Genomic DNA, 140,683 nt, shown 5'->3' with positions numbered 1-140,683 from the left:
ACTAGACCGTAAGACTATGACTAAAACCAAGACCTTTCAAGTTGCAAGTAATTAAGCAAACATGCATTTCTAGACTTAGAAAAAACGTCATGTAGAAGAAGGTTTTATGGTATTTTAAGGTCTAAATAGGCATAATAAGATATGTTGGGTGCCAAGGAGACAAGAGGAGGTAAGAGGAAATTTTTGAAATAAAATAATATTTTATTAATAAAATAATATTAAAATATTAATGTCAAACCCTGCTTTGTAAAATAATTATAATGTCATTCACATGCTTGATAGAATGTTTATATATTAGGATGTTCGAGAAATCGTTAAAAGACGATATTGCTCCTAATGGTATCATTAAGTCGATTAAGCCTCGAACTAGTTCAAATAGGAATTTTAAGGTGAAATTAAGAGTTTTACAGTTCAGGGATGACTCAAAATGGTAATTAGGAGTTCGAGGATCAATTCGGAGTCAAACCAGAATTTTCACTATCTATGGGCAAAATTGTAATTTTTCCACCCGCGAACAAAATTTGAGATTTTGAGAGAATTTAGATCACATTTGACAAATTGAAGAATGGTATGAGTATAAGGGATGAAAAATATGTTTATGGGTAATTTTTCAATTTTTTTGGGTAAAAATGTAATTTTTCACTTTACGGGGGCAAAAGTGTAATTTTTAAAAATTTACTCTACCAAAACTTTGAAAAAGTCTAGAATTTCATGGAAGACATGGATAAGTGAAGAGGATTGAGTGGTAGAAAAATAAAGTAAAAAGGATGGTTAGAAAAAAATAAAATAATAAAAATTCAAAAGGTAAATAAAATAATAATATTTTATTAAGCCTATTAAAAGGCTTGAAAATTCCTGAATTCTTCATTGGGATGGTCAGCCAAAACCAGCAGGAGAGAGAGAGAAATAAGAACAAACCCTAGAGTGAGAAAATTCAAAGAAAAAGTGTGATTTTTCAAGGAATCAAGTGTTTAAAGATATGATTTTTCAAGCTTAGCTTAAGATTTATCATTTCCATGCATTTCTCCTTATTTTTCATGGTTAAATTATGTGTTTTGATGATGGATTCAAATCTGATCATATGGGTTTAGAGAGAGAAAGTTGTTAGATTAATTTGATTTTGAACTATGTTAGTGTTTTAAGTTAGTTTAGCATATTTAGAAACAAAACAACAAGAAAAGAATTCATTTTCCTCAATTACCATTATTGGCTGAATTTTCTAGGAGAATATTGGCTGATGATCTTGATGTTTATTTGAGGAATTATGATGAATAATGATGAATTACGAGTCTAGAAAAATAATGGAAATTTTCGGAGCAAAAATACGAATTTTTACCCACTAGGGGTATTTTCGTAATTTGCTACTGAGACTGATAATTTGCACCACCCTGAAGGACGTTAAGTCAATTTGGGTGCAATTGTGGTATAGAAACTAAAAAAAATTAATGTGGAGTTTAAACGGACGCGTATATCGATTTAATCGGGTAATAGGCCGAATTAGGTCAGCACCGCATTTAAGCGGTAGTCGGATAGGTTGCATACCATATCATCCATATATACCGAGCCTGAATTGATTTTATAATGGTCAAGCATTGATGTGGTGAATTATGTATTGTACATTGTGGATATGTGGTAAGCAAATTACACTGGTAAAAGTACATAAATTGTGCTTGGAGACTGGGATTAGGAGTACATCGACTCCTAGAACTGTGAGTGGACAATTTATCGTCTTAAATATCTAGAGTAATTATACTTGTTTGATGCTTTTATTGAATGGTGAATTTAAATTATAAAATATTATATTTTCCAATTAAAATATTTTTTAATAAAAATGAGATTTATATTGGTTTTGAAATCAAATATTGTTTTGGAAAAATTGAGTATATGGAGACTGTGTTGAAATTTATGATTTTATATGTTATTGAAATTGGGGCTTATGACACTATGGTAGCATGATGGCTAAATTTTTGGGGTTGGCATGAAATATATGAACAGTTTTGGATTGGTTTCGGTAGAATGAATTATATTTTATTCGCCATATTATGCTATTGGAATTTTCATGGGTCTGGTGGTATATTAAACGGTCACTGTAGTGGTGGGGATTTCCTTGGACTGCCTATGAGAGGAGCACGATAACCCAGTTATATATTTACCTCCGGGGGGAGATGTTGGATGAAATATCTCCTGAGGTAAGATTTGAATGCACCTCACGGTCACTACAGTGGTGGGGGTTTCCGTGGACTGCCTATGAGAGGGGCACGGTAACTCAATTATATATTTACCTCCGGGGGGAGATGTTGGGTGAAGTATCTCTTGAGGTATGATTTGAGTGCACCTCACGTTCGGGCCACCACGTGAGAGTGAGACTCAGCCAACGCCAAGGAACGGCTGTGTGTCAGATGTGAAAACATGTTTATGGGTATGGGTCATTGAACAGCCTTGGCGGTCTCAGTGGGATACCTTGACGAAGGTACCCGCGAGAATGATTCTAGCAAGGGCCAAGTTTAAGAAATTCATAAGCCGGGAAATTTTGATGAAAAGAAATTATTTGGTATAGATTGAAACGAATTTTATGTTATGAACATTATTGAGATGTAACATTTTTATATTGTCTCCATCTACTCGGCTTTCGATGCTTTTGATGGTAATTGTTTACTCACTAGGATTATTTAATCTCACCCCTCTTCCTGTCCATTTTTCAGGCTCAAGACAGTTTGTTGATAGTTGATTAAGACGAGAGTTAATCTCGGAGTTGCATCATAAGAAGTAAGGGTTCGTGGCTCTACACCTTCTTGGTTAGTTGGGGGCCCACGTGTCACTGTAAACGAAATTTCATACTTTAATTATCTTTATTACTATATGAATAGATTTATTTTACTCTTACGCTACAAAAATTATTTTAGGAAGACTTTGAAAATATTGTGTTTTAAGAAAATAGAATATTTTATTTAATATTTTTATTATATTCAAATAGCTATAATTTTACTTTAAACGAATGTTTTAGACTTCAAAATTTAATTTAAATCATGAAATATGTGTTTCCACTTACATATTACATTTTTACAGATTTCGAAATTTCAAAAAAAATGACAAAAATACCCCTGTGAGCTAGAAAATAATATTTTATTGTTTTGAGTTGGAAACAACTTATGATTTCTTGAAATGCGAGATTTAATAACTGTCGCTCACCGGGGAGATGCGGAAGTTGATGCTAAGCCTTGCGGGGTTTCGATCGGTATTCGGGGTAATGAGTGCTTATCGGGACGTTGCAGCGGTTGTCACGGGTTCGATAGGAGTTCCGGGTCGTGACAATTAATATTTTGTTCAGTGTCAAAAATTTTCATGAAGAAGGAGTATATGGTCAATCTAAGTGGAGGAGAAAAAGAATGAAAGAATTTTGGAAAAAAATGACGTTAATGGGGTCGCGTATCTTTATTAAGTAAAGATAACGCGAGCAAGTAAATATTTTAAATATTATGATGACACCGCGTTGGAGTACAAACTTCATACCTTGTTTTGTGCATGTGTAGAAGAAAGTAATAGAGGGAAATTAGAGTTAAATGAGTGATGGGAGGACTAAGTTAAAATAGAGGGAAACAAAAAGGGTAAAATGGTCATTTTGCATCTCGAGTCAAAATTTTAAGTTTTCGTAAACCCGAGTAGTTTAGATCATTGTGGACCTTGTCCTAGTGTCAAAAAAAATAAAAAGATTGCACAAAGGATGGGAGAAAAACGAGTTAACTTGCTAAAGGGCATTTTCATAATTTCTAAGTGAATTGGATAAGCTTGGGCTATAAGCATCTTGCTTCCAGCAGCTTCTCACATACTTTTCCAGCAGCTTTCATCTTCTCCTTCTTTTCCTTTTCACGCTGCTTCCATCCTCCATGGAAGCTTGATACCAAGCTTTATAACCTCTTTCAAATTAGCTTAAATTTTCATGCTTTTGGTACATCCTTTCATAAATCCTTATGCTCTTCCACTCTCTCTCTTTAAAACCCTTGAAAAATCTTGTTTCCATATTTTCTCTCACTAGCTAAGTGTTTAGAGAGAGAAAGAGAGAAAAAGCTCTATAATAGCTTGGGAATTGTTGGAAAGAAATTCAAAGTTTACTAAACTATCAAGGTGAGTAGTAAATTAGCATTGGGTTTTAAGTGTTGATAATGTTTAGTGATTGAATTGTGGGTTTATTGTTGAGATTGTGTATTGACTCTATTGTGACTAGGATAGTGGGAATAGATAGCCATTTAAAATGGCAATTGAAAGCTAGCTAAGGGGTAGCTTTTAGGGTTTATAAGTATGAATTGACATTATGGTGATATTAATTTGATGGTAGGTTCCAACGAAGCCCCATTATCCCAATTGGACCATTAGGGAGGTTCGAGTTGGCTAAAGACTCAACTACTACTGGTGAGTGAACTGCGTTTCAAAACTTGTTTTGGGAATATGAATAAAATTGCACAAACATTTGAATGGTTTATCTAGCTTTTCCTAAAAACAAGTGCCTTGGGAACAAGCTTTTGAAAATTGCCTTTATGATGTGAAATGTGATTGGTTATGGATTTATGCACTATTACATTTTGGTGGTGTATATATATGTGTGTGTGTGTGTGTGGTGTGCATGATAATTCATATTGTGTATGATGATTATAACACTGACTGTGCACAATGTGGGGAAATGCACATGCTAGTGATGGCGTAGTGAGGGAGGTGGATGATGATAGTGCCCGTGTGCATGATGTGTGGGGATGTACACGATGGCACTGACTGTGCACGATGTGGGGGGATGCACACGATGGCGCCGGCTATGTGCATGATGTGGGGGGGATGTACATGAGCCAAGTGTGATTATGATGATAGTGTCTGTGTGCACGATGTGGGGGGATGTACACGATGGCACTGACTGTGCACTATGTGGGAGGATGCATACGATGGCACCGGCTATGTGCACGATGTGGGGGGATGCACATGAGTCGGGTATGATTATGATGATATTGATGTTTATCTATGTAATTATGCATATCTATACTTATGAAATGAAGGCTCATGAATATGATATATGATTGAAATGTATGTGAAATTTGATACATTGCACTTTGAGAATTTTCATGTGCTTTATGTTGATTTTGTTGGTTTAGCAGGATGGCTTTTTATTGAGTGAGGGGAAACTTTTCTCTTGTTGCTCTGTTCTCACTGCAGCGAGATTCATTCTTCCTGCAGTGAGAAACCTTTGAGTTTCAAGGGTTTCACTAGACATGGTTCTCGCTGCAGCGAGAAAGTTTGTGTTTTATGGCTTGAATCTTGCTGCAACGAAAAACCTTCTGTTTCGCTTAGTATCTTGATCGATTGTCGCGCTATTTTCCACTTCTTTGGTACCATAGTCGAGCATGGACCCTTTACATTAAGTGATTTAATGGTAGGGGTTTCTTGAGGGCTTTTGATAAGCACTAAATTAAATTGCATTGTTTTGAAATAAGTGCATCATGATTTTTAAATCTTCCCTTACTGTTGCTTGTTTCCTTCCTTGTTCACTCACTGGGTTTATACTCACCGTTTTCAACTTCATGTTTTCAGATCACCAGACAGCTGGTAGCTAAGTCGAGGTGTCTTCATACATTCGACTCTTGGTAGGTGTCTCGACATTCAGTAGTTGTATATTCGTCCGAGTCTCTCCGTTGAAAGTCGAGTACTCTTTTTTTTATTGTGTATAGGTAAACCCAATGTAAATTATTAGAATAAATGATGTAGATAATGTATGTATATTTTAAATAAGTAGCGCCAGTACGAGTTGGCAATGTCCATCACCATTTTGATCCAAAGTTATAAAATGTGACTTAGCAATATTTAATGGAGTAATGAGCAAGATAAATAGTAGGCTTGCTTGGGCTTAGTGGACTACGTCCATTGGGCCCATGCGCTGGTCATGGCCCGAAATTTAGGTCATAACAAGTTTGTTGTCAAGACAACATTGAAATCTTTGAATTTGCATGTTTGGAGTTTATGGAGTTCTAAAAAAGTTTTGTACTTTACTAATTGCATCTTGCCTTGGATAAGAATTGAGATTTCAAGTTTTGAGATGTCTAATTAGTTAGCTATATAATATTTAGATTTATAATTATGTTGAATTTGGTTCCTGCGTAAAAGATCATGTGAAGATTCATTGCAATATTTTTAGATTACGAAGACAAATTCTTTTAGAGGAGGAATGTATGTAATATTTGCTTAAAAGTTGACAAGACTTGAAGTTTATTGAATTTTTAATTTGAGGACCAAATTCTTTTAAGTGGGGGAGTATGTAATACCCCTAAAAAATTTTGTTTACTTAATTAATTGTGTAAAAAAATTAGTACGTACTAAGTTATAGTCTACACTAAATAAATAAATAAAATATAAGTCTAACTTTTTATAATTGTAGATATGACCTTTGGGTTTATTAATAAAGAAAGTATAGAAGAAGGGGTTTTTAAGTTAGTTTTCATTATCACATTAAAGAAAAATAGTAAAAAAAAAAAGACCATTTGAGAGAAACTAATTCGAGAGAAGAAAAAGAAGGCAGAAAAAGGAAAAAATCTATTCAAGAAAGCAACGATACTAACAGGATTTTCTGAATTGCTACTTAATAGTGAACTTGACAATTAGGTAAGTGACTAATATTCCTTCAGTGTTTTCCCACTCTAAAATTAGCCTCAATGTGATTTTTGTGCTTGTATATGATATATTGTCTTATGGTTTGTTAAATCGGGTGAGCATGCTAATATAAGCAAGTAAATATGATCTTTATGTTGATTTTTGAAATATAATTTCAATTTTGTTCTGAAACATGATTTTCATCAATGTATGCATATATGACTATCTTTGTCAATATTTAGTTTAAAACAATTATATTCTTGATATGCATGAGATATGTTTTGAGAGGGTGAATGCATTATTTTATGAAATTTGGGTAATTTAAAATATATGTTTATGTTTTATCTTCTAGTATGGTTGTGCTCTAACCCTACCAATGGGGGTTAAATATTGGCCATGTCAACATGTATTTTGTGATTAGAGATCAATTTCTCAACAACACCATCGGTTACAAAATAGTGCGGCCAATGGTTGCTTTTGATATACTTTTGACCCATGTCACTGGAGTTAATTATGGTTTTATTTCTAAGCTATGCCAGAGGGTTAAATGTGGTCGTAACATGTTACAAGAGATCAATAAGATATGAAATTAGTGCAAAATTATGTTTTGTTCTATTATCTGAAAGTTTGGAAATTTTATTAGTTACGTTATCTGAAGCGAAATTATATTGACTTTTGTCATTTGAAAATGAAATTTTGAAATATATGATTTTGAATGAAAATACCCAAAATTCTGTTTTGATACTTATATGTGTATTAATAATTTCGCCCTAAATGTTTTGAGTATGCTTAATCCAGCTGAAGGGATGTTAATTACTTGCTGAGTGGTTGTACTCATTCTTATAACCTTTATCATTTTTATAGATTTCAACATGTACACATGATTAAGGATTAGACTTGCTTGGCGAGAGATTTGGTTAGTAAGATTAACATCTACCCTTGAATATTTATAGGCTTTGATGTGAGTATTAAGTTTCAAGTTATTGTAATGAGATGTTAGCTAGTTGAGTAATTTGTATATTTTGAAGAATCATTTATATTATATATTTAGAAACTTGAGGTTTTGAAAAGTGCAAGTTTTGAAGAAACCAGAGATAGTACATTTGTTGAGCATAATATTTATTGCCTTACATGCTTATGGGATTTATCTCATAAGTATGTGATGTCTGTTATGTCTTAAATTTTTGGGTTCGTGGCGTGACAGCTTTTAAGCTGAATTTACAAGAAATTGCAATCACATGTCCTAAGGGTATGATAGAATTGACTTCGTGTCAATTTTCCCTACTTTCACGTTAATCAGTTTGTTCTTAATAAAATAAATCATGTCTTTTGATATTTTATTGAAAATGTGATTTTTAGTAGTGCGATTGCTAAGGATGTTATTGATTGGGAAGAATTTTGTAGCATTTGATATAACATGGAAAGTGATGATTGTAGAGAATATGATTGATGGGATGAATTTTACATCGTTTTGCATTATATAGAAAAGTGATAATTGCAAGGAATATGATGGATGAGAAGAACTTTGTAACGTTTTGTATAACATAGAAAAGTGATTATTGCAAGGAGTATGATGGCTGGAAGATTAGATGGTAGTGTTTGGTTTGGAAGTATGAGAATGTAATGCAAATTTATAAAATTACCTTTATATTTTCAAACTTACCTTTTTTTTAATGTAAATTTTTAATTTTTAATTTTATCCTTAAAATAATAAATAATAGCATGACAAAATAACATAATATTTGAATACTAAATATTTATATATTAAAACATGTGAAATTAATATATATTTATTTTTAGCAAATTAGTTAAGTTTTAAAGAATTAAATTATTATATAAATAAATTAGTTAGTTAATTAATTTAATTAACTAATTAATCAGTTTATTCATTAATGTAACTAATTTAAAATAGTTAATCAATTAATATTAATCACATATTTATATAATTAATTATTATTTCTAATTAATAGATATGCTCTTTTTTAAAAAATTTATATATGATCTATCAATTATACATTTAATTATTTTTTATTTTATTCAACAAATAAAATCAATTTTTTGGCACATAGAACTCCATTTTCCTTTCTTTTTCTTCTTTAAAACAATATTATACATATATATATATATATAGTATTTAATTACATATAATTTTGAAGTCATGCCAACAAATCTACAAAAAACTTTCAAAAGCCAAAAAATACGTGGTGAAAGTAGCGTCAAGTAGCAGGAACTTTCGGTTCAACGGGTCCACTCACGTGCTAATGACTATTCCTACTATTACTTTAATTAATAAAAAGATAATTACTTTTTTTTTTGAAATGTTGATCATCATTTTCAACTGAGTTTCGTAATGTTCAAAAAGAAATACACAAGTTGTATCATTAAAACTTTTGATTTAACTATGAATAAAAAATATTTTATAGTAATTATTATATTATTATAAGTTTATATATACTTATGAGTCGTAAACTTAATAAACAGTTTATGAATACTAAAAATGTATTTAAAAAATTAAGAGTAATAAAATAATAATAAAATTTAAGTAAGTTTATTTAAGGATGTCAATGGGTATCTTATTACAGGGTACTCGCAGGTATCCGATTCGGTTATATAAAATTAAAGTACCCTATAATTTGATTCGGGTAATCACTTTACTACATGTATCGGGTTCAGGTACCACTTCTGGGTACCCGATATCCGAATCCGATTATATATTTTTTTAATTTTATATAATTAAAGATAAATCTATATTATTAGTTAAATTAATTCATAAAATTATGATTAATTAACTTATAATATCTTTTAATACATATATTTTATATATTGTGTAAATATATAAAAAATATAATTATTATTATATATATACTTTTAGTATATATACTTAAAAAATATATCTAATAAGTAGTAAAAGATTCATATTTATATTTTTTAAGATCATCTTCATATCTCACTGAAATGGACCTGTGAGAGATGTGTTCTTGATTTTGCCAATCTATTATCACTCTTATATTTTTAAGATCCTCTTCATATCTCACTGAAATGGATCCGTGAGAGATGTGTTCTTGTTTTGCCAATCTATTATCACTCTCGCGTTTGATATTGTGGCCAACGTGTTGGGCCCACCAAATCTTTGTCTGAAACCGGACAAAGCCAACCTTGTATCAGCTGTCAGTCACGTACCATCAGGACGCTCTCTCCCTTTTCCTTTTGTTTCGCGGCGACCTGACAGCCTCATCAACGTGTCTTCCAACGCCTGTCGAAGCCCTCAGAAGCAAAGAGGTTGGACCACGACCAAACAAAGATGAAGATGAAAACTGCAACATATCTTTGTTGAAGACCTCACCAGCTTCTTTGAACCCGGAATCTGTAGCCTCTGCTAAAGATCTAATTGCTAGTTAGCTTGACTAATCTTGTATGTGAAGTTCGTTCGTTTGCGCCCCAAAAAGAGGTTACAGTCTCACGATACTAAGTTCACTTTTGGAGTCAAGCAAAGGAACTGAGGAATCCCGGTCATGAAAGATATTTTCTTGTTGCTGATGACAAAGGTTTGATTATGCACAGAACAATGTAGAGACAATGAAGTTGGTTTGTTGATTCATTTATCACACTAATTAATTAACACTCATTGAGTTTCCCTAGCCGGCTAGATTATGTGGCTCTTGATCTTACACAAATGCAGCAGAAAACAAGAAAAGCCAGCAACTTATAAGTGATGAGATTGCATGAAATTTGTATTTCTTAACCGTATGAAGCTTTAGTTATACTTAACCGTATGAAGCTTTAGTTTGGTCATTCAATCAATCTATCCATGGAATAATACAACACTACTATTTGTACTTGATTGCACGTTGATTTCTGAAACATTTCTCACTAGTATTTGATCTAAAGGCACACGCCCCAAACATCAGGTGGGATTGGAATCATTACTGATAGTTTGGAGCATAGGTTTAATGAAGCATATCACCCTCTATCGAGCCTCTAAAAGTGATAAAACTTATTTCGTTTCTCGAAGATGATCCATCGTTACCGGATGAAGAATCTGCTTCAAAAGGACTCTTGTGAAACAAAAAACCAGGTTGTTTAGGCAGAGGCCATTCATTCTCACTTCCCAACATCAGAACCACCGATGACACGCTTGGCCTCCCCTCAGGATGCTGTTGTACACATAAAAGGCTAATGTGGATGCATCGTAACACCTGCGAAAGATTGCTAATCTCTGCTAAGAAATCATCAGCAAGATCCAACGGCCTGCCTTGTTTCCATAATCTCCATGCCTGCAGCAAAATGAAATTCTTTTATCATTTGTCAGTTGAAGACAAGTAACAAAAGATAATGACAAAGAGGCTTGCATGTTCAATAAGGTTACCGCTTTGATTTTGATGATAGAATCCTCTATTCTTTCTTCCACTTATTATCTCCAACAACAATATGCCAAAGCTAAACACATCTGATTTTACTGAAAACAGGCCATCGATAGCATATTCTGGTGCCATATAGCCACTGCAGGATATTGTCAGATAAAAGTATGCATTTTCATGGGGATCTATAGATCAAATTTGCAGAAAAAGTAGACTTACTAAGTTCCAACCACTCTGTTTGTGTTGGCTTCAGTCTGGTCTCCTCCAAAAGTTCTTGCCATGCCAAAATCTGAAATTTTTGGGTTCATCTCACCATCAAGAAAAACATTACTAGCTTTTAGATCTCTATGAATAATCCTCAATCTGGAATCTTGATGAAGGTCGAGTAGTCCCCTAGCAATCCCACAGATAATTTGGAAACGCTTGGGCCAATCTAATACTTTGCATCTTTTTTGATCTGTCAAATACTGCATTCATGTTAATTCTGTATCTATTTGACCTTTTGAAGCAGCAAAATAAAACTATTTCACAAGCCGAGAGCAGAAAATATAGAATTGAAAGGTTGCTGACCAAAAATAAATGAGTCAAGACTTCCGTTAGGCATGTATTCATAAACCAGCATTTTCTCCTCTCCATGAATGCAGCACCCAAGAAGCCTTACAAGATTCCGATGCTGAAGTTTGGCAATCAACTTTACCTCAGTTTTGGTTCAATCCTTGTCCGGAACTCTTTGAAAGTCTTTTCACAGCAATTTCTTGTCCATTTGCAAGTGTCCCCCGGAGAATAAGAACATTTAGATGAGCTTTCAATAAATATGAATTCTCTGTACTTGAGATCACTTCAGTAATATGCTGTCAACTTTACCTTATAAACAGGTCCAAAACCTCCTTCACCTAGCTTGTTATCAAAACAAAAATTATCAGTAGCTCTGGCCATCGTACCTAGCTCGAATACAGCAAGCTCCATATCTTCACTCTGGCCTTGGTTCATGTGATCCATTTCATCCCTTTCTTCAGCTTCATCTGAAACAGTAGTCAAAATAGGCTAGCATTCAACATAGAAATATGCTTTCTTATGCATATTGATAGATTTAGATAGAAGAAAAAAGGCTGTATGCTTCTTCTGAACACTAAAACAAAAATATCCAACCGATTGTTCGTGGACTCCCTCTTTTGTCAGATCATAAAACAAAATTGAAAACCATCTATTATCATATTTGATAGGGAATATAAGTGAAATGGCAAATTTCAAAATTACTGTTTTCTTGAAAACAGGGCAGGGATTTGATAGCGCTGCTGTGAGCAAAAATGATTTCGGTATTGGTATCAAATACCAACTTTCCCCTGCTTTATGAGGACCATAGTCGATGTTACCTTCTAATTTTCTCCTTCTTCTCCTGATGTAATAAATGACTACAAGAAGCCCAAAGAACATAGCAATTGGTGTTGCAATTATCATGGCCAGCTTCGCCTCAGGCTTGTTTTTCTGTTCTGCATGATCAATATTGATGAAGGAGCACAAATATAATTAAACAATTTCCAAAAGAAATTATCACAAGCTGCAACAAGAATATGTTCCGATTTTAAACTGATACCTGCTTCTGAAGCAGAGACTCTGATGTAAAGATCCTGGCCATCTGATTGAAATTGTTTAATATCAATTAGATCATCAAACCACATGGCGCAGCCGCTACCTTTTCCTCTAGTATAAAAATTAGTGTATGCCGTACATGAACAGTTCTGCAAGCACCTAGCCCTACATTCCTTGAGGGTCATGCTTTTGTTCACCCAAGAATGTGAGGTATCTGGCGTTTTCACCCTCTGAATTCTAATAAATCTATCTCCGCTTTGGCAGTTTAATGGCTTATCGTGTACACACCCTTCAGACCAGTCTGAGGAGTTCCATCTTTCCAGCGATTTAGGCCTGAATGCTTTCAAGCATTGGCAAGCTGGAAGCTTGGAATTATCGCAGTTCCCATTTGGACCACAAAGTCCAGGTCTGTCACAATAGTCACTTGGCACGAAGGAAAACAACTTCCAAGTTTGAGTTTCTGGGTTCCATGTGTACCGCTCTCTTAGGTTTTCAGTTTGGTTCAAAACAACCCTTAACATCACGGATTTATTTTTCGGGTAATTTATGTAGTACACCTCCTCCTCATTCCAAACAAAGTCGAAATCATAGACCGGATTTGCTCTTAAACTTGGGTTACCACTAAATCGATTGCCATTCCATAGGCCACTGCGATAGTACTTTTCTGAGCCTTTCCGCAGCACCATCTCTGGATTGCCTTGGAGTTCTACCCCATAAGTAAGGTCCCCAGGAGATGGATCATCTGAGTTCTTTCATGCTGCTAGTCTTCGATTTAAACCAGTTCTCAGGTCCCAACCAATCTTCATCCCTGCTAACATTGTATCTGTTGGATAATCAAAGCTTTGCCACAAGTAGTTCTCTGAATCACCATCTTTTCCATCTCTAACAACAAGATTGCCTGAATCCAGGAGCTGCAGAATCGGATTCTCAGCTGCTTCTGTGGAATTAATTGACCAAACAGTTTTTTGGTTCTGACCTAGAAGCACGACTCTGCCAGTGCTTTCTATCTTGAGCAAGCCAGTGGTGTCATTTATCGGATTTATCCTATTTGCAACCCATACAACAGTTTGCATGGGGATGTTATTGTACCAATTCCCAAGTAACGATTCTTAGAACTCCCCGGAGTGAAGAAACCCAATATAAAGCTTCCATCACTAGAGACCAAGGTCTTGCCATCAATGAGTGACTCAGTGGGAGAAATCTTGTCGAGTGCGTTGGAAGCATTTGAGAAGATGATGAGGAAACAGGCACTGAAAGAAAGGATATCCATGTCCATGGATGTATAGTCTGAAAGCTTTTTGCTTGGAAGATAAGAAAAGACGCCATTTGATTGAACATTCTAAACAGCATTAACCTCCAGGCTTCAAGGCAAGACTTTGGCTCCATTGACCTTGGAATTATTCATCGATCGTGACAGAGACTACAACTATTCTATATACCTCAACTTCTTCTTGGAGATGGAAGTATCTTTAACTAACATGATGGAAACATCTTAAGCTTAATGTGGAGATCCCAGCTGCTCCAGTAAATCCAAGATGTTAAAATTCTTTGTTACCCAAAAAATCAGGGAACTTTACACTTGATTCTATCATAAAGTAACATCTAAAAATGATTTCCTTGTACACTACTAGACCGTAAGACTATGACTAAAACCAAGACCTTTCAAGTTGCAAGTAATTAAGCAAACATGCATTTCTAGACTTAGAAAAAACGTCATGAAGATTTTTCCTTCTCAATAATTACAACATGATTACCAAAAAGTCAAGTCTTTTCCTAGACTTTTGTAATACCTTTAAAAAAATAAAATATTCTACTTGATTAATTATATAAAAAAATTAGTAAGTACTAAGCAATAGTTTACATTAAATAAATAAATAAATAAAATATAAGTCTAACATTTTATAATTGTAGATAGGACCTTTGGGTTTATTAATAGAGAAAGTATAGAAGAAGGGGTTTTTAAGTTAGTTTTCATTATCATGTTAAAGAAAAATAGTAAAAAAAAAAGACAATTTGAGAAAAACTAATCCGAGAGAAGAATAAGAAGGCAGAAAAAGGAAAAAAATTATTCAAGAAAGCAGTGATTTATGCTACTAGGAGGATTTTCTAAATTGCTGCTTGATAGTGAACTTGACAATAAGGTAAATGACTGATATCTCTTCAATGTTTTCACACTCTAAAATTAACCTCAATTTGATTTTTGTACTTGTAAATGATATTTTGTCTTATGGTTTGTTGAATCAGATGAACATGCTAATAAATGTAAATAAATATGATCTTTATATTGATTTTTGGAATATAATTTCAATTTTGTTCTGAAACATGATTTTCATCAATGTATGCATATATGACTATCTTTGTGAATATTTAGTTTGAAACAATTATATTTTTGATATGCATGAGATATGTTTTGAGAGAGTGAATACATTATTTTACGAAATTTGGGTAATCTAAAAATATATGTTTATGTTTTGTTTTCTAGTATGGTTGTACTCTGACCTTGCTAATAGGAGTTAAATGCTGGCCATGTCGACATGTATTTTGTAATTAAAGATCGATTTCTTAACCGCACCACCGGTTACAGAATAGTGCAACCAATGGTTGCTTCTGATATACTTCTGACCTATGCCATTGGAGTTAATTATGGTTCTGATTCTGACTCATGCCACTAAGATTAATTGTGATTTTATTTCTAACTTATGCCACAAGGGTTAAATGTGATCGCAGCACGTTATAGGAGACCAATAAAATATAAAATTAGTGTGAAATTATGTTTTGTTTTGTTATCCGAAAGTTTTAAAATTTTGTTAGTTATGTTATCTAAAGCGAAGTTATATTAACTTTTGTTATTTAAAAATGAAATTTTGAAATATATGATTTTGAATTAAATTACCCAAAATTCTGTTTTGATACTTATATGTGTATTAATAATTTTAGCCTAAATGTTTTGAGCATGCTTAATCCGACTGAAAAAATGTCAGTTACTTGTTGAGTGGTTGTACTCATTCCTATAATCTTTATCATTTTTATAGATTTCAACATGTATGCATGATTGGGGATTAGACTTGCTTGGTGAGAGATTTGAGTAGCAAGATTAACATCTACCCTTAAATATTTATAGGCTTTGATGTGAGTATTCAGTTTCAAGTTATTGTAAAGAGGTGTTAGCTAGACGAGTAATTTGTATATTTTGAAAAATTATTTATATTATATATTTAGAGACTTGAGGTTTTGTAAAGTGTAAGTTTTGAATAGACTTTGAAGATAGTATATTTGTTGAGCAAGATATTTGTTGCCTTATATGCTTACGAGATTTATCTCATGAGTATGTGGCATCTGTTACATCTTAAATTTTTGGGTTTGGTGTGTGACAGATTTAATGGTATCAGAGCCCAAATTTATGATTCAATGGATTTTAGAGTTTTTAGTTGAATTGATACATAGATAAGAAGTTCAATTGGTAATTAGAAAATGGCTTTGGAAATCAGTGATGAGGACAAAGTGATCAATGGTAAGGAAAAGATTGATTGATTTGTTGAATAGTAATGTTATATGTATAAGTTGAGGTTAATTGGAATAAAATTTGTTAAGATAGATAGCTTTGGAAAATAGTGTTGAGAAAAGAAATGGATTGTTTGGATTTTGTGATCAATAATGTAATATTTATAAGTTAAAGTATGAACTTTGATAAGATAGATGATTTTGAAAATCTATGCTGAGTATAAAGAAGTTACTGGTGAAGAAAAAGATTATTAATTTGATGAGAAGTAATGCAATGTATATAAATTTAAGTCATTTTGGTGTGAATTGTGATAAGATAGATATGTTAAACTTAAGGTTATTGTAAAGAATGATTGTGATCTTTGGAGACCCTATGGAATTGAAATTTGATTTTTGATCTACCGAGAATTTTGGAGTATTTTGATGGATGTTAAGTGAATCTTTAATCATGATTTAAAGTATACTTTGTTGGAGTTTAAATATGAAATATCAAGCTGATGTGAGATGATATTTTAAAATCTTGAGATATTTATTGGCATTAATGTCGTGAATTGCCTCAATGAATTTTTGTTTCGAATCTTGTACTTGTAAGGAAGTGACATTATGCCGATTAAAAAAAGGATATTTGCTCAATTTCATGGTTTGTTTAATTGAAAAATATATAAGCTTGATGTTGAGAATTGATATGGTGCAAAATTTGAGGTTCAATCATTAGATCTCATTTGGAGTACTGGAATTTGTTAGTGGTTAATGTTATTAATTGGTGAATTGTGATTGTATTATAACTTGAAGTACAATATGAGATGCATTTAGATTATGTTTATTGGAGAGCATTGTTCATCATGATATAAGTTTTTGTCATGATTTTGTGTATAAAGACTAAGGTCATGATTATGGAAAGGCTATGTTATAGAAGTTGATGTTTGATTAGGTGTTTAAACTACTGAAATATGTGTTGTTAAGAAAGTCTGATGTGTTATAAATGCATTGAATATGATTTCATATGGTGGTAATACCAATTAATAATTATATTTTTTGGAAATCTTGACTATGGTTTCAATTTTGAAGAATATAAGAAAATCTGTGAGATTAGGTGATGCTTTTGATTGGTGGCCGTAAGTTTGCTTTTTACATGAATCTGATTAGTTGGAGTTTATAGTGGTCGAAAATCTATATATAAGAATTTTTCTTATGATATATAAATTGAGTATATAGATTTTTGGATTTTAATTTGGAGAGTTCAAAATGATATATTTGATATAAGAAAAGTTTGGATAGTTTGATACTTATAAGGTTTGTGGCATGTTTAGTTGTGCTGAATAGTACAAAATACCTGTGGCTGTAACGCACTTATCCATTCAGATATCATGGTAAGACAAAACTGTTCTCGTCCTAGTCAGAGTAATCGCTTCTGACTCCACTATTCTACTGGCGTATTATATCTGAGATGTGCACAGAAGACTAAAAAGAGTACATCTCTTTCATTCATTTCCCTTCTCACATGGTGTTAACCAGAGAGTGCCTCTCTTTCATGCATTTCCCTCATCACTCCATTCTTGTTTTGGATAGCTGATTAATGGAATCTTGTTAACATAAATACATGTTAAAACTACCATATATCTTTAAGTTACTAACATTTACATAAATTTATCCAGTGGCAGTGTGTGAAAATCACCTATCGAGATCAATTATTTGATTAAATATTAAAACTTTTATTCAAAAAATATATTCATCCAATAGTCAATGCATAGAAAATCAGCACATTTACAGTCAATTTATATGTTGCATTTGTCCTAAAGAAAAATACTAAAAGATCCCAAACCAAAAAAAAAAAAAAAAACCTGTCTATTCTCTGAATAATCGACATTAAACTTATTAAGGAAACTTAGAGCAGTAGTTAATGCTTACATCTTTAAAATGGCACGTCATTAACAACTTGAATACTGTTTTAACTAGCAAATACTAAGTTGGCACTGTATCCGATGATTAAATTGCCTGTTGAAGACTAGCACACGATACTATAGTCTACAGCCATCTTAAGAATAAACCTTACATGCTTATGATAGTTATCTCATGAGTATGCGACGTCTGTTACATCTTAAAATTTTGGGTTTGGTGTGTGACAGATTTAGTGGTATTAGAACCCAGATTTATGATTCAATGGATTTTAGAGTTTTTAGCTGAATTGATGCATAGATAAGAAGTTCAATTGGTAATTAGAAAATGGCTTTGGAAATCAGTGATGAGGACAAAGTGATCAATGGTAAGGAAAAGAATGATTGATTTGTTGAATAGTAATGTTATATATATAAGTTGAGGTTAATTGAAGTAAAGTTTGTTAAGATAAATGGCTTTGGAAAATAGTGTTGAGAAAAGAAATGGATTGTTTGGATTTTGTGATCAATAATGTAATATTTATAAGTTGAACTGATTTTAATATGAACTTTGATAAGATAGATGATTTTGAAAATCTATATTGAGGATAAAGAAGTTACTGGTGAAGAAAAAGGTTATAAATTTGATGAGAAGTAACGCAATGTTTATAAATTGAAGTCATTTTGGTGTGAAATGTGATAAAATAGATATGTTAAACTTAAGGTTATTGTAAAGAATTATTGTGATCTCTGGAGACCCTATGGAATTGGAATTTGATTTTTGATCTATCAAGAATTTTGGAGTATACTGATGGATGTTAAGTGAATCTTTAATCAAGATTTAAAGTGTACTTTGTTGGAGTTTAAATATGAAATATCAAGCTGATGTGAGATGATACTTTAAAATCTTGAGATATTTATTGGCATTAATGTCGTGAATTACCTCAGTGAATTTTTGTTTCCAATCTTGTACTTGTAAAGAAGAGACATTGTGCTGATTAAAAAAGGATATTTGCTCAATTTCATGGTTTGTTTAATTGAAAAGTATATAAGCTTGATGTTGAGAATCGATATGGTGCAAAATTTGAGTTTCGATCATTAAATCTCATTTAGAGTACTAAAATTTGTTAGCGGTTAATGTTATTAATTGGTGAATTGTGATTGTATTATAACTTGAAGTACAATATGAGATGCATTTAGATTATGTTTATTAGAGAGCATCGTTCATCATGATATAAGTTTTTGTCATGATTTTGTACAAAGACTAAGGTCATGATTATGGAAAGGCTTTGTTATAGAAGTTGATGTTTGCTTAGGTGTTTAAACTACTGAAATATGTGTTGTTAAGAAAGTTTGATGTGTTATAAATGCATTAAATATGATTTCATATTGTGGTAAGACCAATTAATAATTATATTTTTTGAAAATCTTGACTATGGTTTCAATTTTGAAGCATATAAGAAAATCTGTGAGATTAGGTGATACTTTTGATTGGTGGCCGTAAGTTTGCTTTTGACATGAATCCAATTAGTTGGAGTTTATAGTGCTTGAAAATCTATATATAAGAATTTTTCTTATGATATATAAATTGTGTATTTAGATTTTTGGATTTTAATTTAGGGAGTTGATAATGATATATTTGAAATAAGAAAAGTTTGGATAGTTTGATACTAATGAGGTTTGTGGCATGTTTAGTTGTCATATTATACTCGGTTTACGAAATTGAAAAAAAATAATATTCGAATTTTGGAGATGACTTGGCCAATTAAGAATTGCCAATATGATCCAATGCATCAATTTGATTTTTTATCATAGTTTCATGATGATTAAATTAATAAGTATTTTGTAAAACTTACGAATGTAATATATTACATCGGAATGCTTTTGTCACAGTTTAGTGATGGCTAAATTGTTAAAAAGTACCTTGCTAGCTAATTAAAAGGAAATGTAATTAGTATATGATATTTTGAGGCGACTAGAGGATTTCTTAATGATGTTATTTAGATTTGAAGTGGGATGTGGTTCTAATTACTTGATATGAATTAAGAATTCCTTTTTGGAAAGATTCTTAGACTTGTGACTATAGTTGTGTAAGATAATGTTATGAAATATCTATGCTATTGAAAGGTTATATGGAATGAAATATTAGAGTGTGCAGTGCAAGCTTGATTTGGTTAAAACAAGGATTTTCGATAACATAGCTAGTGATAAAGATATAAGAAAATGGAGATTGAGTGATTTGTATATTAATGGTGTACGATTATTTATTTTAATACTGATGCTTTTTGGAGAATGTAATTAGGTTGTGAAATTATGGTGTTTTGTTGTGTTAATCCCATTAGAAAGGAAGATTGATTGTATATATTTTGAATTGCATTGTAGTTTGTTGTCAAGACAACATTGAAATTTTTGAATTTGCATGTTTGGAGTTTATGGAGTTCCAAAAAAGTTTTGTACTTTTCAAATTGCATCTTGCTTTGGATAAGAATTGAGATTTCAAGTTTTGAGATGTCTAATTAGTTAGCTATATAAGATTTAGATTTATAATTATGTTGAATTTGGTTCCTGTGTAAAAGATCATGTGAAGATTAGTTGGAATATTTTTAGATTACAAAGACGAATTCTTTTAGAGGAGGAATATATGTAATCTTTGCTTAAAAGTTAACAAGACTTGAAGTTTATTGAATTTTTAATTTGAGGACCAAATTCTTTTAAGTGGGGGAGTATGTAATACCCCTTAAAAAATAAAAAATTTTACTTAATTAATTGTGTAAAAAAATTAGTAAGTACTAAGTTATAGTCTACACTAAATAAATAAATAAATAAAATACAAGTCCAACTTTTTTTAATTGTAAATATGACCTTTGGGTTTATTAATAAAGAAAGTATAGAAGAAGGGGTTTTTAAGTTAGTTTTCATTATCACATTAAAGAAAAATAGCTAGAAAAAAAGACCATTTGAGAGAAACTAATTCGAGAGAAGAAAAAGAAGGCAGACAATGGAAAAAATCTATTCAAGAAAACAGCAATTTATGCTACTAAGAGCATTTTTTGAATTGTTGCTTAATAGTGAACTTGACAATTAGGTAAGTAACTAATATTCCTTTAGTCTTTTCCCACCCTAAAATTAGCCTCAATGTGATTTTTGTGCTTGTATATGATATTTTGTCCTATGGTTTGTTAAATCGGGTGAGCATGCTAATAGAAGTAAGTTAATATGATCTTTATGTTGATTTTTGAAATATAATTTCGATTTTGTTTTGAAACATGATTTCATCAATGTATGCATATGTGACTATCTTTGTGAATATTTAGTTTAAAACAATTATATTTTTGATATGCATGAGATATGTTTTGAGAGGATGAATACATTATTTTATAAAATTTGGGTAATCTAAAAATATATATTTATGTTTTGTCTCCTAGTATGGCTGTGCTCTGACCCTACCAATGGACGTTAAATGTTGACCATGTTAACATGTATTTTGTGATTAGAGATCAATCTCCCAATTGCACCATCGATTACAGAATAGTGCAACTAATGGTTGCTTTTGATATAGTTTTGACCCATGCCATTGGAGTTAATAGTGGTTTTATTTCTAAGCTATGCCATTGGAGTTAAATGTGATCGTAGCATGTTACAAGAGACCAATAAAATATAAAATTAGTGTGAATTTATGTTTTGTTCTGTTATCTAAAAATTTGAAAATTTTATTAGTTATGTTATTTAAAGCGAAATTATATTTACTTTTGTTATTTGAAAATGAAATTTTGAAATATATGATTTTGAATGAGAATACCCAAAATTCTGTTTTGATACTTATTTGTGTATTAATAATTTTGACCTAAATGTTTTGAGTATGCTTAATGCGGCTGAAGGGATGTTAATTACTTGCTGAGTGGTTGTACTCATTCTTATAACCTTTATCATTTTTATAGATTTCAACATGTATACATAATTAGGGATTAGACTTCCTTGGTGAGAGATTTGGTTAATAAGATTAACATTTACCCTTGAATATTTATAGGCTTTGATGTGAATATTTAGTTTCGAGTTATTGTAAAGAGATGTTAGCTAGACGAGTAATTTGTATATTTTGAAGAATCATTTATACTATATATTTAGAAACTTGAGGTTTTGTAAAATATAAGTTTTGAAGAGACTTTGGAGATAGTACATTTGTTGAGCATGATATTTATTGGGATTTATCTCATAAGTATGTGACATCTGTTATGTCTTAAGTTTTTGGGTTCATTGCGTGACAACTTTTAAGCTGAATTTACAAGCAATTGCAATCACATGTCCTAAAAGTATGATAAAATTGACTTCGTGTCAATTTTCCCTACTTTCACGTTAATCAGTTTGTTCTTAATAAAATAAATCATGTATTTTGATATTTTATTGAAAATGTGATTATTAGTAATGCGATTGCTGAGGATGTTATTGATTGGAAAGAATTTTGTAGCATTTGATATAACGTGGAAAAGTGATGATTGTAGGGAATATGATTGATGGGATGAACTTTATAGCGTTTTGCATAATATAGAAAAGTGATAATTGTAAGGAATATGATGGATGAGAAGAACTTTGTAGCTTTTTGTATAACATAGAAAAGTGATGATTGCAAGGAGTATGATGGTTGGAAGATTAGATGGTATTGTTTGGTCTGGAAGTATAAGAATGTAATGCAAATTTACAAAATTACTTTTATATTTTCAAACTTACCCTTTTTTTAATGTAAATTTTTAATTTTTAATTTTATCCTTAAAATAATAAATAATAGCATAACAAAAATAACATAATATTTGAATACTAAATATTTATATATTAAAACATGTGACATTACTAAATATTTATTTTTAGTAAATTAGTTAAGTTTTAAAGAATTAAATAAAATAATTAAAATTATTTTATAAATAAATTAGTTAGTTAATTAATTTAATTAACTAATTAATTAGTTAATTCATTAATGTAACTAATTTAAAATAGTTAATCAATTAATATTAATCACTTATTATATAATTAATTATTATTTCTAATTAATAGATATGATCTTTTTAAAAAAAAATTATATATGATTTATCAATTATACATTTAATTATTTTTTATTTTATTCAACAAATAAAATCAATATTTTGGGACATAGAACTTCGTTTTCCTTTCTTTTTCTTCTTTAAAACAATATTACACATACATATATATATATATATATATATATATATATATATATATATAGGGGCACTTTAAAAAGTAGTCCTTAAAGATAAGATATTTTTAAAAATAACCCTCTTTATAGTTTTAACCATTTTTAGCCAAGGTAGACAAAATTACCCTTAATGAAGTTACACGCTATGATGTTACACACCATGTACAAAAATCTGTGACAAGTCATGGTTAGTGTGTTACACGCCATGTATAAAAATTTGTGACACGCTATGTACAAAAATTTGTGACAAGCCATAGTTAGTGTGTGACACGTCAAGTACAAAAACATTTAACACGTCATGTATAAAACCTGTGATAAGCCATGGTTAGCGTGTGACACGCCATGTACAAAAACCTGTGACAAGCCATGATTGGCATGTTACATGTCATGTACAAAAACATGTGACACGCCATGTACAAAAACTTGTGACAAGTCATGGTTAGCGTGTGCCACGCCAAGTACGAAAGCCTGTGACAAGCCATGGTTAGCGTGTTACACGCCATGTACGAAAGCATGTGATAAGTTGTGGTTAGCGTGTGACACGTCATGTGCAAAATCTTATGACAAGCCATGTACAAAAACCTATGAAACTTCAAATCCTCTCAACTTTTTTCTTTTTTTTTTTTGTTTTTTTTTTGGACAATTTGGCACAAATTAAAGTGTTTCTAACATGTTTTTATAAATCAAAATACAAATATTTTTTTTATCTAAAACACCTACTTTGACTAAAAATAAAAAAAAATTCTTTAAAACCTAGATTTATAAATTTCAAAATTTTGAGTTTATTGATATCTAGGTCCCGAATTGATTCAATTAAAAGCTATTTCATATCTTTGTGATTATTTTTACCGTTTTAATTTTATCCAAAATACCTAAAAATCGAATTTCTCAAACAGCCACCCACCCAATCACGTCAAAACCATTGCTTGGTGTCTTGAAAGCGTAAGAAAGAGAAATCTGAAAACGTGAGAGAGAGAAATTGGAAGCATAGCAGATGAATGCCGAAGAGAGAAATCGATAAAATTTAAGAGACTGGGATGGTGAGAGAGAAATCCGAAGCACAAATGGAGAGAAATTGTGATGAATTGTTTAATTTATTTAAAATAGTTTAAAGGGTGTTTTCGTCAAGTCATGACTAAATATGACTAAAAATGGTTAAATTTATTTTGATAGTTACTTTTAAAATATTTTTATCAAGAAAGGTCATTTCTCACAATTTTCTCATATATATATATATATCTATATATTATTTAATTGTATATAATTTTGAAGTCATGCCATCAAATCTAAAGAAAACTTTCAAAAATCAACAAAAATACGTCAGCATTATTGTTTTGACAACATCAAGCAGCAGGAACTTTCGGTTCAACGGGTCCACTCACGTGCCAATGACTACTTCTACCATTACTTTAATTAATAAAAAGATAATCACTTTTTTTTTAATGTTGACCATCATTTTCAACTATGACTATGATGATAATAATAATATTTTTATGAGTTTCATAATGTTCAAAAAGAAATAGACAAGTTGTATCATTAAAACTTTTGATTTAATCATGAATAAAAAAATATTTTACGGTAATTATTATATTATTGTAAGTTTGTATATATTTATGAGTTGTAAACTTAAAATACAGTTTACGGATAATAAAAATGTATTTAAAAAATTAAGAATAATAAAATTTAAGTAAGTTTATACAGGGATGTCAATGGGTATCCTATTATAAGGTACTCGTGGGTACCCAATCCGATTATATAAAGTTAAGATACCTTATAATTGGGTTCGGATAATAATTTTACTACCTGTATCTAGTTCGGATAGGTTCAGGTACCACCCCTTGGGTACTCGATATCCGAACCTGATTATACATTTTTTTAATTTTATGTAATTGAAGACAAATCCATATTCTTAGTTAAATTAATTCATAAAACTATGATTATTAATTAACTTGTAATATCTTTTAATACATATATTTTATATATTGTGTTAATTTATAAAGAATACAATTACTATTGTATACATACTTTTAGATATATACTTTAAATATAAACATGTTTACTCTCTATTTTGTATTAATGTTATAGAAAATATAACTTATAAAATTATTGTTTATAATATATACTTTTGTGTATATAAACTTACAAAATATATACTTAAAAAGAAATTGTAAGATTAGAATAATTTTGGAATATAGTTATTTTTTTTAATTTCATGGTTAAACCCATATAGTTAATTAAACTTGTAATGTTTAAGTTATAGTTTGAATATTTGTTTTAAATTATTTAAGTTGATATTCGAGATATTTGTTTTTTATTATTTAAATTTAAATTTTATTATTTATGTGCTTTTATAAATTTAATTATTGATGAATTATATAAAATATAGATAGAAATATTATTGTATACAGATACAGATACGGATTCGAGTTCAGGTAATTAAGTATCTATAAAGAGTATTTTAATAATTTTTTTACATAATCGGGTTTTTAAACGAGTTCGAGTAATTATCGAGTAATGAGTATGTATTATGGTTTGGGTTAGGGTAATAAATTTAAATAATATTTGGGTAATTATTAGGTTTGAGCACTTTATTTTTTTAATCGAATTCGGATTTGGGTATTTCAAAATTAGTAGGAACCTTACCCATTGACATCCTTAAATTTATAAATCACGATCTCATGCTATCGATCCAAAAATTATATCTGATAAGTAGTGAAAGATTCATATTTATATTCCTAAGATCCTTTATATCTCACTGAAGTGGATCCGTGAGAGATGTGTTTTTTATTTTGTGAATCTATTATCACTCTTGCATTTGATATTGTTGTCAATGTATTGGGCCCACCAAATATTTGTTTGAAACCGAACAAAGCCAACCTCATATTAGCTGTCAGTCATGTACAATTAGCATCATTTTCTCTTTTCATTTTGTTTTGTGGCGTCCTGACAGCTTCATTGTGATACCCAACATCTCACATCTGATGTAAATATGATTGTTAAAACCTATATAACAATAAAAAACCATCACTACTAGCAACTTGAGTTTGAGCTTTACAGGGCCACCTAGTTTAGGCCCAAAAAGCTGTTGGGCCAATAGTTGGACTTAGATTGTTATAAATAGTATCAGAGCCTGTGCCAGTCCAATGTGGCCTTTCACATTGCTTTGGTGAGATCTTGGTCTTGTGGATGTGATGTGTAGCATTGGTGAGGACATCAAAGATTTGCATGAGTGGGATTGTGATACCCAATATCCTACATCTAATGTGAATGTGATTGCTAAGACCTATATAATAATACAAATCTAGCTTGAGCTTTTGAGGGCCACGTGGTTAGGCCCAAAAAACTGCTGAGCCAGTGATTGGACTTGGGTTGTTACAAATCCAAATCTGTCACACTCCAAACTTGAGGCACAACAGATGCCACACACTTGCACGATATAACCTCACAACATCTTAACCAACTAACTAAAATGGGGTCACATATATTTATGAAATATAATAATTTTGAAAGCTAAGATATTGAGATAAAATCCTGAATAACAATTTAGGGTAGTTAAAAGGTTCATAAAATTTAAACTATCCTGAAGCAAATTAACACCATATGCTAGCCTATGAAATGTCATTCCCTGAAGTTTCTCACGTGTCTGACCAAATTACAACCTGAAAAAAAGAAGGTGAAGGAAAGAATGAGTCTAACAGCTCAGCAAGTGACTAACATCTCTTCAGCCAGATTAAGCATACACAAAACATTTAAGCTAAAAATTTTTATTCTCATATGAATATTAAAAACAGAATTTTAGGTAATCTAATTCAAATAACAAAACTATCTTAATTTCAATTTTTTTAAAATAAATGATAAAATATGATTTCACAATTATTACAGATTTTAATGGTTTCCCGTAACATACTATGACCATACTTAACCCCTATGGCATAGGTCATAATCATAACAGAAACCACAATTAACCCTACTGGCATGGGCCATAATCATATTGAAACCACAATTAACCCTATTGGCATGGGTCATAATCATATCGAAACCACAATTAACCCTAGTGGCATGGGTCATAAGTATATCAGAAGCAACCATTGGTTACTCTGAACAGATATCACAAATACCACTATTCTATAATCGGTGGTGCAGTTGGAAGATTGATCTCTAATCACATAATACATGTCGACATGGCCAACGTTTAACCCCCATTAATAGGATCATATCATAGCCATACTAGGAGACAAAATAAAATATATTTTTTGATTACCTAAGTTCACAAAACGATAATTTTCATTTTCACAAAACACATATTGTGCACATCAAAAGCATATTTATTTCAAACTAAGTATTTACATATGTAATCATAAGGATAATCTTATATGCATATGTTAGACAAAAATTATATTCATATTTCAAAATCAGAAATAATATTTCACAAAAATTTACATTTTAAAATCCAACATACGAAAATCATATATATATATATATATACATTTTTCATATTCAACCTGATTTTTATAAATTATAGGACAAAACATATTATACATAATATATGAAATTCAATTTCACATTATGGCTAATTTTTAATATGCGAAAACACCAAAAAGGTCTCAATCACTTACTTGATTTTGTTAATTTCACTTTCAAGTAACAAATCAAAAAAGCCTCCTAGTTGCCTAATATTTCAAGAAATATATATAAATATCATAATTGTATTTGCAAACAAATTTGACAAGTGACTTTCCATTGACCATTCTAAGCACTTAAGGTGTATAGCAACCTCTATTGCAATTTAAAAGCATTTTCAATTAATAAGATAATATTTTATCTTTTTTTTTAGTTAATAAAAATCAAATAAAATTGAGAATTAAACTTAAATCATAAAATTAGTAAAGATTTTAATATCTAATAGCAATATAATATTAATTTCATGTTTACAATTTTTTCTTAATTTTTTTATATTTTTATAAAATTTACAAACTTAAGAAATAAGTTTATAAAATATAATTATGGATACTTTTAGACATAAAAATATATTAGAAATAAAAAATTCAATATTTATAAAGCTTACAACAGAATTCATCACATATTAATAAAAATCAAATTTTTATAAAAATTAAAAAAAAAAATTCTATTTTATGAAATTTTTAAAATCTAGATGGTCATTTAGCCTACTTTGAGCTCTTACAACTCTTAACCTAAATTATTACTAGTGATAAAATCAACACCAATTTGAAATATCCATATCATACTACAACACCAAAATTTGTTTTGATTAAAAAGAATACAAAATTCCCAAGTTTCAAAAGTCAAAATTTTAGAAATTATCACAGAATTTCCCAGATTTTTGGATTTCAGTATCAACGAGCTTACTTTGAAGCTTTAATTCTCTTAACACAGGAAGCCCTTAATCGAGCCATTGATGCCAATTAAACATCTCATTTCATACTAAAAGCCCTCAAAGAAACAACCAAAAATGTTACGGGAATATGGAGTTTCAGTGACCCAAAGTTGAGTTGTCAAAATTGTTAAAAATCAGGTTCCTAATTAACTTTAAAAATTCGTATTTTCCAAACCACAAAACCAAACGAGATGATCTTTTCAAAACCTTTCCATTGATACCCATCATGCCACCGGAAAGTCACCAGAACAGTGTCGAATTTGAATAAAAGTTAAGAAAACACAAATAACTTAAGTCTTTCTGTGCCCAAACTGTGAAAATGTAACCTAAACATAACTTAATCAGCAATCATTTGAATATTTTTCCCTTTTTTCTGTCTTTTTTCTTTCTTGATATTAAGTTATTTTGACTGCCTATCGTTTGAGTTTGATGAAATAAACTGAGGTGAGTTTTCTACTTTTTCTTTTAAAAATGTTGAGATAAAACTTATTACTTTTATTTTAGTACATGATAAGATTAACTGATTGTTTTTTTTATACAATAAGATAAGATTAATTGATTTTTTTTTTAAACGTGATAATGTAATCTGACACCAACTAAAATATATCTACTTTATTTTTAAAAAGTCATTTTTTTATTTAATATTTTTTGGTAACGGGTATTACACTCATCAACGTGTCTTCCAACGCCTGTCGAAGCCCCCATAAGCAAAGACGTTGGACCACGACCAAACAAAGATGAAGATGAAAACTGTATAACCTTAAAACTGCAACATATCTTTGTTCAACACCTCACCAGCTTCTTTCAACCCAGAATCTGTAGCCTCTGTTAAAGATCTAATTGCTAGTTAGCTTGACTAATCTTGTATGTGAAGTTCATTCGTTTGTGCCCCAAAAAGAGGTTACAGTCTCATGGCACTAATTTCACTTCTGGAGTCAAGCAAAGGAACTGAGGAATCCCAGTCATGAATGATATTTTCTTGTTGCAGATGACAAAGGTTTGATTATGCACAGAATAATGTAAAGACAATGAAGTTAGTTTGTTGATTCATTTATCGCATTAATTAATTAACACTCATATTGAGGTTCCCAAGCCAGCCAGATTAGGTGGCTCTTGATCATACACAAATGCAGCAGAAAACAAGAAAAGTCAGCAACTTGTAAGTGATGAGAATGCATGAAATTTGTATATCTCAATCGTATGAAGCTTCAGTTATATCTGAACTGTATGAAGCTTTAGTTTGGTCCTTCAAGCTATCTATCCATGGAATAAATACAACACTACTATTTGTACTTGATTGCATGTTGATTTCTGAAACATTTCTCACTAGCATTTTCTTTAAAAGCACATGCCCTAAGCATCTAGTGGGATTGGAATCATTACTGATAGTTTGGAGCATAATAGGTTTAATGAAGCATATCACCCTCTATCGAGCCTCTAAAAGTGATAAACTTAATTTGTTTCTCGAAGATGATCCATGGTTTTCGGATGAAGAATCTGCTTCAAAGGGACTCTTGTGAAACAAAAAACCAGGTTGTTTTGGCAGAGGCAATTCATTCTCACTTCCCAACATTAGAACCACGGATGACATGCTTGGCCTCCCCTCAGGATGCTGTTGTACACATAAAAGGCTAATGTGGATGCATCGCAACACCTGTGAAGGATTACCAGTCTCTGCTAATAAGAAATCATCAGCAAGATCCAAAGGCCTGCCTTGTTTCCATAATCTCCATGCCTGCAGCAAAATGAAATTCTTTTATCAGTTGAAGATAAGTAACAAAAGATAATGACACAGAGGCTTACATGCTCAATAAGGTTGCCGCTTTGATTTTGATGATAGAATCCTCTATTCTTTCTTCCACTTATTATCTCCAACAACAATATGCCAAAGCTAAACACATCTGATTTTACCGAAAACAGGCCATCGATAGCATATTCTGGTGCCATATAACCACTGCAGGACATTGTCAGATAAAAGTATGCATTTTCATGGGGATCTATAGATCAAATTTGCAGAAAAAGTAGACTTACTAAGTTCCAACCACTCTGTTTGTATTGGCTTCAGTCTGGTCTCCTCCAAAAGTTCTGGCCATACCAAAATCTGAAATTTTTGGGTTCATCTCACTATCAAGCAGAACATTACTAGCTTTCAGATCTCTATGAATAATCCTCAATCTGGAATCTTGATGAAGGTAGAGTAGTCCCCTAGCAATCCCACAGATAATTTGGAAACGCTTGGGCCAATCTAATACTTTGCATCTTCTTTGATCTGTCAAATACTGCATTCATGTTAATTCTATATCTATTTGATCCTTTGAAGCAGCAAAATAAAACTATTTCACAAGCCGAGAGCAGAAAATATAGAATTGAAAGGTTGCTGACCAAAAATAAATGAGTCAAGACTTCCGTTAGGCATGTATTCATAAACCAGCATTTTCTCCTCTCCATGAATGCAGCACCCAAGAAGCCTTACAAGATTCCGATGCTGAAGTTTGGCAATCAACTTTACCTCAGTTTTAAACTCGTTCAATCCTTGTCCGGAACTCTTTGAAAGTCTTTTCACAGCAATTTCTTGTCCATTTGCAAGTGTCCCCTGGAGAATAAGAACATTTAGATGAGCTTTCAATAAATATGAATTCTCTGTACTTGAGATCACTTCAGTAATATGCTGTCAACTTTACCTTATAAACAGGTCCAAAACCTCCTTCACCTAGCTTGTTATCAAAACAAAAATTATCAGTAGCTCTGGCTATCGTAGCTAGCTCGAATACAGCAAGGTCCATATCTTCACTCTGGCCTTGGTTCATTTGATCCATTTCATCCCTTTCTTCAGCTTCATCTGAAACAGTAGTCAACATAGGCTAGCATTCAACATAGAAATATGCTTTCTTATGCATATTGATAGATTTAGATAGAAGAAAAAAGGCTGTATGCTTCTTCTGAACACTAAAACAAAAATATCCAACCGATTGTTCGTGGACTCCCTCTTTTGTCAGATCAAAAAACAAAATTGAAAACCATCTATTATCATATTTGATAGGGAATATAAGTGAAATGGCAAATTTCAAAATTACAGTTTTCTTGAAAACAGGGCAGGGATTTGATAGCGCTGCTGTGAGCAAAAATGATTTCGGTATTGGTATCAAATACCAACTTTCCCCTGCTTTATGAGGACCATAGTCGATGTTACCTTCTAATTTTCTCCTTCTTCTCCGGATGTAATAAATGACTACAAGAAGCCCAAAGAACATAGCAATTGGTGTTGCAATTATCATGGCCAGCTTCGCCTTAGGCTTGTTTTTCTGGTCTGCATGATCAATATTGATGAAGGAGCACAAATATAATTAAACAATTTCCAAAAGAAATTATCACAAGCTGCAACAAGAATATGTTCCGATTTTAAACTGATACCTGCTTCTGAAGCAGAGACTCTGATGTAAAGATCCTGGCCATCTGATTGAAATTGTTTAATATCAATTAGAGCATCAAACCACATGGCGCAGCCGCTACCTTTTCCTCTAATATCTAAATTAGTGTATGCCATACATGAACAGTTCTGCAAGCACCTAGCCCTACATTCCTTGAGGTTCATGCTTTTGTTCACCCAAGAATGTGAGGTATCTGGCGTTTTCACCCTCTGAATTCTAATAAATCCATCTCCGCTTTGGCAGTTTAATGGCTTATTGTGTACACACCCTTCAGACCAGTCTGAGGAGTTCCATCTTTGCAGCGATTTAGGCCTGAATGCTTTCAAGCATTGGCAAGCTGGAAGCTTGGAATTATCGCAGTTCCCATTTGCACCACAAAGTCCAAGTCTGTCACAATAGTCACTTGGTTGGAAGAGAAACAACTTCCAAGTTTGAATTTCTGGGTTCCATGTGTACCGCTGTCTTAGGTTTTCAGTTTGGTTCAAAACAACCCTTAACATCACGGATTTATTTTTTGGGTAATTTATGTAGTACACCTCCTCCTCATTCCAAACAAAGTCGAAATCATAGACCGGATTTGATCTTAAACTTGGGTTACCACTAAATCCATTGCCATTCCATAGTCCACTGCGATAGTACTTTTCTGAGCCTTTCCGCAGCACCATCTCTGGATTGCCTTGGAGTTCTACCCCATAAGTAAGGTCCCCAGGAGATGGATCATCTGAGTTCTTCCATGCTGCTAGTCTTCGATTTAAACCAGTTCTCAGGTCCCAACCAATCTTCATCCCTGCTAACATTGTATCTGTTGGATAATCAAAGCTTTGCCACAAGTAGTTCTCTGAATCACCGTCTTTTCCATCTCTGACAACAAGATTGCCTGAATCCAGGAGCTGCAGAATCGGATTCTGAGCTGCTTCTGTGGAATTAATTGACCAAACAGTTGTTTGGTTCTGACCTAGAAGCACGACTGTGCCATTGGTTTCTATCTTGAGCAAGCCAGTGGTGTCCTTTATCGGATTTATCCTGTTTGCAACCCATACAACAGTTTGCATGGGGATGTTATTGTACCAAATTCCCAAGTAACGATTCTTGGAACTCCCCGGAGTGAAGAAACCCAATACAAAGCTTCCATCACTAGAGACCAAGGTCGTGCCATCAGTGAGTGACTCAGACGGAGAAATCTTGTCGAGTGCGTTGGAAGCTTTGGAGAAGATGATGAGGAAACAAGCACTGAAAGAAAGGATATCCATGCCCATGGATGTATGGTCTGAAAGCTTTTTGCTTGGAAGATAAGAAGAGATGCCATTTGATTGAACATTGTAAACAGCATTGATCTTCAGGCTTCAAGGCAAGACTTTGGCTCCATTGACCTTGGAATTATTAATCAATCGTGACAGAGACTACAACTCTTCTATAGGCCTCAACTTCTTCCTGGAGATAGAAATATCTTTTAACTAACATGATGGCTGTCAAGTTAAGATTATTGAGAAATAGGAACTGAAATAAGTTGCAGTTAAGTTTAAAAAACTATGAAACAGCATATTCTTGTCTGCCCTCGCTCAATGTAGAGCTCCCAACTGTTTCAGTAAACCCAAGATGTTAAAATTCTTGGTTACACAAAAAATCAGGGAACTTTACACTTGATTTTATCGTAAAGTAACCTCTAAAATTAATTGCCTCGTACACTACTAGACCGTAAGAGTATGACTTAAACCAAGAGCACTCAAAGTGCTAGTAATTAAGTAAACATGCATCTCTAGACTTGGAAAAAACGTACGTCATGGAGATTTACAAGTAATTAAAGTCAACATGAATGCCAAAAAGTCTAAGTCTTTTCTAGACTTTTAAACTGAATTTACAAGAAATTGCAATCACATGTCCTAAGGGTCCGATAGAACTGACCCAGTATTACAAAATGACCTTTATATTTTCAAATTTACCTTCTTTTTTTAATATAAATTTTTAATTTTTCAACTTTATCCCTTAAAATAATAAATAATAGCTTGACAAAAATAACATAATATTTGAATATTGAATATTTATATATTAAAATATGTGAAATTACTAAATATTTATTTTTAGTAAATTAGTTAAGTTTTAAAGAATTAAATTAATTAATTGAAATTATTTTACAAATAAAGTAGTTAATTAATTAATTTAATTAACTAATTAATTAGTTAATTCATTAAAGTAATTAATTTAAAATAGTTAATCAATTAATATTAATCACATATTTATATAATTAATTATCATTTCTAATTAATAGATATGCTTTTTAAAAAAAAATTATATATGGTTTATTAATTATATATTTAATTATTTTTTATTTTATTCAACAAATAAAATCAATTTTTTTGGCACATAGAACTCAATTTTCCTTTTTTTTTTCTTTTTTAAAATAATACTATACATATATATTATTTAGTTATGTATAATTTTGCAGTCATGTTAGCAAATCTAAAGAGAACTTCCAAAAACCAACAAAAATACATGGTGAATGACATAATTACTTATTATTAAGACAACATTATTGTCATGACAAAATCAAGCTGAAAGTAGCATCAAGCAGGAGGAACTATCGATTATTTGATTATGCTAGTTTCTCCAATGCGTCCGCTCACATGCCAATGACTACCATGCTACTCCTACTACTACTACTTTAATTAATAAAAAGATAATAATATTTTTATGAGTTTTCATTATGTTGAGAAAGAAATAGACGAGTTGTATCATTAAAACTCTTGATTTAATGATAAATAAAAAAATATTTTATCGTAATTATTATGTCGTTATAAGTTTGTGTATATTTATGAGTTGTGAATATAATAAACAGTTCACCAAGAGTGTAAATGTTTTTAAAAAAATTTAATAATAAAGTAATATGAAAATTTAAAATTTCATTTGTTTTATTAAATACAACATATATGCAATTATCATTCATCAGTTCAAGATATGTAATAAAAGATAATGACAAAGAGGCTTACATGTTCAATAAGGTTGCCGCTTTGATTTTGATGATAGAATCCTCTATTCTTTCTTCCACTTTTTATCTCCAACAATAATATGCCAAAGCTAAACACATCTGATTTTACGGAAAACAGCCCATCGATAGCATATTCTGGTGCCATATAACCGCTGCAGAACATTGTCAGATAAGAGTTTCATGGGCATTTATAGATCAAATTTGCAGAAAAAGTAGACTTACTAAGTTCCAACCACTCTGTTGGTATTGGCTTCAGTCTGGTCTCCTCCAAAAGTTCTTGCTGCCAAAATCTGAAATTTTTGGGTTCATCTCACTATCAAGCAAAATATTACTAGCTTTTAGATCTCTATGAATAATCCTCAATCTGGAATCTTGATGAAGGTAAAGGAGTCCCCTAGCAATCCCACAGATAATTTGGAAACGCTTGGGCCAATCTAATACTTTGCACCTTCTTTGATCTGTCAAGTACTGCATTCATATTAATACTGTATCTATTTGATCTTTTGAAGCAGCAAAAGAAAATTATTTCACAAGCCGAGAGCAGAAGATATAAAATTGAAAGGTTACCGACAAAAATAAATGAGTCAAGACTTCTGTTAGGCATATATTCATAAACCAGCATTGTCTCCCCTCCATGAATGCAGCACCCAAGAAGCCTTACAAGATTCCGATGCTGAAGTTTGGCAATCAACTTTACTTCAGTTTTAAACTCGTTCAATCCTTGTCCGGAACTCTTGGAAAGTCTTTTCACAGCAATTTCTTGTCCAATTGCAAGTGTCCCCTGGAGAATAAGAATATTTTGATGAGCTTTCAATAAAGATGAATTCTCTGTAATTGAGATCATTGTAGTAATATGTTGTCACTTTTACCTTATAAACAGGTCCAAAACCTCCTTCACCTAGCTTGTTATTAAAAGAAAAACTATCAGTAGCTCTGGCTATCGTACCTAGCTCGAATACGGCAAGTTCCATATCTGTACTCTGGCCTTGGTTCTTTTGATCATTTTCAATCCTTTTTTCAACTTCATCTGAAACAGTAGTCAAAATAGGCTAGCATTCAACATAGAAATACGCTTTCTTAATCATATTGAGAGATTTAGTTAGAAGAACAAAAGCTGTATGCTTCTTCTGAACACCAAAACCAAAAATATCGAACCAATTGTTCATGGACTCACTTTTTGTCAGATCATAAAACAAAATTGAAAACCATCTATTATCAAATTTGATAAGTGAAATGACAAATTTTAGTATTACTGTTTTCTTGAAAACAGGGCAGGGATTTGATAGCGATGCTGTGAGCAAAAACGATTTTGGTATTTGTATCAAATACCAACTTTCCCCTGCTTTATGAGGACCATAGTTGATATTACCTTCTAATTTTCTCCTCCTTCTCCGGATGTAATAAATGACTACAAGAAGCCCCAAGAACATAGCAATTGGTGTTGCAATTATCACGGCCAGCTTCGCCTTAGCCTTGTTTTTCAGTTCTGCATGATCATTATTGATGAAGGAGCCCAAATATAATTAAACAATTTCCAAAAGAAATTATCACAAGCTGTAACAAGAATATGTTCTGATTTTAAACTGATACCTGCTTCTGAAGCAGAGACTCTGATGTAAAGATCCTGGCCATCTGATTGAAATTGTTTAATATCAATTAGATCACCAAATCACATGGCGCAGCCGCTACCTCCTCCTCTAATATCTAAATTAGTGTATGCCATACAAGAACAGTTCTGCAAGCACTTAGCCCTGCATTCCTCGAGATTCATACTTTTGCTCACCCAAGAATGTGAGGTATCTGGCGTTTTCACCCTCTCAATTCTAATAAATCCATCTCCGCTTTGGCAGTTTAATGGCTTATTGTGTATACACCCTTCAGACCAGTCTAAGGAGTTCCATCTTTCCAGCGATTTAGGCCTGAATGCTTTCAAACATTGGCAAGCTGGAAGCGTGGAATTATCGCAGTTCCCATTTGCACCACAAAGTCCAAGTATGTCACAACAGTCACTTGGCATGTTTGAAATTAACATCCAAGTTAGAGTTTCTGGGTTCCATGTGTACCGCTGTCTTACCTTTTCAGTTTGGTTCAAAACAAACCTTGACATCACCGATTTATTTTTGAGGTAATTTACGTAGTACACCTCCTCCTCATTCCAGACAAAGTCGTACTCATAGACCGGATTTGATCTTAAATTTTGTGCACCACTAAATCCATCGCCATTCCATAGGCCACTGTGATGGTACTTTTCTGAGCCTTTCCGCAGCACCACCTCTGGATTGCCTTGGAGTTCCACCACATAAGTATGGTCCCCAGGAGATGGATCATCTGAGTTCTTCCATGCTGCTAATCTTCGATTTAAATTAGTTATCAGGTCCCAACCAATCTTCATCCCTGGTAACATTGTATCAGTTGGATAATCAAAGCTTTGCCACAAGTAGTTCTCTGAATCACCATCTTTTCCATCTCTGCCAACAAGACTGCCTGAATCCAGGAGCTGCAGAATCGGATTCTGAGCTGCTTCTGTGGAATTAATTGACCAAACAGTTGTTTGGTTCTGACCTAGAAGCACGACTCTGCCAGTGCTTTCTATCTGCGGCAAGCCAGTGGTGTCATTTATCGGATTTATCCTGTTTGCAACCCATACAACAGTTTGCATGGGGATGTTATTGTACCAAATTCCCAAGTAACGATTCTTGGAACTCCCCGGAGTGAAGAAACCCAATACAAAGCTTCCATCACTAGAGACCAAGGTCGTGCCATCAGTGAGTGACTCAGACGGAGAAATCTTGTCGAGTGCGCTGGAAGCTTTGGAGAAGATGATGAGGAAACAAGCACTGAAAGAAAGGATATCCATGTCCATGGATGTATGGTCTGAAAGCTATTTGCTTTGAAGATAAGAATAGATGCCATTTGATTGAACATTCTAAACAGTATTGACCTTCAGGCTTTAAGGCAAGACTTTGGGTCCACTGACCTTGGAATTCTTCATCAATCGTGACAGAGACTACAACTATTCTATAGGCCACAACTTCTTCTTGGAGATAGCAATATCTTTAACTAACATGATGGCTGTGAAGTTAAGATTATTGAGACATAGGAACTGAAATAAGTTGCAGTTAAGCAACTTAAAGTTTAAAAAACCATGAAACAGAATATTCTTGTCTGCCCTAGCTTAATGTAGAGCTCCCAACTGTTTCAGTAAACCAAAGATGCTAAAATTCTTTGTTACACAAAAAAATCAGGGAACTTTACACTTGATTTTATCATAAAGTAACCCCTAAAAATAATTTCATTGTACACTACTAGACTGTAATTAAGTAATTAAACCAAGACCACTCAACGTGCAAGTAATTAAGTAAACATGCATCTCTAGACTTAAAAAAAACGTCCCTCATGGAGATCTTTTCTTCTCAATAACTATTATGAAGTCGACATGATTACCAAAAAGTCAAGTCTTCTTATACTTTTAGGCTGAATTTACAAGAAATTGCAATCAAAATTCCAAGGGTCCGATAGAGTTGACTTCGTGTGAATTTTTCCTATTTTCATGTTAATTAGTTTGTTCTTAATAGGATAAACCGTGTTTCTTGATATTTTACTATTACTTTAATTAACAAAAAGATAATCACTTTTTTTTTGAAATGTTGACCAGCATTTTCAACTATGACTATGATGATAATAATAATAATATTTTTATGAGTTTCATTATGTTGAAAAAGAAATAGACAAGCTGTATCATTAAAATTTTGATTTAATCATGAATAAAAAATGTTTTACAATAATTATTATGTCGTTGTAAGTTTGTATATATTTATGAGTAGTGAACATAATAAACGGTTTGCGATAGTAAAAATGTATTTAAAAAATTATGAATAAAAGTAATGTGGAAATTCAAAATTTCATTTGTTTTCTTAAATACAATATATATGTAATTATGTATAAATAAATCCATTCCAAAAAAAAAAACCAACATTTGTTGTCCAATAGAAGCCCATTAGAACAGTCCTTGATCCACAATAAGCCCATTAGAAAATTGCTAGTCCACTACAAGCCCATTAAGCATGTCGGCCCATGCCTAAAATTGCTGGTACCACTTCATAATTTTTTCCAAATCCCCCTCCCCTGAGCGATGAGTGATGTGTTCATGGTTTTGCCAATCTATTATCACTCTTACGTTTGATATTATTGCCAACGTGTTGGGCCCACCAAATCTTTGTCTGGAACAGGGCAAAGCCAACCTCGTATCACCTGTCAGTCACGTACAATCAACGTGCTCTTCCCTTTTCTTTTTGTTTTGCGAAGCCCTGACAGCCTGATCGTTACGTCTTCCAACGCCTTTGAAGCCCCTATAACCAAAGAGTTGGACTACGATGAAACAAAGATGAAGATGAAACTCTATAGCCTTGGAATCCCTAGCCTCTGTTAAAGATCTAGTTGCTAGTTAGCTTGACCAATCTTGTGAAGTCTATTCCTTTGTGCCCCAAAAAGAGGTTACAGTCTCATAGTACTAAGCCGCTTCTGGATTTAAGCAAAAGGACCTGAGCAATCCCTGAATTATGAATTATCTTTTTTTGTTGTTGATAACAAATGTTTGATTATGCACAAAATGATATCGAGACAATGATGTTAGTTTGTTGATTCATTTATCTCACTTGGTATATTAAGGGCAAAGATGGGCTCATCATGCATTAATATTATCATTTTTCAAGTTGACAAGGTTAGCTGGCCCTTGATATTACATAAATGCAGCAGAAAACAAGATAAATTAAAAACTTGTAAATGATGAGATTGCATGGAATTTGTATATGTTAACCGTATGAAGCTTCAGTTTGGCCCTTCAATCTATCTATCCATGAAATAAACAAAACACTACTATTTATGCTTAATTGCATGTTTGATTTCTGAAACATTTCTCACTAGCATTGGCTCTAAAAGCACATGCCCCAAACATCAAGTGGGATTGGAGTCATTGCTGATGGTTTGGAGCATAATAGGTTTAATGAAGCATACCACCCTCTATCGAGCCTCTAACATTGATAGACTTATTTCGTTTCTAGAAGATGATTTGTAGTTGCCTGATGTAGAATCTGCTTCAAAGGGACTCTTGTGAAACCAAAAACCAGGTTGTTTGGGCAGAGGCAATTCATTTTCACTTCCCAACATCAGAACCACGGATGACATGCTTGGCCTCTCCTTAGGATGTTGTTGTACACAAAAAAGGCTAATGTGGATGCATCGTAACACCTGTGATAGACTGCCGGTCTCTGCTAAGAACTCATCAACAAGATCCAAAGGCCTGCCTTCTTTCCATAATCTCCATGCCTGCAGCAAAATGAAATTCTTTTATCATTCATCGGTTCAAAATATGTAATAAAAGATAATGACAATCAGGCTTACATGTTCAATAAGGTTGCCATTTTGATTTTGATGATATAATCCTCTATTCTTTCTTCCACTTATTATCTCCAACAACAATATGCCAAAGCTAAACACATCTGATTTTACCGAAAACAGCCCATCGATAGCATATTCTGGTGCCATATAACCACTGCAAAACATTGTCGGATAAGAGTTTCATGGGCATTTATAGATCAAATTTGCAGAAAAAGTAGACTTACTAAGTTCCAACCACTCTGTTGGTATTGGCTTCAGTCTGGTCTCCTCCAAAAGTTCTTGCCATGCCAAAATCTGAAATTTTTGGGTTCATCTCACTATCAAGCAAAACATTACTAGCTTTTAGATCTCTATGAATAATCCTCAATCTGGAATCTTGATGAAGGTAGAGTAGTCCCCTAGCAATCCCACAGATAATTTGGAAACGCTTGGGCCAATCTAATACTTTGCATCTTCTTTGATCTGTCAAGTACTGCCTTCATGTTAATTCTATATCTATTTGATCCTTTGAAGCAGCAAAAGAAAACTATTTCACAAGCCGAGAGCAGACAATATAAAATTGAAAGGTTTCTGACCAAAAATAAATGAGTCAAGACTTCTGTTAGGCATGTATTCATAAACCAGCATTTTCTCCTCTCCATGAATGCAGCACCCAAGAAGCCTTACAAGATTCCGATGCTGAAGTTTGGCAATCAACTTTACTTCAGTTTTAAACTCGTTCAATCCTTGTCCGGAACTCTTTGAAAGTCTTTTCACAGCAATTTCTTGTCCATTTGCAAGTGTCCCCTGGAGACTAGGAATATTTTGATGAGCTTTCAATAAAGATGAATTCTCCGTGCTTGAGATCACTTTAGTAATATGTGCTTACTTTTACCTTATAAACAGGTCCAAAACCTCCTTCACCTAGCTTGTTATTAAAAGAAAAACTACCAGTAGCTCTGGCTATCGTAGCTAGCTCGAATACAGCAAGCTCCATATCTTCACTCTGGCCTTGGTTCTTTTGATCATTTAAAATCCTTTCTTTAACTTCATCTGAAACAGTAGTCAAAATAGGCTAGCATTCAACACAGAGATACGCTTTCTCATGCATATTGATAGATTTAGATAGACAAAAGCTGTATGCTTCTTCTGAACACCAAAACCAAAAATATCGAACCAATTGTTCATGGACTCACTTTTTTGTCAGATCATAAAACAAAATTGAAAACCATGTATTATCAAATTTGATAAGAGAAATGACAAATTTTAGTATTACTGTTTTCTTGAAAACAGGGCAGGGATCTGATAGCGGTGCTGTGAGCAGAAACGATTTTGGTATTTGTATCAAATACCAACTTTCCCCTGCTTTAATGAGGACCATAGTTGATATTACCTTCTAATTTTCTTCTCCTTCTCCGGATGTAATAAATGACTACAAGAAGCCCCAAGAACATAGCAATTGGTGTTGCAATTATCACGGCCAGCTTCGCCTTAGCCTTGTTTTTCAGTTCTGCATGATCATTATTGATGAAGGAGCCCAAGTATAATTAAACAATTTCCAAAAGAAATTATCACAAGCTGTAACAAGAAAATGTTCCGATTTTAAACTGATACCTGCTTCTGAAGCAGAGACTCTGATGTAAAGATCCTGGCCAAATGATTGAAATTGTTTAATATCAATTAGATCACCAAACCACATGGCGCAGCCGCTACCTCCTCCTCTAATATCTAAATTAGTGTATGCCATACAAGAACAGTTCTGCAAGCACTTAGCCCTGCATTCCTCGAGATTCATACTTTTGCTCACCCAAGAATGTGAGGTATCTGGCGTTTTCACCCTCTCAATTCTAAGAAATCCATCTCCGCTTTGGCAGTTTAATGGCTTATTGTGTATACACCCTTCAGACCAGTCTAAGGAGTTCCATCTTTCCAGCGATTTAGGCCTGAATGCTTTCAAACATTGGCAAGCTGGAAGCGTGGAATTATCGCAGTTCCCATTTGCACCACAAAGTCCAAGTATGTCACAACAGTCACTTGGCATGATGGAAATCAACATCCAAGTTTGAGTTTCTGGGTTCCATGTGTACCGCTGTCTTACCTTTTCAGTTTGGTTCAAAACTAACCTTGACATCACCGATTTATTTTTGAGGTAATTTATGTAGTACACCTCCTCCTCATTCCAGACAAAGTCGTACTCATAGACCGGATTTGATCTTAAATTTTGTGCACCACTAAATCCATCGCCATTCCAGAGGCCACTGCGATGGTACTTTTCTGAGCCTTTCCGCGGCACCACCTCTGGATTGCCTTGGAGTTCCACCCCATAAGTAAGGTCCCCAGGAGATGGATCATCTGAGTTCTTCCATGCTGCTAGTCTTCGATTTAAATTAGTTCTCAGGTCCCAACCAATCTTCATCGCCGGTTACATTGTATCAGTTGGATAATCAAAGCTTTGCCACAAGTAGTTCTCTGAATCACCATCTTTTCCATTTCTGACAACAAGATTGCCTGAATCCAGGAGCTGCAGAATCGGATTCTGAGCTGCTTCTGTGGAATTAATTGACCAAACAGTTGTTTGGTTCTGACCTAGAAGCACGACTCTGCCAGTGCTTTCTATCTGCAGCAAGCCAGTGGTGTCATTTATCGGATTTATCCTGTTTGCAACCCATACAACAGTTTGCATGGGGATGTTATTGTACCAAATTCCCAAGTAACGATTCTTAGAACTCCCCGGAGTGAAGAAACCCAATACAAAGCTTCCATCACTAGAGACCAAGGTCGTGCCATCAGTGAGTGACTCAGACGGAGAAATCTTGTCGGGTGCGCTGGAAGCTTTGGTGAAGATGATGAGGAAACAAGCACTGAAAGAAAGGATATCCATGTCCATGGATGTATAGTCTGAAAGCTTTTTGCTTTGAAGATAAGAATAGATGCCATTTGATTGAACATTCTAAACAGCATTGACCTTCAGGCTTCAAGGCAAGACTTTGGGTCCATTGACCTTGAAATTCTTCATCAATCGTGACAGAGACGACAACTATTCTATAGGCCTCAACTTCTTCCTGGAGATGGAAATATCTTTAACTAACATGATGGCTGTGAAGTTAAGATTATTGAGAAATAGGAACTGAAATAAGTTGCAGTTAAGTAACTTAAAGTTTAAAAAACCATGAAACAGAATATTCTTGTCCGCCCTAGCTTAATGTAGAGCTCCCAACTGTTTCAGTAAACCGAAGATGCTAAAATTCTTTGTTACACAAAAAAATCAGGGAACTTTACACTTAGGTTTTATCATAAAGTAACCTCTAAAATTAATTTCATTGTACACTACTAGACCGTAAGACTATGACTTAAACCAAGACCACTCAACGTGCAAGTAATTAAGTAAACATGCATCTCTAGACTTAAAAAAAACGTACGTCAGGGAGATTTTTTCTTCTCAATAACCATTATGAAGTCGACATGATTACCAAAAAGTCAAGTCTTCCTATACTTTTAGGCTGAATTTACAAAAAATTGCAATCACAAGTCCTAAGGGTCCGATGGAATTGACTTCGTGTCAATTTCCCCTATTTTCATGTTAATTAGTTTGTTCTTGATAGTATAAACCGTGTTTTTTTTTTATATATTTTATTGAAAATGTAATTGTTAATAATTTGATTACTGAGAATGTTATTGATGAGAAGAATTTTGCAACATTGATATAATATGAAAAAGTGATGATTGCAGGGAATATGATGAATGAGAAGAACTTTGCAGCGTTTTGTATAATATAAAAATATGATAATTGCAGGGAATATGATGGATGAAAAAAACTTTAGAATGTTTTATATATCATAGAAAAATGATGATTGCATGTAATATAATTGTTGGGAAGATTAGATGGTAGTCTTTGGTTTGGAAGTATGAGAATGTAATGTAAATTTAAAAAATTCCCTTTATATTTTCAAACTTACCTTTTTTTAATGTAAATTTTTAATTTTTCAACTTTATCCCTTAAAATAATAAATAATAGCATGACAAAACTAACCTAATATTTAAATACTAAATATTTATATATTAAAATATGTGAAATTACTAAATATTTATTTTTAGTAAATTAGTTAAGTTTTAAAGAATTAAATTAATTAATTTAAATTATTTTATAAATAAATTAGTTAGTTAATTAATTTAATTAACTAATTAATTAGTTAATTCATTAATTTAATTAATTTAAAATAGTTAATCAATTAAAATTAATCACATATTTATATAATCAATTATTATTTCTAATTAATAGATATACTCTCTTTTTTAAAATTTTATACACGATTTATCAATTATACATTTAATTATTTTTTATTTGATTCAACAAATAAAATCAATTTTTTGGCACATAGAACTCCATTTTCCTTTCTTTTTCTTCTTTAAAACAATATTATACATATATATTTATATATATTATTTAATTATATATAATTTTGAAGTCATGCCAGCAAATCTAAAGAGAACTTTCAAAAACCAACAAAAATACATGGTGAATGACATAATTACTAATTATTAATGCAACATTATTGTTATGACAAAATCAAGCTGAAAGTAGCATCAAGCCGGAAGCATCTGCTAGTTAATTATGCTATTTTCTCAAATGGGTCCACTCACGTGCCAATGACTACTTCTACTATTACTTTAATTAAAAAAAAGATAATCACTTTTTTTTTTAAAATGTTGACCATCATTTTCAACTATGACTATGATGATAATATTTTTATGACTTTCATTATGTTGAAAAAGAAATAGACAAGTTGTATCATTAAAGTTTTTGATTTAATCATGAATAAAAAATATTTTACAGTGATTGTTATGTCGTTGTTAGTTTGTATACATTTATGAGTCATAAATATAATAATTAGTTTGTGAATAGTAAAAATACATTTAAAAGAATAAGAATAAAAATAATATGGAAATTCAAAATTTTATTTGTTTTCTTAAATACAATATATATGTAATTATGTATAAATAAATCCATTCCAAAAAAAACCATCAATAAACCCTCCATAATAAAAAAAAAATCAATATTTGTTGTCCAATAGAAGCCCATTAGAACATGCCTCGATCCACAATAAGCCCATTAGAAAATTGATAGTCCACTACAAGCTCATTAAGCATGCCGGCCCATTCCTAAAATTGCTAGTACCACTTCATAATTTTGCCAAATCCCCCTCCCCTGACCTTGAGTGATGTGTTCATGATTTTGCCAATCTATTATCACTCTTACGTTTGATATTACATAAATGCAGCCGAAAACAAGATAAGTGAAAAACTTGTAAATGATGAGATTGCATGGAATTTGTATATGTTAACTGTATGAAGCTTCAGTTTGGCCCTTCAATCTTATCTATCCATGAAATAAACAAAACACTACTATTTATACTTCATTGCATGTTTAATTTCTGTAACATTTCTCACTAGCATTGGCTCTAAAAGCACATGCCCCAAACATCAAGTGGGATTGGAGCATAATAGGTTTAATGAAGCATACCACCCTCTATCGAGCCTCTAACATTGATAGACTTATTTCGTTTTTCGAAGATGATTTATAGTTGCCTGATGAAGAATCTACTTCAAAGGGACTATTGTGAAACAAAAAACCAGGTTGTTTGGGCAGAGGCAATTCATTTTCACTTCCCAACATCAGAACCACGGATGACATGCTTGGCCTCTCCTCAGGATGCTGTTGTACACATAAGAGGCTAATGTGGATGCATCGTGACACCTGTGATAGACTGCCAGTCTCTGCTAAGAAATCATCAGCAAGATTCAAAGGCTTGCCTTCTTTCCATAATCTCCATGCCTGCAGCAAAATGAAATTCTTTTATCATTCATCAGTTCAAGATATGTAATAAAAGATAATGACAATGAGGCTTACATGTTCAATAAGGTTGCCGCTTTGATTTTGATGATAGAATCCTCTATTCTTTCTTCCACTTATTATCTCCAACAACAATATGCCAAAGCTAAACACATCTGATTTTACCGAAAACAGGCCATCGATAGCATATTCTGGTGCCATATAACCACTGCAGAACATTGTCAAATAAGAGTTTCATGGGGATTTATAGATCAAATTTGCAGAAAAAGTAGACTTACTAAGTTCCAACCACTCTGTTGGTATTGGCTTCAGTCTGGTCTCCTCCAAAAGTTCTTGCCATGCCAAAATCTGAAATTTTTGGGTTCATCTCACTATCAAGCAAAACATTACTAGCTTTTAGATCTCTATGAATAATCCTCAATCTAGAATCTTGATGAAGGTAGAGTAGTCCCCTAGCAATCCCACAGAGAATTTGGAAACGCTTGGGCCAATCTAATACTTTGCATCTTTTTTGATCTGTCAAGTACTTCATTCATGTTAATTCTATATCTAGTTGATATTTTGAAGCAGCAAAAGAAAACTATTTCACAAGCCGAGAGCAGAAAATATAAAATTGAAAGGTTTCTGACCAAAAATAAATGAGTCAAGACTTCTGTTAGGCATGTATTCATAAACCAGCATTGTCTCCTCTCCATGAATGCAGCACCCAAGAAGCCTTACAAGATTCCGATGCTGAAGTTTGGCAATCAACTTTACTTCAGTTTTAAACTCGTTCAATCCTTGTCCGGAACTCTTTGAAAGTCTCTTCACAGCAATTTCTTGTCCATTTGCAAGTGTCCCCTGGACAATAAGAACATTTTGATGAGCTTTCAATAAAGATGAATTCTTTGTACTTAAGATCACTTTAGTAACATGCTGTCAACTTTGCCTTATAAACAGGTCCAAAACCTCCTTCACCTAGCTTGTTATCAAAACAAAAATTATCAGTAGCTCTGGCTATCGTAGCTAGCTCGAATACAGCAAGGTCCATATCTTCACTCTGGTCTTGGTTCATTTGATCCATTTCATCCCTTTCTTCAGCTTCATCTGAAACAGTAGTCAAAATAGGCTAGCACTCAACATAGAAATATGCTTTCTTATGCATATTGATAGATTTAGATAGAAGAAAAAAGGCTGTATGCTTCTTCTGAACACCAAAACCAAAAATATCCAACCGATTGTTCATGGACTTTTTTTTGTCAGATCATAAAACAAAATTGAAAGCCATGTATTATCAAAATTGATAAGGAATATAAGTGAAATGGCAAATTTCAGTATTACTGTTTTCTTGAAAACAGGGCAGGGATTTGATAGCACTACTGTGAGCAAAAATGACTTTGGTATTTGTATCAAATGCCAACTTTCCCCTGCTTTATGAGGACCATAGTTGATATTACCTTCTAATTTTCTCCTTCTTCTGTGGATGCAATAAATGGCTGCAAGAAGCCCAAAGAACAGAGCAATTGGCGTTGCAATTATCACGGCCAGCTTCGCTTTAGGCTTGTTTTTCAGTTCTGCATGATCAATATTGATGAAGGAGCACAAATATAATTAAACAGTTTCCAAAAGAAATTATCACAAGTCAAGGCGGAGCTAACCAATTTTTTTTAGGGCCAGAGAGACAGGTGAATAAGAATTAAAAATTTTAAAAATTAATATATTGAATTTAATCAATAATCAAAAAATTGTTAATAGAAAATAATTTTGTATAACATGTAAAGATTGTTAATAGAAAATAAGAAAGTTGTGCTTGATTATATTTTTTAAATTCAAATTCATCCATTAAAAATTATGTATTGAAAAATCTATTTCTTTAAGATTGAGTATTGGACATTTTGATTCATATTACTTTTATTTATGAGTTGAAGCATTAAGGCTTGATGGCTCAAGTATAGGAGAATCATTTGGACGATTTATATTTTTTCTTTTAAAGAATTTGTTAGTTGTTTTCAACCTACTCATACTTTAATTAAACTTGAAAAAAAAAAATGCATTCAATATGCAATATTCTTATTTTATTTCTATTTAAACTTATAATACTAAACATGAAACTATAATGCATAAAATATAAATAATTAAATACCATATACAAGATTAACAATTTCCTCTTATATAATTAAGATTATTTAAAGACTATATATTGAAAATAATTTCCTTTCAACTAAATATAAAACGTAATGCATATAAAATATATATGCTCAAGATAATTTTCTCTTACATAATTAAGATTAATTAAAAAATAATATATTAATAAAATTTTAAGTAACAGTAAAACATTATAATTTATATTTGAGAATTATATAATAATTTATTAATTTTTAAAAAATAAATCATGAAAAATAAAATTCACATAATAAAAAAAAACGAATATAATAAGTAGAAGATAAAACTTACATATGACATAACAAAAAAAAAATATGATTGATGGTTTGTAGAAATTTAAAAAAAGAAATCTATAAAAATTTAGAACATATAAACAAATAGTATTAAAAAATATAAATTAAAAAAAATAAAAAAAGTTAAAATTAAATAAAGCGTGTGGGAAATTTTTTTTTATTTTTTTATTTATATTAATTATTAAAAAAATTATTCAAAGACCATTAAGAGAATATATAAAAAATTTTAAAAATTTTTTATAATATAAAAAAAATTTTAAAAATTTTGGGAGGTGAAACTGTATGAGGCTCCGCCCCTGATCACAAGCTGTAACAAGAATATGTTCCGATTTTAAACTGATACCTGCTTCTGAAGCAGAGACTCTGATGTAAAGATCCTGGCTAGATGATTGAAATTGCTTAATGTCAATTAGATCATCAAACCACATGGCGCAGCCGCTACCTCCTCCTCTAATATCTAAATTAGTGTATGCCATACAAGAACAGTCCTGCAAGCACCTAGCCCTACATTCCTTGAGTTTCATGCTTTTGTTCACCCAAGAATGAGAGGCATCTGGAGTTTTCACCCTCCCAATTCTAAGAAATCCATCTCCGCTTTGGCAGTTTAATGGCTTATTGTGTACACACCCATCAGACCAGTCTGAGGAGTTCCATTTTTCCAGCGATTTAGGCCTGAATGCTTTCAAACATTGGCAAGCTGGAAGCTTTGAGTTATCGCAGTTCCCATTTGCACCACATAGTCCACGTCTGTCACAATAGTCACTTGGCATGATTGAAAACAACTTCCAAGTCTGAGTTTCTGGGTTCCATGTGTACCGCTGTCTTACACTTTCAGTTTGGTTCAAAACAAACCTTGACATCACTGATTTGTTTTTGAGGTAATATATGTAGTACACCTCCTCCTCATTCCAGACAAAGTCGTAATCAAAGACTGGATTTGATCTCAAATTTGGTGTACCACTAAATCCATCGCCGTTCCATAGGCCACTGCGAGAGTACTTTTCTGAGCCTTTCCGCAGCACCATCTCTGGATTGCCTTGGAGTTCCACCCCATAAGTAAGGTCCCCAGGAGATGGATCATCTGAGTTCTTCCATGCTACTAGTCTTCGATTTAAACCAGTTCTCAGGTCCCAACCAAACTTCATCCCGGGAAACAGTGTGTCAGTTGGATGATCAAAGCTTTGCCACAAGTAGTTCTGTGAATTACCATCGTTTCCATTTCTAACAACAAGATTGCCTGAATCCAGGAGCTGCAGAATCGGATTCTGAGCTGCTTTTGTGGAATTAATTGACCAAACTGTTGTTTGGTTCTGACCCAGAAGCACGACTCTGCCAGTGCTTTCTATCTTCAGCAAGCCAGTGGTGTCATTTATCGGGTTTATCCTGTTTGCAACCCATACAACAGTTTGCATAGGGATGTTATTGTACCAAATTCCCAAGTAACGATTCTTAGAACTCCCCGGAGTGAAGAAACCCAACATAAAGCTTCCATCACTAGAGACCAAGGTCTTGCCATCAATGAGTGACTCAGTCGGAGAAATCTTGTCGAGTGCGTTGGAAGCTTTTGAGAAGATGATGAGGAAACAAGCACTGAAAGAAAGGATATCCATGTCCATGGATGTATAGTATGAAAGCTTTTTGCTTGGAAGATAAGAATAGACGCCATTTCATTGAACATTCTAAACAGCGTTAACCTCCGGGCTCCAAGGCAAGACTTTGGCTCCATTGACCTTGGAATTATTCATCAATCGTGACAGACTGCAACTATTCTATATACTAACTTCTTATGGGAGATAGAAATATCTTTAACTTAGGTAGCTTTGGATATGAAAAAACTAAAAGCACATTCATGTAATATATTTAATTAAATTATATTACAGTATTTGTTTTGTAACTAACCATTGCAATGTAAGCTAAATTTACAAAATTACTTTTATATTTTCAAGCTTGCCTTTTTTTCTTAAATTTAAATTTTTAATTTTTTAATTTTTTCTAAAAATAATAGATAATAGCATGACAAAAATAACAGAATATTTGAACAGTAAATATTTATATATTAAAACATGTGAAATTACTAAATATTTATTTTTAGTAAATTAGTTAAGTTTTAAAGAATTAAATTAAATAATTAAAATTATTTTATAAATAGATTAGTTAGTTAATTAATTTAATTAACTAATTAATTAGTTAATTCATTAATGTAAAATAGTTAATCAATTAGTATTAATTACCTATTTATATAATTAATTATTATTTCTAATTAATAGATATGCTCTTTTTTAAAAAATTTATATATATATGATTTATCAATTATATATTTAATTATTTTTTATTTGATTCAACAAATAAAATCAATTTTTTTGACACATAGAACTCCATTTTCCTTTCTTTTTCTTCTTTAAAACAATACTATACATATATATATTATGTAATTATATATAATTTTGACGTCATGCCAGCAAATCTAAAGAGAACTTTCAAAAACCAACAAAAATACATGGTGAATGACATAATTATTTATTATTGAGTCAACATTATTGTTATGACAAAACCAATCGGAAAGTAGCGTCGGGCAGGTGGAACTGTCGGTTTTTTAATTACGCTGTTTTCTCCAACGGGTCCACTCACGTGCCAATGACTACTCCTACAATGACTTTAATAAAGAAAAAACCAACATTTGTTGTCCAATAGAAGCCCTTTAGAACATGCCTTGATCCACAACAAGCCCATTAAAAAATTGCTAGTGCACTACAAGCCCATTAAGCATGTCGGCCCATTCCTCTAATTGCTAGTACGACTCCATAATTTTGCCAAATCCCCCTCCCCTGAGTGATGTGTTCATGACTTTGCCAAATCTATTATCACTCTTACGTTTGATATTGTTGCCAACGTGTTGGGCCCACCAAATCTTTGTCTGCAACAGGACAAAGCCAACCTCGTATCAGCTGTCAGTCACGTACAATCAGCGTGCTCTTCCCTTTTCTTTTTGTTTTGCAACGCCCTGACAACCTCATCGATACGTCTTCCAACTCCTTTGAAGCCCCCATAACCAAAGAGTTGGACTACGATGAAACAAAGATGAAGATGAAAACTCTACAGCCTTGGAATCCCTAGCCTCTGTTAAAGATCTAATTGCTAGTTAGCTTGACTAATCTTGTATGTGAAGTCCATTCGTTTGTGCCCCAAAAAGAGGTTACAGTCTCATGGTACTTAGCCGCTTCTGGATTTAAGCAAAAGGAACTGAGCAATCCCTGTAGTATGAATGATCTTTTCTTCTTGTTGATAACAAATGTTTGATTATGCACAAAATGATATAGAGACAATGATGTTAGTTTGTTGATTCATTTATCACACTAATTAACACTTATATTGAGGGGAAAGATGGGCTCATCATGCATTAATATTATCATTTTTCAAGTTGACAAGGTTAGATGGCCCTTGATATTACATAAATGCAGCAGAAAACAAGATAAGTCAAAAACTTGTAAATGATGAGATTGCATGGAATTTGTATATGTTAACTGTATGAAGCTTCAGTTTGGCCCTTCAATCTTATCTATCCATGAAATAAACAAAACACTACTATTTATACTTGATTGCATGTTTGATTTCTGAAACATTTCTCACTAGCATTGGCTCTAAAAGCACATGCCCCAAACATCAAGTGGGATTGGAGTCATTACTGATGGTTTGGAGCATAATAGGTTTAATGAAGCATACCACTCTCTATCGAGCCTCTAACATTGATAGACTTTTTTCGTTTCTAGAAGATGATCTGCAGTTGCCTGATGTAGAATTTGCTTCAAAGGGACTCTTGTGAAACCAAAAACCAGGTTGTTTGGGCAGAGGCAATTCTTTTTCTAGAAGATAATCACTTTTTTTTAGATGTTGACCATCATTTTCAACTAAGACTATGATGATAATAATAATATTTTTATGAGTTTCATAATGTTCAAAAAGAAATAGACAAGTTGCATCATTAAAACTTTTAATTTAATGATAAAAAAAAATATTTTACCGTAATTATTATATTATTGTAAGTTTGTAAATACTTATGAGTCGTAAACTTAATAAACAGTTTATGGGTAATAAAAATGTATTTAAAAAATTAAGAATAATAAATTTAAGTAAGTTTATATAGGGATGTCTATAGGTATCCTGTTACAGGGTACTTACGAGTACCTGATCTGATTGTATAAAGTTAGAGTACCCTATAATACCTGTATCGGGTTCAGGTAGGGTTCAAATATCACCCTTTGGATACCCGATACCCGAATCTGATTATATATTTTTTTAATTTTATGTAATTCAAGACAAATTCATATTATTAATTAAATTAATTCATAAAACTATGATTATTAATTAACTTGTAATATCTTTTAATACATATATTTTATATATTGTGTTAATTTATGAAGAATACAATTACTATTATATATATACTTTAAATATAAACATGTTTACTTGCTATTTTGTATTAACATTATAGAAAATATAACTTATAAAATTATTGTTTATAATATATACTTTTGTGTATATAAACTTATAAAATATATACCTAAAAAGAAATTATAAGATTAGAATAATTTTGGAATATAATTATTTTTTTTAATTTCATGGATAAACCCACATAGTTAATTAAACTTGTAATGTTTAAGTTGTAGTTTAATATTTGTTTTTAATTATTTAAGTTGATATTTGAGATATTTGTTTTTGATTATTTAAATTTAAATTTTATTATTTATGTGCTTTTATAAATTTAATTATTGGTGAATTATATAAAATATGAATAAAAATATTATTGTATATAGATACAGGTACAGATTTGAGTTTGGGTAATTGGGTATCTATAAAGAGTATTTTAATAATTTTTTACATAATCAGATTTTTAAACGGGTTCAAGTAATTATCGGGTAGTGATTATGTATTAGGATTTGAGTTAGGATAGTAAATTTAAAAAAAATTCAGGTAATTATCGAGTTTGGGTATTTTATTTTTTAATCGAATTCAGATTTTAGTATCTCAAAATTAACGAATATCCTACCAGTTGACATCTCTAAATTTATAAATTACAATATCATGTTATCAAATCAAAAAATATATCTAATAAATAGTAAAAATTTTATATTTATAATCGTAAGACCCTCACCATATCTCACTGAAGTGGATCCGTGAGAGATGTGTTCTTCATTTTGCCAATCTATTATCACTCTCGCGTTTGATATTGTTGCCAACGTGTTGGGCCCACCAAATCTGTCTGAAACCGGACAAAGCCAACCTCGTATCAGGTGTCAGTCACGTACAATGAGGACGCTCTCCCTTTTCTTTTTGTTTTAAGGCGCCCTGACAGCCTCATCAACGTGTCGTCCAACGCCTGTCGAAGCCCCCATAAGCAAAGGGGTTGGACCACGACCAAACAAAGATGAAGATGAAAACTGTACAGCCTTAAAACTGCAACATATCTTTGTTGAAGACCTCACCAGCTTCTTTCAACCTGGAATCTGTAGCCTCTATTAAAGTTCTAATTGATACTTAGCTTGACTAATCTTGTATGTGAAGTTCATTCGTTTGCGCCCCAAAAAGAGGTTACAGTCTCATGGTACTAAGTTCACTTCTGGAGTCAAGCAAAGGAACTGAGGAATCCTGGTCATGAATGATATTTTCTAGTTGTTGATGACACAGGTTTGATTATGCACAGAATAATGTAGAGACAATGAAGCTAGTTTGTTGATTCATTTATCACACTAATTAATTAACACTCATATTGAGGTTCCCAAGCCGGCTAGATTAGGTGGCTCTTGATCTTACACAAATGCAGTAGAAAACAAGAGAAGTCAGCAACTTGTAAGTGATGAGATTGCATGAAATTTGTACATCTTAACCGTATGAAGCTTCAGTTATATCTGAACTGTATGAAGCTTTAGTTTGGTCCTTCAATCTACCTATCCACGGAATAAATGCAACACTAATATTTGTACTTGATTGCATGTTGATTTTTGAAACATTTCTCACTAGCATTTGGTCCAAAAGCACATGCCCCGAACATCAAGTGGGATTGGAATCATTACTGATAGTTTGGAGCATAATAGGTTTAATGAAGCATATCACCCTCTATCGAGCCTCTAAAACTGATAAACTTATTTCGTTTTTCGAAGATGATCCATGGTTACCGGATGAAGAATCTGCTTCAAAGGGACTCTTGTGAAACAAAAAACCAGGTTGTTTGGGCAGAGGCAATTCATTCTCACTTCCCAACATCAGAACCACGGATGACATGCTTGGCCTCCCCTCAGGATGCTGCTGTACACATAAAAGGCTAATGTGGATGCATCGTAACACCTGTGATAGACTGCCAGTCTCTGCTAAGAAATCATCAGCAAGATTCAAAGGCTTGCCTTCTTTCCATAATCTCCATGCCTGCAGCAAAATGAAATTCTTTTATCATTCATCAATTCAAGATATGTAATAAAAAATAATGACAATGAGGCTTACATGTTCAATAAGGTTGCCGCTTTGATTTTTATGATAGAATCCTCTATTCTTTCTTCCACTTATTATCTCCAACAACAATATGCCAAAGCTAAACACATCTGATTTTACCGAAAACAGGCCATCGATAGCATATTCTGGTGCCATATAACCACTGCAGGACATTGTCAGATAAAAGTATGCATTTTCATGGGGATCTATAGATCAAATTTGCAGAAAAAGTAGACTTACTAAGTTCCAACCACTCTGTTTGTATTGGCTTCAGTCTGGTCTCCTCCAAAAGTTCTGGCCATGCCAAAATCTGAAATTTTTGGGTTCATCTCACTATCAAGTAGAACATTACTAGCTTTCAGATCTCTATGAATAATCCTCAATCTGGAATCTTGATGAAGGTAGAGTAGTCCCCTAGCAATCCCACAGATAATTTGGAAACGCTTGGGCCAATCTAATACTTTGCATCTTCTTTGATCTGTCAAATACTGCATTCATGTTAATTCTATATCTATTTGATCCTTTGAAGCAGCAAAAGAAAACTATTTCATAAGCCGAGAGCAGACAATATAAAATTGAAAGGTTTCTGACCAAAAATAAATGAGTCAAGACTTCTGTTAGGCATGTATTCATAAACCAGCATTTTCTCCTCTCCATGAATGCAGCACCCAAGAAGCCTTACAAGATTCCGATGCTGAAGTTTGGCAATCAACTTTACTTCAGTTTTAAACTCGTTCAATCCTTGTCCGGAACTCTTTGAAAGTCTTTTCACAGCAATTTCTTGTCCATTTGCAAGTGTCCCCTGGAGAATAAGAACATTTTGATGAGCTTTCAAGGAAGATGAATTCTCTGTAATTGAGATCATTGTAGTAATATGCTGTCAACTTTACCTTATAAACAGGTCCAAAACCTCCTTCACCTAGCTTGTTATGAAAAGAAAAACTATCTGTAGCTCTGGCTATCGTACCAAGCTCGAATACAGCAAGGTCCATATCTTCACTCCGGCCTTGGTTCTTTTGGTCATTTTCAATCCTTTCTTCAACTTCATCTGAAACAGTAGTCAAAATAGGCTAGCATTCAACATAGAAATGGGCTTTCTTATGCATATTGATAGATTTAGAGAGAAGAACAAAAGCTGTATGCTTCTTCTGAACACCAAAACCAAAAGTATCCAACCAATTGTTCATGGACTCTCTTTTTTGTCAGATCATAAAACAAAATTAAAAACCATCTATTATCAAATTTGATAAGGAATATAATGAAATGGCAAATTTCAGTATTACTGTTTTCTTGAAAACAGGGCAGGGATTTGATAGCGCTGCTGTTGGCGAAATTGATTTTGATAGCAAATACCAACTTTCCCCTGCTTTATGAGGACCATGGTTGATATTACCTTCTAATTTTCTCCTCCTTCTCCGGATGTAATATATGACTACAAGAAGCCCCAAGAACACAGCAATTGGCGTTGCAATTATCATGGCCAGCTTCGCCTCAGACTTGTTTTTCAGTTCTGCATGATCAATATTGTTGAAGGAGCACAAATATAATTAAACAATTTCCAAAAGAAATTATCACAAGCTTTAACAAGAATATGTTCCGATTTTAAACTGATACCTGCTTCTGAAGCAGACACTCTGATGTAAAGATCTTGGCCAAATGATTGGAATTGTTTAATATCAATTAGATCATCAAACCACATGGCGCAGCCGCTACCTCCTCCTCTAATATCTAAATTAGTGTATGCCATACATGAACAGTTCTGCAAGCACCTAGCCCTACATTCCTTAAGATTCATGCTTTTGTTCACCCAAGAATGTGAGGTATCTGGCGTTTTCACCCTCTCAATTCTAATAAATCCATCTCCCCTTTGACAGTTTAATGGCTTATTGTGTATACACCCTTCAGACCAGTCTGAGGAGTTCCATCTTTCCAGCGATTTAGGCCTGAATGCTTTCAAACATTGGCAAGCTGGAAGCTTGGAATTGTCGCAGTTCCCATTTGCACCACAAAGTCCAGGTGTGTCACAATAGTCACTTGGCATGATTGAAAACAACTTCCAAGTCTGAGTTTCTGGGTTCCATGTGTACCGCTGTCTTACCTTTTCAGTTTGGTTCAAAACAAACCTTGACATCACCGATTTATTTTTCAGGTAAAATATGTAGTACACCTCCTCCTTATTCCAGACAAAGTCGTAATCAAAGACCGGATTTGATCTTAAATTTGGTACACCACTAAACCCATTGCCATTCCATAGGCCACTGCGATAGTACTTTTCTGAGCCTTTCCGCAGCACCATCTGTGGATTGCCTTGGAGTTCTACCCCATAAGTAAGGTCCCCAGGAGATGGATCATCTGAGTTCTTCCATGCTGATAGTCTTCGATTTAAACCAGTTCTCAGGTCCCAACCAATCTTCATCCCTGCTAACATTGTATCAGTTGGATAATCAAAGCTTTGCCACAAGTAGTTCTCTGAATCACCATCTTTTCCATCTCTGACAACAAGATTGCCTGAATCCAGGAGCTGCAGAATCGGATTCTGAGCTGCTTCTGTGGAATTAATTGACCAAACAGTTGTTTGGTTCTGACCTAGAAGCACGACTCTGCCAGAGCTTTCTATCTTCAGCAAGCCAGTGGTGTCATTTATTGGATTTATCCTGTTTGCAACCCATACAACAGTTTGCATGGGGATGTTATTGTACCAAATTCCCAAGTAACGATTCTTGGAACTCCCCGGAGTGAAGAAACCCAATGCAAAGCTTCCATCACTAGAGACCAAGGTCGTGCCATCAGTGAGTGACTCAGACGGAGAAATCTTGTCGAGTGCGATGGAAGCTTTCGAGAAGATGATGAGGAAACAAGCACTGAAAGAAAGGATATCCATGCCCATGGATGTATGGTCTGAAAGCCTTTTGCTGGGAAGATAAGAATAGATGCCATTTGATTGAACATTCTAAACAGCATTGACCTTCAGGCTTCAAGGCAAGACTTTGGGTCCATTGACCTTGGAATTCTTCATCAATCGTGACAGAGACTACAACTATTCTATAGGTCTCAACTTCTTCTTGGAGATAGAAATATCTTTAACTAGATATTTAACTATGATGGCTGTCAAGTTAAGATTATTGATAAATAGGAACTGAAATAAGTTGCAGTTAAGTTTAAAAAACTATGAAACGGTATATTCTTGTCTGCCCTAGCTTAATGTAGAGCTCCCAACTGTTTCAGTAAACCCAAGATGCTAAAGTTCTTTGTTACACAAAAAAATCAGGGAACTTTACACTCAATTATATCATAAAGTAACCTCTAAAATTAATTTCATTGTACACTACTAGACCGTAAGACTATGACTTAAACCAAGACCACTCAACATGCAAGTAATTAAGTAAACATGCATATCTAGACTTAAAAAAAACGTACGTCATGGAGATTTTTTCTTCTCAATAACTATTATGAAGTCGACATGATTACCAAAAAGTCAAGTCTTCCTATACTTTTAGGCTGAATTTACAAGAAATTGCAATCACAAGTCCTAAGGGACCGATAGAATTGACTTCGTGTCAATTTCCCTTATTTTCATGTTAATTAGTTTGTTCTTAGTAGTATAAATCGGGTTTTTTAATATTTTATTGAAAATGTGATTGTTAATAATATGATTACTGAGAATGTTATTGATGAGAAGAATTTTGCAGCATTGATATAATATGGAAAAGTGATGACTGTAGGGAATATGATAGATGAGAAGAATTTTGCAGCATTTTGTATAATATAAAAAAATGATAATTGTAGGGAATATGATGAATGAAAAAAAACTTTGCAACGTTTTATATATCATAGACAAATGATGATTGCATGTAATATGATTGCTGGGAAGATTAGATGGTATTCTTTGGTTTGGAAGTATGAGAATGTAATGTAAATTTAAAAAATTACCCTTATATTTTCAAACTTACCTTTTTTTAAAAAAAATAAATTTTTAATTTTTCAACCTTATCCCTTAAAATAATAAATAATAGCATGACAAAACTAACCTAATATTTAAATACTAAATATTGATATATTAAAATATGTGAAATTACTAAATATTTATTTTTGGTAAATTAGTTAAGTTTTAAAGAATTAAATTAATTAATTTAAATTATTTTGGAAATAAAATAGTTAGTTAATTATCTTAATTAACTAATTAATTAGTTAATTCATTAATGTAATTAATTTAAAATAGTTAATCAATTAACATTAATCACATATTTATATAATTTATTATTATTTCTAATTAATAGATATGCTGTTTTTTAAAAAATCTGTATATGATTTTTCAATTATACATTTAATTATTTTTTATTTGATTCAACAAATAAAATCAATTCTTTTGCACATAGAACTCCATTTTCCTTTCTTTTTCTTCTTCAAAACAATACTATACATATATATATATATATATATATTATTTAATTATATATAATTTTGAAGTCATGCCAGCAAATCTAAAGAGAACTTTCAAAAACTAACAAAAATACATGGTGAATGACATAATTATTTATTATTAAGTCAACATTATTGTTATGACAAAACCAAGCGGAAAGTAGCGTCGGGCAAGCGGAACTGTCGGTTTTTTAATTACGCTGATGACTACTCCTACAATGACTTTAACAAAGAAAAAACCAATATTTGTTGTTCAAAAGAAGCCCTTTAGAACATGCCTTGATCCACAATAAGCCCATTAAAAAATTGCTAGTGCACTACAAGCCCATTAAGCATGTCGGCCCATTCCTCTAATTGCTAGTACCACTCCATAATTTTGCCAAATCCCCCTCCCCTGAGTGATGTGTTCATGACTTTGCCAAATCTATTATCACTCTTACGTTTGATATTGTTGCCAACGTGTTGGGCCCACCAAATCTTTGTCTGCAACAGGACAAAGTCAACCTCGTATCAGCTGTCAGTCACGTACAGTCAGCGTGCTCTTCCCTTTTCTTTTTGTTTTGCAACGCCCTGACAACCTCATCGATACGTCTTCCAACTCCTTTGAAGCCCCATAACCAAAGAGTTGGACTACGATGAAACAAAGATGAAGATGAAAACTCTACAGCCTTGGAATCCCTAGCCTCTGTTAAAGATCTAATTGCTAGTTAGCTTGACTAATCTTGTATGTGAAGTCCATTCGTTTGTGCCCCAAAAAGAGGTTACAGTCTCATGGTACTTAGCCGCTTCTGGATTTAAGCAAAAGGAACTGAGCAATCCCTGTAGTATGAATGATCTTTTCTTCTTGTTGATAACAAATGTTTGATTATTCACAAAATGATATAGAGACAATGATGTTAGTTTGTTGATTCATTTATCACACTAATTAACACTTATATTGAGGGGAAAGATGGGCTCATCATGCATTAATATTATCATTTTTCAAGTTGACAAGGTTAGGTGGCTCTTGATATTACATAAATGCAGTAGAAAACAAGATAAGTCAAAAACTTGTAAATGAAGAGATTGCATGGAATTTGTACATGTTAACTGTATGAAGCTTCAGTTTGGCCCTTCAATCTTATCTATCCATGAAATAAACAAAACACCACTATTTATACTTGATTGCATGTTTGATTTCTGAAACATTTCTCACTAGCATTGGCTCTAAAAGCACATGCCCCAAACATCAAGTGGGATTGGAGTCATTACTGATGGTTTGGAGCATATCACCCTCTATCGAGCGTCTAAAAGTGATAAACTTATTTCGTTTCTCGAAGATGATCCATGGTTGCCTGATGAAGACTCTGCTTCAAAGGGACTATTGTGAAACAAAAAACCAGGTTGTTTGGGCAGAGGCAATTCATTTTCACTTCCCAACATCAGAACCACGGATGACATGTTTGGCCTCTCCTCAGGATGCTGTTGCACACATAAGAGGCTAATGTGGATGCATCGTAACACCTGTGATAGACTGCCAGTCTCTGCTAAGAAATCATCAGCAAGATTCAAAGGCTTGCCTTCTTTCCATAATCTCCATGCCTGCAGCAAAATGAAATTCTTTTATCATTCATCAGTTCAAGATATGTAATAAAAGATAATGACAATGAGGCTTACATGTTCAATAAGGTTGCCGCTTTGATTTTGATGATAGAATCCTCTATTCTTTCTTCCACTTATTATCTCCAACAACAATATGCCAAAGCTAAACACATCTGATTTTACCGAAAACAGCCCATCGATAGCATATTCTGGTGCCATATAACCACTGCAGAACATTGTCAGATAAGAGTTTCATGGGGATTTATAGATCAAATTTGCAGAAAAAGTAGACTTACTAAGTTCCAACCACTCTGTTAGTATTGGCTTCAGTCTGGTCTCCTCCAAAAGTTCTTGCCATGCCAAAATCTGAAATTTTTGGGTTCATCTCACTATCAAGCAAAACATTACTAGCTTTTAGATCTCTATGAATAATCCTCAATCTGGAATCTTGATGAAGGTAGAGTAGTCCCCTAGCAATCCCACAGATAATTTGGAAACGCTTGGGCCAATCTAATACTTTGCATCTTCTTTGATCTGTCAAGTACTTCATTCATGTTAATTCTATATCTAGTTGATCTTTTGAAGCAGCAAAAGAAAACTATTTCACAAGCCGAGAGCAGACTATATAAAATTGAAAGGTTGCTGACCAAAAATAAATGAGTCAAGACTTCTGTTAGGCATGTATTCATAAACCAGCATTTTCTCCTCTCCATGAATGCAGCACCCAAGAAGCCTTACAAGATTCCGATGCTGAAGTTTGGCAATCAACTTTACTTCAGTTTTAAACTCGTTCAGTCCTTGTCCGGAACTCTTCGAAAGTCTTTTCACAGCAATTTCTTGTCCATTTGCAAGTGTCCCCTGGACAATAAGAACATTTTGATGAGCTTTCAATAAAGATGAATTCTCTGTACTTGACATCACTTTAGTATTATGCTGTTAATTTTACCTTATAAACAGGTCCAAAACCTCCTTCACCTAGCTTGTTATTAAAAGAAAAACTATCCGTAGCTCTGGCTATCGTACCTAGCTCGAATACAGCAAGGTCCATATCTTCAGTCCGGCCTTGGTTCTTTTGATCATTTTCCTTCCTTTCGTCAACTTCATCTGAAACAGTAGTCAAAATAGGCTAGCATTCAACATAGAAATATGCTTTCTTATGCATATTGATAGATTAAGATCGAAGAAAAAAAGCTGTATGCTTCTTCTGAACACCAAAACCAAAAATATCCAACCAATCGTTCACAGACACTCTTTTCGTCAGATCATAAAACAAAATTGAAACCATCTATTATCAAATTTGATAAGGAATATAAGTGAAATGGCAAATTTCAGTATTACTGTTTTCTTGAAAACCGGGTAGGGATTTGATAGCACTGCTGTGAGCAAAAATGATTTTGGTATTTGTATCAAATGCCAACTTTCCCCTGCTTTATGAGGACCATAGTCGATGTTACCTTCTAATTTTCTCCTTCTTCTCCGGATGTAATAAATGGCTACAAGAATCCCCAAGAACAAAGCAATTGGTGTTGCAATTATGACGGCCAGCTTCGCCTTACGCGTGTTTTTCAGTTCTGCATGATCAATATTGATGAAGGAGCACAAATATAATTAAACAAAAGCCAAAAGAAGTTATCACAAGCTGTAAAAAGAATATGTTCCGATTTTAAACTGATACCTGCTTCTGAAGCAGAGACTCTGATGTAAAGATCCTGGCCAAATGATTGAAATTGTTTAATATCAATTAGATCATCAAACCACATGGCGCAGCCGCTACCTCCTCCTCTAATATCTGCATTAGTGTATGCCATACAAGAACAGTTCTGCAAGCACCTAGCCCTACATTCCTTAAGATTCATGGTTTTGTTCACCCAAGAAAGAGAGGTATCTGGGGTTTTCACCCTCCCAATTCTAAGAAATCCATCTCCGCTTTGGCAGTTTAATGGCTTATTGTGTACACACCCATCAGACCAGTCTGAGGAGTTCCATTTTTCCAGCGATTTAGGCCTGAATGCTTTCAAACATTGGCAAGCTGGAAGCTTAGAGTTATCGCAGTTCCCATTTGCACCACATAGTCCACGTCTGTCACAATAGTCACTTGGCATGATTGAAAACAACTTCCAAGTCTGAGTTTCTGGGTTCCATGTGTACCGCTGTCTTACACTTTCAGTTTGGTTCAAAACAAACCTTGACATCACTGATTTGTTTTTGAGGTAATATATGTAGTACACCTCCTCCTCATTCCAGACAAAGTCGTAATCAAAGACTGGATTTGATCTCAAATTTGGTGTACCACTAAATCCATCGCCGTTCCATAGGCCACTGCGATAGTACTTTTCTGAGCCTTTCCGTATCACCATCTCTGGATTGCCTTGGAGTTCTACCCCATAAGTAAGGTCCCCAGGAGATGGATCATCTGAGTTCTTCCATGCTGCTAGTCTTCGATTTAAACCAGTTCTCAGGTCCCAACCAATCTTCATTCCTGGTAACATTGTATCAGTTGGATGATCAAAGCTTTGCCACAAGTAGTTCTCTGAATTACCATCGTTTCCATCTCTGACAACAAGATTGCCCGAATCCAGGAGCTGCAGAATCGGATTCTGAGCTGCTTTTGTGGAATTAATTGACCAAACAGTTGTTTGGTTCTGACCTAGAAGCACGACTCTGCCAGTGCTTTCTATCTTCAGCAAGCCAGTGGTGTCATTTATCGGGGTTATCCTGTTTGCAACCCATACAACATTTTGCATAGGGATGTTATTGTACCAAATTCCCAAGTAACGATTCTCCGAACTCCCTGGATTGAAGAAACCCAAGGCAAAGCTTCCATCATTGGAGACCAAGGTCATGCCATCAGTGAGTGACTCAGATGGAGAAATCTTGTCGAGTGCGTTGGAAGCTGTAAAGAAGATGCTGAGGAAACAAGCACTGAAAGAGAAGATGTCCATGTCCACCGATGTCTAGTCTGAAAGCTATTTGCTTGGAAGATGAGTATAAATGCCATTTGTTTGAACATTCTAAACAGCATTGACCTTCAGGTTTGAAGGCAAGACTTTGGTTTGTATGGCCGCCGTAGGCACTCATTGACCTTGGAATTCTTCATCAATCATGACAGATACTACAACAATTCTATATACCTCAACTTTTTCTTCGAAATGGAGATATCTTCAACAAACATTGAAGTTTCCTGTGGGCTGCTTCACCTTTGGCCTATTCTTATATTAGTTGCAGAATCAATTGTTTTAAGGATTATGGTGGGGTTAACTGCCAGATCTGATGTTGTGGGTTTTATTGAATGTATTTAGAAGGCTAGCAATTTTGCTTTTTGTTTTGTTTTGGGTCATCAGGTATCTCACTCTTGATGTCAAGCCTATCTTCAATCCTGAGGACTTTCTTGTTTCTCTGCAAATCCTACTGGGACTTTACTTGTTGTTTTTTCCCTTTGTGAGAAACTATGAGCAATAATTGTTACCCAAAAATCAGGGAACTTTACACTTAGGTTTTATCATAAAGAAAACTCTAAGTAATTTCCTTATACACTACTAGACAGTAGGACTATATATGGCTTCAATCTTCAAAAAAAAAGGACTATATATGGCTTCAACCAAGACCTTTTCAAAGTGCAATTGGTTAAGTAAACATGCACTTCTAGACTTTGAAAAACGTCATGGACATTTTTTTCTTCTCAATAACTGTTATTAATTGAACATGATTGCCAAAAAGTCAAAGTCTTTCCCAGATTTTCTAAGCCGAGATTGCAAGAAATTGCAATCACATGTCCTAAGGGCCCAATAGATGTCGTGTGCTATTAAAGTTCCCCAATCAGTTTGTTATGAATAGCATAAAGCGATAGATTTCATGCTTTTGGCTTTGACTATGTCATCCATGATGGCATTGCAATGACTCTAACAGGAAAAGTTAGAAACTAAGCAATCCAGACAAAAGAAAAGGGAAGAAATAGGAGAAAAGAAAATGGACCAAGCAATGGCCATCCTGCATATAAAACAACACCTACCCTGTCACCTACCTGTCATTAGCAAGGGGAAGATGGCAAATTAATACTTATAATAATAATAATAATACTACTATCTGCTCTGTAGGTTTCTGTGCTTTTGGCTTGATTCTGTCACTTCATGGCTTTGCTCTAAACAAAACCCGTCACACGCCCTACAGCTTAAAGCTCAATTTAAACTTACCTAAAAACATATGAACTTCGCTTGCTAAACCTTTGCAAGGGCTACTTTTAAAGCAAAGATTCCATACATGCAACTCTTTATTAGTCACCTCGATTCATGAGGATAAGAACAAGCGAAAGCCTTCTTGGTTGCCAAATTTCGTAAGCACATTACCTCCAATTTCATATGGCTTCTTCCAAAACAAAGAAGCTCTTTCATTATGATCCATTGTTAGTAAAGGAGATTAAGGAAAATTTCTGTTAATCAATTTGTTGCTCTTCTTTTACCCCATAGTTTGCACTGTTGTTAATGTATCAGCAGGAAGCTTTGCCACAAAAATGATCTGCACTGTTGGATATTGAGCTTCTTTCTATTAGTTTGATGACCTAACCATGCTATTCTTTACTGCATTGGAACCTTGACATGGCATAATTGCATGTATAAAACTATTCTCACTCATAATAAAGGTTTAAATTTTGCTTGAGTAACTTGGTTGGACCATATTTGGCTTTTTACTTATAACAAATTTAATATCATTTGTAAAAACTACATCAAAGAAAAGGATAAAACTCTCACTTTCTTAGCAAGTCAAAACAACAAAAAATTAACTCGTAATAGTAATTTGGTGATAAATGATTTTTTTTTTACAATTTGTAGTGATTAGTAATAGTGCCTGTAAAGTTAGATGGTGCATTGATGAAAACTATTTATACTTGAATAAATTTTAACTCATGAAACATTTCCCACTAGTAAGCATTTGCAATAAAATTACAAGCCCCGAACTTCAACTGGAATCGAGTCATTATTCCAGTATAAAAGATCCTGTATCCAGCTTCTAACAATGGTATACTTGTTTCAGTTCTTGAAGATGATGCATGATTACCGGATGAAGTATCCGCTTCAAGCAGACTCTAGTGAAACAAATAACCAGGTTGGTGAAGCTGAGGCAACTCATTTTCACTTGCCAATGTCTGAAGTCTGAAACACATATGACACGCTTGGCCTATCAGAATGCTGTTGTACACCTAAATGGCTGATGTCAATGCATTTTGTCACCTTAGATATATTGCCTCTTCTAAGTATTCTTCTTTTGATAATCTCTGTGCCTGCAGCAGAAACCTTTTGATACTTAATTAGTTTGAGATAATTAACAAAAAAAAGGAATTCAAATAATATCAATTGACACTTACATATTCAGTAAGGTTGCGGCTGTGATTTGGATGTAATTATCTCCAGAAACTATACACCAAAGCTTAAACAGATCTGATTTTACTGAAAACAGCCCATCTATAGCATATCCGGCACCTGTAGAACATTGTTAGAAGGGTATACCTTTTTATATGAATTTATAAATAAAATTTTAAGGCATAGAAGTACACTACCAAGTTCCAACCTTTCTATTTGTGTTACTTCAGCCTGGTCTGCCTCTGAAAATTTGTTGTCATGCCAATATCTGAATTTTTCAAGTTCAACTCACTATCAAGCAGAAATTTCCTTGCTTTTAAATCCACTCTCCTTGTAGCCAAGAAGCCTGCTATAGTCTGGAATGGTTGAATATAATGTCTAAAATCTAGACTAAAAAGTGGAAATTATTATAGAGCCTCAAGAACTCTCAACTGCTCATTTGTAAAAATAAAAAGGCCAAAAGTAGTCACACACCTGCATCACAAGCAGATATCTGTTTAACAAAGATCAATCCCACCTGATTTTAGCTATTTAACATGGATCAGATTGCTAAACCAAATGCACAGCCGCTTCCTCCTCTTATATCTGTCTGTTTGTGGGCCATAGAAGAATAGTTTGGTAAGCATTTGGCCCTGCATTCCTTGAGACTCAAACTTTGTCTAACCAAGAATTTGTTGTGTCTGGCAGTTTCAGTCCACCAGATTTGCTGAATCCATCTCCATTCTTGGTTATTCCAACTCTTGAAAATATATAAAAAGAAAAACAAGGGAAATTATTATTCGATCCCCATTATTACTAGTCTTAAAAAGTACAAACTACAACAAAAATATAAAGTACTTGAAAAGAAGCTGAGAAATGAAATCCTTGTAGTTTTAAGAAAAAGCAGAAGACTTACTATCCTTGTTGTCCTCAGGTCTTAATCTTCATCCTCTTTTGATGGAAATTCGAAGGAAGGTCGTAGTAAACCAAAGGTAGAAAGAACATCCTTAGCATTGGGATCATCCCATTCTACTGACTCCTACCAATCCATTGAATCTAAAATGATTTGCTTGAGAGAGGAGGAAGACATAAATGGATCCTCTTTAGCTGCTGACATCCGCCTACCTCAAGCGATTGCAAAGAATCTGCCTGAATCATGACACCAGTACTACAAACGCTTTTCAACTATGGCTACTAGACCAACGTCAATTTCCTTGAACTGGGAAGAGTAACTGTTGTTATGTCAACACCCCTTGTTTCTCCTTGATGATTTTCTTCGTCTTCTTTTGATGCCATTATAAACTCTATTTCTTTGCAGGATATAACAACAATTTCTTCCAAGTTTACAAGATCCTGTAGCTGTTCAAGTGAAAGGACCTTCTTCATGCTTGAGCAACCAATTAGACGAAGTATTTTAAGGGAAGAGAAGATGGTGGCTGGTGTTGGAGCTTGAGATGTAGAATCAACTGCTACTCCAATTCTGACAAGTTCCTGCAAGTTACACAAACCTTCAAGGTCTACCTCCTCAATGTTCTGATGCGAGTTGTAATAAGATAATGACAAGTCAAGCATGCACTCCATCCCTTCACACTCCCGGATTTCACATTTCTTTAAGTCATTTGCTTCATGGAACAAAGAAATATTGCTTAAGCTTTTGAGATCATGGCACTTTTCAATATACAGATCACCAAGGTCATTTGGGAGCACTATAGGATCTTCATGCCTTATCTCCCCATTAATAAATTTTACACTCCGATAATGCTAAGGTCTCTCAAATTGCTCTGACCAAAGAGTGTATGTTGGGTTGTTAGCTTTAGATGATCCCACAACAAACACATAGTTTCTAGGCCCCTGACCCTGCATAGACTTTCCATATTTCTCAAAGTCTAGCAACTCAAGAAATGACCCTGAAAAAGTCTCTAGCTTCCTCAATTTGGCTACTTCCTCTGCATTTATTTACAGTGTAGTTGCCAAGTCTTGGAGATGAGAAAGCATTGGTAGTATGCCCATTGGCAGCTCCTTTAGATCCTTTGAAAGTAAGTAAAGATATATGAGGTTCACTAACATTTCTATACCGTGAGGGAGCTCATTGATAGCAGTATTATAAAGATCCAACTTTCTCAGCACTCTAAGCTTTGCTAATGAAGGCACATCCCTTAACTTGTCACAATTTCTAAGTATCAATGCAGCAAGATTTTCCAAGTTGGAAATGGAACTAGGGAGACTGCGAATACTTGTATAAGAAAGATCTAGAACCTCTAGACCGTGCATGTGCTCGAACAAAGATTCTGGAGTACTTTCCAAAAAGTCATTTTGCTGCAATAACAAGGTTGACAGATTGCGGCATTTAGGTGACATGTGAGGAGGAATTTCTAATATTGAATTATCCATCAAGGAAACCTTCTCAAGATTGCTGGTCCATTCATGCTCACCTGGTAGTTCATTTAATTGCATACCAGCTTTTACCATAAATTGATGATCACCAGATTTAATCGATAATGCCATGTCTCTCAAAACATCACACATCTGAACCACAATCCTATTGTAAGCCATAGCCATCTCTAACAAGCAATTGTTTACAAGCTTATTTAAAACACAATGGGCCCTGTCTTTCATTGCTTGTCTACTTCCACATTCATCAATAAGTCTCTCATCAATCAAATTTTCTATTAGCTCATTCTTTTCGATTGCATAATCCTTGGGATACAATGAGCAATACAGAAAATAATCTTGTATTTTTGGATCCTTTAAGCGGTCATAACTGAGCATCAAGCACTGAAATATTTTGGTGTCTAATCCTTTCACACTTTTCACAAGTTCATTTAGCTTCATTTAGCTCATTAAGCACATTCCTCCACTCATGATCATCATCTACCCCCTTCATGCTTCCGGCTATTGTCATGATGGCAAGTGGTAAACCACCACAATGCTCAAAAATAAGGTTCACAATTGCCATTAAAGTTGGAACTTGTAGAACAGTATGCGCTACATGATTCAAAAATAAGTTCAATGATTCCTACCTTGAAAGTGGTTGCACTTTGAGCACGGTGCATCCCATGGATCTACAAACCTCAGTTGATCTACTAGTCAATACCTATTTGCTCCCTCCATGTAATGTTGGTTCAGGAATTCCAACATTGAATAGAGAGAACTGTTCCCAGACATCATCTAATATCAGCACATATCTTTTTGTTTTCAAGATTTCAATCAGTGCAGTTGCTCGTTCTAACACATCTTCAGGAAGAAATTGATTCATTGCACATGCAATAGCTCCTTGTAGATTGACAATATTCAATTCTTTCGACACAGTGATCCAAATAACTTTATTGAATCGAGTCCCTTGCAACAATTGATTGTTGATATGCTTCATGATTGTAGTTTTCCCTATGCCCCCCATTCCACATACTCCAATCATTCCAACCTCATCACCCATCAAGTGTCTCCATATTTGGTCTTTGACCTCAGTTTCACCTTCTAAATTGGTTGTCGGCAATGTCACCTCCAGCCCTGGTGATAAATTTCCTTCACTTCTTTGATCATTTGGCAAACAAGCTTGCCTAGGCGGGCACGTGAGATGTATGAAACAACAGACAACTTTCGTTCAATCTTTTGCATTTTGGTATTCATCCTTTGTACATCTTCAAGCCATTTCTCCACTTCTTTCTTCACCACTTTCCTACAACGAATCTCAGCTTCATTTGCTGATTGAATATCTTGCTTCCAAATATTTAGATCATCCAATCTTCTTCTGAGATCATTCACATTTTCTTCAAGATTTTTATGATTGTCCAAGTATGTGCAGGTGGGAGCCCCTATGCACTTCATCAGTTCAAGGATTGCCCCAACAAGCTCCATATAAACCATGCTTTGCTCTAATCCAAAAGCCTTTAAATCAAAACGTTAAATTTGTTTCAATCATTAATTATCTGACTGTCATTCCATGAAGTTAAGCAAATTCCTGGCAAGAAGTGCTAACTTATAGCTTTCAGGAAAAGAAATTTAAGAAGCAGAAGTAACAATCATGTGAAACATATAAAGATAAGAGAATATAAACAAAACAATAACTCCAAAGATCAATTCATGCCACAATTCAAGATCCTAATGGAGAAAGCGACCAAAGATGAAAGAAAGAAACAAAGAAGAGGAGGAAACAGTTTACCTAGTCTCTTGATATTGCACCAGTCCTTCAATAATTGTTGATTGAAATCTGGAAAATAAGCAGAGAAGGAACAAAGCCAAGAAGACAGCCACTAGCAGAATATCTTATCCCAAAAAGTCTTTAATGTTTGGTTGGAGCAGGATGGAAATTAAATAATGGCCAAGTCAATGCAACAAATCCTGGCTAAGGTTTCCAAGTAACTTCCCTCGAAACCTCAGGCATTATTTTTACTACCTCACAATTGCTAAGTCAATCTATGGTTTGATTTTAGGATTAATATATGCTACACAACACAATCAATGGTTCTGAATATCAAGAGTTGTTTTTTTTTTTATTAATTTCATATTTTTAATCTATTCTAACTATGTAAAATTGGTTAACCATTGGCTTTCTGAATTATACTATTCTGTATGACAAATTTCCCTCTCTAGATGTTCTGCAATAGACTTACTATATTAATCTAAATTTATAATTTAAAAAGAAAATTATTCCAACCTGAAAACTGATAATTAAGTACCCCAGTCTTGAACTCTTTTCTTGTTGCTGATGCAAACAGATTTGACTATGCACATAATGAAATAAGTTATGATCTACTGAATTCAATCCATTTAATAAGGGGACATGAAATGAAGTTCCTCTGTTGTTTGATGGAGGTTCAGAATCTTTCTTCAATCAGCAGTTTTCCACTGACTTAACCAGATTGTTAGTTCCTTGATTGATTTTCCAGTTAATGAGCCTTATCAGATTACCAAACTTGAGAAATGGTATTTCAACTTCTAAGGTTCTAAATGTGACAGAATTCACAAAATATATAGAAATAAAAGGTACAAGATGGTGATGAAAATCATTTGGTAAAGATATTGACCCTCCAAGAGGAGGAGGAGAAGGAGGAGACGGTAGTTCATTTTCAAATAGGAGAAGAGATAAGGGGATCATTTTTAAATTCCAACATTCTCCCCTTACAGGTATATCACCATAAAGTTATTGAATATTATCTTCCAAGGGTGCAATATTGGATTCTGACTTACATCGCTAATCTCACCATTTCCTTTGATAAGATAAGCGATACTTTAATAATATTGCAAGTTAAACTACTTCATTGTTGGCCAATACAATGAAGCAAAGATAGAAAACTGGAACTTAAAACAAATTGCAGAGGACATTATATCAAGCCTTGAAAATTCAGGGTGGGGGGAATAGACAGTTTTATTCATTATGCACCAAAAGGCTAGCTCTGCTTACACAACATAAAGTGAATAAGGGGATATTGAGTTAATCATTGTTTTTTCTTTGGTAAAAGGCTTTATATTTTATATTCTACATAAATTATAGTAAAGAATCAATGACTATGGAGGTTCTTTTTAATATAAATCTGTTCTTTAGAGCAGTTCAGATGATAAGGTCACTGAAAATGGAGATATAATGATAAATTTCATTATTCCGAATGAGGTGTCAACCTCTCTGACCCTGCTTTATATCAGTGATAACATGGTTAAACATGTTGTGAAGTTCTTTTCAATTACTCATACTACATGTTTAGCCTTATTCAGATAAGATTGAAGATGCATTTAGATAGCTAAATCCAAGTTCTTATGTTCAGGGTATGTTAGTAATTTTATGGGTCTTGTTAGCGTCGTTTGCTTCCATGGTTTGCTTCTGTGCAGTTAAAGGTTAAAAGTTCACGGGGGATGGGCACAGATGACAGAACATAAGTAGAAGTGTGCCCCTTACTCTCTGTTATTGCAACGTAAGACAAAAGTAAAGACCAAACAAGCAAACTGATGTAAAACCCAAACAACAAAAGCCAGATCACTACTCCATTCTTGTCTTAACAACAACAAAATGGATCGGCTACTGAAAGCTGCAAGGACTTCCGGTTCTCTCAACTTATCCAATCGATCTCTCAGGTAATGTTCGTTTCTACCCCCATATCATTTCCTCTCATTTCGAATCCGTCCCTGATTCTCTCATTACTTAGTTCTTCAATCCAATTATCAATTTATTATTTGTTATGTTAAAAGAGAGGTTCCAGTAGAGCTCTACAGAAGCTTGGATGCTGTTGGGGAGGGTGAAAAGTGGTGGGAGGTAATTTAATTTAAGATTTATTTCTGTTGCTTTTATTTTGGTAAATTATGGAAATTTCTCCTAGTTTTAACCTTAATTACCTTTTTGTTAAATTGAGTGTTGAAATTGCATTTGAATGAGATATAAAATGTTGTCGATGTTGCTTTGTTGTATGTAAAGGCTGTGGAGCTACAAAAGCTAATCTTAGCACATAACAATATTGAGTCATTGAAAGAAGACCTGAGGAATTTACCATTATTGACTGTGTTGAATGTCAGTCACAATAAGCTTACTGACCTTCCTGCTGCCATAGGACAGTGAGTTGTTTTGAACTTTGAAATCTGTTACTTGGTTCTGTGGAATTATCAAGTTATGCAGGCAAGTTTTCGCATGTGATTTTTTTTCCTTCTACTCTTGTAGGCTTTCCATGCTTAAGTTGTTGGATGTGTCATTTAACTCAATAGTGGCAATACCGGAGGAGATTGGATCAGCAACTTCTTTGGTCAAGTAAGCTCCTGTTTATCTCTCTCAAGTCTTTCAAATAATAATAGTTGGCTGGATTTCTTTTTTGTTGCCATTTTGGCGTTTTTGCATTTGTATGCTTGTGTTGGTGCATTTATGTATTTTAATGGTCCTATACTTATTTTTAACACATATGGGTTGACACAGAAAAAGAAAGTGATTAGTCTTTCTTATCTGGTATGATCATTTCATCAGCAGTTTCCTAACACTTAAGATGTATTAGATATCCATTTTATTTTGTTTTAGCAAGAATCTGTTCATTCCATGCACTTTAGTGCATAAAACAAACGCCTGCTGCTGAGCTTTTTGGTCCATCTTCATAGCCTAGTGTTACTTCTTTCACAACCCGAACTGGCTGGTGGTTTGAGTTATAACAGCATCAAAAGGATTTTTTGGATTACCTTCTTCTTAATTATATAGGGGCCAAAAATTTGACAATTTGAATAAGACATTGTATTAATTTTAGAGTTTATTATCCTATTAATCTCTGTCTCTAGCAACAGTTTACTTTCAAGTTTATGGTGATTTTCTGAATACTTCATTTTGTGGAACCATTTATACTTTGATTGCGTTTTTAGTGAAGAAAAGAGTTTGAAATTTTCATGTTTTGTGTCTATTGAATCATTCTTTTGTGACAATTCCAGGTTTGATTGTTCAAGCAATCATGTTAAGGAACTTCCATGCTCACTTGGAAAATGTTCAGATTTATCAGACCTAAAGGTAGGTGTGCATGTAATATTCTGTTGACACAACTTTTCTATTTACCGATCATCATAGTTATCATTATTTATCTTTTGTTGCCCTTTAAGAATCTGCTTTCCAGATGAGTTTTCCCACTTTTTGCTTCACCTTTAAAAGCACCTTGTTTTTGAATACATTTCCCAGCCCCACTGATAATGTGTAAATTCCGTTAGGAAGTCGCAAATATTTTTGGACTTAAGGTTCTCTACTTCTTTTTGGAAATAACCCTCCTTGTTAACTCTATCATTGTTGGTTAGTTTCAATCTCAAACATGTGCTCGTTTGACTTTCACATCCATTTTCTTAACCTCTGTTATGGATGGATGCTAAGGTGATCTTCAAAGAAGATTTGATGTTCTTTTACAACCTCTTTTTCCAATCACCTTCAGGTTGTAGAGTGTAAATTTGGGTCCTTTTCTTATTTGGTCATCATTCATCAATTAGTTTTTAGAGATCAGCTAAGCTTGTCATTAAGAATGCCAATAAATGATGTGCTAAATCTTCTTGTCATGAAATTACAAGTTTCAGACGTTCATCTTGCTTTATTTATCATCATATCTGGTCCATAACTGGCTGCTTGCTTTGTTTTTTCGCACACCAGGCATCAAATAATCTAATTACCAGCTTGCCTGAAGATCTTAAGAACTGTTCAAAACTGACAAAGCTAGATGTTGAGGTAGTAAAGTGAATTATTTTTCTACATTGTGATTTCTGTGGAGCATCTTGTTGGGGGTTTCTGTTGTAATTAATAATCATTAATGATGTATTTTGGGGCTATTTATGCTATATTTTCTAATTGTGTCAGGGGAACAAGCTGACAGCTTTATCTGAGAACTTTTTCGCATCATGGACACTGCTTACAGAACTCAATGCATGTAATATTTGCTGTTCCATATTTTGCCAGCTATATCAATAATATTTAAATCTCACATTATATAAACAAATTTTGAAATCTGTGCAGCAAAGAACTTGCTGAGCGGTATGCCAGAGAACATTGGATGTCTTTCGCGTCTCATCCGTCTTGACCTTCATCAGAACAGTGAGTGAAATACAGAGTTGTGTTAGAAAATATCCTTACTTTTTACTATATAATAAGTCATACTGATACTGAATGATGCAGGAATTTTGTCAATCCCACCGTCAATAATGGGTTGCTCTTCCCTAGTGGAATTCTATATGGGGTCATATTCTTGTTCACATTTTATGAGACATATTTTGTAGTTATCTGAAAGTTTTTGCCCTTTTGATGTTCATCTGTTATTTGTTACCTCAAATTTTCAGGAATAATGCATTGTCGATATTACCAGAGGAGTTAGGTTCTCTTTCTCGTTTAGGGACATTGGATGTTCACTCAAACCAGGTAGCTATTTCAATCTCTTTTGCTTTAATGTAAATTTGCTGTTACTGTTTTGGGAAGAAACCGCATTTTCATACATTGTTTGTTGTGATGGCCTCCAAGAATATTTTTTTTGGTACTTTTTTTGCTCAGCTTTAATTTGAAGAAAACATGTTTTCTCTCACCTTTTTTTGGTACATTTTGTGCTCACCATTTTATTTGTCTCTGCCCAAGTTAAATATATACTGACATTTTAACAGTACATGGATGCAATGACTGCTGTCCATTTGGAACATCTTACATCTGCTTTCCAGTTGGCTAACTATCAAGCCAGCATTTGATTCATGCTTCATCCTCATTTCTTAGCTGTGTTGAATGCTTTTTTAGGTTGTCTATGTTGGAAGTAATTATTTGAAGACAACAAGTTTCCTTGAGCCTTGAGTTTTTTGGGTATTGTGACACATTGGTCAATGTGTATGAAGAAAATAGACATACTTTGTTTTGGTCACTGTTATTTATTTGTTTATATGTTCTGAAAAAATACAATGTAATACATATATGCAATCATTTTTTTATTTATACAGTTGATTCACCTTATTGTTGTGTGTGCTTTTGTGTTTATCTTCTTTTGGTCCCAGAAATGGTCTGAATCTTACTAAATTGTAACTGCATACTGATTATGTCAAATGCATGCAGTTGAAGGAATATCCAGTAGGTGCATGCAAGTTATGCCTATCAGTTCTGGATCTTTCAAATAATTCATTGACTGGATTGCCTGCTGAGCTTGGTAAGTTTAGCAATTTTGGATCATTAATTAATTTAATTCTGGCATATCTTTATTAGGAATGCATAGCACTTGATGCTCTGATAATGCAGCAAAAGCATATATTTTCACTGACCATATCATTTTCCTTTTTACTTGCCCTCATTTACATTTAGGTGGCAAAAAACAATGTAAATATGTTTGATTCTTTGATATTCATGATGAAAATATTTTAGGCAATCTAATTTGATGTTTTGTTTAGGCAATATGACTACTCTGCGGAAACTTTTGCTCACTGGCAACCCTTTGCGAACTCTAAGAAGGTTTGACGCATTGAGGGAGTTATTTGTTGTATAAGCTCAATTTAGTCATGGCTTTACCAACTGCTGTTTATTTTCTCCTGCAGTTCGCTGGTTAATGGACCTACACCTGCTTTATTGAGATATCTTCGGAGTAGACTTTCTGAGGGTGAAGGTACATTGGTTTACAATGCACATGCAACATAATATCCTTTTAGTCTGTAGTCTTTCTGGCATCTCTCTTACTTTATCCTCCTTACTGCTAGTGGTGTTTGAAATTTTGATTAAATTTCAAATAGCCATGATATCTGGTTCTGTATTATATCTTGTTTCAAATAATAATAGTGAAGCTTTTGTTGTAGATTCAGAAGCAACAACTCCTGCCAAAGAGGAAGTAGTTACTATGGCAGCTCGATTGTCTCTCACTTCGAAGGTATCTCCTTTATTACATCAACTTATAAATTTGTTTTAAGATTAGAGTCTGATCTTCTATCAGAGTAAAGTGTGTATTTTGTTTGTGATCTTATTACTGTGGATGCAGAATGTAATAGGTAGGTTCAACTTATTACTACCTATCTAGCTCTCTGTCTGAGGACATTGGTGGATACTTTTCCTTTCATTGGAACATGGTTTGCATCATAGGGTACATAGATCCAGAAAAATAGGGCATCTTACTGGATGCATGACCTTAAGGAAGAAATGAACTCATCGGGTTTGTTCAGATGTTAAGGGTTGAGAAATTGAGAATCTGCCATTAAAAGTTGGGTCTGTGGTTCTGAATTTGATTCATGTTGTAGTGTTGCATGCTTTGTACAAAATTGCATATCATTCAGCTTCTTGATGATTATTTTTCCTTGCAGAAAGCATAGAACTTGCTCACTTTGTCTTTGGGTTCTTGATTTGGAAACGATGCATTTGGATTTTTTAAATTTTAGTTTAATGGTGTGTGCTAAAATTAAAAAGATTTTTATAGTGCTGAATAAATCCAGAGATTCATTGAATCTTCACTAAATTGTGACTTTGAAATACTGCTTAAATGGAAGATTGATTTTCAAATGCTATAGCTAATGTTATCTCAATTTCTTATAAGCCCTAAATCTTTGTTAGTTTCGTATGTTGTCTCCATCATTTTCAACAATTAATATCCAAATTCACTCTCTAAGTTCTTTGTATCCAATTTAACAACTTAAGTTTCTTGTACATGTACTTTTCAGGAACTTTCTCTGGAGGGCATGGGATTAAGTGTTGTCCCATCTGAAGTATGGGAATCAGGTGAAATTATAAAAGTTAACCTTTCCAGAAATTCCATCCAAGAGCTGCCAATTGAACTTTCCTCATGTTTAGCCCTTCAGGTATTTGCTCTCTAGTTATCATTTCTTCTAGAAGTATGGACTTTGATTGTGATTAAGTAAAATGATTTTTGTATCCATATTTCTGAATTGGGATAAAAGACATATATATTGTTGCTTGAAGCTTCCATATGATGTTTGCTTGTGAGATCAATTCCATAGGCAAGTAGTTTTAGAATTCATCCCTGATGCATGATGGATGATCTTCTTCTTGAGTTTTAATCAATAAGCTTAATTGGGAAGCAAACTTGTCTGGCTTTCTTAGATTGTTATCTTGTTTAATTGATGATCTGCAACTCTATGGTAACACATATTTGAATGTGCAGACTTTGATTTTATCGAGGAACAATATTAAAGAATGGCCGTTCGCAATTTTGAAGTCACTTTCCAATCTTTCTTGTTTGAAGCTGGACGATAATCCACTACGACAGGTAAGCAGGTTTGAATAAAAATTCTTTCTTGTACAATATACATGAGATCATGTGGAAGACATATGAAATGAAGAGTGTGTTTTCTAAAATTTTTCTTGTCCCTCAAAAATTTTTTTTTCATCTGCCTTCTAAACGTTAGCTGTTGAGGGAGGAATGCATGCTTGTGCACTCACTAAATAGTCTAATTCATGTTTGCCTCCTAGAAATGTGGAAAATAAAAAAAAAATATGCCCAGTTGGTTAAGGTACCAAAAACTGTGTTCTGTCAATAATGGCTCATCAATCTAAAGGTAGTTGATGCATCAGATGATTGGATTGATAGCCACCAGAATTTCTGTCCAAGAACATGGAAACAATCAATTACTGCAAGATTGGTCAAGTTATAAGACATTTAAACCACTGCAATGGTTTGCATATTTCAATTTCTTTGATGCTTTTCTTTGCTGCAAGGCTAGATTTGCTTTACGTAATACTTTCAGGGCAATATGAGGACACACTAACTTAATGTCAATAATTGTTTCTGTATCTCAACACATGCATGTTCCTATTTCCATCTGTATGACCTGAACAATCTCTCATTTACTTGATTATAGATTCCATCTGATGGATTTCAAGCAATCTCTATGCTCCATATACTAGATCTAAGTGGTAATGCAGCTTCATTACCAGAGAATCCAGCATTTTCTAGCTTACCACACTTGAAGGAGCTTTATTTGAGGTCAGTGCAGCGAAAACAGTGAGATGCATGTTCAGATGCAAAAGTACAAAGGCATTGGTTTGTTTATCATGGCAATTTCTGCAAATTGATCTATGTTTTTGCTTTTTATGCAACATTTGCTATTTGTCTTAGTTCTATGTTGACTTGACAGACGAATGCAGCTACTAGTAGTCCCGTCAGAGATAATGAGCTTATGCCAACTACAAATCCTAGACTTGGGCCAAAATTCCCTTCAATCAATCCCGGAAGTAAGATATTCTTTTAGGCTAAGCCACTTATTATGAGTTCTTCATACAAATAAGTTTTGTATGATTGTTAGCATCTGTTGCATGACTTTATCATTTGGCATAAACTGTCTTCACTAATGGTTCTTGTGGTAACATCCACTACATAACTGCTATAACTACTTGGTTTCTCTATTGATCGCATGTGAATGTTCTTACAGTTATGTGAAGTTGAATTTGTTTTCCAGTCATTTATTGAGTGATGAAATTGATTTGGTGTTCCTTCATCCTTAGAGTGCAGCGGTTTGTATAAATTCCATCTGGAAAGAATTATAGCTTTCAACCTAGGGCTTTCACATGCTAAAGAAGATGATTATGCTTCTCATAGTCATATCACTTTGTAGTTATGGCTTATAAATATCAATCAGTGTGTCAAAACTGGATTGACCTAAACATGTTACAGTTTGTTACAAGACATATACCAGTTTTCATTGTGTTGTTGTAGCTAATAGTTGGCCTGCAGTGAATTGTTTTCTGTCTGTTGTTCTATCTTTTGACACATCAACTGTAATTTAGTCTTTATCCCTTTTTGTTGATTCATTTACAGGGACTTAACAGCCTTACATCTCTCACTGAACTGGACTTCTCTGACAATAACATTTCAGCACTTCCTCCAGAGCTGGTCAGAATTAGAAAACCCCTGTACCATCTTTCTGATTTTGTTGGTTGTGTGTGTGTTTCTTTTACTGTTGTCTTTGTTCAGATTATATATCATTACACTGTTCTTAGATAACGGTTTTTTTCGCCAGGGTTTGCTTGAACCAAGCCTCCAGGTTTTGAGACTTGATGGAAATCCTTTGAGAAGGTATGTTGCATTTTGAAAATTACCGCTGTATTTTCTTTAAATTTATATTTTGTGGTTCATTGTATAAACTTTGTGGTTTTGTTATTGATAGAAAGAAATAATGCAGAAAAAAAAGTACTTCTTCTAAGCTGTAGATAGTGTCAAAACTTAAAATACTTGAACAGATAAGCATTGAAGTTTCCCGAACTATTTTTAGTTTCATGTTTTCTGTTTATGTTCTAACAGAGCCTAACTCATGAACCGTTATCTGGTTTTCTGTTTACCTTCATTTTGCAGCATCAGGAGGGCAATTTTGGACAAGGGAACCAAAGCTGTGCTGAAATATTTGAAGGACAAAATTCCAGAGCAATAGTGTGCAAACATCTCTTACTGATTAGGACAGCATGTAACTCTGCCATTTATGTTTGTCTGAAAGCTTGATCTCACTGCAGTGATGCTTTTGACTTTCTTAATTTGAGGGTGTGGAGAAGGTAACATAATGAGGAGGTACTGCCATTGATATAACACTATCATCTTTTAAAGGATTGGGGGCATCAAAATGCTCTCCAGAAATTTGTTTCATATGAACAGGGCAAAACGAAAAGTTGGAAAAGAAAACAACATGATTGTATTTTTTCCCCATACACTCCTTTTGCTTGGAGGGTTGGGTGGTTTGCTGGGGTTTAGCTGATGCTCATGGTCCAGTTTTCAGCTCTTTGTAACACTTCAATATATGAGTAGTGTTTTTATTTGTATGTTTTTCAATAACCCTGTCCTTCCTGGGTTTTGTATTTTTGCTTGTTTTCCTCCTTTTGCTTCCATTTCTGCTGCTGCTTCTCTCTTAGAAACAGATGACTTCTTGGGAAGGCTTACTGCTGCCACAGGGGGATTTTTCCTTAACATGGTAGAGAATAGGTTCCGTTGAACAACAAATACGAGCTTGACCTACCTTGCACTTTTATATGTTAAAACAGCATTGACAGGGGATTTCTTTATGCTGAAAGACAGTAGTAGTTTTTCTTCATAACACTTCTCTGGAGTTTCCACAGCTGATGAATTTGTTACTGAGTTAGATCACACAAATTAGTTGCTGCAAAGCTGAGGTTTGTTGAGAAGAGCAATAGTGATGGTGGTTCAGGTGAGATACTATGTTATTCGATGCATGGCTTGGTACCACTTCTTGACATTTTTACTGCAACTTTTCAGTCGCAATCACAGTGTTAAACTAGTCCTAAATAGTTATAAGCTGATCATCTCATAGAACTCCTCTCTGTCCTCTTTCTTTCCCTTTCGATATAAACTACAGAAGCAGAGGTAGAATGTTGAAGTGAACCATCTTATGGACAAATTCCACAACCATCCATTAAGATTCAATTTCTTTTTATGAAAATATGCAAAGTATAGTTTATATTGAAATAACCTGAGAAAAGAATTGGACCCTGAACATGGTTTTAAATTCTTTGTCCTGAGAAGAGCTAAGGTACAATATTCTAATAGACATTGAAAGAGAGTAGAGCTAAGATTCATCTCATTGTAAAACACAGAACTCCAAATTCTTACAACTGTACTTGAAAAAACCACTCACTTCACATAGAAAAAGAGACAAATCAAGGGATGTATTACATGGTCAAATTTACGACAATAAACAGCTGATGAAGTAACAATGAGATTAGGAACAGAGGAGACCATTAGCTGCTGTTTCATGAGACATATGCTTAGTAATCTTGCCTTCTTCCTCTTTCAAACCTTCCGCTCCAGCTTCTTCATAGTCTTTCTTCAGAGCAGTAAGATCTTCACGGTTTTATGAGAATGCACTTGCCTTCATTCCTTCACTTGCATTCAAATCAATGAAGTCTTGTTGGTTAATTTGGGAGAAAGCCTAGGTCATGACTGTTGTTGCCAATCATGCACTCAGGCATGCTACACATTAACAATATCACCCTCAAGGTGCCATTGTGATTGGCTGGTAAATGATGCCATCCTTAGATCTCGTATGGCATTGCGATCTAGCTGCATTTGTGATGCCAAACAAAACACAGAATTCTAATTAAAAATCCAGATTGTATTGTTTGTTCCAATCTCAGAAGTAGGAAGGGAAGTGCTACTGCAAAAAAGCATTGGACCTTGAACATGATTTTAAATTCCTTGTTCAAAAAAGAGCTAAGAAGCAAAATTTTAATAGAGATTGAAAGAGATTTATCTCATTTGACAAAATAAAACTCCAAATTCTCACAACCGTACTTGAAAAAACCACTCACTTGACATAGAAAGAGAGACAATTCAAGAGATAAGTACATGAACAAATTTCAACAACAAACAGAAAATAAGATGAGGAACAGAGTATACCATTAGCTGCTGCTTCATGAAACATATGTTTAGTAATCTTCCCTTCTTCCTCTTTCACACCTTCTGCTCTAACTTCCTCATTGCCCTTCTTGAAAGCAGCGACATCTTCACGGGATCCTAAGAATTCACCTGCCTTTGTTCCTTCACTTGGATACTAATAAATGAAGGATTGTGGCATACAGCAGACCAAACTTTGGGAGAAAACCTAGGCCACAACTGTGTTGTTGACAACATCTCGCATGGGATTGCGATCAAGCTGCATTTGTGATGCCAAACAAAGCAGAAACTTCCGATTAAAAATCCAGATTCTAGTGAATTTGTTCTCAATCATTGAGGTAACAAACAAAAGGGCTGAGAGAAAAGATAAATGCTTTTCCCTCGACAGAGTATATGAAATAATGATAATCAAACCGCTTATAATACATTATTATATATGAAATTGAAATGCGCTAGATGTCTACTAACCAACAAACAATCAGATGTGGCTACTTGCTTTCGATGGTAGCGATATGAGCATCTCACGATTCTCACCACCAATCGAATAGACTATCAAGAGGGATGCTTCAAATCAATCAACATAATATAAGAAATATAAGAAGGAGAGATGCTTTACTGAGTTACATACCATTCTTGTCAGGCAAATAAGGAGAGAGATATACAAGTCAGAGCCTCCAGTGCGTAATAAATGGCTCAAATGGGGACTTGGCATTGGGATGGTCCACTTCACCGAATCCCATTATTCGGTTAAGAGAAGGAGGCAGAGATGGTTAGCCATCATTAGGCAGACTTGCATCTGATTCAGGATCTGAGTTGGCATCTAATTCAGGAAGTGAGTCATAATGTGATTCAGGATCTGAGTCGGTATCTGATTCAGGAAATGAGTCGGTATCTGATTCAGGATCTGAGCCGTAATCAAATTCAGAATCTGATTCGCAAGGATCTAAAAAATCGTCGGATTTCAAAATTGGCCCCAGTACAGACTTTGCATTGGGATGATCCCACTCCACCGATCTCAGCTGCTTCTTTGAAGATATAAAGATTGCCTTAAGAGAGGGAGGAGGAGATGGTTGGCCATCATCAAGCAGTGGAAGATACAGAGGAATCCTCTGTAATTTTGAACAATTAAAGATTCCAATCTCTTCAATAGAATCACACACCATTACTCTATTTGCCGCACAAATACTTTTCAGCTCCGGTAAAAGGTCCAAGTCCAATATCCTTAGTTTGGGAAGAGTCAATGGGATGGTATTACTGTTACTACCACCCATTCTTTCTTCTTCAACGAATTCCATCTCTGATGCTATTATTTCCTCCATTTGGTGACATTCCAGAACAGTTAACTCTTCCAAATTTGGGAGGTTACTTTGCACCCAACTACACGTGAACAGCTTTTTTATTTTTTCACATTTAAATATAACAATTTCTTTAAGAAAAGAAAACTTGCCATTTTGCATTGGGATAAACCATGGAAAAAACACCTCTTCTTCTGGGAAATCAACAATGCCATAGTTAATTCTTAATCTCTGAAGATCGGATGGAAACTTGACACCATTTCTACAGATTGGATGGGAACAAGATAATTCAATGCATTTATCCGATTCGCAGAATCTATAGAAATTTTTAATACCCACAGCCACGTTGTATCGAATAAGCTGTTGTCCTCGACTCTGCAAAGCTTGCTCAAAAGTATTCAATTCATTCAAGTCATAAAAGCTCCCTTCAAAGAACTCCAGCTTCTTTAACTCACCTATCTCTTCTCCTCGGACAAATGCAGAACTTAACCCCAAGTCTCGCAGGCATGAGAATTTTGATAATATTTCACTAGGGACTTCTTCCACCCACAGATGAAGATAATTGAGATTTACCAACCTTTCCATCCCATGCGGGAGATTCTTGATTTTACTGCCTAAAAGATCTAATTTCCTTAAAGCTTCAAGTTTTGAGAAAGATGGCAACTTTTTTAAATAATCACATCCTCTTACCGATAACAGAGTGAGAGCTTCCAAGTTAGAGATGGAACTTGGTAAAATTCTAAAATTATTCTGAGAAAGGTCAAGAACTTTGAGTCCCTTCATTTGCTCAAAGAAACAATCTGGAATACTCCTTATGCGACAATCGGAAAACAACAAAGTTGTGAGCATCTGGCATTTTGGTGGTGACATTTGTGAGGAATTCGCAAGCCATAATTACTCATCAATGAAACCTTTTCTAAATCTTCTGTCCATTCTTGTACATGTGGTATCTCTTTCAATTGCAAGCCGGCTCTTACTAGGAATCGTGGTCTCGTGATGCGTAGCACCATGTCTCTCACAAGATCATGCAACTTCACAGCTCCGACATTTTCACCATTTTCTAACAAGCAATTATTTTTGAGTTTATTCAATATGGTAAACCCTTGATCAAGCTCTGCTTGTTGGCTATCCATTTCTTCCACAAGCCCCTCGGCAATCCACAAGTTTATTAGATCATATTCATAGATATAACAATCTTCGGGATATAATGCACAACAGAGGAAGCACTGCTGGACTCTTTCACATTCTAAATGGTCATAGCTAAATTGGAGTTGTTGAAGTACCTTTTCATCTAACCCAGTCACACCTCTAACACGTTTACTTAATTCATTTCGTGCATTCCTCCATTCATGAACATTTGTTATGCCCTTCATGCTGCTAGCTACTGTAACTATAGCTAGCGGCAAACCAGCACATTGTTCAACAACAGATTCCACAATTGGTAACAGACCTGGATAATTGAGAACATCTTTACCTACTTTCTCCAAAAACAAACTCCATGCATCTTGTTTTGGAAGATTAGGCATTCTAATTTCTCGACAACCCAAATAGCGACACACATCCAACATCCGAGTCGTTACCACTAACTTACTCCCGTTAGAAGGCTTGGGGATTCCTACTTCTTCAAGGGACAACTTGTCCCATAGATCATCTAAGATTAACACATACCTGCCTTTTTCATTCAACCATTCGAATAGCTTCCCTGCCCTTATTGTTTCATCCTCATCTTCACGAAGCTCTTCTCCAATTGCACGTAAGATGCCATTTTGAATTTTGGAGATGTTCATCTCCTTTGATACAGTGATCCATATAACAATGTTGAACTTTTCAGTCATTTTTGAAAGTCGGTTGTTGATGATCTTCATGATTGTTGTTTTACCTAATCCTCCCATTCCCCAAACACCAATCCTTCTAATATCATCATCCATCAAGCATGTCCAAATTTCTTCCATACAGTTCTCTGCAGCTTTCCCAACTAAATTTGTTGTTGACAAAGCTTGTCCAATCCACGTAAGGTCATTGACTACCAAACCTTGATCAAACTTACCCTGTTGAAGAAGCTCCTCAACTTCTTGTATCTTTTTTAAAACATCTTTCATGAAAAATCCACGTGAGATGGAAATGCTTTCCGCAACTCTTTGTTCGAGGTTTTGTATCTCATCATTTATTCTTTCAACATTTCCCAACCATACATCAACTTGTGACTTCAATTTCTTCCTCGGATGCAGCTCTGCCTTCTTTCTTGATTCCACGTCTTGCTTCAGGGCATTTAAATCAACCAATTTTCTTTTTAGGTCAATCGTTTTCTGGTCAAGGCTTCTGTGGTTGTCCCAGCATTTAACAACCACATTCCCAGCAGTCTCCATGTCTTCAGTCCCTACATAACACCAAACTAGTATGTTATATATAATATATTTTGGTAGATTTTATCCACATAATCATCGCCACTTACAAATGAAGTAGACTCAATAAACTTGTAAGCAACATTGTTTTCTTGGATACATGTAAAGAGCTTTAATTAATTAGACAGGATGGATATTACAGATGTGAATCAAAATGATTCAAAATGTAGAAAATGTAATTATTAATTAGACAGGATGGATATTACTTGTAAAGAGGGAAGAAAATCACTCTAGAAGTCAAAAGCATGTCCTAAAGTGTAATTGTAGGTAATTATGTATTATCAAAATGATGAACATAAATACATGAAAACAACTTTTTAAATGAAAGGTAGATGATTGTTGTTTCTATGTTCAAAGAAAATCAATCTTCTGTCTTTGCAATTTTCAATTAACTATTATGTTGGAACAATATTTCAATTTTCAGGTTCTATCTTTTTAAAGATTATGGCATGTTAATATTTTCCTCTTGACCAGATTAAATAAAGTGGAGAGTTGGTGAAGCATTCAGAGGTGGACAGAAATAATGAAACAAAACATCAGGCATAAATATATGAAATATAACAAAACAAACTTTCTTGCTGTTAATGAGAATCAAGAGAAACAGATATGGGAAGTTATAGTACCTTTCCTGACTGGCTCTGATATTCGAGAGATCGTAAGCAGAGCAGAGACGAAAGTAGTGAACAAATTAAGGTTCAGAAACTGATAACCAGAAAGCTTCTTCAGCCAAACCTTTTGTGCCTAAAGAATGCAGACAAAATGTTACATGAAGAGCACATATATACTGGAACCAGGTATGCAATTTCTTGCATTTTATGAAAATAAAAAAGAATCAAACAATGGGAAGTTCAAATGTTTCTTCCCTACCTCACTGATATAAAAAAGGAATATGATTCTTGACCCAAAATTTGTCTTAATTCTAAGTAGCAAATTTCATTCATTTAATTTTAAACATTCTGCTTAATGAGTAAGGCTTTTTAATGCAACCCCAACATCAATCCTAGTTATTTTATTACCCTTCTCTGTGCTGAAACACTAAATAGATGTTGGTTGCCCTTATTTTGTCATTTGTCAACCTGAAAACCTCATCTAGAGAAACGTAATCCCTTTGAACTAGATCGATTACTGCCACTATACATGAGATTATCACTTCCCTTCTAATAGTCTACCTATTCTTTCATCCATAAGAACAGATATTCATGTTCAAGAATACTTGCAAAAGTATTCTCCAGATTCACTTCTAACATATTGTATTGGAAGCATGATAAAGAATTTAGTAAGCAGCTCTGTTGCAGTACCTGAAACTTAAAATTAAGTTGCAGAGAATGGAAAGCTAAAAGTACCCACCTTTGACTGGCTGATATATACTACTTGTTGTTTAGAGATCTTAACTAGACAAGAAAAAGCAGTAGCGAGCGAGAGCCCTAACAAGAAGTCAGTGAGAGAAATCAATTGGTGCTGGCAATGTGTCAGACTTAATTACAAAAAGAAATATATGGCATTAATTAGAAGCATAAAAAAGAATCAAGCAAACAAATCTGTTGCAGTTTATGAGACTTAAAACAGCAAATAGAATGTGAAGTTAAATAAATACCTATCCTGACTAAACTTGCTTGGAGATGGTGACTGCAGAGAAATAGCAGCAACACTAAACAGAAGAAACCAAAACGAAAACCACCAAAGTTCCTTAATTAAGAAAAGAGCCACTGAAATGAAGAAACCAAAACGAAAACCACCAAAGTTCCTTAATTAAGAAAAGAGCCACTGAAATGGTTTTCTTCTGCCTGCGCTGACTCACCCAAACTTAAGAAAATCCCACCTCCGACAGAAAGAAAACCAATGAAGGAAGGCTGAGAATACAGTGACAACTGAAAAATCTTCCTTGCTAATGATATAACTCTGCTACCATTGAGAAGATGCATAGAGCAATCAAATCATACGTTTAGCATAGGTAAAAGAAATTCAAGAAGAGCTATAAAGGAACATATTATAGCAATTCAATTTCTTTGGAAAAATATAGGAAATCAATGCAGCTTCGGAAGAAAAAAGAGAAAATATATACATACAAATTAAGCTCCATAAGAAAAACATGGCAAGATACCAAGAGTTGGTGTTGATTATAATTTTTAAATTTCACAAAATTTTAGTAGAAAATAACAATAATGGAGAGTCAATTATGTACAAGAATTAAAAAAAAATATGAAGAACTTAAGTAGATTGGTAATTGTCACTATACATTCACAATAGTTTGCAAATTATTATAATAATGTTAGAACTTATTTTTTATTAATATTATAACTTTATTTGAAGAGATTCTTTTGTTCCAATAATTAACATTGATTAGATTATGCATATGGCTATAGAAACCTTTTTTAAGAAGAACATTAACAAAATCTTTCTTTTATTAATTACACAAACCAAAAATAAGGGGGCGAATGAGGAAATCCACTAGCATGAGGAAGGAAAAGAAGAGAGAAGAAAGGAATATGAGAAGGAAAAATTGAAAAGAAGAAAAAAGTCGGAAAAGCAAATTAAAGCCTTATGTGTGATATCCAACTTTATTGTTCAAATTTTTCCATTGCTATTTGATGTGACATAATATTGGAATTTGGTTTCTCACCTAATTTTACAATGTTCTAAGTTGCTAAGGCTGGGCTCCATTAAAATACAAATGAAATGAAATCATCGACAGTGTTGAATTTCAATTGTTGCTCGGAAGAGATAACTTTGAGGTATTAAAAAGTAGGTTAACTGCTTGAAAAAAATAGATTTAATTGCCTCAATTTTGTCGATTTTGGCAATAAACAAACAGAAAGAGACAAGTTTGTGCATGGCAGCTTAAAAGAATATGTTGATCAAATTTGCAATGAATAATATAGATTATAGTCAACGTCAATGACAGGACAATATATTCTTCTACGACTGGATTTGAACATCGAGCACCAAATAGACACTTTTTGCAACTAGATTTGATCATGAAACACCAAATTCATGCTTCTTGCGGTCAAATTTGGTCATGGAGTGTCAGATTGACATTTCTTGCAGCCAGATTTGGTCATCCAACATTAGATTGACATTTTGGATGACCAAATCTGATCAAGGAGAGTCAAATCGTGCTTTTTGCAATTAGATCTGGCCATGGTGGCCCTGGTTGGCCACTGTCGCCCTTTGGCATCCTTTGAGGATAAAGGAAATTTAAAGAGAGGAGGGAGATAGGTGAGTAGAAAGATGAAGAAAAAGAGTTTGTTTTATATGTGTTAGTAATTTTTGAATCAGGTTAAATGTATTTTTATCGATAATTTTTTATGTTATTTAGGCGAAATACCCATTTCAAAGAGTCAATAATAAGTATTTCGATCTGTCTTGAGATGATCATTCAGTGAAGCAAATAATTTCATATAAAGAAAATAAAAAATAGAAAAAAATACTATTCCATCCCTTAATCAAACATGCCATAAGTTCATAGTTTAAAGCTAAAGTCAATATTGTGGAGAAAAAAGAAAAGAACATACATAAGAACTCAATCAGAGAATAAGGAACAAGTCATGACAAGCGCGAAACAGATTTCAGCAAGCAAAAGCACACATAGAAGAGGAATAGCGAAAGTAAAAAAATAACCTGTGTGGAGGCCGTAGCTAGGATGATACTTGTACAAGACTTTGAATAGATGAAATCAGTGAACAAAACGCCTAGCAGATGACAGGAAGCAAACTTCGTTGCTAATTATTGACCCTGCCACAAGGAGTGTATATATCAAAGAAATACTGAATGATTAAGTAACGGTAAAAGGAAAGAAGTAGAACTGTGCCTTAGCGTCTTTATAGATATTCAATCAAAGAAAAATGGGGTGGGAAGACAAGTCACTTTCGTGGAAGTTCCCACCAGGAAGAATCCAAGAAAATTGCAGTCTTGTGGTAAACTTCATAGAAGGTGCCACTTTAATTTTCATTTGACAATTTGTTGGCATTTGCATCATTTGCATAAGTTATGCAATATTAGCAAATATCATAGTGAGTTGGGATTAGTTAAACCGTGTTTTTGAGTGAATTACTAACCAAATGAAATAAAAAATAATATATAGGACCATCCAAACTTGTTCAATTCATTTTCACTCAATATGTAATAAATTGGATTTGAGAATTTGATTTAATGATTATATATGTTTTTATATACAAATTAAAAAGATAAATTTGAATCCTGCATAAAAATAAATAAAAACAATGAATCTATAATAACTTATCATCTGTCAAATTTTTAGTTATGTTATTCTTATCAGTACTGATTGTATCATGAAATACTAGCCAATATGAATTGAGAGTCACTTACCTTGGAGCTGTTTCACAATAATGCAATATGAATTGCTCTTTCTTGTCTTCTGTTTCACAACAATGATAAGTCATGACATTGGTTTCGGGTTCACTTCCCTTAAAGGTGCTTTAAAATAATATAGAGATGAAAACGTGAGGGTGAATGGTGCTTCATTTTTCTTAAAGACACGATAACCCAAGCTACTATAATTGCTTAGGCAAAAGAAAGCACCCTAGAAGAATCCGGGATATAATTTATGCAATTAGTTACTTTGTCAAAAGAAAAGTTGGGTGCAAATTGAGCCGAAAGGACAGATGAAGCAATCAAAGTTCATCCATTGTGTTTGTGGCGAAATAAAATATTAAAAAGTTAGAGAAAGAGAGGGGCATAAGTGGATTCCCCATTATTGCATTATCTTTTCTGACAGAATCACTGTTCCTACTTCTCCATTATTGACCTCACTTCCTATCTTTCACACGTACTAACACTGGTATGAAGGGTTTTCTTGACTAAGACAGCTTCTGTTACTGTTAATTCTTTAGGACATTTATCTAAATTATACAATTTTGTATGATAGATTCCCCTCTTACGTGTCCTGTAATAGACTTACTACATTAATCAGAATTTATAATTTAGAAAGAGAATTAGTCCAACCTGAAAATTGAAAATTAAGTACCCGAGTCTTGAATTCTTTTCTTGTTGCTGATACAGAAAGATTTGAGAATGCTCAAAATGAAATAGGTTGTAATCTAATGAATTCAGTCTATTTTATAAGGAGACAGGAAACCAAGTGCTCTGTTGTTTGAGGGAGCTTCAACATCACACTTCATATTAGCAGTTTTCCGATAAGTTAACCAGGTTGTTAGTTCCTTGATTGATTTTTCCGGTTAACAAGCCATATCAGATTACTAGACTTGAGAAATATAGAGAAATAAAAGGTACAAGATGGCAATGAAAATCATTTGGTAAAGATATTGATGTAGTGTTGCATACCATTTTTTGGCCAAATAGTGACATATAATTAAAAACAACGCCACTGAGCCTCCAAAAGTAGGAGTAGGAGGAGATGGTAGTCCATTCTCAACTAGGGGAAGAGATTAACAGCCTCAATTTTGTGGATTTTGGCAATAAAAGTGGCAAATTGCCAGTTAAAAAAATCAGAAGGAATAAGCTGATCAGCTTAAATGACAATATGTTCTTCTCATATGCTGGCAAGTAATTGCTTTCAAATGGATGTTTATGATATCAACCAATATGTTTGCTGATTTTGGCCTTATATCACAACACTCATCAGCTTTTAAGAGTTCAAACGTTTCGTAAGCAAATTACATATTAAGGCTTAGGATCACCAAATGTTGTAAAATTTGCTCTCCTCTTCAATCAGTGACTCAAAGAAATTGAGATCAGTCCGACTATCAATAAAATTCCATTTATAAATTACAAACTGGGCTATTTTTTGCCTTGGTAGCACTAACAAATTTGTCAAAGTAAGATTCGAACTCCCTTTAGAGTAAAATGTAGGCTGATCTATTATAACAAATTTAATATTTGATTTTACAGTCAATTATAAGTTGATTAATTATCTCATAAATAAGTTACGAGGTAGAACTCCTCGCTGTCCTTTCTTTCCCTTTCAATATTTAATTAACAAGCAGAAATTCCATTTTTTTTTATGACAAGAACAATATTGTGCACAAATTCTATAACCAACTTTAAGATTAAAGAAAAGCAAAGTTCTACTAGCTCCTTGTCAAAGATCTCCCAATCTTCGGGATATAATGCACAACATAGGAATCAATGTTGGATTCTTTCATCTTTTGAATGATCATAGCTAAATTGGAGTTGCTGAAGTACCGTTTCATCTAAGTCAGTCACACCTTTTACACGTCTACTTAATTCATTTAGTGCATTCCTCCATTCATGAACATTTCTTATGCCCTTCATACTGCTAGCTACTGTAACTATAGCTAACGGCAAACCAGCACATTGCTCAACAATAGATTTCGCAATTGGTAATAGATTTGGATAATTTAGATCATCTCTACCTACTTTCTCCAAGAACAAACTCCATGCATCTTGTTCTAGAAGAGTGGACATTGTTACTTCTCGACAGTCTAAATAGCGACACATCCAACTTCCTAGTTGTTACCACTAACTTGCTCCCATTAGAAGGCTCGGAGATTCCAATTTCTTCGGGAGACAGTTTGTCCCATAGATCATCTAAGATTAACACATACCTACCTTTTTTAGTCAACATTTCGAGTAACTTTCCTGCCCTTATTGGTTCATCTTTAGGAAGGGTTACTCCCATTGCACATGAGATGGTTTCTTGAATTTTGGAGATGTTCATCTCCTTTGATACAGTGATCCATATCACACTGTTGAATTTTTTAATCTCTTTTAAAAGTTGGTTGTTGATGATTTTCATGATTGCTGTTTTACCTACTCCTCCCATTCCCCAAACTCCAATCTTTCGAATATCATCATCCATCAAGCATGTCCAAATTTCTTCCATACAGTTCTCTGCAGCTTTCCCAACTAAAGTTGTTGTTGCCAAAGCTTGTCCAATCCACGTAAGGTCATCGACTACCAAACCTTGATCAAACTCGCCTTGTTGAAGAAGTTCCTCAACTTCTTTTATCAATTTTAAAACATTTTCTGTGTGAAATCCACGTGAGACGGTACTGCTTTCTGCAACTCTTTGTTCAAGGTTTTGTATCTCACCATTTTTTCTTTCAACATTTCCCAACCATAGATGAACTTCTTTCTTGAGTTTCTTCCCTGGATGCAGCTCTACCCTGTTTCTTGATTCAGTGTCTTCCTTCATGGCATTTAAATCCTCCAATTTTCTTTTTAGATCCTTCATGTTCTGGTCAAGGCTTCTATGGTTGTCCAAGTGTTTATCAATCTTATTCAAAAGAAAATCCATATCTGCATGTCCCTACTTAACATTTAATAGTATGTCATGATATATTCCGGTAAATTTTATTGTCGTAATCATAGCCATTTATAAATAAAGTAGACTCAATAAACTTGTAAGCAACATTGTTTTCTTGGAGACGTACTTGTAAGAAGCTTATATTAATTAGACAAGTTGGATATGAATGAATTAAATTGAAAACAGATAATATTGTCCCTACTGATTGTTTTATATTGATTTCTCTAATTGTTTTTATTTAACTGGAAACAGATAAACGTCACATGTAACTACCATGTGGAGGGTTTAGAAGAAAGTCCAAACAAATTTAAACCAATAATCCAATTATAACGGGAAAGACATAATAAATGTCGTATTCCCATTATACTAAAAAATTCTGTTTCCTTGTCTTCCACCAAACAAATTTAAACTGATTCAATGGATTAACAAAATTTAGATTAAAAATGCTTTCATGCTCGAACTAAAGAGCTAAGTCAATGGATTAAGAAAAGCAGAAAAATGATGAATTCTAAATGGATTTCATCCTTCGTCTTTTTTTTTTAATATTTATTACTAATATTGTATGCAACATCGGGATTATTTCATATTGCAGCTTAAGTGTTTTCATGTTACTTATAGCGTTAATAATTTTGCTATCCATCTTTTTCATAGTCTAAGAAACATGTTTTGACTTTTTGTCACTTTGATCAAGATGTTGTAATTTGAAAGCATATGTTCATAATTTGTTTATAATTTGCAGATGTATCCTTGGGATACAAAACCAATAATCTGTTTTGTTTTTTTAATTTAATTCACCTAAGTAATCTCAAGATTCAAGAATCAATTAATTAGAATACAAAATCAAAACTCACGTTAGATTATTCTTGCCTTGTTGATAGTGAGGTACGGTGGATGTTGATTAAGGTTTCTTAGGTCAAGGAAGGTTGGTGGTGAACGTTTTTTGCGTTGATGCTCTCTGTTTTGGTTTGGGAGTTCTGGAACTTGGTTTGCTGCTTCAGTTTTATGATTGTGTAGGGGACGTTCTTTTCCCTTTCTTCTAATGCACGTGTTCTCTTTGTTGATGCTCTCTCTTTTTGGTTTGCTTTGTTTGGTCTTTCTGTCTTTTTGGGGCTGGGCATTGGGACGCTCGGGAGATTTTCTTCCTGCTCGAGGGCTGTTTTGATGTGCAGGGGACATGTCTTTTTCATTGCACAGAGTTTTTGTTGTCGGGTGGGAGAGGGTTGGGCTGACTGGAACTACTCATGGCCCTCTTCTTGATCCATGGTGTCATGTCTTAGACTTGAGACACAACAAACGCCGTACACCAGTAAGATATAACCCTACATACATGTAAGGTTCAAAAACATATATTTTATCCCACTAACTAAAAGGGTCAAATATATTTATGAAAATAAAATGATTTACAAAGCTAAGTCTATCAACATAATTCAAAAGGAATAAAATTTGATAATGTTCAAAACTAAGATTCCAATCCTATAAAGCTTAGATATCGAGATAAAATTCTGAACAACTAATTTAAAATAGCTCAATGTTCATAACATTTAAACAATTCCAAAACAATCTAAATTCATATACTAGATTACGAAACATCATCTTCCGAAATTCTTGCTTGGTTGACGAAATCACAACCTAAAAAAAATGTTAAGGAAGAAGTAAGTCCAACAATTCAGCAAGTAACTAATATCCTTTCAGCCAGATTAAGCATGCTTGTAACATTTAGGCCAAAATATCATTAATTATATAAATATCCAAAACAAAATTTAAGTAATCTCATTTAGAATTATATTATTCCAAAATTTCATTTTCATATCATAGAACAAAACATACTTTCACAGATATTTATATTTTTATTGTTTTCCTGTAACATGCTATGACCACACTCAACTTTTGTGGCATAGGTCATAATCATAAATCACAATTAACCATAGTAGCATGAGTCATAAGTATATTAGAAGCAATTATTGGTTGCGCTGAACATGCATCACAAAAACCACTATTCTGAAATCGATGCACGGTTTGAAGATCGATCTCTAATCATAAAGTACATGTCCACAAATCCAACAATTAACCCCCATTGGCAGCATCGTAATATAGTCATACTAGAAGACAAAACGAAACATATTTCTAATTACCCAAATTCACAAAATCGTAATATCCACTTTTACCAAAACACATATCGTGCAAATCAAAGCATATTCGTTTCAAACGAAATATTTTATATTTGTATTCACAAAGATAGTCATATAACATATATTAGACAAAATTATATTTGATTTTCAAAATCATAAATCACACTTTGCATAATTTACATTCTAAATCTAACATATGAAAATCATATATATGCATTTTTGCATGCTTAACCCGATTTTAACATATCATAGGACAAAATATATTATACATAATATATGAAATTCATTTCACATTTGGGCTAATTTTGAACGTGTAAAAACACCGAAGAGATATTGGTCACTTATTTGATTTGTCAAGTTTACTTTCAAGCAGAAAATAAAGAAGTCCTCTTAGTTGCCTAATATTTCTAGAACATACATACCAAAACTTAGAACTGAATTTGCAAATAATTTGACAAAACGATTTTCCGTTAACTATCTTAAGCACTTAGGGTGTGTAGCAACTTCTATTGCAATTTAGGAACATTTTCGATTAATAAAGTAATATTTTATTTTTTTGAATTAATTAAAAAAATAAATAAAATTGAGAATTAAAATTAAATCATAAAATTAGTAACGATTTTAATTTCTAATAGATATATAATATTAATTTCATATAAAAATCATATTTATAATTTTTATCCTTAATTTTTGATATTTTTATAAAATCTACTAACTTAACAAATAAATTTATAAAATGTAAATATATATACTTTTAGATATAAAAAATACAATAGAAATCATATATCAAATATTTATGATGTTTACAGTAAAATTTATCAAAAATTAATTAAAATCAAATTTTAAAAAAGTTAACAAGGAATTTTCTAATTTATGAAATTTTCAGAATTTAGATGATCATTTGACTTACTTTGAGCTATTGTAACTCTTAACCTGAATTGTTTCCAGTGATAAAATCAACACCAATTTGAAGTGTTCATATCATACTAGAGCACCAAAATTTGTTTCGAGCTATTGACACCAAATTAGAATGCTTATTTCATACTACAAAAGCCTTGAAAAAAAAATGACCCAAAATGTTACCAGAATATGGAGTTCCAGTGACCCAAAGATGGGTAATCAAAACTATTAAAATCAGGTTTCTAGTCAACTTTAAAAATTTGTATCTTCCTAACCACAAAGCTAAATGAGATGCTACAAAAACCATTGGAAAAATATTTTCAAGACTTTTCCATTGGTACCCACCATACCATTGGAAAGTCATTGGAATAGTACCGGATTTGAATGAAAATTAAGAAAATACAAAATAATTTAAGATTTTTATACCCAAACTATGAAAATACAATCCTAATCATGACTTAATCAACAATCCCTTGAATACTTTTCCCTTTTCTCTGTCTTTCTTCTTCTTTTTCGAGGTTAAGCTTTTTTGATTGCCTTAATTTTTCTTATTTAAAACATAGTAATGTAAAACTAAGCCTAACCTTCTCTATCTGGTTTTTTTTTTTAAAATGTGGTAACTGTGCTTAACTTCTCTCTTAAACGTGATTTAACCTGATATTGTCAAGTAAATAAACTGACCTTACCCTTTTATCTTAAACGTAGTAAATGAAAACTAAGACTAATTAGAACTTCTTTATTTGCTTAAAAACCTTATCTTCTATTTTCTCATTATTAAGGCACCTTAGGTTATAATTGCAAATAAATAAAATAAATTAAAACAACATCTATTTATTAATTTTTATAAAAACTATAGCTTAATAAATCTAAATGTTTTATAATATATATTTTTGGTGAGGGGTCTTACATATGGGATTTCTGTTCCTTTGGTGTTGTACAGGTTCTGCCTTGGTCTTTGCTCGGCTATGTTGATTGATTTCTCTTTGTTCCCTTAGGACTGCGCATGAAGTACGTGAGAAATTATCTATGAATGTTAAAGAAAAAACTAAAAAAGAGAGAAGAAAAAAAAAGCAGACAAAAAGAAGAGAAAAGAAAAATGATGAAAGCATTGGAAAAAAAAAAAGGAAGAGATGAAAAGAAAAAAAACAAAAAAAATACATAACAACAAATCAACTATGAATAAGGCAATAAAGATGCTCAAAAAGTCTTAATTATTTTGTCAATTGTCAACCTGAAAACCTAATCTAGAGAAATGTAAGGCCTTTGAACTTGATTGATTACTGCCACTATACATGAGATCAGCACTTCACTTGTAATAGTGTACTAATTCTTTCCTCTATAAGAACGGATATCGATGTTCAAGAACACTTGCAAAAGTATTCTCAAGATTCAAGAATCATTCAATTAGAATACTTGCATAATACTATAGGGATTCTAAATCTACATCTACACTTGCTCATGGAGGAGTATATCTACTCTATTCTCTGAAAGTAATCACGTTTTCCTCTGAATAGATATGCTAGAAGACAAAAAGTGTGCAAGTTGTCTATGTATCAAAGCTCATGCAGTGGTAAGTATAAGTGAAACAAAGAAGGAAGAAATTTAGTGTAATGAGTCCAGTTTCAGGGAAGATGGGTATGGGAGAAATGTATGGCAGCTTAAAAGAATATGTTGATCAAGTTTGCAGTGAATACATGTAGATTATTGTCAACTAAATGGGAATATGTTCTTCTAAGGTTCTGGACAATAGTAATTGATGTCAAATGGATATTTACGAAACGAACCAATATGTTTGAAACAATCAAGCAATGAAATCCAATTGTTGTGATCAATTTTAATTTGATTTACCTAAGCAATTTTAAGATTCAAGAATCATTTCATTAGAAACACAACCGAAGCTCATCCTAGGTTATATCTATCTTACTCTGCAATGGTAATGGCTCGTTCCTAACAACGACTAAAGGAGAGGAAGCTTCTCTTTCTTTGTTGACCTGCTGAAGAGGTACTCAAAAGCCTTGGACACGTAATTATTATTGTGGATAATTATTGCTTTTATCCCTGATTATGATATTACAATCACTTTTGGCATAAACATTTCCAATTGCTTTCATTGTCTTATTAGCTACATACCGATTCTAGCTGATTTTGCTCTTCTATCACCAGACTCATCGACTTTTAAGAATTAAGAGCATGTTCATTTACGAATACGGAATAGAGGAAAAAAAATAACTATTCTGTGAGAATAATATAGGACATGAATATTATGTAGTTTGGTTGACATTATTTTAATGTTTAGTTGGTAAAAATAGTTTTGAAATAACAAAAGAATAAGTGATGAAAAAACAAAAATATCCTTTATTATAATCTATGATTTTCAGTTTAAAATATTTAATTTTTTTACAATTTATTTAAAATATTAATAAGTTTTCAATTAAAAATTTAATTTGATTATTTATTTCTATTTTTTCTCTAATTTTTTATTTTTTAAATATTAAAATATTTATAATTTATAAGTAAAGCCTTCATATGATTATTTTATTTTATTTTGAAAATATTAAAATATTAAAAATTTATAATTAAAATTTTTAAATTTTTATTTTTATTTTATTTTGATTTTTTCTTTTTTTCTTTTCTTTCTTCTTGGTTGCCGAGTAGGATTTGGCTGTTGGGCAACAAATTAGGCATTTTTTGCTGGTAGATTTGATCGTGGAGTGCCAAATCGACACTTCCCATCATCGGATTTGGCCGTGGAGCACCAGATCGATACTTCCCACAGCCAGATCTTACTGTGGACTCTAGGTCTGGTTTTGCTGGCATCAATTGGTTGCCATTGTCCTCTACTATCCTCTGGTGGTGGAGGAAATTTAGAGAAAGAAGGAGAGAGGCAAATGAGTAGAGAGAGAAAGAAAATGAGAAAAATGAAGGTAGGTTTGTAATTGTCAAAATTAGTTAAGGGCATTTTGTCCAATGACTTTTTTATTCTATTTGAGCCAAGTGGAATAGTCATTCTGAGGGAAGAAGTCGATAATGGCTGTTTCGACTTTTCTGGAAAAGACTATTCTGAGAAATTATCTTTCCGTAAAACAAACAACGGGAATAAATAATACAGGGAGAATGGCTATTCCCATTTCCCCGACCAAGCATGAAAGTTTAATAAACAAATTACAGTGAGTGGAGGAAATTGAGATCAGTCCAACAAGCAACAAAATTCTATATATAAATTACAAACAGGAGATCCACAGGAGGGGTAATTAGCTCTTAATATTAATTGTTACTAGTTTCACTGCAATACCATTGATATAACCTTAAGCCCATAGTTTAAAGCTAAAGTCAATATCTTGGTGACAAAAGAAAAGAATAGAAGAACTCTATCAGAGAATAAGGAACAAGTGGTGACAAGCAGAAGCATACAAAGAAATGGAATAGCGGAAGTAAAAAAGTTACCTGTCTAGAGGTCCTAGATTGGCTGATACTCGCGCAAGACTTTTGAACAGATAAAAACAGTGAAGAAAACGCCTACCAGTACCAGAGGACAAGATATAAACTTCGTTGCTAACTATAAAACCTGTTACAGTAAGTGTATATAGCAAAGAAATACTGAATGATCAAGTACTGGTAAAAGGAAAGAAATAGTAGCTGTGCCATATCGTGTTTATAGATAATCAATCAAGGAAAAAGGAAGTAGGAAGAAAAGGTCAAAGAGAAACAAAATAAAGTTCTAAGGAAGGTTCAAAGTAAAACCAGAGAAATGAATATATGAGTAAATTGTTATTGTCCTGGTGGCAAAAGGAAGAATTGAAGCAAATTGCAGGCTAGTGTAAACTGACAAGGTTAGATATAACTACCCTGTGGAAGGTATAGAAGAAAGAAGGCCACCCTGAAGAAATTAAGTCCAAGAGACTCCCTGCAAGCAAACCGTGACAATTAAGAAGGAAAACAACGTGAAAGAATTGAAAATTTAATTCATCCAATTATAGCAGTAAAGAAATAATAATTGTCATACTCCTCTTATTAGATAAAAAATTCTATGTCCTTCTCTTCCACCAAACCAGTTTAACCATAAATCTACCGACTTTAACAAAATGCATTTGTTTCCTTTTCTTTTTTTTTTTTAGACCTTAAGATAGCCGTTGCCTCAAGTTAATCTCACAATGACACTGGTGAAGAGAAACAATAATGGCCATTCAAACCTGTTTCATTTTCTTCTAAATAAATGCACTGAATTGTGCTTGAGTTGTTCGGTTCAATGATTGGTGCATATATATTTTCGTCTTCAAATTAAAGAACTGAATCAATGGATTAACTATTGATTGTTTTTACATTAATTTGTTTAATTTTTTTTTATTGGTAACTACTCTGTGGAAGGTATAGAAGAAAGTCCAAGAGACCCCTGTAAGCATGGCATGGCAGTTAAGAAGGAAAACAATGTGAAAAGATTGAAAATTTTGTTCATCCAATTAATTTCTTTAAGATGCTTCAAGCCCAGAGGAAACACTTTGCACGTTGACGTTGCGCTGGACCAGGTTGATGGAACAAACAAAGTGGGAACGGGTTTTATAATTAGAGGCGCGGATGTGTTGAAAGGTAATTCACAATCTGGAAATCAAAGTGATTGAAGAACTAGCAGGAAGCATTAGCTTAGAAGGGAGGGAAGGCACTTGGAGCAAAACGATGGCATTTCTTGACTAGATGAGCTGGTGGCTTAAAATGTGTCATTTAAATGTTTGTGTTTAAGTGTCCTATGGTCAAAATGATGTTGCTCATGTCGTTTGGTTTAATTTATTTTTAGCTACGTTTTATACGCACCTTGTGGTGCCATTTTAGTCTACTTTTCATTTTCTGGTTTAGGGCTTAACAGCCATGACTTGTTTGATTCATATTACTGTTGAGCTGTGCATTAGTTAGTGTGAAATTTTGCTTCTTGATCCGTTTTAATAGGAAACATTGAAGTTGTAAAAATATAAATACTGAATCAAGGAATGAATACATTGCTTTTTTAGCAAATATTAGTTATTGCTATAAAAATCTCTTTTCTTCTTCTCTGTTTTCCTATTTCTACTGTTTCCATTGAATTTCCAGAAAAGTTTAAATTCGATCTTCTTCAATTGATATCAAAGCACCCACGTGATCTTAAGTGACTGTAGTTCAACTTCACCCTAACTTCAGGCTTCAACTCATCTACTCCTTCAAGATTCACTAAAGAGAATTATTCCTTCTGGTGTGTGAAAATGGAGTCATACCTTAAGGCTTTCACTCTTTGGGAAGCTATGGAATCTGATGAAGAACTTGTTCAGACGAAAGCTAATTCAACCATTGCTCAGATTAGGCAATTTGAGGAGGACAAATCCAAAAGGTATAAAGCTTTGTCATGCCTTCATTCAGCTTTATCTGATAAAATATTTGCTGAAGTTATGCATTTAAGAACTCCTAAGCAAGTTTGGGATTATTTGAGGGATGAGTTTCTTGGAAGTGAAAGAACTAGGCAGATTCAAACATTTAATCTTGCTTAGAAATTTGAAATGCTTATAATGGAGGATAATGAAAACATTAGAGATTTCTCTAGGAAAATGATGGGACTAGTTAATTAGTTAAGATTACTAGGAAGAGAGATTACAGGGGAAAGATTAGTTAGTAAAATGTTAGTGAGCTTACCGGAGAAATATGAGTCTAAGGTGTCCTCACCAGAAGACTCTAGAGATTTAGCTCAGCTTTCTCTTAAAGAGTTAGTTAATGCTCTTGAAAGACTTGAACAAAAGAGGGCATTCAGGTAAAGAACTGCAATTGATTTTGCCTTAGTAGCTAAATCCAAAAAGGTGAAGATGAGTAGTAGTAACTCTAAGGGTAGTTCAGTTGATAAGAAACCTAAAAGGAAGAATAATGGAGATAATAAACAGGTAGATTAGAAAATTCTAAGGAGTTTCCACCATTCCAACATTGTAAAAAAACAAATCACACTGAGAAATATTGTTGGTTTAGGCTTCATGTAAAGTGCATAGCTTGCAAACAACATGGACATGTGGAAAAGGTTTGTAAGAATCACTGTAAGTCACTTAAGAAAGCTGCTGTTGTGGAACATGTCGATGAAGATGATGATGAGGTTCTGTTCATGGCAACTATTGGTGAAAATTCATGTTTGGTTATTGGACAGTGCTTGCTCTCATCATTTGATAGGTAACAAATCTCGTTTTGCTCCTCTTGACACAAGTTTTAAGTTAAAAGTGAAGATAATAGATGGAAATTAGCTAGATATATTTGGAGTAGGTACTGTTAATGTAGAAACTACTTCAGGTAGTAAATGTATCACATGTGTGCATTATGTTCTTGATGCTAATCATAATCTGTTGAGTGTGGGACAGCTGACTAAGGAGCATTATGCTCTACTGTTTAGAAGTGATGGTTGTATTGTGTTTGATCCCCTTAGTAATAAAATGTTTACTATTGATGTGAAGAATAATTGCTATCATCTTAACTTGGCTAAAATAGCTCATTTAACCTTATACAATGAATTGGATATGTTTAAGATGGGGCACGGGAGACCTTATAAAATATGAATGCCTATTTTAATGTTAGAAAATCAAAATAAACAAAAAAAAAAAAAAAATAGTAAAAATGCATAGTTATGAAGAATGTATATATAAAATAAGTGAATAAATAGTAAAGAAACCAATACTCGGTTTAGTTTAGCAATAATAATAATAATAAGTGAATGAGAAGGATAGGATAAAAATAAGAAAGGAAGAAATATTTATATTATAAATATATTTAGATATTTGCAAATGTAATAAATGAAAAATACATGATGTAAATATAATTATTATTAAAAATGAAATTATTATTTGAGTGATTCGATGATAGAATTTCACTTAAAAAGGGTGAAAAATTGCCTCTTTTGGGTGGATTTCATAAGTGTGGAATTCGAGATGAATTTTCACCGAAACGTCGGGATAAATTCGAACTCTATACTCCAATACCCATTAACTCAAATAATCGTTATTAAAATATAATAAATAAAAAAATACATGATGTAAATAAAATTATTATAAAAAATAATTTGAGTGATCCACTGATAGAATTTTACTTAAAAAAGGGTAAAGAGTTACCTTTTTCAAGTGAATTTTTTAAGTGCAGAGTTCGGATAGATTTTTACCGAAGCATCGGGATAAGTTCGAACTCTATATTCCAACACTCATTAACTCAAATAATCATTATTAAAAAATAATATACATTAGAAAAAAATAATAATAAATGATAATAAGGTAATAAATCATTTAAAATTATTAAACATATTATTGCATGAATAACGAACCAACTAAATTAATAAACGCGTTCATGTAGATATCATCTTTTTATTTTGTCATAACATGCCATGTTCATCTTGTTAATGGGGCAGGAATTCCGATGATGGGAATTTCTCGAAGAGTTCGTAGAGACGAGTTTTTCCCGAGATGTCCTTAGGTGAGAAAAACTTCGAGACTGTACCAAAGCATTGGGATAGCCTACGAATAATTTTTCAATAAAAGATCGTCGACCTCATCATTTAAAATTGAACAAATCATAACATCATTTTATGACTGTGTCATATGCATTCGTAAAATCAAATAAAAGAAAAAGACTAAATCAGTTAATATAATAAAGAATTAATAAATAAGCAAGGATTAAAGAAATATAGGAATAAAATCAAGGGTAGGCTATAATAGGGTAACTTAAGATTGTACTGTTCATGGAACGGGCGTCACGGAGGTGCTAACCCTTCTTAGTGTATAACCTCACTCTCGAACCCATCTTTAAAAATCGTAGATCAATTCTCGTTTTTTTGACGGATTTAAAATTAATTTAAGATTTTATCAATTAAAATCAAGTTAATAGGTGATCAATCATACATAAGAAAGACGATTGGTGGTGACTCTTAACTTGTTATTTAACCCTACGTCTAGCGGTCGGGTTATCGGACTCGGCACGTTACGACACTTACAAGAAACTATCTAATACCAGCTATTCACTTAAGTAATAATCCAGGTCATCAGTTCCAAAATTCATCAATCAGCTACTAAGCAACTTCACATTTGTGGATTTGAGCAAAGAAATTGCAAACTCCTATGGGAAGTAACACTGGTGTGAACGGTTTTCTTGATTAAGACAGCTTATGTTACTGTTAGTTTTTTAAGATATTTATCTAAATTATACTATTCTGTATGACGTATTCCCCTTCTACGTGTTCTGTAATAGACTTACTACATTAATCTGAATTTATAATTTATAAAGAGAATTAGTCTAACCTGAAAACTGAAAATTGAAGTACCTCAGTCTTGAATTCTTTTCTTGTTACTGATATAGAAAGATTTGACAATGCTCACAATGAAATAGGTTATGATCTAATGAATTTAGTCCATTTTATAAGAAGACTGGAAATGAAGTGCCCTGTTATTTGATGGAGCTTCGGCATCATACTTCAATCGGCATTTTCCACTTAGTTAAACAGGTTGTTAGTTCCTTGATTCATTTCCGGTTAACAAGCCATATCAGATTTCTAGACTTGAGAAATGGAATTTCAACTTCTACGGTTCCAAATGTGACTAATTCAAAAATTATATAGAAATATAAAGTACAAGATGGAGATGAAAATCATTTGGTAAAGACATTAATGCAGTGACATAAAATTTTTTTTGGGCCAAATAGTGTGCCATATAATTAAGAACATAGCAATCAAGCCTCCAAAAGTAAGACTGTCAGAGGAGTAGGAGGATATGGTAGTCTAGTGGTAAATCACATCTTTCTTATCCGTTGTTATGGTCTTGCTACCACTTTCATGGAAGGTTCCACAAGGAAGAATGGAAGCAAATTGCAGTCTAGTGGTAATATACATCTTTCTTATTCGTTGTTATGGTCTTGCTACCACTTTCATGGAAGGTTCCACAAGGAAGAATCGAAGCAATTGCAGTCCAGTGGTAAATTAATTACATCTTTCTCACTCGTTTTTTTTTTTTTTGACAGTTTATTGGCATTTGCAAGGCCAACTACTTATTGTTTTATATCGATTTCTCTAATTGTTTTTTTTTTTTTCTGGTAACTGATAAATGTCACATGTAAAGAAGGAAAACAATGTGAAAAGATTGAAATTCTAGTGATGAAGAAATAATAAATGTCATGCTTTCATTAGATTAAAAAAAATTCTGTGTTCTTACCTTTCACCAGACCATTTCAACCATAATTCTACTGGCTTAAACAAAAGGCATTTATTTTTTTCACTGTTTGGACATTTAGATAGCCATTTTAAGTAATTCCAAGTATTTCTATGGAACAATTGCAAGACTAAATTGCAACAGCAATTTTAAGCATTTCCAAGTATTTAAACCTGCAATTCATTACTTGATGCTCTCTTTTTGAGAAAAGCTTTGCTCTTTTCAACAATTTCAGCATGGATGGGAGCAGTTGTGGATTTGAGTGAGCAGATTAAAACACCTGTTTTAATTAGGAGAAAGATGAAAAGACGATTACAAAAGCTTGAAATCAATTAACATAATACCGATAGAAAAAGTAGAAAGATGCTTTCTTCAATTGCTTACCATTGTGATCAGCTGGAGCTCCTCACACTTCCAAAAGAAACCAAAGAATGGTCACCCCCATAACTAATCTGAGCAAATCAACAAATGGCTGCAATAAAGACTTGGCATTGGGATGGTCCCATTCCACCGATTCCCACCAGTCCTTTGAAGATATAAAGATTTTATTAAGAAGAGGAGGAGGAGATGGTTGGCCATCATCAAGCAGGGGAAGATGCAGAGGAATTTTCTGTAATTTTGGACAATATCTTATATGAATCTCTTCGAGAGAATCACAAACCATTATTCTATTTGCACTACAAATACTTCTCAGATCCGATAAACAATGCAATACCAATTTCCTTAATTTGGGAAGAGTAAAGTACATGGAATTACTATTACTGCTACTTGTTCCTTCTCCCCCAACGACTGCTGTGTCTGATGCTATTGTTTCATCCATTTGCTCACATCCCAAAACCCTTAACACTTCCAACTTTTGGACGTTCTTTATCACCCAACTACACGAGAACAATTCTTTTATTTTTTTCCAAAACTTATATCAATTTCCTTTAGAAAAGAGAACATGCCGTTTGGCATTGGGATAAACCACGGAAAAAATGCCTCTTCTTCACAGAAATCAACAATGCCGCAATTAATACTCAATTGCTGAAGATCGGCTGGGAACTTGACACCGTCTCTGTAGATTTTACAGCCATTTAATTCAATGCTTTTTTCCCAATTGCCTCCACTGACTAATCCTCGATCACTCACACTAATGCAGTATCGACTAAGCTGTTGTCTTCGACCATGCAACGCTTGCACATAAGTATTCAATTCATTCAAGTCATAAAACCTCCCTTGAAAGAACTCCAACTTCTTTAACTCACCTATCTCTTCTCCTTTGACGAATGCATTACTGTTTTCATAGAGATTACCTACCACCAACTGTCTTAGGCATGAGAATTTTGATAATATTCTACTAGCGACTTTTGCATCCAGATGAAGATAATTGAGATTTACCAATCTGTCTATCCCATGAGGGAGATTCTTGATTTCTGTGCCTTCAAGATCCAACTTCTTTAAAGCTTCAAGTTTTGAGAAAGATGGCAACTTTTCTAAAAAACGACAACTATTAAGCAATAATACAGTGAGAGATTCCAAATTAGAGATTGAACTCGGCAAACTTTTAATAGGATTCCAAGAAAGGTCAAGAACCTTGAGTAACTTCATTTGCTCAAAGAAACAATTTGGAATACTTATTATAAAGCTTGAGGACAACAATAAAGTTGTGAGCATTTGACATTTTGGTGGTGACATGTGCGAAGGAATTTGTAAGTATTCATTTCCCATCAATGAAACCTTTTCTAAATCTTCTGTCCATTCTTGCGCATGTGGTATCTCTTTCAATTGCATGCCGGCTTTTACCAGGAATCGGGGTTTCACACTAGTGATGCTTAGTGCCATATCTCTCACAAGGTCATGCAGCTTCACGTGATTGGGAGATTCACCATTTTCTAGCAAGCAATTGCTTTTAAGTTTATTCAATATGGTATACCCTTGATCAAACTCTGCTTGTTGGCTATCTATTTCTTCCACAAGCCCCTCATTAATCCAAAGTTGTATTAACTCAACATAAAAGATTTCCAAATCTTCGGGATATAGTGCACAACAGAGGAAGTAATGCTGGACTATTTTATCTTCTAAATGATCATAGCTAAATTGGAGTTGTTGAAATACCTTTTCATCTAACCCAGTCACACTTTTTACACATCTACTTAATTCATTAAGTGCATTCCTCCATTCATGAACGTTACGTATGCTCTTCATACTACTAGCTATTGTAACTATTACTAAGGGCAAACCAGCACATTGCTCAACAACAGATTCCACAATTGGTAACAGATTGGGATAATTCAGAATATCTCTACCTACTTTCTCCAAGAACAAACTCAAAGCATCTTGTTTTGGAAGAGTAGGCATTCTAACTGTTCGACATTCCAAATGGTGACACACATTCAACATCCGAGTTGTTACCACTAACTTACTTCCATTAGAAGGTTTAGGGATTCCTACTTCATCAAGAGAAAGTTTGTCCCATAGATCATCTAAGATTAGCACATACTTGCCCTTTTGAGTCAACATATCGTATAGCATCCTTGCCTTTATTGTTCCATCCTCATCTTTAGGAAGGGTTACTCCCATTGCACGTGAGATGCTTTTTTGAATTTTGGAGATATTCATGTCCTTTGACACAGTGATCCATATCACAATGTTGAATTTTTTATTCTCATTTAAAAGTTGGTTGTTGATGATCTTCATGATTGTTGTTTGACCCACTCCTCGCATTCCCCAAACTCCAATCTTTCGAATATCATCATCCATCAATTATGTCCAAATTTCTTTCATACAGATCTTTGCAACTTCCCCAAATAAAGTTGCTGTTGACAAAGCTTGTCCAGTCCACATAAGGTCATCGATTACCAAACCTTGATCAAACTTACCCTATTGAAGAAGTTCCTGAACTTCGTGTATCTTTTTTAAAACCTTTTCCGTGTAAAATCCACGCAAGATGATATTGCTTTCCGCAAATCTTTTTCCAAGGTTTTCTATCTAACCATTTATTCTTTCAACATTTCCCAACCATAGACAAACTTGATTCTTGAGTTTCTTCCTTGGATGCAGCTCTGCTGTCAGTTAAAATCCTACAACGCTAGTATACGTATCGAATAGATAGTATATTATCAAGCAGGGTATCGATCCCATAGGGAATTAATCTAAAACTTTACTAAGTACTAAAATTAGACCAATTTAATCTTATCCAAATAATCAAAATTAAATAATTAATTAAAACTAAAATTAAAACCAATAAGAAAAATCAAAATAATAACTTGAGAAAATATCAAATCAAACAAGTCTAAAATCACAATATCCCTCACACTTCATCTAAATTGTACCTCTCTTACTTAACTTATTTCAATGGGTTGAATTGCTAACCTACAGTCCTAAATTATTTATAAGGGTCTCCCGACTCAACCTATAAAAATATCTATTTTAAACAAAATACTATATCCCTATGTGATTTGAAATTAAAACAGACTCATTAAGTTCAGGCTCTAATCTAGCTACATACGGCCTATAGGTATATCCCTATCCTATATGCAAATCAATTAATTTGATCATATGCTATCCCAATTTTAGTCTACTCTAAACTCCCTTTCCCAAGTTTGTTTAGGTTCCTAGATCAATTTAATTGGTGATCAGACAATTAAAAGTAGTAAGAACAAATTGAAATAAACAATTCAAATCCCATTAAAATAAGTAAGTAAGAGATTTAAAAATTTAGACTACATGTGAGTTCAATTGCAATCCTATAACAAGAAATTTAGCTACTCATAATTGCAAAATAAAATAACATTATATAAAATTCAACCATTGAAAGTAACAAGAAAATTAAAAGCTAAGGAAGAACACAAAACAATTATTGCTGACTTGATCTCCAAGTTTCAGCCTCAACTTCTAACTTCTTGAATCTCTCAAAAGTTGTCTCCTTTAATGTTGCTAAACATATCCTATTTATACTAACAAACTTAACATAAAGTTCCTTAAGCTGACCTAGGGTTTAATTGGGCTTAAAAGTATAATGAAAGGCCCAAAAATCAATTATCAATCTTTACAAATTTCCATTCCTGGCACAGTACGTCTAACCATTTTCTGACACGATTTTCTCTATCTTCGAGGAAGAACTGGACAAAGTGATCTTATGAAAGTTGTAGCTCTGTCTCTTATCTTTCCATTGGTCCAAGAATAGTATCATTCGGAATTCTGTAGCTCGAGATATGGTCAAAATACTGAAGTATATGCAAGCAGATTTTGAGTCTGTCTGCACCTTACTTTCCAAAATTAAGCCCAATCACTTTTAATCCTACAAAAGAAATAAAAACCAATAAAAAATAACCAAACTAACAAGAAAGGCATAAAATTAAAATAACTAACTTAAAGTACCCTAATTATAAAAACTACTAAAAATAAATAAAATAACAATTGAAAATTGAGGACTTAGCTAATATTTAATAACAAAATTGGAGTAAAATAATTCTATAAAATAGAATTATCATCTGCCCACATTTTTGATTCAATGTCTTCCTTCAGGGCATTTAAATCCTCCAATTTTCTTTTTAGGACCTTCATGTTTTGGTCAAGGCTTCTATGGTTGTCCAAGTGTTTATCAATCTTATTCAGAAAAAATTCCATGGCTGCACGTCCCAGCATAGCACCAAATGGTAAATTATATTATGTTCCAGTAGATTTTATTTGCATAATAATTGTAGCCACTTATAGACTACACACAATAAACTTATAAGGAGCTTTTTTCTTTTGGTACATACTTCATACATGTCAAAGATCTGAATTAAAATATACTGTTTTATAATTGTGTTGTCCTCTATCAAGGCAGAAAATCACTCTTGAACTCAAAATTACTATGCCCTAAAGTGTAATTGTAAGTAATTAGATATCATCAAAATGATGAACATCATACATGAAAACAACTTCATAAATGAAAGGCAGATGAATGTTTCTTTCTACGTTCAAAGAATTAAACAACTTCTTATCATAAGCAAATTACATATTTTGGCTTACGAATGTCAAGTGTTGTAAAATTTGTTTTTCTTTCCTTTATAAATTCCATTTATAAATTACAAATAGGAGATCCACATGAGGTGTAATTCGCTCTTAAAATTCTTACTAGTTTGAATGCAATACCATTACTATTACCTTAAGTCCATATCTTAAAGCTAAAGTCAATATTTTGGTGAAAGAAGAAAGAAATAGAAGAACTCAAGCCGAGAATAATTAACAAGTCATGACAAGCATGAAACAGATTCAAGTAAGAAAAAGCATACAAAGACGAAACGGAAGAGCGGAAGTAAAAATTACCTGTCTCGAAGCCCTTGATTGGTTGATACTTGTGCAACACTTTGAATAGATGAAATCAGTGAAGAAAACGCATAACAGATGACAAGAAGTAAACTTCTTGCTAACTATTGAAGCTGCTACTATAAGAGTACATAGCAAAGAAATACTGAATCAACTACCAGTAAAAGGAAAGAAACAGAACTGTGCCTTTGTGGCTCTACAGATATTTGTTAATTCAAGCAATAGACTTATATTGAAGAAAGATCAAGAACGTTGCACCAGAAAAAATGAGAAAATGAGCTGATTATGAAGTGGTACAGCCTTGATTCAGTCATCCAAAATATACCAAACTAAACAAATATCTTAACCAAGCTTCTTGATTTGATGAACAGAAACTGAACAAGACAAGCACTTAAGCTAATTTTACAAGTTATGCATTAAACGACAGCATAATGTGTAACAAATGTCAACCTAAACCATGCCTAACTGAACTGTCTACCACTATGGTGCACTAGAGAGAGAGGAGCGTCTGCAGGGTTAGTTTCCAAGTCTTTCAAGCATTTGTGATTCTTCAAGCTCCAATCAAACAAAGTGAATTAAGTCTTCAATGACAATCTCAAAGCTGCCAATATTCAATCAAGGAAAAGGGGAGTGGGAAGAAAAGGCCAAAAGAAGAAAAGGTGAAAAGATTGAAAATTTAGTTCATCCAATTATGGCGATTGCACATTTGACACTTCATATCATCTGTCAAATTTCTAGTTATGTTATTTTTATTAGTCATGAAATAGTGGCCAATAAGAATTGTTTGAATGTTGATTTGGTGCCTTTTCATCCCTAGAGTGCAGTGCTTTGTATAAATCCCATCTGGAAAGAATAATAGCTTTCCACCTAAGGCTTTCGCTCGCTAAAGAAGATGGTTATGCTTCTCATGTCCACTTTGTAGTTACGGTTTATAAATATCAATCAGCTTGTCAATACTGGATTGACCCAACATTGTTACAGTTTGTTTTTTTTAAGTATGTACTTATTTATCTACTACCAGTTATGTCATGATAAGTCTTTGGCCTGCTTGGCAAAAGACTTTTTGACGGCATGAAATGACTGATGTGGGTAAGAGAACTGAACACTTTCAAAAGATTTTGTTTCACACTCCGAAATCGAGATATGACACGGTCATGTTACTTCAAGACTAAACCCCAAACTAATACGAAGTTTTTCTATCTAAAATTCATATAAAATACCTATAATACCCTCAAAAATATCCTACTTAATTAATTATATAAAAAGTTATAATCTATATTAAATAAATAAATAAATATAATACAAGTTTAACTTTTTATAATTGCAGTTATAACTTTGGGTTTGTTAATAAAATAGAGAATAAAATAAGGATCTTTTAAGTAAATAAAGAAGTTTAATTAATATTAGTTTTCTTTATCACGTTTAAGTTAGTGGGGTTAAGGTCAATTATTTTATCTGACAACAACTCACTAAATCACGTTAAAAAAAATAGTGGATGTCAGTTTATTTCATCAAACTCAAACGATAGGCAGTCAGAGAAATTTAGCACCAGTGAAGAAGAAGAACAAAGGAAAGGGAAAAGTATTGAAGGAATTATTGATTAAAGTAAGTTTGTGTTGTATTGTCATAGTTTGGGTACAAAAAACCCGAAATTAGTTGTATTTTCTTACCTTTTATTTAAATCCAGCACTTTTTCGATGACTTTCCGGCAGCATGATGGGTACCAATGGAAAGGTCTTGAAAAGATCTTTCCAATGGTTTTTGTAGCATCTCGTTTGGCCTTATAATTAGGAAGATATGAATTTTTGAAATTAATTAGAAACCTAGTTTTCAACAGTTTTGACAACCTAATTTTGGGTCACCGGAACTCCATATTCTGGCAATGTTTTTGGTCATTTCTTTGAGGGATTTTGTAGTATGAAATGAGGTGTGTATTTTGGCATCAATGGCTCAGTTAGAGGCATCATGTGTTAAGAGAATTAAAGCCTCAAAATGGGCTCGTTGATACTGGAAACCCAAAAATCTGGGTATTTTTGTGACGATTTTGAGAATTTTGGCTTTCGAAACTTGAGAATTTTCTGTTCTTTTTAATTGAAACAAATTTTGGTGTTGTAGTATGATATGAATACTTCATATTGGTGCTGATTTCATCACTGAAAATTAATCAGGTTAAAAGTTACAAGTACTTAAATTAGGCCAAATGGCCATCCAGATTCTAAAAATTCCTGAAAACAGAAAATTCCTTTATAATTTGTTTTAAAATTTGATTTTAATTAATATGTGATAAATTCTATCGTAAACTTCATAAACATTGAATATGTGATTTCTACTGTATTTTTATGTCAAGAAGTATGTATCTTTATATTTTATAAATTTATTTTCTTAAATTAGTAGATTTTATTAAAATATCAAAAAATTTATGAAAAATTATAAATATGATTTTTCAAGAGAAATTAGTGTTATCTCTCTATCTGAAATTAAAATCCTTACTGATTTTATGATTTAAGTTTAATTCTCAACTTTATTGAAAATTTTGTTTAATTCAAAAATATATATAATAATAAAATATTACCTTATTAACCAAAAATGAACCTAAATTGTAATAGAAGTCGCTACACACCCTAAGTGCTTAGGATGGTCAACGGAAAGTCACCTTGTAGGATCTGTTTGCAAATTCAGTTCTGATTTTTGTATGTGTTTCTTGAAATATTAGGCTTATAAGAGGATTTTCGAAATTACTACTTGAAAGTGAAATTAACAAGATCAAGTAAGTGACTGATATCGCTTCGGTGTTTTCGCATCTAAAAATTAGCCTCAATTTGAATTTTGTACATGAGATATAATATTTTGTCCTATGATTTATTAAAATCGGGTTGAGCATGCAAAATGTATATATATATGAGTTTATATGTTGGATTTAGAATGTGGTTATACAAAAACGTGAATTCTGATTTTGAAATTTGTTCATGACTTTGTGTAATGTATGCATATATGTTTTCACGAATATAAATATGAATATTTAGTCTGAAACGAATATGCTTTTGAGGTGTATGAGATATGCTTGAGCAATTTGATATACTGTTTTACGAACTTTGGGTAATCTAAAAATATATATATTTATGTTTTGTCTCCTAGTATGGCTATGCTCTGACCCTGCCAATGGGGGTTAAATGTTGGCCATGTCGACAATTATTTTGTGATTAGAGATCGATCTCCCAACTGCACCACCGGTTACAGAATAGTGGTATTTGTGATATCTATTCAGTGCAGCCAATGGTTGCTTTTGATATGCTTTTGACCCGTGCCATCGGGGTTAATTGTGGTTCTATTTCTGACCTATGCCACAGCGGTTAAATGTGGGCGTAGCATGTTATAGGAGACCATTAAAATTTAAATATTTGTGAAATATGTTTGTTCAGTTATCTGAACGTAGATTTTTTTTTTAATATACGATTCTGAATGAGATTGCCCAAAATTCTGTTTTGATACTTATATATGTGTTAATAATTTTAGCCTAAATATTTTTGAGCATGCTTAATCCGGCTGAAGGGATGTCAGTTACTTTCTGAGTGGTTGTACTCATTCCTATAATCCTTATCATTTTTACAGATTTCAACACGTATTCATGTGTGGGGATTAGGCTTATTCGATGAGAGCTTTGGTTAGCAAGATTTGTACATGCCTTTTGACATTTATAAGTTTTGATGTACGTATTCGGTTTTTAGTTTGTAAAGAAATGATAGCTAGATGAGAAATTTGTACCTTTTGGATGATTATATATATTGTACTATTTAGAGATTTGAGGTTTAGTAAAATCTAAAATTTAAAGAGATTTTGGAGTTATTACATTTAGTTTAGTAAGATGTGGTTGCCTTACATGCTTATGGGATTCACCTCATGAGTATGTGGCATCTGTTACGTCCAAAACTTTGGGTTTGGGGCGTGACAATACCTCAATTGAATTCATACTAACAATTATGTTCTAACATATTGTCATAGATAACTTTTACAATGCCAGTAAAGTCTCCATTATAATAAATTAAACAATTAAAACTTAAATATCAATTGCACATGATAGGAGTTTCAACAAAGCTAACAATATTTTGATACTAAGGTAAACTCTTAACTCCCACAACTCTAAAGCTCTCAATCTCTAGTCATTTGCAAAATTGTAAGTAAAGGAACAAGCAAACCATGGCTTAGCAAGTATAACCACACACACTCTGCCATTGTAAGTAAAGGACAACTTGCACATCACTCACTAAAATGACCATATCTTAAGTTGTGGAACCTGAAATCAAGATTTGTTTAATGCTTTGGAAACTAGATTTAATAAGCTTTCTATCCATATAAATCTCAACATTTAGTTCAGTGTATGAAAAGATCAAAAAAATTTTGAAATTGCCCCTGGCGTTGCCGCTAAAAAGTTTGCACTACAACAAATTTGACTTAAGACAATACATTTTTAAAATGTGCTACTAAAAATATTTTTAATAACACTTTTTTTTAATATTTTTAGATCATATTTGTAGATCTAACTTCACTATATAAATTTTTAGATGCATTATGAATAAAATGTGACGATAGAAATAGCACACACTAGCAAAAGTTATATTTTTTTATATTGCTACTAAATGTGAAAAAAGTGAAGCAAAAATTTAAATTGCTGCACTTTTTAAAATTTTACTACACAGAAAAATATGTCACCTAAAAACATGTGATCAAAACTCAATTTTTTTTTTGTAGTGTTGCACTGTCTTTTCAAATAAAAAATCATATCTTTACATAAGAAACTTGGAATTCACTTGTGTTTAGTTCATTAGAAGAAAGACTCATATAGCTTTTCAACCATATATAACTCAACTAGTGAAAGTCCATAAATCATTTCATAATTAGACTCAAAGTGATGGAACAATACATGATACTTGATTCTACAAGTAGATTTTCCTCTTCGATTTCAATCCAAATTCTTCTAAAACAATCAAATACTTTTCTTCAATTTAAAAGAGGGTTTTACTTACCTTTTAATGATGGATCCAACAATGACCTAATTTTTATTCTCCAAACTTGCTCTTGAAAATCCCCAAATCTTACCACGAAGATAGATTTTTGTGAAATTCACTTTAAAGCATTTGTTTTCTCAACCAAATGAATAGTGGTTGGTAAACTTAAGTGACTTATTTTTATTAACGCTAGTATATATTCTACTAAACCCTAGTATAAGACTATGGTTAGGGTCCAATTCTTTTAATTAACTTAAAAGGTCTATTTGTCACACTCTGATACAATGTAGATATATTAGCCCAAATGTCATTTGGGTCGGAGTATTACATTCTCCCCATCTTATATAAAGTTTTGTCCTCGAAACTTGATTTACCTTGAAGTTGAAATAAATATGGATATTGTTTTCTCATATCCTCTTTCAATTTTTAAGTTGCTTCTCTTGGTGTATGATTGCTCCATTGGAGTTTTACAAAAGTGGTGATTCAATATCTCAAGAGTCATTCCTAGAATTTCAAATCATCCTACATAATGTGAGCTTAACTTTCCTTACTTTCCAAACCTCATAATACCTAAGTGACACCTTTAAGAAGGCATAATTCCTTTGTTAAAACTTTATTTTCTTTCTCTTCTTCTTACCACTTCTTCAAAGATCTTGTGAGGCTTTAAGTCCCTCCTTAATCATCTTAATCTTCTCTATTGCTATCTATAACATATCTGGTCCCAAAAGCTTTTGTTGCCCGACATCATTCCAACATAAAAGGGATCAACATTTCCTTCCATATAAAACTTCGAAAGGAGATATTCTAATATTGAACTAATAACAATTGTTGTATGCAAACTATATCACAAGTAAATAACCATTCCAACTACCATTTAGATCAATCATACAAGCCCAAGGCATATCTTCCACAATTTAATTTGTTCTCTCCAAATTCCAAAATCCATGAACTTAAACCTTGTTCAATTCTTAAACAAATTTAACATAAACTTCCCCTTCTATAAGCGTTCATCAATTGTAGTAAATAACTTATCATGATCATTTATCCAATAACAAATCAATACTAACATTATCCAAATCTTCAATTTCGGTTCTTATCCCAATACAAGATAGAATTGCAAAATAAAACTCTAATAAAATCCTTATGATCCAAAACATGGAAAATACATAAATCTCAATCATGATTGGTAACTTACCTTCAAAAGAATTTTAACCTTATGTATTTGATATTCCTCTTTGTAATGAGATCAAACATAATAAACCATCACAATTTCACAACCAATGTAAATTCTCTAAGTCTTTATGTGTCAAAATCCACAACCTCTACATAATTAATACACAAATCGTCATTTAATAATGATCAGTCATTGAACTAAATTATCAATAATCCATAATTCATAACTGAAATTAAACCATGCTTCCAATGCGCACTCTAATATTTCATTTAAATATAACCTCAAAAATATCATATACCAATTTCATTTTCTTTTAAGTGGCTTTCAGAATACTTTTATGCAATTTGGCTATTATCAAATAGTGACAAAAATCATACCAATATAATAGATTATATCTATAAGTTTTTCACCATACAAATAGGCAGCGTTTGGTATGAGGGAAATGGAAGCATATTTCCTGCAATGTGCATAATTAAATTACATTGCAGTATTTATTCTGCAATAAACCATTGCAATGTAAGATTACAATGCAATCGAATTACAACCAATGCATGTAATGTGATTGCAATCTAAAACCACTGCAATCAGATTGTATTGTACTCTACAATGTTATTAAAGACAGTTTTACCCTTTAATTTTGTTACTTTGTTAAAAATATTTTATAATATTACAATTTATTTTTAATATAGATTTCGAGGATGTCTTTTTATTATTCTCAGTAGTCATGGTAACTGTCAATAAAATTTATATTATCTATTAAAGGAAAAAAATTAAAATAAAATATATAATATAGACAATTATATTAAGAAATGAAAATAAAATATATCAAATTATATTAATAATAAAAATAAAATATATGATATTAAAAATATATTTAAAAGATAATAATATATAAAAATTAATAATAAAAAATTCAAGTATATTAAACTTGCATTTTAATAAATAAGGATAATTTTGAAAATGGACATTACATTTCCAGTAAAGTACTTGTAAACCAAATGCTACAATGTTATCTTCCCTCCATTTGAATCATAACTTTGCTTATATATCAAACATTGCAATGTTATCTTCCCAGCAATCACATCGCTTGAAATCACATTACTTGTAATCATATTGCACTGTAAAGTACCAAACGCCACCATAATTCAAACATAAATCCTTGACTATCCAGGTCACCTCCAACTTCAAATATTTTTTACTTTCAAGTATTTTTTTATCTCTTATATGATGAGAACTAAACTCCTTAAAAAGCTTATAAATATCAAAATATCTAAATTTTTCTTAAATTGGGTACATTATCAACTCCAAGTGAAAGCAAAACTAATTTATAAAGAATTTCAACCAATATGAATTCCAAGTAATTGATTTCATGTCAATACTAAAGTTACAAATACCACTCAAAAACATCATTTAATATAAAAAGTTTTCTTCAATTCTAGAAAATTGATTCCATACTCAAAATTCTCGAATATACAAAACTACCATCTAATTGTTTAGTCTTGCCATAATAAGAAACATTTTTTGTACTTATAACATATCAAAGTTATTCTTAGCAAAACGTATTTCTACACCTCAAAATACTCAATCACAAATCAACTTCTTCAATAAAATCTTTCCATAACCATGACCTTAGCCTTTATGCACAAATTTATAATCTATGCTTTCTACCATTAGAAGCCATATTCTTCGATAAAAAATTATTCCAAGGAGTCTCAAATTTACTTTAACTTGAGACTAATATCACAAATTTCTTACTTTGACATTAATAAACTCATAGCACTCTAAAACAAAAAGCTAGTGTTCAAACTTCAAAAAATCACTTAAAATATCAATTTTCATGATCAAGTTTAAAAACCTCCTTTTCTTTTTTGAAAAGAAAAAGAAATCAAAGTCATGTCAAATTAAGCAAATATCCTCTTTCCATCAAAATGTCACTTCATCTTAAGTGCAAAACTGAAATCAACATTCACCCAAGCACTCCACATTAATTATTAATGCTAACCATTATCCCAAGATTTCAAAAATATTATCTCATGTGAACTCTGATATTTCATAATTAAACTCTAATACATTACAATTTTAATCATGGTAAAAGATTCACTAATTATCCATTGAAAAACTTGAAAAATAAAAATTTGGCCTAATTTTCATAAGATCTCTAAAATCAAAATCATCTCTACAGTAACCTTAGATATAAGATATCTACCTTTTAACAACTCATACGAAACATCATTGTTCTTTATTAAATTAATGTTTTATTTATCACAAAATTATGAACCTATTATCTTATATCAACCAAACTAAGTACTTTGAATTTGGAAAATCGTTAGCATAAGCTCTAATACCAATTCATACCTAAAATAACTTCAGATTCTTATGTCTCTAAATATCTAAAAATCAACAACTAGTTCTTAACCTCCTTCACGCTCAATATAATTCTTAACAAATTGAACAATACTAAGAATATTAAATTCTATTCTATTTGTCTAGATTTTTGCTTTCTCGGATCTTAAATCTAAGCTCTGATATCATTATATGTCACACCTTGAAACCGAGATATGACACAACCATATTACTTTCAGACTAAGCCCCAAAGTAATATGAAGCCTTTCTATCTAAAATTCATATAAAATACCTCAATTGAATTCATACTAACAATTATGTTCTAACATATTGTCATAGATCACTATTGCAATCCCAATAAAGTCTCCATTATAATAATGAAACAACTAAAACTTAAAGATAGTTACACATAATAGGAGTTTCAACAAATTTAACAATGTCTTCAACTAAGGTAGGCTTCTCAAATTGTTCTCTTAGCTCCCATAACCTTAAAGCTCTCAATCTTTAGTCATCTGTAAACTTGTAAGTAAAGGAATGAGCAAACTATGGCTAAGCAAGTATAACCACACACACCCGATCGGATGAAGCATCGTTTTCAATATATCATAGAGTTCATTCAAGAGCATTTCAATAGATCATGCTTTCAAATAGTTAAACAAATCATTGTATCCAAAATGAGGAATTTCGTAAGTTCATAAATCGTTGATCATCAAATATCATTATAAAAATATCGTTTAAGCAAATCATTTGCTCAATCTTTGAAACTCATAAAGTTTCATCATCTTAGCTATGGTCATTATTATATATTGTGACAAGGGCCAAATTGATTAATCTATCTCATGATCGTTACTAACTATCATATCCCATTAGTAGGGCCATGTGCTAGCTATTATATCCCGTTAGCAGGACCGTAGATCTAGTTCTGGTCTCAATTATCTCACTTCCCAGAGATTATTTCATAGCTCTTAAAACATTCTTTAAAGATGATCAAAGATTACATTTCGTTCATAAATTGAACTTCGTCATATAAATCAACCAAAACATTCATAAAACATCATTCATCATATGCATACTCAAATCATTCGTAAATCCATTTTCGTCATATTATTAAGCTCCAAATAGAAAATAATCATATGCTTGACCCTATTTTTATGTACTGAAAATAATGAAATAAAACATTTGATTCTTTCTAGAAATATACATGTACGATAATTTCGAAATAAGTAAAGTGTGTGAAGATATACTTACCTCCCTTCGTTCTAACAACTCACTTCTTCCCAAAATAATCAAAAGCCTAATAATAATAATAATTTAAACATAATAGCAAAAATCTAACTCTATAAAATCTATTTTTCACCTGAAACTACACAACATAATCCAAACTCTCCTAAATTAGAAATCAGGACAGGTTGCACATCATTCACTACAATAACCATATCTTAATTTATGAAACTCGAAATAGAGCTTTCTTTAATGCATTGGAAACTAGACTTAACAAGCTTTCTATCCATATAAATCTCAACCATTAGTTTACTATAGGAAAAGTTAGGAAAATTTTCGAAATTTCACCTAGCATTGTTGCTAAGTAGGTTGCACTGTCTTTACAAAAAAAATTCCCTAAGAAAATCATAATCCACTTTTGTTTAGTTCATTAGAAAATAGATTCATGTAGTTTTCCAAACATTTATAACTCAACGAGTGAAATGACAATTCTATTTCATAGTGTAGACTTTGATTTTATCAAGGAACAATATTAAAGAATGGCAGTTCGCAATTTTGAAGTCACTTTCCAATCTTTCTTGTTTGAAGTTGGACAATAATCCACTGCGACAAGTAAGCAAGTTTGAATAAAAATTCTTTCTTGTACAATATACATGAGATCATGTGGAAGACATATGAAATGAAGAGTGTGTTGTCTAAAATTTTTCTTGTCCTTCAATTTTTTTTTTTTCATTTGCCTTCTAAACATTAGCTGTCAAGGGAGGAATGCATGTTTGTGCCCACACTAAATATTCTTGTACAATAATGGCTCATCAATCTAAAGGTAGTTGATGCATCAGATACTGCAAGATTGGTTAAGTTATAAGATATTTAAACCACTGCAATGGTTTGCATATTTCAATTTCTTCGATGTTTTTCTTTGCTGCAAGGCTAGATTTGCTTTATGTAAAACTTTCAAGGCAATATGAGGACACATTAACTTAATGTCAATAATTGTTTCTGTATCTCAACACATGCATGTTCCTATTTCCATCTGTGTGATGTAAATGATCTCTCATTTACTTGATTATAGATTCCATCTGATGGATTTCAAACAATCTCTATGCTCCATATACTAGATCTAAGTGGTAATGCAGCTTCATTACTAGAGAATCCAACATTTTCTAGCTTATCACACTTGAAGGAGCTTTATTTGAGATAAGTGCAGTGAAAACCGTGATATGCATGTGCAGATGCAAAAGTACAAAAGCATTGATTTGTTTATCATGGCAATTTCTGCAAAATGATCTATGTTTTTGCTTTTTATGCAACATTTGCTATTTGTCTTACTTCTATGTTGACTTTTTTTTTGAAAAGTAGAAATTTTATTAATTTCAAAAGCTTACATGCCATAACAAGTCTTGAATCTTATAGATAAAAGACTTCTAGTGGCATAAGAAGTCAAGCAATTGAAAGAAAAAAGTAGTACACATACAAGAGAACTAAACTACTCCTCACAAAAGTGATTTCTAGTGGAAATCGAGCCTTCGAACAAATAGAGGCCTATCTCTTACATCAAACAACTGACTAATCCTAATTTAGATGTACTTACCTATTTATCAAATTACCAATTAATTCAAAACCTGATACTGAAACAAACATCAAAACCACACAAACAAAAAGAGACCCAATATTGTAACAAATTAAACCAAAAAAAACTATAATCCAAGCTTATTGCCTTGACTTACAACATCTAGAAAAAGCAAGGCTCCAACAAGAGTAAACTCTCCACCCAAAAACAGACTTATAGTTGACATCACTTGACCTGAACATATCAATTTAGGAATCATCCCTTATCTCAAAAGCTCTGATAACATTCATGCATCCATATTTAAGCAGGCAATCTGGCTCAATTCCTTGAAACTTCTCCATGCAAAACAACATTTTTGAAGCCAACCACTAACCCATCAGAAGCACTTTCACGCTTCCAACAACATCAGTTAGACATCTCATGTTAAAAAACTGTCTCTTGTCATTTGAAGCTCCCTTTTACTATTCTTTTCTTGGCTTTAACTCTTTCCGCTGCCCCCCTTACCATGTCTACCAACAGCATATCCTCATCTCCCTCACAAGTGAAACCCAATTTATTCTCAATTGAGCAAGCCACCTTTACGTCCTTCATTAGCACTTCATTCTTATTCTTGAAATCCCCATTTGATAAAAATTTATTGCCAATTTTCTTGTCTTTTCTTCTACTCTTCCCTCTATTAAATTTTCTCCCTTTCTTTTTGAATATAACTTGCTTCGCCCCCCTACTCCTCACTATTTTCTCATCAACCTCTTCATACCATCTCTTTTTTATCAACTTTCCCAATCCTTCAAAACCTATATTATTTTTTTTCATTTTTCCTTCTCTATCATAAGCCTTCCTTTTCTCTATATCAGACTGCTCTTCCCACAGAAAGTCTCTCTTTTCTTGCCTTAATTTTCTACTCCCGAATTCTCCTTTCTATCCCCTTTGTCCTTTGTTTGTTAATTGCTTCTAAGTTTGATGAGTTTCCATCCCTCTTGTCAACCCTTTCTGACCCAATATCAACTCTTATCTTTTACGTAATGTCGCCACTTGACAAATTCGTTTAGCTCTTACCCACTTCTCTTTTTGGGTCTAGTCCACTATCATTCCATAGTCCACCTTCACTATTTGATCTACCTTCACAAGTCTCATATTCCAAACAATTTGATTCCTTTTGACACATTTTGCAAACTAAGCTCCTAATAGAGTAATTACTTCCTTTAACCTTTTCAATCTCTTCCCCACGTGTGCCCTTAGTCCTTGCCATTTCCACATCTATACCCCACATCTCCTTTTCAACCAAAGTTACACCCGAATCCTCTCTTTCTTTTTGTCTTTTCAACCTTGATTTGATCAACTGATCAATTTTATTCAAATTCAAAAAGAGCTCTTCACAAATTTCCCTCCTCTCCAAGTCCATGCTACCGCTCAAGCTTTTTCCACGTGCCAAATACATCTTGCACGTGTTAAGATTGCAACACCCACATTCCTAACAGTTTTCACCCTCACACATGAAGTGGTGAACTGAGTCAACTGAGTCAATTGCTTCAAGCATCATCACCTCTGTTAACACCGTTTTCTCAATGTTCAAAGCTTTTACTATGTGCACTGGTAATTTCCATAGCTTTTTGCAATTAAAGGGATATTTGCTTTGTTGGTGGTCTCTACTTGAATAAGAGCTTGATCGAACCTCAGCTTTAACTCTATCTGTCTATCAACCTTGGAGAAACTACCCTAACTATTACCTAAAAATTGAAAAAAAAGATTGGTGCCATAAATGTAATGGTATCCCCTCTACCCTTACCCATACTTTGGAGCTACATAACTCGTTCTTTTCAGAGCATGGATAAAGACAATCAAACCGCTCATTAAGGCCTTCTTTGTGTTCTTTTAAAATCTTCTCCTTATCCTCTTCATTAGTAAAGATTAGAACTACGTGAAGCCCACTTGCCAACCTGACTTGAACTCAAATGCTCTCACGCTGTAATTCTTCCTGGACAATCTTGGGAACACATGTCTATGAAGTTTCCCCGTGATAATTCTTTGCATCCACTCTATACCGCCCATTGGTATCTTGTCTTTGAAAACTAGTGTATTGTCCTTTGATTTGAGTTTATGTTCAATACCCAATTTCACTAAGTTTGGTCTCTCATGGGCATTCATTTTTTTCACATTAATTCTACCTTTTTGGTTGCCAATCGTCAGTTCTTGCTCCACTGCAATTTTACATAGCTTGGGGGCCACTTTTTGATCTGTCATCCCTTCCAAGCTCATTTCTATATTTTCCTTCTCATTAAGTTTAGTCTTTCATTGTTCTTTTTCCATAACTCTTTTGCCCACCACTACCTCTTTGTATGACCGCCTTTCAAACCCCTATCTCTCAATCTCAAGTTTTTGGATTTTTCCTTATGAACCTCTATTTTTTTGATCTTTAAACCCCTTTCCCATCGACTCAGCTTTTTTCACCACTAGACGCTCCCGTCAATCCACTGATGCCCTCCCAACTTTAATGCCCTGTCAAGTTCATACCTTTCTCTATACCTGATGAAAGTAAAATTTACCTTCATTTTTGGATTTTGTTGAACCTTCCTTGGGATAAAGACATCAACCACATTCCCATTTTCCTCGAAATCTCCTTTGATAGCTAACCAAGTTTATCTCTTACTCAGATTATCAACAAACAAAGATTGAAGAATGTCCAACCATCATTTACCAAATCTCCTCTAATCTCTCATCCCTTTGGTACTCTCCAAATTAGGATGTTACTGCATATGGGTTAAAGGTGGATTCAATGGAGGACTTGGGAGTTCATGGGCATTAAAAATAGAGTTTCTGTCCTCTTATTGAGGTCAGTAACTTCTATGTTGACTTGATAAACGAATGCAGCTACGGGAAGTCCCATCAGAGATAATGAGCTTATGTCAACTACAAATCCTAGACTTGAGCCAAAATTCCCTTCAATCAATCCCGGAGGTAAGATATTCTTTTAGGTCGAGCCACTTATTATGCATTCTTCATAAAAATAAGTTTTGTATGATTGTTAGCATCTGTTGCATGACTTTATCATTTGGCATAAATTGTCTTCACTAATGGTTCTTGTAGTAACATCCACTACATAACTGCTGTAACTACTTGCTTTCTTTATTGATCACATGAGAATGTTCTTACAGTTATGTGAAGTTGAATTTGTTTTCCAGTCATTTATTGAGTGATGAAATTGATTTGGTGTCCCTTCACCCTTAGAGTGCAGTGGTTTGTATAAATCCATCTAGAAAGAATTATAGTTTTCAACCAAGGGCTTTCACATGCTAAAGAAGATGATTATGCTTCTCATAGTCATATCACTTTGTAGTTATGGCTTATAAATATCAATTAGTGTGTCAATACTGGACTGACCCAAATATGTTACAGTTTGCTATAAGACATATACTAGTTTTCATAGTGTTGTTGTCACTAATTGTTGGCTTGCATTGAATCGTTTTCTGTCTGTTGTTCTATTTTCTGACACATCGACTGTAGTTTAGTCTTTATCCCTTTTTGTTGATTCATTTGCAGGGACTTAACAGCCTTACATCTCTCATTGAGCTGGACTTGTCTGATAAGAACATTTCAGCACTTCCTCTAAAGCTGGTCAAAACTAGAAAGTTTTACCATTTTTTTTATTTTGTTGGTTATGTGTGGGTTTCTTTTACTTTTGTCTTCGTTCAGATTATATCTCATTACACTGTTCTTAGATAATGGTTTTTTTTGCCAGGGTTTGCTTGAACCAATCTTCCAAGTGTAGAGAAACGGAGGATTGACAAAACAAGAAATACCAAAAAAACAGAGGATAGAGAAAATGAAGAAGAAGAAAACATTTAATATTGAACTGTTCTACAACTTTTCATTTTCAGCTCAATATTTATACAAGTATTTTTGAATTCAAATCAAAATGCCCTCAGCTAAGATGTAGCCTCGGGAATTACACATAACAAACTTTCAGTCGACCTTTAATAGAATTGGTCGACCAAGACAGCAGTCACAACAAGCAATTAAAGAAGATGAATAAAACAGCAAGCTTACGAGTCGTTTAGAACCAAGAAACTAAAACGATAGGAGCACAAGTCGTAAAAAAACTAAAGAATAGAAACATTAACACAAAACAACTTCTCTTTATGCGTTTCACACTTCTTGGTTAATAAATGTGAAACGATGACATTTTGGCCTCTTATTTTAAGCTCTTCTAACTAGTCGTTGCTTCCTTCTCAGCTCCCAGTTGCTTCCATCTGCTTTGACTTTCTTCAACCAATTTCAGATCACTTTTCAACACACCTTCTTGATCTAAAATCTGGTGAACACCTAACTTGGCTCAAAGTAACTCAAACCTTTTCTTGTTGAGTCCCTTAGTAAATATATCTGCTAGCTGATCATTGGTCTAACAGTAAACAAACTCAATGTCTTGATCCTTAACAAATTCTCTTACTGAATGAAACTTCACTCTAATGTGCTTTGTACGACCATGATGAATAGGGTTTTTAGCTATCGCAATAGCTGACTGATTATCCAACAACAGTTTCTCTTTGTTGAATAAATCCCATATCCAACAACACCTTCCTTAACCACTTAGCTTGATTAGCAGTTGTTGAAACTATTATGTACTCAGCCTCAGCAAAGGTCTAAGCTACAATCTCTTGCTTCTTTGAAGCCTAGGTAAATATAGCACTTCCTAGTGAAAAATAGAATCCTCCTGTACTCTTAGAGTCATCCACAAATCCAACCCAATCATTATCTGTGTATCCTTGAAGACCATTACTTTCATTCCTCAAGTAGACCAATCCAAAATCAGAAGTACTTTTCAAATACCTTAAGATTCGTTTTGCAGCTTTGAAATGAATCACTAAAGGAGTTTGCATAAACCTGGAAAGCAAACAAGTGGCAAACATAATGTCTGGCCTTGTTGCTGACAAATATAACAAGGATCTTATAATACTCCTATATAGTGAACCATCTGACTTGGATAAACCATCATCTTTGCTTAACTGAATTCCAACAGTTAATGGGGTATCAACAGCTTTACAACCCTCCATATTGAACTTCTTTAACAAATCTCGAACAAACTTTGACTAATGCAAGCAAATCTGTCTTGGTTTCTATAGGACTTCCATCCCCAGAAAGTATGACATCTCCCCCAAATCTGTCATCTCAAATACTATCATCATTTGTGCTTTAAATTCATGTAAACACACTGCATCAGGTCTTGTAATCAACAAATCATTCACATATAAGGCCACTATCAACTGTAGTGAATCACTAGTGCCTTTAACATATAGAGTAGGCTTAGTGAGACTTTTGTTGAATCCATGATTTCTGAAATACTCATCTATCCACTCATATCAAGCTCTAGGAGCCTGTTCAAGTCTATATAAAGCTTTGACCAGCTTACAGACCTTATGTTCAGAACCTTGCACAACCTAACCCTCAGGTTGAGAAATGTAGATATCCTCATTCAATATTCCATTTAAAAAAGCTGATTTAACATCTAAATGAAATATTTTCTAGGCTTCCCTAGTTGACAAAGCAACTAGAAGTCTAATTGTATCAAGCGTGACCACTAGTGCAAATATTTTAAAGAAATCTGTACCATATGTCTGTGCATACCCCTTCACCACTAACCTTGCTTTATATTTGTTAATTGATCCATCAGGATTTAACTTGGTTCTGAAAACCCACCTTACTCCAATAACATTCTGTCCACTTGGTTTGTCAACCAACTCCCAAGTTCCATTCTTCAAGATCATGTCCATTTTTGAATCCATGGCCTTTCTCCAATTCTCATCAATTCGAGCTTCTACAAAGCTAATAGGATCAGTACAGGCTAAATTACATCTTTCATAGATGTCTGCAAGTGACCTAGTCCCTCTTACAGCCAAACTTTCATCCTTTAGATCAAGTGATTCATCATCACCTCCTTGTTTTTGTTCTTCTTCATCAGCAGCTATAACACCAGAATCTTGCATATCAGAATCCTGCACAGTTCTGCTTTCCCAATTCCACTTTTACCCTTCATCAACCTTCACATCTTTACTAATGAAAATCTTCTTTGACTTCACATCATACAGCTTATAACCCTTTGACAAATCACTATAACCAATGAAAATAGCTAAAATAGACTTAGGATCAAGCTTTGATCTCTTTTCATTTGGTACTTTGGCATAGCATATAGAACCAAAAACCTTTATGTGTGAAACATTAGGCTTCTGTTCATACCACAGTTCATATGTTGTGACATTAAGCAGTACCCTTGAGTAAGTCAAATTCAAGATATAATTTGCTGCATTCACAACTTCTGCCCGAAAAACTTTAGGCATATCCTTCTAAAACATCAAACATCTAGCCATCTCCATTAGAGTTTTATTCTTCCTTTTTACAACTCCATTCTGATGGGGATAATAAGCTATAGTTAGTTGATGCTTCACTCTCAGCTTAGCTAGTAAATCTTCAAACTCAAGAGCTGTATACTCAAAACCATTGTCAGTTTTAAGTATCTTGATCTTTTTCTCAGAAAAATTTTTTGCTTGAGCCTTAAACTTCAAAAACTTACTCAATGCTTCTGACTTTACATTCAGAAAATAAACCCAACTAAACTTTGTCAAATCATCTATGAACACTATATAGTATCTGTTGTGACTTAGAGAAGGTATTCTCATAGGGCCACACAAGTCAGTATGCACCAGCTCAAGTTTTTGTTTTGCAAACCAACTTCTGTGTTTAGGATAAGGTCTTCTGCTTTACTTTCCAAGTTGACAAATTTGACACAGCTCCTCTACTTTGCCAAAACTAGGTAGGCCTCCAACTAACTTATCATTAGCTAACCTCATAAGTGATTGATAATTCACATGGCCTAACCTTTTATGCCACAATTCAACAACATTGTCCTCACTCACAAAAGCAACATGCTCAACATTCTTCAGATTTAGAGGATAACAATTATTTTTCATTTTGACAGTCAACAATTCATCACCAGAAGGATAAAAAATAATGCTTCATCATCCTTGAAAAGCAATGCATAATGTTTCTTTGCTAACTAACCAACACTAAGCAAATTGTGATCTGACTCAAGAACTAAATACACATTAGAAATATATTTTGTACCTGATAGTGTCTTAACAGCAACAGTTCCTCTCCTAAGTATTTTCAGAAAGACTCCATTCCCGATCTTGATCTAAGCTACAAAACTTCGATCAATTTATGAAAACAATTCCTCATTGCTAGTGAGATGATGTGAACATCCACTGTCCAATAACCAAACACTCTTCTTAATTGACTCAGTTTCTAAGTTAGCCATGAATAGTCTCATCCTCCTTCATCTTCATTAACTCAAATTGTCTGGAAATATTCAATACTCTCATTGCTCTGGTTCTGTCGTTGCCTTGATACTCCTCCTTCAGGCTATTCCATACTAGCTTTGGATCTTCATAATTCATAATCTTCGTAAATATTGCCTCTGAAATTGCTGATTGAAGGTAAATAAAAGCCTTGTATCTCTTAGCCACCTCCTCACTATGCTGTTTGATCTGAGCTAGTGTAGGATTGACATGTCTTTGTATTGGAACCTCTCCAGTCTCAACCACATCCCAGAGATCAAATGCTTTAAGATACGATCTCATTTTGACCACTCAAAAAGGATAGTTGACTCCAGAGAAAACCGGTGGAGCTGTAGCACTAAAGCCTGCAGTAGCCATCTTCAATGTTGACAAAGCAATCACAACAGCAAAGAGCAAAATCACAAGTCTCTCAAGAATTCAGCTTTGATACAATGTAAAGAAACGGAGGATTGACAAAACAAGAAATACCAGAGAAACAGAGGACAGAGAAAATAAAGAAGAAGAAAAAATTTTATATTGAACTGTTCTACAACTTTTCATTTTCAGCTCAATATTTATACAAGTATTTTTGAATTCAAATCAAACTACCCTCAACTAAGATGTAGCCTCGGGAATTACACATAACAAACTTTTAGTCGACTCTTAACAGAATCGACCGACCAAGACAACGGTCACAATAAGCAATCAAAGAATATGAATAAAACGGCAAGCTTACAAGCTGTTTAGAACCAAGAAACTAAAACAATAGGAACACAAGTCGTACAGAAACTAAAGAATAGAAACATTAACACAAAACGGCTTCTCTTTATGTGTTTCACACTTCTTGGTTAATAAATGTGCAATGATGACGTTTTGGCCTCCTACTTTAAACTCTTCCAACTAGCCGTTGTTTCCTTCGCAGCTCCTAGCTGCTTCCATCTGCTTTGAGTTTCTTCAACCAGTTTCAGATCACTTTTCAACACCAAATTTTGAGACGTGATGGAAATCCTTTGAGAAGGTATGTTGCATTTTGAAAATTACCGCTGTATTTTCTTTAAATTTATATTTTCTGGTTCGTTGTATAAACTTTGTGGTTTTGTTATTGATAGAAAGAAATAATGCAGAAAAAAAGTACTACTTCTAAGTTGTAGATAATGTCAAAACTTAAAATACTTGAACAGAGAAGCATTGAAGTTTCCCGAAATTTTTTTAGTTTCATGTTTTCTGTTTCTGTTCTAACAGAGCCTACCTCATGAACTGTTATCTGGTTTTTTATTTACCTTCACGTTGCAACATCAGGAGGGCAATTTTAGACAAGGGAACCAAAGCTGTGCTGAAATATTTGGAGGACAAAATTCTGAAGCAATACTGTGCAAACATCTCTTATTGATTAGAACAGCATGTAACTTTGCCAGTTATGTTTGTCCGAAAGCTTGATCTCACTGCAGTGATGCTTTTGACTTTCTTAACTTGCGGGAGTGGAGAAGGTAACATAATGAGGAGGTACTGCCATTGATATATAACTATCATCTTTTAAAGGATTGAGGGCATCATAATGCTCTCCAGAAATTTGTTTCATATCAACAGGGCAAAACGAAAAGTTAGAAAAGAAAACAACCTACTTGTATTTTTTTCCCTATATATACACTCCTTTTGCTTGGAGGGTTGTTGCTGGGGCTTAGCTGATGCTCATGGTCCAGTTTTCAACTCTTTGTAACACTTCAATATATGAGAAGTGTTTTTATTTGTATGTTTTTCAGTAACCCTGTCCTTCCTGGGTTTTGTATTTTTGCTTGTTTTCCTCCTTTTGCTTCCATTTCTGCTGCTGCTTCTCTCTTAGAAACAGATGACTTCTTGGGAAGGCTTACTGCTGCCACAGGGGGGATTTTCCTTAACATGGTAGAGAATAGGTTCCATTGAACCACAAATGCGAGCTTGACCTACCTTGCACTTTTATATGTTAAAACAGCACTGACAGGGGATTTCTTTATGCTGAGAGACAATAGTCGTTTTTCTTCATAACACTTCTCTGGAGTCTCCACTGCTGATGAATTTGTTACTGAGTTAGATCACACAAATCAGTTCCTGCAAAGCTGACGCTTGTTGAGAAGAGCGATAGTGATGGTGGTTTAGGTGAGATGCTACGTTATTTGATGCATGGCTTGGTACCAAGCATTGACATTTTACAGCACTTTTTCAGTCGCAATCACAGTGTTAAACTAGTCCTAAATAGTTATAAGCTGATTATCTCATAGAACTCCTCTCTGTACTCTTTCTTTCCCTTTCGATATAAACTACACAAGCAGAGGTAGAATGTTTAAGTGAACCATCTTGTGGACAAATTCCACAACCATCCATTGTGATTCAATTTCTTTTTATGAAAATATGCAAAGTATAGTTGATATTGAAATCACCTGAGTATTTAAGTTCTTTGTCCCGAGAAGAGCTAAGATACCAAATTCTAATAGACATTGAAAGAGATTCATCTCATTGTAAAACACAAAACTCCAAATTCTCACAACTGTACTTGAAAAACCACTCACTTCACATAGAAAGAGAGACAAATCAAGGGATGTATTACATGGACAAATTTACAACAATAAACAGCCGATGAAGTAAAAATGAGATTAGGAACAGAGTAGACCATTAGCTGCTGTTTCATGAAACATTTGCTTGGTAATCTTGCCTTCTTACTCTTTCACACCTTCTGCTCCAGCTTCCTCATAGTCTTTCTTGAGAGCAGCAACATCTTCACGGCTTTATGAGAATTCACTTGCCTTCATTCCTTCACTTGCATAGTAATCAATGAAGTCTTGTTTGGCATACACTAGATCAAAGTTGTGGTTAATTTGGGAGAAAGCCTAGGTCATGACTGTGTTGTTGCCAATCATGCACTCAGGCATGCTACACATTAGCAATATCACCCTCAGGTACCGTTGTGGCTGGCTGGTAAATGATGTCATCCTTAGATCTCATATGGCATTGCGATCTAGCTGCATTTTTTATGCCAAACAAAGCACAGAATTCTAATTAAAAATCCAGATTGTAGTGTTTGTTCCAATCTCAGAAGTAGGAAGGGAAGTGCTACTGCAAAAAAGCATTGGACCTTGAACATGATTTAAAATTCCTTGTTCAAAAAAAAGCTAAGAAGCGAAATTCTAATAGAGATTGAAAGAAATTTATCTCATTTGGCAAAATAGAACTCCAAATTCTCATGACTGTACTTGAAAAAACCACTCACTTGACATAGAAAGAGAGACAATTCAAGAGATGAGGTACATGCACAAATTTACAACAATAAACAGAAAATAAGATGAGGAACAGAGTATACCATTAGCTGCTGCTTCATAAAACATATGTTTAGTAATCTTCCCTTCTTCCTCTTTCACACCTTCTCCTCCAACTTCCTCATTGCCTTTCTTGAAAGCAGCAACATCTTCCCGGAATCCTAAGAATTCACCTGCCTTCGTTCCTTTACTTGCATACTAATAAATGAAGGATTGTGGCATACAGCAGACCAAACTTTGGGAGAAAACCTAGGCCACAACTGTGTTGTTGACATCTCGTATGGGATTGCGATCAAGCTGAAGCCAAACAAAGCAGAAACTTACGATTAAAAATCCAGATTATATTGAATTTGTTCTCAATCATTGAGATAATAAACTAAAGGACTGAGAGACAAGATAAACGCTTTTCCCTCAACAGAGTAAATGAAATAATGATAATCAAACCGCTTATAGTACGTGATTATATATGAAATTGAAATGCACTAGATGTCTACTAACCAACAAACAATCAGATGTGGCTACTTGCTTTTGATGGTAGCAATAGGAGCATCTCACGATTCTCTCCACCAATTGAATAGACTGTCAAGAGAGGAGCTTGAAATCAATAGAAATATAAAAGGAGAGAAGCTTTATTGAGTTACATACCATTCTTGTCAGGCAAATAAGGAGAGAGATATACAAGTCAGAGCCTCCAGTGCGTAATAAATGGCTCCAGTACAGACTTGGCATTGGGATGATCCCACTCCGCCGATCTCAACTGCTCCCTTGAAGATATAAAGAATTCCTTAAGAGAGGGAGGAGGAGATGGTTGGCCATCATCAAGTAGTGGAAGATACAGAGGAATCCTCTGCAATTTTGGACAATGATCGATTGTAATCTTTTCAATAGAATCACACACCATTACTCTATTTGCACCACAAATACTTTTCAGATCCGGTAACAACCTCAAGTCCAATTTCCTTAATTTGGGAAGAGTGAATTGGATGGTATTACTGTTACTACCACCCATTCTTTCTTCTTCAACGAATTCCATTTCTGATGCTATTATTTCCTCCATGCCGTGACATATCTCAACAGTTAACACTTCCAAATTTGGGAGGTTACTTAGCACCCAACTACACGTGAACAACTTTTTTATTTTTTCACATCTAAATATATAAATTTCTTTAAGAAAAGAAAACATGCCATTTGGCGTTGGGATAAAACATGGAAAAAACACCTCTTCTTCTGGGAAATCAACAATGCCATAGTTAATTCTCAATTGCTGAAGATCGGATGGGAACTTGACACCATTTCTACAGATCTTACAACCAGATAATTCAATGTATTTATCCCATGGGCTGTCATTAGGGATTTTTTTAAGACCCACAACCACGTAGTATCGAATAAGCCGTTGTCCTCGACTCTGCGAAGTTTGCACAAAAGTATTCAATTCATTCAAGTCATAAAACCACCCTTTAAAGTAGAGCAACTTCCTTAACTCACCTATCTCTTCTCCTCTAACACATACTGGTTGATCGTCATCAAATATCACCAGGTCCCGCAAGCATGAAAATTTTGGAAATATTCCACGCGGGACATAGTTGATTGCTCTACCTGAAAGATCCAACTTCTTTAAAGCTTCAAGTTTTGAGAAAGATGGCACCTCTTCTAAATAATCACATCTTCTTACCAATAACACAGTGAGAGCTTCCAAGTTAAAGATGGAACTTGGTAAAATTCTAAAATTATTCCCGGAAAGGTCAAGAACTTTGAGTCCCTTCATTTGCTCAAAGAAACAATCTGGAATACTCTTTATACCACAATCAGACAACAATAAAGTTGTGAGCATCTGGCAGTTTGGTGGTGACATTTGTGATGGAATTTGCAAGCCATAATTACTCATCAATGAAACCTTTTCTAAATCTTTTGTCCATTCTTGCACATGTGGTATCTCTTTCAATTGCAAGCCGGCTCTTACTAGGAACCGTGGTCTCGTGATTCGTAGCGCCATGTCTCTCACAAGATCATGCAACTTCACAAGTTCTGGATATTCACAATTTTCTAACAAGCAATTATTTTTGAGTTCATTCAATATGGTATACCCCTGATCAAGCTCTGCTTGTTGGCTATCCATTTCTTCCACAAGCCCCTCGGCAATCCAAAGTTCTATTAGTATCCTTTCATGGATACTATAATCTTCGGGATATAATGCACAATAGAGGAAGCAATGCTGGACTCTTTCATGTTCTAAATGGTCATAGCTAAATTGGAGTTGCTGAAGTACCTTTTCATCTAACCCAGTCACACCTCTTACACGTCTACTTAATTCATTTAGTGCATTCCTCCATTCATGAACATTTGTTATGCCCTTCATACTGCTAGCTACTGTAACTATAGCTAACGGCAAACCAGCACATTGTTCAACAACGGATTCCACAATTGGGAACAGATCTGGATATTTGAGAACATCTCTACCTACTTTCTCCAAAAACAAACTCCACGCATCTTGTTTTGGAAGAGTAGGCATTCTAATTTCTCGACAACCCAAATAGCGACACACATCCAACATCCGAGTCGTTACCACTAACTTACTCCCGTTAGAAAGGTCGGGGATTCCTACTTCTTCAAGAGAAAGTTTGTCCCATAGATCATCTAAAATTAAAACATACCTGCCCCTTCGAGTCAACATTTCATTTAACATTCCTGCCCTTATAGTTTCATCCTCATCTTCATGAAGCTTTTCTCTCATTGCACGTAAGATGCCTTTTTGAATGTTGGAGATGTTCATCTCCTTTGATACGGTGATCCATATAATAGTGTAGAACTTTTCAGTCTTTTTTAAGAGTTGGTTGTTGATGAGCTTCATGATTGTTGTTTTACCTAATCCTCCCATTCCCCAAACACCCATCTTTCCAATATCATCATCCATCAAGCATGTCCAAATTTCTTCCATACAGATCTCTGCAGCTTTCCCAACTAAATTTGTTGTTGACAAAGCTTGTCCAATCCACGTAAGGTCATCGACTACCAAACCTTGATCAAACTTACCCTGTTGAAGAAGCTCCTCAACTTCTTGTATCTTTTTTAAAACATCTTCCATGCAAAATCCACGTGAGATGGAAATGCTTTGCGCAACTCTTTGATCAAGGTTTTGTATCTCATCATTTATTCTTTCAACATTTCGGAACCATACATCAACTTGTGACTTCAGTTTCTTCCTCGGATGCAGCTCTGCCCTCTTTCTTGATTCAACGTCTTGCTTCAGGGCATTTAAATCAACCAATTTTCTTTTTAGGTCAATCATTTTCTGATCAAGACTTCTATGGTTGTCCCAGTATTTAACAACCATATTCCCAACAGTCTCCATGTCTTCAGTCCCTACATAACACCAAAATAGTATGTTATATATAATATATTTTGGTAGATTTTATCCACATAATGATAGCCATTTACAAATGAAGTAGACTCAATAAACTTGTAAGCAACATTGTTTTCTTGGATACATACCTGTAAAGAGGTTTAATTAATTTGACAAGATGGATATTACAGATGTGAATCAAAATATATTATTTCTATAATTGTATAGGCCCCTAAAGAGGGAAGAAAATCACTCTAGAAGTCAAAAGCATGTCCTAAAGTGTAATTGTAGGTAATTATATATTATCAAAATGATGAACATAAATACATGAAAACAACTTTTTAAATGGAAGGCAGATGATTGTTGTTTCTATGTTAAAAGAAAATCAATCTTCTGTCTTTGCAATTTTCAATTAACTATTATGTTGGAACAATTTTTCAATTTTCAGGTTCTATCTTTTTAAAGATTATAATATTTTCCTCTTGACCAGATTAAATTAAGTGGAGAGTTGGTGAAGCATTTGGAGGTGGACAGAAATAATAAAACAAAACCTCAGGCATAAATGCATGAAATATAACAAAAGAAACTTTCTTGCTGTTAATGAGAATCCAGAGAAACAGATATGGGAAGTTAAAAGTACCTGTCCTGACTGACTCTGATATTCGAGAGATCCTAAGCAGAGCGGAGAAGAAACTAGTGAACAAATTAAGGTTCAGAAACTGATAACCAGAAAGCTTGTTCAGCCAAATCTTGTGTGCCTAAACAATGCTGACAAAATGTTACATGAAGAGCACATATATACTGGAACCAGGTATGCAATTTTCTTGCATTTTATGAAAATAAAAAAGAATCAAACAATGGGAAGTTCAAATGTTCCTTCCCTACCTCACTGGTATAAAAAAGGAATACGATTCTTGACCCTAAATTTGTCTTAATACTAAGTGGCGAATTTCATTCATTTAATTTTAAACATTCTGTTTAATGAGTAAGGCTTTTTAATGCAACCCCAACATCAATCCTAGTTATTTTATCACCCTTCTCTTAAACATCATTTGCTGAAACACTGAATAGATGTTGGTTGCCCTTATTTTGTCATTTGTCAACCTGGAAACCTCATCTAGAGAAACGTAATCCCTTTGAACTTGATCGCTTACTGCCACTACACATGAGATTATCACTTCCCTTCTAATACTGTACTTATTCTTTCATCCATAAGAATAGGTATCCATGTTCAAGATTACTTGCAGAAGTATTCTCAAGATTCAAGAATCATTCAATTGCAATACTTGCAAAATACTATAGGGATTCTAAATCTACATCTACATCTGCTCAGGGTGGAGTATATCTACTCTATTCTTTGAAAGTAATCATGTTTTCATGTAGTATACTATACGGAATAGAGGAAAAAAAATAACTATTATGTGAGAATAATATAAGACATGAATATTATGTAGTTTGGTTGACATTATTTTCATGTTTAGTTGGTAAAAATAGATTTGAAATAACAAAAGAATAAGTGATGAAAATATAAAAATATCTTTTATTATAATCTATGATTTTCAATTTAAAATATTTATTTTTTTAGAATTTATTTAAAATATTAATAATTTTTAAATTAAAAATTTAATTTGATTATTTATTTTTATTTTTTCCCTATTTTTTATTTTTTAAATATTAAAATATTAAAAAAATTATTTAAAATATTAGTAATTTATGAGTAAAATTGTCATGATTATTTTATTTTATTTTGAAAATATTAAAATATTAAAAATTTATAATTAAAATTTTTATTTTTATTTTTTCTTTTGTTCCTTTTCCTTCTTCTTGGTCGCCGAGTAAGATTTGGCTATGGGACAACGAATCAAGTGTTTCACGCAACCAGATTTGATCGTGTAGTGCTAGATCGACACTTCCCATAATCAGATCTGGCCATGGAGCACCAGATTGACACTTCCCACAACCAGATCTGACTATGGACTATCGATCTAGTTTTGGTGGCATCAATTGGTTGCCACTATCCTTTATTGTCCTCTCGTGGTAAAGGAAATTTAGAGAAAGAAGCAGAGAGGCAGATGAGTAGAGAGAGAAAGAAAATGAGAAAAATAAAGGTAGGTTTGTAATTGTCAAAATTAGTTAAGGGCATTTTATCCAATGATTTTTTTGATGCTATTTGAGCTCGAGTGGAATAGTCATTATAAGGGAAGACGTTGGTAATGGCTATTTTGACTTTTCTAGAAAAGATCATTTTGAGAAATTATCATTCCGTAGAGCAAACAATGCCATAGAAGGGGAATAAAGAATACAGGGAGAATGGCTATTCCTTTTCCCCTGACCAAACATGAAAGTTTAATAAACAAATTACAGTGAGGGAAGGAAATTGAGATCAGTCCAACAAGCAACAAAATTCTGTTTATAAATTACAAACAGGAGATCCACATGAGGGGTAATTAGCTCTTAATATTAATTGTTACTAGTTTCACTGCAATACCATTGATATCACCTTAAGCCCATAGTTTAAAGCTAAAGTCAATATCTTGGTGACAAAAGAAAAGAATAGAAGAACTCTAACAGAGAATAAGGAACAAGTGGTGACAAGCAGAAGAATACAAAGAAACGGAATAGCGGAAGTAAAAAAATACCTGTCTAGAGGTCCTAGATTGGCTGATACTTGTGCAGGACTTTGAATAGATAAAAGCAGTGAAGAAAATGCCTACCAGTACCAGAGGACAAGATATAAACTTCCATGCAAACTATAGAACCTGCTAGAATAAGTGAATATAGCAAAGAAATACTGAATGATCAAGTACTGGTCAAAGAGAAGAAAGAGCAGTTGTGCCTTATCGTGTTTATAGATATTCAATCAAGGAAAAAGGAAGTGGGAAGAAAAGGTCTAAGAGAAACAAAATGAAGTGCTAAGGAAGGTTCGAAGAAAGACAAGAGAAATGAATATACGAGTCAATTGTCATGGACTTTGTGCCACAAGGAAGAATCGAAGCAAATTGCAGTCAAGTGGTAAATTACATCTTTTTTTATTCGTTGTTTAATTTTGGTCTGACAATTTGTCGGCAATATTTGCAAGGCCGACTACTGATTGTTTTATATTGATTTCTTAATTGTTTTCTCTCAAAACTGATGAAGGTTAGATATAACTACCCTGTGGAAGGCATAGAAGAAAGCTCGCCACCTTAAAGAAAGTCCAAGAGACTCCCCTGTGAGCATGCCGTGGCAATTACGAGGGAAAACAATGTGAAAGAATTGAAAATTTAATTCATCCAATTATAGCAGCAAAGAAATAATAATTGTCATACTCCTATTATTAGATAAAAAATTCTGTGTCCTCTTCCACCAAACCAGTACAACCATTAATCTACCGACTTCCACAAAATGCATTTTTTTTTTTTTTGACATTCAGATATTTATTGCCCTAGGTTAATCTCACAATGGCACTGGTGAAGAGAAACAATAATGGCCATTTGAACCTGTTTAGTTTGCTTCTAAATAAATGCAATGAATTGTGCTCGAGTTGTTCAAATTAAAGAACTGAATCAATGGATTAACTATTGATTGTTTTATATTAAATATTTCTTTAGTGTTTTTTTTTTTATTGGCAACTACTCTGTGAAGGGTATAGAAGAAAGTCCAATAGAACCCCTGTAAGCATGGCGTGGCACTTAAGAAGGACAACAATGTGAAAAGATTGAAAATTTAGTTCATCCAATAATAGCGGTAAAGAAAAAATAAATGTCATACTCCCGCTAGATTAAATAATTGTGTCCTTATCTTCCACCTAACAAATTTAAATTGATTCAACGGATTAACATAAAATTTAATTAAAATGCTTTCGTGCTCAAATTAAAGAGCTAAGTTAATGGATTAAGAAAAGCAAAAAAATGATGAATTCTAAGTCCATGGATTTCATAACTTTGACAAAATCAGATCACCAAGCTTCAAAGCGACCGTTCATAACTTGAGACCTTTTCTCCCTCCACTTCTCCTTGACCCCTCAGCCCCCTTAGGGCATGTTTGATTCACGAATATGTAATAGAGGTGAAAAAAATAACTATTATGTGGGAATAGTATAGCATATGAATATTCTGTAATTTGGTTTATGAAATGAAATTATCATTATACCATTGGTTTAATATTTGGTTAGTAAAAATAGGTTTAAAATAACAAAAGAATAACCAATGAAAAGACAAAAGTATCTTTTATTATAATATATGATTTTCAATTTAAAATATTTTTTGACAATTTATTTAAAATATTAATAAGTTTCTAATTAAAAATTTAATGATTATTTATTTTTATTTTTTCTCTCTATTTTTTATATTTAAAATATTAAAATATTAAAAATATATTTTTTATTTAAAATATTAATAATTTATAAGTAAAATTGTCATATGGTTATTTTATTTTATTTTTAAAATATTAAAAATTTATAATTAAAACTTTGAAACTTTAAAATTTTTATTTTATAATTGTATAGGCTCCTAAAGAGGGAAGAAAATCAATTTAGAAGTGAAAAGCATGTCTTAAAAAGTGTAATTGTAGATAATTAAGGATAATCAAAATGATGAACATAAATACATGAAAACAGATGATTGTGAAATTGAGAGGAAAATGTGTGGCAAAAACGAATACGCTTCTTGCCTCTAAGTTTTTAATTATGAAATTGAGAAACAATAGTCAACGAAAAGAAACCAACATATTAATTTTATACAACCAAGCACTAAAATTTGACTGTGAGGT

General features: G+C 33.3%; 8 protein-coding genes and 5 pseudogenes across 21 annotated transcripts; 1 reads left to right on the top strand and 12 right to left on the bottom strand.

Moving 5' to 3' along the window:
• Positions 1-10,438: 10,438 nt before the first annotated feature.
• Positions 10,439-13,940, bottom strand: LOC148761502 (G-type lectin S-receptor-like serine/threonine-protein kinase At4g27290; annotated as a pseudogene). Its single transcript, XR_016027437.1, has 7 exons — positions 12,577-13,940; positions 12,356-12,472; positions 11,848-12,004; positions 11,553-11,759; positions 11,202-11,439; positions 10,974-11,124; positions 10,439-10,898 (listed from the first exon to the last, which is right to left on the bottom strand). The product of XR_016027437.1 is annotated as a G-type lectin S-receptor-like serine/threonine-protein kinase At4g27290 (transcript).
• A 15,772-nt stretch (positions 13,941-29,712) lies between these two features.
• Positions 29,713-33,367, bottom strand: LOC148761501 (G-type lectin S-receptor-like serine/threonine-protein kinase At4g27290). Of its 3 annotated transcripts, none has more exons than XM_088808743.1 (7): positions 31,960-33,367; positions 31,739-31,855; positions 31,230-31,387; positions 30,931-31,141; positions 30,580-30,817; positions 30,352-30,502; positions 29,713-30,301 (listed from the first exon to the last, which is right to left on the bottom strand). In XM_088808743.1, exons 1-7 carry the CDS (start codon positions 33,230-33,232, stop codon positions 29,975-29,977), a joined length of 2,475 nt encoding a protein of 824 aa, XP_088664869.1. In that variant the 5' UTR covers positions 33,233-33,367; the 3' UTR covers positions 29,713-29,974. The 3 variants fall into 3 exon arrangements, with proteins under 3 accessions (XP_088664869.1, XP_088664870.1, XP_088664871.1); XM_088808744.1 differs by having other exon boundaries at positions 29,713-30,283; XM_088808745.1 differs by lacking the exon at positions 29,713-30,301 and having other exon boundaries at positions 30,411-30,485.
• Positions 33,266-37,895, bottom strand: LOC18593900 (G-type lectin S-receptor-like serine/threonine-protein kinase At4g27290; annotated as a pseudogene). Its single transcript, XR_016027652.1, has 7 exons — positions 36,550-37,895; positions 36,329-36,445; positions 35,829-35,986; positions 35,527-35,740; positions 35,182-35,417; positions 34,961-35,111; positions 33,266-33,407 (listed from the first exon to the last, which is right to left on the bottom strand). The product of XR_016027652.1 is annotated as a G-type lectin S-receptor-like serine/threonine-protein kinase At4g27290 (transcript).
• Positions 37,896-39,723: 1,828 nt separating this feature from the next.
• LOC18593899 (G-type lectin S-receptor-like serine/threonine-protein kinase At4g27290) lies at positions 39,724-42,759 on the bottom strand. Of its 2 annotated transcripts, none has more exons than XM_088807870.1 (7): positions 41,950-42,759; positions 41,729-41,845; positions 41,231-41,388; positions 40,932-41,142; positions 40,581-40,818; positions 40,360-40,510; positions 39,724-40,284 (listed from the first exon to the last, which is right to left on the bottom strand). In XM_088807870.1, exons 1-7 carry the CDS (start codon positions 42,749-42,751, stop codon positions 39,979-39,981), a joined length of 1,983 nt encoding a protein of 660 aa, XP_088663996.1. In that variant the 5' UTR covers positions 42,752-42,759; the 3' UTR covers positions 39,724-39,978. The 2 variants fall into 2 exon arrangements, with proteins under 2 accessions (XP_088663996.1, XP_088663997.1); XM_088807871.1 differs by having other exon boundaries at positions 41,225-41,388; positions 41,950-42,758.
• Positions 42,760-43,133: 374 nt separating this feature from the next.
• Positions 43,134-50,366, bottom strand: LOC148761500 (G-type lectin S-receptor-like serine/threonine-protein kinase At4g27290). 4 transcript variants are annotated; one of them, XM_088807866.1, is made up of 7 exons: positions 48,965-50,366; positions 47,623-47,739; positions 47,115-47,272; positions 46,816-47,026; positions 46,465-46,702; positions 46,244-46,394; positions 43,134-43,397 (listed from the first exon to the last, which is right to left on the bottom strand). In XM_088807866.1, exons 1-7 carry the CDS (start codon positions 50,235-50,237, stop codon positions 43,134-43,136), a joined length of 2,412 nt encoding a protein of 803 aa, XP_088663992.1. In that variant the 5' UTR covers positions 50,238-50,366. The 4 variants fall into 4 exon arrangements, with proteins under 4 accessions (XP_088663992.1, XP_088663990.1, XP_088663991.1 ...); XM_088807864.1 differs by lacking the exon at positions 43,134-43,397 and adding an exon at positions 45,649-46,186; XM_088807865.1 differs by lacking the exon at positions 43,134-43,397 and adding an exon at positions 45,649-46,168 and having other exon boundaries at positions 48,965-50,365.
• Positions 50,367-54,434: 4,068 nt separating this feature from the next.
• LOC148761499 (G-type lectin S-receptor-like serine/threonine-protein kinase At4g27290) lies at positions 54,435-58,086 on the bottom strand. Of its 2 annotated transcripts, XM_088807868.1 has the most exons (7): positions 56,716-58,077; positions 56,495-56,611; positions 55,992-56,149; positions 55,693-55,903; positions 55,342-55,579; positions 55,114-55,264; positions 54,435-55,038 (listed from the first exon to the last, which is right to left on the bottom strand). In XM_088807868.1, the coding sequence occupies exons 1-7, from the start codon at positions 57,986-57,988 to the stop codon at positions 54,733-54,735; spliced, it is 2,454 nt and encodes an 817-aa protein (XP_088663994.1). In that variant the 5' UTR covers positions 57,989-58,077; the 3' UTR covers positions 54,435-54,732. The 2 variants fall into 2 exon arrangements, with proteins under 2 accessions (XP_088663994.1, XP_088663995.1); XM_088807869.1 differs by lacking the exon at positions 54,435-55,038 and having other exon boundaries at positions 55,173-55,247; positions 56,716-58,086.
• A 2,506-nt stretch (positions 58,087-60,592) lies between these two features.
• Positions 60,593-64,454, bottom strand: LOC18593897 (G-type lectin S-receptor-like serine/threonine-protein kinase At4g27290). Its single transcript, XM_088807872.1, has 7 exons — positions 62,777-64,454; positions 62,556-62,672; positions 62,048-62,205; positions 61,749-61,959; positions 61,398-61,635; positions 61,177-61,327; positions 60,593-61,101 (listed from the first exon to the last, which is right to left on the bottom strand). The coding sequence occupies exons 1-7, from the start codon at positions 64,041-64,043 to the stop codon at positions 60,796-60,798; spliced, it is 2,448 nt and encodes an 815-aa protein (XP_088663998.1). The 5' UTR covers positions 64,044-64,454; the 3' UTR covers positions 60,593-60,795.
• A 1,509-nt stretch (positions 64,455-65,963) lies between these two features.
• LOC18593896 (putative disease resistance protein At1g61300) lies at positions 65,964-70,829 on the bottom strand (annotated as a pseudogene). Its single transcript, XR_016027345.1, has 5 exons — positions 70,594-70,829; positions 67,351-70,319; positions 66,664-67,194; positions 66,461-66,575; positions 65,964-66,389 (listed from the first exon to the last, which is right to left on the bottom strand). The product of XR_016027345.1 is annotated as a putative disease resistance protein At1g61300 (transcript).
• A 1,232-nt stretch (positions 70,830-72,061) lies between these two features.
• On the top strand, positions 72,062-80,650 carry LOC18593895 (Leucine-rich repeat (LRR) family protein). Its single transcript, XM_018125023.2, has 21 exons — positions 72,062-72,500; positions 72,615-72,678; positions 72,838-72,974; positions 73,078-73,164; positions 73,824-73,899; positions 74,521-74,595; positions 74,725-74,794; positions 74,881-74,958; positions 75,040-75,100; positions 75,201-75,279; positions 75,952-76,042; positions 76,281-76,341; positions 76,425-76,492; positions 76,680-76,750; positions 77,532-77,669; positions 77,993-78,097; positions 78,690-78,814; positions 78,966-79,062; positions 79,646-79,720; positions 79,848-79,903; positions 80,180-80,650. The coding sequence occupies exons 1-21, from the start codon at positions 72,436-72,438 to the stop codon at positions 80,253-80,255; spliced, it is 1,755 nt and encodes a 584-aa protein (XP_017980512.2). The 5' UTR covers positions 72,062-72,435; the 3' UTR covers positions 80,256-80,650.
• A 1,621-nt stretch (positions 80,651-82,271) lies between these two features.
• LOC18593894 (putative disease resistance protein At4g10780) lies at positions 82,272-89,592 on the bottom strand. Its single transcript, XM_088808094.1, is given in 7 exon segments — positions 82,272-82,484; positions 82,694-82,774; positions 82,854-84,395; positions 84,398-85,897; positions 86,546-86,663; positions 87,270-87,346; positions 89,541-89,592. Coding segments are annotated over 2 exon segments (2,889 nt in total). The 5' UTR covers positions 85,887-85,897; positions 86,546-86,663; positions 87,270-87,346; positions 89,541-89,592; the 3' UTR covers positions 82,272-82,484; positions 82,694-82,774; positions 82,854-82,995.
• A 2,282-nt stretch (positions 89,593-91,874) lies between these two features.
• On the bottom strand, positions 91,875-93,174 carry LOC108662723 (putative disease resistance protein At4g10780; annotated as a pseudogene).
• Positions 93,175-105,782: 12,608 nt separating this feature from the next.
• On the bottom strand, positions 105,783-109,987 carry LOC148761498 (disease resistance protein At4g27190-like; annotated as a pseudogene).
• A 21,785-nt stretch (positions 109,988-131,772) lies between these two features.
• Positions 131,773-136,688, bottom strand: LOC18593891 (disease resistance protein RPS5-like). 4 transcript variants are annotated; one of them, XM_018124990.2, is made up of 5 exons: positions 136,575-136,688; positions 133,240-135,954; positions 133,093-133,173; positions 132,639-132,891; positions 131,773-132,300 (listed from the first exon to the last, which is right to left on the bottom strand). In XM_018124990.2, exon 2 carries the CDS (start codon positions 135,941-135,943, stop codon positions 133,277-133,279), a length of 2,667 nt encoding a protein of 888 aa, XP_017980479.2. In that variant the 5' UTR covers positions 135,944-135,954; positions 136,575-136,688; the 3' UTR covers positions 131,773-132,300; positions 132,639-132,891; positions 133,093-133,173; positions 133,240-133,276. The 4 variants fall into 4 exon arrangements, with proteins under 4 accessions (XP_017980479.2, XP_017980481.2, XP_088664055.1 ...); XM_018124992.2 differs by having other exon boundaries at positions 133,274-135,954; XM_088807929.1 differs by having other exon boundaries at positions 133,093-135,954.
• Positions 136,689-140,683: the final 3,995 nt, after the last annotated feature.

Source organism: Theobroma cacao, chromosome 7, assembly GCF_053813885.1.
Source record: "Theobroma cacao isolate CCN51 chromosome 7, ASM5381388v1, whole genome shotgun sequence".
In the NCBI taxonomy this organism is placed as follows: Eukaryota; Viridiplantae; Streptophyta; class Magnoliopsida; order Malvales; family Malvaceae; genus Theobroma; species Theobroma cacao.
The sequence above is the reverse complement of the archived record's forward strand: the minus strand, read 5'-3'. Positions and strand labels throughout refer to the sequence as shown.

Coding starts and splice junctions, on each gene's coding strand:
- LOC18593899 (XM_088807871.1), bottom strand. CDS start 42,751: ATGAAGATTGGTTGGGACCTGAGAACTAATTTAAATCGAAGACTAGCA. Junction 40,819..40,931: donor TCTTGACTCATTTATTTTTG/GTCAGAAACCTT, acceptor AGTACTTGACAG/ATCAAAGAAGATGCAAAGTA. Junction 40,285..40,359: donor ATGGCAACCTTATTGAACAT/GTAAGCCTGATT, acceptor ATTTTGCTGCAG/GCATGGAGATTATGGAAAGA.
- LOC18593897 (XM_088807872.1), bottom strand. CDS start 64,043: ATGGACATCTTCTCTTTCAGTGCTTGTTTCCTCAGCATCTTCTTTACA. Junction 61,960..62,047: donor GTTTTGGACCTGTTTATAAG/GTAAAATTAACA, acceptor CTTATTGTCCAG/GGGACACTTGCAAATGGACA. Junction 61,102..61,176: donor GCGGCAACCTTATTGAACAT/GTAAGCCTCATT, acceptor ATTTTGCTGCAG/GCATGGAGATTATGGAAAGA.
- LOC148761501 (XM_088808743.1), bottom strand. CDS start 33,232: ATGGGCATGGATATCCTTTCTTTCAGTGCTTGTTTCCTCATCATCTTC. Junction 31,856..31,959: donor AGTCTCTGCTTCAGAAGCAG/GTATCAGTTTAA, acceptor TTGATCATGCAG/ACCAGAAAAACAAGCCTAAG. Junction 31,142..31,229: donor GTTTTGGACCTGTTTATAAG/GTAAAGTTGACA, acceptor CTTATTCTCCAG/GGGACACTTGCAAATGGACA.
- LOC18593891 (XM_088807929.1), bottom strand. CDS start 135,943: ATGGAGACTGTTGGGAATATGGTTGTTAAATACTGGGACAACCATAGA.
- LOC148761500 (XM_088807864.1), bottom strand. CDS start 50,237: ATGGACATGGATATCCTTTCTTTCAGTGCTTGTTTCCTCATCATCTTC. Junction 47,740..48,964: donor AGTCTCTGCTTCAGAAGCAG/GTATCAGTTTAA, acceptor TTGATCATGCAG/AACTGAAAAACAAGCCTAAA. Junction 46,187..46,243: donor GCGGCAACCTTATTGAACAT/GTAAGCCTCATT, acceptor GAATGATAAAAG/AATTTCATTTTGCTGCAGGC.
- LOC18593895 (XM_018125023.2), top strand. CDS start 72,436: ATGGATCGGCTACTGAAAGCTGCAAGGACTTCCGGTTCTCTCAACTTA. Junction 74,596..74,724: donor TGACAAAGCTAGATGTTGAG/GTAGTAAAGTGA, acceptor TAATTGTGTCAG/GGGAACAAGCTGACAGCTTT. Junction 77,670..77,992: donor CCTCATGTTTAGCCCTTCAG/GTATTTGCTCTC, acceptor TTGAATGTGCAG/ACTTTGATTTTATCGAGGAA.
- LOC148761499 (XM_088807868.1), bottom strand. CDS start 57,988: ATGGGCATGGATATCCTTTCTTTCAGTGCTTGTTTCCTCATCATCTTC. Junction 55,580..55,692: donor TCTTGACTCATTTATTTTTG/GTCAGAAACCTT, acceptor AGTATTTGACAG/ATCAAAGAAGATGCAAAGTA. Junction 55,265..55,341: donor AACAGAGTGGTTGGAACTTA/GTAAGTCTACTT, acceptor AATGTCCTGCAG/TGGTTATATGGCACCAGAAT.